At 38.2% G+C, this 116,875-nt stretch overlaps 3 protein-coding genes and 3 long non-coding RNA genes across 7 annotated transcripts in view; 2 read left to right on the forward strand and 4 right to left on the reverse strand.

Moving 5' to 3' along the window:
• Positions 1-3,062, reverse strand: part of LOC138152690 (uncharacterized) — a 39,706-nt gene extending 36,644 nt beyond the window's left edge. Inside the window, exons 1-2 of the long non-coding RNA XR_011166174.1 lie at positions 2,687-3,062; positions 939-1,097 (exon numbers count right to left, since the gene is read on the reverse strand). This is a non-coding gene — a long non-coding RNA (uncharacterized lncRNA). The remainder of the gene's footprint in view (positions 1-938; positions 1,098-2,686) is intronic.
• LOC138152691 (uncharacterized) lies at positions 2,456-6,437 on the forward strand. The gene is made up of 2 exons (XR_011166175.1): positions 2,456-2,752; positions 5,457-6,437. It is a non-coding gene; the product is annotated as an uncharacterized lncRNA (long non-coding RNA).
• A 4,801-nt stretch (positions 6,438-11,238) lies between these two features.
• On the reverse strand, positions 11,239-71,489 carry DHRS7C (dehydrogenase/reductase 7C). Of its 2 annotated transcripts, none has more exons than XM_069076766.1 (7): positions 71,335-71,489; positions 70,893-71,052; positions 47,682-47,794; positions 38,718-38,928; positions 31,064-31,156; positions 13,383-13,538; positions 11,239-11,508 (listed from the first exon to the last, which is right to left on the reverse strand). In XM_069076766.1, exons 2-7 carry the CDS (start codon positions 71,044-71,046, stop codon positions 11,300-11,302), a joined length of 936 nt encoding a protein of 311 aa, XP_068932867.1. In that variant the 5' UTR covers positions 71,047-71,052; positions 71,335-71,489; the 3' UTR covers positions 11,239-11,299. The 2 variants fall into 2 exon arrangements, with proteins under 2 accessions (XP_068932867.1, XP_068932868.1); XM_069076767.1 differs by lacking the exon at positions 71,335-71,489 and adding an exon at positions 71,170-71,317.
• On the reverse strand, positions 16,931-17,440 carry LOC138152327 (large ribosomal subunit protein P2-like). The gene has a single exon (XM_069076016.1). The coding sequence runs from the start codon at positions 17,345-17,347 to the stop codon at positions 16,997-16,999; it is 351 nt and encodes a 116-aa protein (XP_068932117.1). The 5' UTR covers positions 17,348-17,440; the 3' UTR covers positions 16,931-16,996.
• A 21,422-nt stretch (positions 71,490-92,911) lies between the features above and the next one.
• On the reverse strand, positions 92,912-94,034 carry LOC138152328 (uncharacterized). The gene is made up of 2 exons (XR_011166075.1): positions 93,615-94,034; positions 92,912-93,581 (listed from the first exon to the last, which is right to left on the reverse strand). It is a non-coding gene; the product is annotated as an uncharacterized lncRNA (long non-coding RNA).
• A 16,484-nt stretch (positions 94,035-110,518) lies between these two features.
• Positions 110,519-116,875, forward strand: part of GLP2R (glucagon like peptide 2 receptor) — an 86,045-nt gene continuing 79,688 nt past the window's right edge. The window contains exon 1 of the mRNA XM_069075998.1: positions 110,519-110,773. Coding sequence (XP_068932099.1) covers positions 110,519-110,773 — 255 coding nt within the window. The remainder of the gene's footprint in view (positions 110,774-116,875) is intronic.

A 116,875-nucleotide genomic window follows, 5' to 3' on the forward strand; every position in this document is an offset into this window, starting at 1 on the left:
AGAGAGAGAGAGAGAGAGAGAGAGAGAGAGAGAGAGAGAGAGAGAGACTCTGGGCAAGTCACTTTACTTCTTTATGAACCAATTTACCCATTTGGGAAAACAATTTGGAACTGTGCTTTAGTTCCCTCATTTGCGATATGGGGATAATAATAGGACTTACCTCCCAGGGTTGTTGTGAGAATCAAATGAAATAATAATTGTAACTGCTTAGCACAGCATCTGGCACATTGTGAGTGCTATATAAATATTAGCAATTATGATTATTATTATCCTATAAATTTACCACAGATGATGTCATGAAGATATGAGTGGTCATATAACAGTTATTCCTTACTCTCACCACTTGAGTGGCCCATCTTTTTAAAGTTTGATTTCTTTAATGTTTTCCCTTACTCTGATTTCTTCTTTGTGATTGTCTTCTTGTTATATGAGGCTCACATCCTACACTCTCACCTATTCTGAGCTTACAGATGTCTGATGTTTCTCCTCCAGATCCTCTTTGTTCAAACTCTAATTCATTCACTCAAGGAGCTAATAGGATGACTCCCCCTCTCTAAAGCAGTAATTGGGATTGTGGGAAACTCCCTCCTACTGTCCCATCACATCTTCATTCCCTTCATTAGCCACAGGCTTATAGACCTGATCATTGTCCACCTGACCATGATGCTTTCTTTCAGCAGCTCCTGGCAATTGCAGACATGGAAAATATCCTAGGTCAGGGGTCCTTTACCTTTTTGTGTGTGATGGACACCTTTGTCAGTCTGGTATAGTCTATGATACCCTTCTCAGAATTCTATAACAGCTAAAATATAAAGGATTACAAAGAAAACTAATTATATTGAAATATGGTTATCAAAGTATTTTTTAAAAGTTCATGGATCTCAGGTCAAGAACCCCTGTCCCAAATGATGTGGATTCTAAAATTGTCCTTTACCTACCTGTATTATGCTTGTGTTTTCACTCTGCAGCACCTGCAACCCTCAATGAAGAGTTTCCAGGCTGTCACCATCCTCCTCTAGTAGGTGAACACAGCTCAAAGTCAGAGCTCCACACTGGATCCTTCCTTCCCCTCCTCTCTCCTTGCTTGGATCTTCCATCTACAAATACATGCTATTAGAACTATCGTTGACTAGTTAAAAAAAATAGCCAAAATATGACAGTGTTGAAATCTCAGATATTGTTCTGCTATACATTCTAACATAGCTATGATTTCAGTACTTTCAATTCTTTACCCCCTTATCAATTAGTTGGACTCATGTCCTGGGACTGTGTTTCTCCTATGGACCTCACTGAGTCCAGCACATTCAAAACACCAGCCTCAGAGCCTCTCCTGAGACCAGAGCCTGCTGCTGGTGAGAATCTGTCAGCTGTTACACACTCCACTCCACTTTGGGTTAAGTACATGTCATTTTGTTAAATACAGCATCTGATGAAGGATAGCCATTGCCTTTCTGGCTGCTGGTTTCCCATTCATCAGCCACTTCATGATGGTCAGCATGAATCTGTAGGTGTTGCTTTACAGGGGGGAAGAGGGGAAGGAAAGCCCCCATTTCAACCCGCACCTCAGTAATATTGAAGGGTTCACTACGGGTAGCTCTTCTTCGCACTCACGCACTCTCCTTGGGAAGCCTATTGTTAGCAAGGAGAAACTGCCGAAAAGAGCTCTTGTCACAAAACATCCATCAGAAAATATCCCATGAGAAAAAGGCTAGTACTGCCATCTAGTGGTCAGAAATATACTGCTTCTGAAGCAACTAAGAAACTACTCCCTTTCTCCTGGGAATTAGATCTGCTATGTCTCCCCTAAATCCTCTTTTTTACAGACGAATTATCCCCAACGCCATCATCTTTCACCATTCTGGTTGCCTTCCTTTGGAGGTTCCACTTTATGAGTGTCCCTCCTAAAATACATAGGAATTCCTCAATGTCATAGCAGCCCATAGCTCTGATGTTGCTGCCAGGTGGGGATGATTGAATACAGCACTGGACTGGGAGTCAGAAGAATGAGGATGGAGTTTCAGCTTGGTCACTTAGAAGCTCTGTGACCTTTGGCAGGCCATTTATTATATCTTGGGTCTCAGTACCTAACATACAACCATTTACTGGGGAACTGGGGTCTAAATTCTTTATTCTCTTGGAAGGTGTGAGAAGGTCCCATGCCTCTGAAGTGCCCATCAGAAATTATACACAAAAGCCCCCTAAAACCTGCCAGAAGGGGCCCCTACCAGGGTCCCTGGAAACCACCTAATAGGCCATAATAGTGAGGGAATGTTTCACCCGTGTTGCTAGGAACATACCCCAGATACAAGTCTGTTCTTGTTAGCCCAGATACAAGTCTGTTCTTGTTAGGTACCCAAGACTTTACTAGAAATGGTAACCCCCCCCCCCCCCTTGGAACCACACCCTGTTTGTTAGCAACACCTAGGTCTATAAAAATGCATCTTACAGAAGACTCAATGCTCTCCCTCCTACTGGGGAGGCAGTTCCCAAGGTTAATAAACACTCTTATCAAATTATAATTGGCTTTGCTGTCATGTCTATTGTGTTTGTCCATTTCACTTGGAGGTTCCACTGAGATAGCCTTTGGATTTGTATTGACAGCTGGACCAGGCACCCTGGAGGGCGGGAAAGCAATTCGCCCCAGGGGTGTGTGGCCACCGAGAGACCCGGGGCTCGCATTGCTTACCTGAGTGGACCGGAAACTTGAGTCCTTCCCAAATTCTTTCAATTCGATCCAAAAGTGTTCTTTTAGGTGAGTACTCATGAAGTGTAAAAATGCCTAGGGGGTGATCACCAAGAGACGTGCCTCGGCCCCGGGTAGAGTAGGAGGCTAAGCTGGATGCAGCGCTGCAGCCCTTACTGGCCTCCAAGGTCAGGACGCTGACAGAGTGCCTTTTCTTTATGTATTAACTTTAATTGTCTACTTTAATTACCTGCTTTTTTTAGGTTTATGTATTTTGTGTGTTTGTTACTAGATGTCGCTATAACCTTAACTTTTGTCTTTACCTGCTTTTTAAATTAATTGTTGCTGTAGCTTTAACTCTTTATGTGTTCTGTGTGTCTGTCACTAGGTGTTGCTGAATTTTTGTCTCGCTCTGTAACCTTAAAGGACAGCTGGACCAGAGCCCAGGAAAGCAATTCAACTCTAGGGGACAGCCGCTGAGAGATGTTCCTTGGCCCCAGGCTTGTATTGCTTTCTTGAGAGGACCAAGAACCTGAGTCCTTCTAGGCCCTGAGTCTCAGCCTGGGGAACCATTGCTCCGGCCAGCTCCCCATCCCCTGACTCAACCACCCTGTCAGGGCTCTTCCCCCTCCGACAGATTGTTCCATCCCCAGGATCTGACCAGCCTGCCTGGGACAACTGCCAACAGTTGCTTCGCGCTCCGTTGCTCCATGCTGGATTGCTCCACCTAGGATCCCCAAAGGGAGGGAGTGAACTTTTGAAATCCAAAAATCTCAGTGCAAGGGGCTACCAGAGAGACAAAAATGCCAAAGGAGTGTATTCTGTGTGTTGTGTTGTTTTGTGTATATCCTGTCTCTGGGATACCAGCAGGTAGAAAAGAGGAAAGCTTCTTCCTTTTGCCCTGCTGCGTTTTTTTGTATATTCTGTCTGTATGTGTAAAGAAATTTCTAAATCTGCCACCCTGTAAGCCAAAAGCACCCAAACGTAAGAAACGCTGTACCAGTGCTAGAGAGATTAATAATCTCTTAAGGAATGACTGTTGGCAGAAAACCATTTCTCCTTCTACTTTTTGAACTCCAGCCAAAGTTCTCGAAGTAGAAAGACAAATGGACAGAGAGAGAATGGGAAATTTTTCCCCTAAAATCCATCTAAGAGAAACGGGGTCACTTCAATGATCAGAGAGAAGTAGGTTTTCAAGCTGCACTTTGAAATAGGACTAATACTTAACCCTTTCCTGGGTCACAGAAAGAGAACTGTGCAACATCATTGGGAATATAGATCCAGGTAATTGAATTTATTCTGGTTACTATTTGGCACTACAAAAACTGAAGTTTAAGGTCACCAGCTTGGTTATTCAATTGTTTTTATTTAAAAGTTCAAAATTAAGACCATGATTGTTACTGGTAAACAGTTGTATTATCTGCGTTGTATGAGAAGCAGTTTCTCTTAAAGTCTTGGAGTAGATCTGAAATTTTAAAGGAATGAACACCTAAGAAAAGTTTATTTGAGCAAAAGGTCAAAAAGAAAATTCCACTAAGATTCTCTTCCCTGTGGTCCCAGTTATTTTTAGCTAGGACTAAGGAGCCCTCCCCTGTAATCCAGCTCTGACAGAGCTGAGGAGACAGTAAGAGGTTCGAACCATTAAGATTTTTTTTCTCCCTGTTGTCCTGACTATAACTGAGGATTTTTATAAATTGGCATTTATATTTTAGAAAGATGGTAAAAGGAATTCCTTACATTACAAGATCTGATATATTTTTATTGCTTATCGCAGCCCCATGAGAATAGTAGTAATTATAACTGGCTCTAAGTTGTGATTGGTGAAGCTTGTTGTTTGAGGTAAAAAGCACTTGGGACCATAACTAAATTTTATTTTGAGTCTGAATTTGGGTATAGTTGTCTGCATTAAATCAGCGTCTGAGAGGAAATGCCACTCACTACTCAGAGGAATGTGATCCTGTGCTGTCAACAGGTGGAAGTCTATATTTGGTAATGGCCAAAGAGACAATCTTAGCCTCTGTCTGGGACGGGATCCCTCCTGGCTCAGTTTACCCATGAGGTTCCTTTGAAAAGGAGTGTTTCCCACCTATTCCTGAGTCTAGCTATGAGATGGAACAGATGCTGCTTGAGATGGAATATCTGTAACTGTACTCGAATTTATACAGAGCCAAGGAAGTTTTCTCCTGGCACTTTGGAATATACAATTTGGATATACAATATACAAAATACAATTTGGAATGTCACATGTTCCTGCTTTTTCCTTCTATAACAGGTCCCTGTGCTCAGAGCAAGTAATTAGTAAAAGATATGGAGCTCTTTCATGTTCACTTATTGGAAGATCTAATATTATTTTTCATCTAGAATTAAAACATGTATACAAAGTTATATAAAATGGCTTAAAATCATTTAAAAGTTTTCAATTAAAAGTATTCAATTCAAAAGTGATCATTGAAACTGTTTTGAAGAAGGAAAATATCTTTAGAAGAAATTTCTAAAATCTCTAGTGTGATTTTAAGAGGCCCACTAAAATCTCCATTTGCAAGACATGTTTCTTGCTGAACTGATACAACAAATTGTAAAGCAGAAAAGAACTTGCTGTTTTAATCTGAATTTGTAGTTATTCCATCATCTAAACAAGTGTTAATATTTGTAACTGAATGCATATGTGTAAAATTCATTCCCCTTTTTGAAATGCTGTTTGGTACCCCACCTTCTATTGTATTTTGGGTGATGAATGCTGTTATGTATGATTGTTAATGATTTACTTCTCAAGTCCCTCCAAGCTCTCTGAGACATCCAGGATGCAGTTCAAGCAGTGTACCAGACCACTCTGCTGTTAAGGTGGCCAGAAGGAAAGCCTGGATCCACCATCAAGGTGACAGCTCCTCCCGACCCACCAGACCTCTGGGTAACAGAGCCAGTTGTGACTTACAACTGAATATAAGAGACTGTCCTGATGATCCTGTTCCTGGCATTCCTGCCTTTGGCTGGTTCTAACTCCTATGCTCCCACCTTGTACTCTTGGACAAACCCTTAAGTCATGTAACCCAGTTGTCATCAGAATTTTGGATTGGACCAAACAGGATTGGAAAACTGGGACACCTTGGGAAATCAGGTTTTATGTCACAGGAAGGGACCCTGGGGCCTTGTTATCTCCTGGTGGCAATTGAACCCCAGATGGCCCCCTGTTTCACCCATTACCATCACCCCTGCAGACTCGGGCAGCACTTTGGTAGCCTCGGACCTGAGCTTAAATCTTGACTGCTTGTATGCAGGAGTACCTTTTTGCTGCCAGCCTCCATTTTAGTCCCTATCTTAGTTGGCCTTGGTATGGCAGGATTGGCAGCAGCGGGTACCACAGCCCTAGTGCAAGAGAACAGTCCCCTGGACTCAGTTGAGTCCGAGTTTCATCTATGAACAAGAAAAAGGGGGGAGTGAAGTGCCCACCAGAAATTATACACAAAAGCCCCCTAAAACCTGCCAGAAGGGGCCCCTACCAGGGTCTCTGGAAACCACCTAGTAGGCCATAATAGTGAGGGAACGTTTCACCTGTGTTGCTAGGAACATACCCCAGATACAAGTCTGTTCTTGTTAGGTACCCAAGACTTTACTAGAAATGGTACTTCCCCCCTGGAACCATACTCTGTTAGCAACACCTAGGTCTATAAAAATGCATCTTACAGAAGACTCAATGCTGTCTTCCCTACTGGGGAGGCAGTCCCCGCGGTTAATAAACACTCCTATCAAATTATAATTGGCTTTGCTGTCATGTCCATTGTATTTGTCCATTTCACCTCTATATCAATTGGTTGGTGTATATATATTTAAAAAAAAAACTCATATATATATTTAAAAAAAAAACTCATAAGCCTTTCCACTGAGCTTCCATATTTACCACTGTCTGATTTTTCCCCCCCTGTGGCTCTTTCTTCTTTTTCTTGTCTCAGTCATATTTATATTTAACATTTACCATCAATGAAGTCCTAGTCTGATTACGTATCATAGTTTTAGGGTCACTTTCAGTTTTTTAAAGCAACACTAAGGGAATTCTCATTGGTACAGATCCTACTAAGTTGGAAAGCCTTTAAAAGCAAAGTGGCATGGGGTCCAGTGCTGGCCTTAGAGTCAAGAAGACTTGAGTCTGAAACTGTAAAATGGGGATCATCATAACACGAAATGGAGAAAATATATAAAATTTATTGTAAATTCTAAGGTGTACATGAGTATTAGCTATTATTATGTACTCATCAATGGAATGTATATCTATCATCTAAAGACTATGTTGTCTCAGTTTGGAGAGACTCATTATCAGGGTGACTAAAAATTGAGACAATTTTCAACTCATCAGGTTTCAAAGGCTGTCTTGTAGTAGAGGTGTCCTAATTATTCATCGGTGAAGGGAATGCTGCACTAGTGAATCCTTGAGGAGCCACAGTTTAATGTTTTTTATGGATTGTGCTAAAGTTCACTCCATTTATTAACTTAAAAAAATTATATGCTTTTATTTAATAGCTCAATAGTGCTCTGTCATTAAAAAAAAACAAATAAATCCCAGAGTTATGAAAAATCAAGGACAGTCTGGATAGTAACCAAGGAACAAATCCAATTATACTGATAGGATCAGTCAGAGGAGCTTAAGGACAGAATTTCATTTACTAAGCATTTGGCATAACCAAAGTGTACTATTGTTATTTGTTCTGCAGTTATATAGTTCTGATCTCATTGGAAATAGGAATCTATAGAACATCTCTCTAGATCTCAGGCATAGTGACAGCCCTTGCAAAATACAACCAATTGTAATATTCTGAGAATAGTTTAATACACCAGGTGGTGCTGTGGAGCAAGTCCCATTGAGCTGCCAATCACCCCTGAACCAGGGGGCCAATCTGAGCATGCCCAGGAAATTCGATCCCTTCATGCGGGTGGAGTTTTCCTAGAAACTCACTCCCGAATGCTTTCAGATGCATTTTATTTTTAAATCCTGTTTTCTCGCTTTCCATGAGAAGGAAAGCATGCCTGAGCTTGCTTCCTGACTAGATACTCTTGAAAAAAAACTACAGATATCTGAATCATGAATTTTTTTTTTTCAGGCTTGTCAAAAGAGCAGTATCAGTCACCCCATTTTGACCTAATGACTTCCTCTTCCCTCCCACCCACCCCCAACTCTAGCTGCCTCTATATCTCCACTAAATATTTCTGTATCTAAAGCAGGGAATGTTTTCTCCTTTTCATTTAGATACATGAGCAGTAAGTAAAATATAACAAAGAATTCAGATTTATACTGGGTAATTTTTTTTTTAATCACGAATTTTAAAAACTTTTGAACAAAAGTATGTGCTTAGAATGAAGTCCAAGGCCTCCCAAACTCTGAATGAAACACACTTTAAAGTGAGTAAATAACCAAAGGGGACATTTGGCTTCCTCTTTGAAGAGAGAGATGGGGAAAGAATGTGTCACCAATCTCTTAGTCTCTCAATCCTAGCTCCAGATTCATCCCAGTTACTCATGATAGGCACATTAGATCCAAGTCTTCGGCTTTCTGTGTTTGTGTCTTGTTGGCAAAGATTTCTGGGGGAGGCAGAGCTTGGGAGTCTGGGCACAGCCCATTCACAGGGTAAAATGACCTTCTCTTAAGTCTCTCTGTCTCTTTCACCAAAGACAGATAGCACATGTGAGATGAACCTTGAGTTCCCTTCAGTAGTGATATCCCTCCACAACCATGTCTCAAGTTTCAAGAAACTCTTAACAGATATGTTTTTATGTAATTTTCTCCCTTCTTACTGCCTCCTGGTTTCCTTTAAGTCTCAGCTGAAATTCTACATTCTGCAAGAAGTTTTTCTCAGTCCTCCTTAATATTACTGCCTTCACAAAAAGAGATGCTATAAATATTTTCACACATGTAGTCCCTTTTACCTCTTTTATGATCTCTTTGGGATACAGATGGAGTCCCATTCTTAAATCTTAAACCCTCCAAATCTTCTTCTTTGCTTCTAGACGCAACAGGTGGAAGTGACAGGAGAGGCAGATTTTGGCTTTATGTAAGGACAAATTTCTAACAATTAGAGCTATTTCAAAGTAGAATGAGCTGTTTTAGGAGGGGGTGGGTTCTCATTCACTAGAGGTGGTAGTCAAGTGAAGCCTGGATGATCATTTGTCAGATGTGTTGTAGAGTAGTGGTTTCACAAACTGACCTTTGAAATCCTTTTGATTCTGTGATTCTGAGCCAGTCAGGCAATTACAAGGTATAGTTAGCTTAATTCTCAAGGATTTAGCTGTGAGAGAGGAAGATGTGCCAATCTACTGAGGTTTCAGTGAGTAAGCAGCTAGGTGGTAGATGTGTAGTTATAGAAAGAAGAAATAATTCAAGCCTAAGAGTGGGTACTAAAGTGGGTACTACCAATGGAAGCACCTAATCTTTGGCACTGTCTTTGTGCTAGGCCTGCAGAGCTCTTAATCCACCCTTCTTGAAGGGGCAAAACTGTATTGTTATTGTATTTTTGCTTAATGGGAAGATCTTTCCCATCCATTCGTAGGCCCATGTGATCTGCTTAAGTCACATGAGTCTGTGGTGAGAGGAGCTTGCTGAGCAGGTGGAGCAGGAAGGGTGGAGCAGAGCTGAAAGGTAGTTGGTCAGAGAGTCAGAGTTGGGAGTGAGAGCAGTTAGAGCTGAGGGAGAGAGAGGAAGCAGGCAGATGAGTGTTTATTTGTGGGAAGGCCCTAGCAGGGAGAAGGTTTGGGGATGGCAGTGTCCCCTGCATTGTTATTGTGTATAGATTCTTTGATGCTATGATGGACTTGACTTTCTGGTGTTGGAATTCAGCTTTCTGAAGTTTTAATAAATGTTTTGGTTCTGCCTTCCATGTGGAGAGTCTGTATATTTTGTAATTCAGAATTACACTGGCATATTTATAGCCAATGTAGGCATGTGAATATTGTGTTGGGGCTACAAAAGCCCTGCATGTTTTCTTGTATAAGAATATTATAGAAATTCCAGCACCTCTGATCCTGCTCCAGTTGGGGCAGGGCTCCAATTGCAGGTTTCTGACCTCCTTTGGGTCCAGGAACACCTCCCACAAAACAGGCATTATCAAAGATAGCAAAGAACAAATCATATTTATACTAGAGCAGAGCTCACCAAGGCTCTGTATAATTCTTGTTGATTTTCTCCTCTTAGACTCCAGGTTTCACCTATCTATCTAGGCTTGTGGTATCAGTCATATGCAGAAGAACCTCTGTTCCTGCATCCTTCCAGCTAAACCTGTCTATAATATGACATGCCTCTATGACCAGTGCTTCATAGAAAGAAGAACAGATTTGGTATCAGAGGACCTGGATTCAGATCAAATTTGTGTTATTTACTAGTTCTGTGACCACAGGCAAATCATGTTACATTCCAGAATGTGAATTTCCTTATAAAATAAAAATAAAGAGGCTGGACTAGATTATTTTAGGATTCCTTTCATCTCTAATTCCTTTGTTCCCTCCATGCCATAACTGATAGTTATTTAGAATTTCTCTGGCTGATAAAATTCATCATCTGGTGGTGATTCTGATTTGTGAGTTCCTTCTGGAACTTCTGTGCTTATGGGTTGGTTTTTGGGAGTGGGGGGTGGGGAGAACATGACCAATGCAGGAGTTTCTTTTGCTTGACTATACATGTTTATAATGTTTTTTTTTTTTTGATTTCTCACTGGTGGTGGGGTAAGGAGTGGAGGTGAGAGGGAGAGAATTTGGAACTTAAATAAAAATAAAATTGGAAAAAAAGAGAGTTTGTCATGGGCAAGGATTGTTTTTCTTTTTGCTTGTATTTGTATACAGTGCCTAGCATATAGTAGGTGCTTAATAAATACTTATTGATTTGATTTGTTGGTTGACCCCCTTTGGCGAGTCATTTAGCTTTGCATTTAGCTGGTCTTGTCCTTGGATGACAGAAACACAGTTCATTACTGGGTCTGTATGCAGAGCCTTTCCAGCTTGGAAGGACCTGCCAAAGCTTCATGGCATAATTTTCCAGAACCCAGAGTCACTGCCATGTCTAGGATGAAGCACCAGATGGGAACCTTAATGGAGGCTTTCTGAATTGAGGTAAAATAGATTACATTTTATTTTGAGAACTTTATTAAAAAGTCTTGAACTAGTTGGAGGCACCATGAAAAATTGGCAAATCTGAGTTTGAAATCTTACCTTAGGCTGTTGAATTTGATAGCTTATTTGGTCTGTTTTTTAAAAAAACTTCTCCTTAGTGTGAATTCAGTAAATTTTCTTGCTTAAGTTGGGGTGAGTTGCCTGTTTTCCTGTGAAGTACGTACACCAAAGGCACCTTTTTATTTATTTGGTTGTCAGCCATCAGGCCTGGGGGTGGGGTTCTGGTCTTGGTGTGTACTGTGTTAAACAACCTATGGAATTAAACCATGTAGAGTCATAGTTGCTTTGCTGGTGTTGGATCTATCCCTACCTACAGTAGCCAGTGCTTCCTACTAGGCTTTGGCTGAGAAACATAAAGATGAATTTGTGCTTAGGACAACCCCTGTGCTGAGTCACAATTGACCATTCAATCCCTGTAAGAAAACAGTTTATTTCCATCATGGTAAAAGAACTCATCTGGTCATCATCATGTTACTTGTCCTCTGGGACACTTAATTTCTCCTTGACCCCACAGGCCACCACAGCAAAAAAGAACTCTGGAAAAAAGGTGCGAATGTAGACGGCAGCCTTAGGGATGGGGTTGGCTATGAAAACCTCCTGCTTCTTCCGCCTTATTGTCTTCATCACTTCTTCAGCTACTTCCACAGGATGGACCCCATAGGTGAACTTCCTAAAAAAGACTGGGAGACCAAGGAGAGAGAAGAAATAACTAATAATAAGAAAAAGCACATTAAAACAACTCTAAACTTTTATTTCACACTTAGCTATTGGCACAGATGATAAAAAAATGCAAACAGTCAATGTTGGAGAGGCTATAAGGAGAAAAGTATGCTGTGGGTAGAATTTGATTTGGTCTAACCTTTCTGGAAAAACAATTTGGGATTATATGAAAAAATGACTAAAATATCTATATCTTTTGATCCAGAGATAGGCATATACCCCAAGGAGGTCAAAGACAGAAAGAAGAGTTTCATATATGCCAAAGAAAGGAATGATTATATGGATTCTTAAGTAGGAATAGTTGGCAGAATACAAAAAGAATAGGAATTGGTCCAACTCCATAATACTCTCCAGAAACCTTGGGTATCAGAAAACTATAGAATGCCAGAAAAGTAGGAAAGGACTTTAAAAATAATATAGTACAAGTCACTCATTTCAAAGATGATGCAACTGAGGCCAGAGTGTAGGTGATTTGCCCAAGGTCTCACGATAACTGAGTCATAGGAGCAGGACTAGAACCTGGAGTCTTCAGCTTTCAGTGGTGGAAGCTATTAGTCAGAAGCCAGTATTTGAACTCAAGTCCTCTGACTCCAAATCTAGTTATTCCCTCCCCCCCCCCCCCCAACATTCCCCACATTTTTTTTTTTACCCCATTACTACCTAATGTTTCTCAGTTTCACTTGTTCTAGCTTAAGGGGTAGTGGGGGAGAAAGGAAAGTTGATGTAATTGTGTTCTAACATCTCCCCAAACCAATGGTGATCATCTTAGTGCCATGCTTGGTGAATTAGAAAACCCACTCTGTGTCCTGTCTTTGCTCTGCAGATTCCAGAGAATTCACAAGTCACCAAGATTTGCATCCCAGAATTCAGAGCAGCCAGAGAAGACAGCCCTGGAGCTGGCAGGGTCATCTTGGGTCCTGACTCTTAAGCATTTGTGGGCATGAGGGGCACACAAGAAACCAGAATGTGTGGTATGCTACAACTCCACCTTACTACAGATTCCTAAAACATCACTAGAGGACATTGGGCCTTCAACCTCTCATGGGTTAGGTGGTATCTTTAAAGTCCTTTCCAGAAACTTGAGTGGAACTAGGACTGGATTAAGATCCAGAGGTCTGGACTTGAATGCCAGTTCTGCTACTCAATAGCTTTATCACCTTAGGTAAGTAAAGTCAATTTCTTAGACTTCAGTTTTCTCTCTTATAAAATGATTGTCAGGTTCCTTCTGGCTCCATGTACCATGACGTAACTCATGGTTTTGGAGCACCTCAAGCTTTCTAAGAACTTTGTGAACCTAGGCTAGACAGGACTCATCTCAGAACCAACTTTCTTAATCTTTTCTGCGTCATGCTTTTTATGGATCCCTTCTCAGTAAATATTTTTAAATGTCCAAGGTAAAATACATAGGGTTATAAAGGAAACTAGTCATATTAAAATACAATTATACGTTAAAAAAATTTCACACAACCCTTGCCTTACATCCAATCTATTCATTGCTCTCTCCACACACTCTCCAGGTTCTTGATCTATATTATAGCTAGGAACTCCCCAGTGTCTTCCAATCCAGACCCACATGTTGCTGGGCTATAAGTCATGATCCATTCCCAGTGGAAATGCACATTGGATATTGGTACTGTGATAAAGGAATTGTTACAGAAAAAAAATGGTGGGTGGCACAGAATTTGCAACCCCAAATAGTGGATTCAGCAGACAAAAGTTATTCCAAAAGGTCATGATGTTAGGGTGCTTGGAGCACTGACAAGAAGTCTTTTCCAGGATCTGTCCCTACTGTCTTTTTCCTCTACCCATTCCCTGTGCAAGTCATAAATCTCACATTTCCAGATGGAAGCTTCCCAGTTCCCTGTCTCTGTATACATGTGGTAAGATCTGATGAAAGTTGGGCTAATGGTGCTGACAATCACTTCAAATTCTTCCACTTCTGCTCGAAGACAATCAAAAAAACCCTGGGCAGCATGTTTTGAGGCAGCATCTAGAAGACAAATAAAGCAGAGATGAACACATGAAAGGCCCCATTTCTTCCTTTCTCTTCTTTTCTGTGATACAGGAGAGTCTTTCAAGGGCAGACACCTGGAGAATATGGTGTCCCATTTCTAGGACTAGGTCTTGATGAGATGGGGTAGATGTCTAATTCTCCTAAAACAGACTTTGTCCCATTGAGATATATCTCTACACATCTACTCATACTTTAGCAAAGGAACTAACATCATGTTCTAGAGGTCTAGTAGTTCATTGGTTCAATTTTTGGTTTTTTTTTTTGACATTTCCTCATTTTTATTCTTTTTAAAAATATAATTTATTTATTTCAAACATTCTTTTCTTTTTAAAATTTTGAGTTCCAAATTCTGTCCCTCTCTCCTATCCCTTCCACATGCACTGAAAAGACAAGCAATATGATATCAATTATACATGTTAAATCATGCAAAACACATTTCCATACTAGCCATATCAGAAGAAAGCAAGAAAAATAAAGAAGGTAAAAAAAATTATACTTCAATTTGCACTCAGAGTTCATTGGTTCTCTCTCTGGAGATAGCATTTTTCATTATGGCTCACTGTCTTGGACCACTATATTGATCAGAGTAACCAAGTCATTCACAGTTGATCATTATTACAACATTGCTGTTATTGTGCACAATGATCTCCCACTTCTCACTTCACTTTGTATTAGGTCACATAGGTCTCATCGTGTTTTTCTGAAACCATCTTCCTTAATATTTCTTATAGCACAATAATATTCTATCACAATCATATACCACAACTTGTTCAGCCAATTCCCCAATTGATGAGTGTCCCCTTGATTTCCCATTCTCTATGACCACAAAAAGTTGCTACAAATATTTTTGTACATATAGGTCCTTTTCCTTTTCCTTTCATCTCTATCGGGTGCAAACATAGTAGTAGTATCGCCAAATCAAAGGGTGTACACAGTTTTATCCTTTGAACATAGGTCCAAATTGTTCTCCAGAATGTTTGGATAAATTCACTATTCCACCAGCATTTCATTAATGTACCATTTTTCCCCCTCATATCCCTTCTAGCACTTGTCTTTTCTGTTAGATGTGAGGTGGTACTCAGAGTCATTTTAAATTGCCTTTACCTAATCAATAGTAATTTAGAGCATTTTTATATGATTATAAATAGCTTTGATTTCTTTTTCTGAAAACACCATATCATTTGACCATTTATCAACTGGGGAATGGCTCCTATTTTTATAATTTTGACCTAGTTCTATACTCAGTGTATATTTGAGAAATGAGACCTTTATTAGAGAAACTGGCAGCAAAATTTTTTGATATTACTTCATTATCTATGGTACCTTTTAGTAATAGCACATTATGTAGTTTCCCTGATTTTTTAAAACTAATTTTTGGTTTTGCTTTGTCTAAGATCATGATTGCTACCCTGCCTTTTTTTTTTTTTTTTTACTTCGGCTGAAGCATACTTGATTCTGGTATAACCCTTTATTTTAACTCTGTGTGTGCCTTTCTGTTTCAAGTGTATCTTTTGCAATATATTGTTGGATTCTGGTTTCTAATCCATTTTTCTATCTGTTTGTTTTATGGGTGAGCTCATCCCATTCACACTCACAGTTATGATTACTGTGTATTTCCCTCTATCCCATTTTCTTCTGTTTCTTCTTTCCTCTATCTTTTTATCTTGTCCCTCCTCAATAGTCTATTTTGTTTCTAATCACTACCTCTCTTAATATGCCCCTTCCTTCATAAACCTTGCCCCCTTCTCTTTATCCCCTTCTCCTTCTATTTCCCTATTGGGTAAGTTATGTTTCTATACACAATTGAGTGTGTATACATTCTTCCTTCTTTGAACCAATTCTGATTGTAGTGAGATTCAAGTATTGCCTGCCACCCACACACAGTATTTGAATGTTTTCTTCCTGGCTGCTTGAAGTATTTTCTCTATGACTTGTGAGCTCAGGAATGTGGTTGTAATATTCCTGAGAGTTTTCATTTTGGGTTCTCTTTCAGGAGGTAATTGGTAGATTCTTTCAACCTCTATTTTAACATCTGCATCTACGATATCAGGGCAATTTTTCTTGACAATTTCTTTAAATACGATGTCTAGGCTCTTTTTTCTAACATGGCTTTTAGGTAGTCCAATAATTCTTAAATTATCTCTCCTTGACAACACATAAAAGGAGCAAGAGGGGATAAAATAAGGGATAATTCCATGGTATGGAAATGACTGGGGAATAGCTTGGTGACCTGGTTCAACAAAAGATAAATGCTAACCAGACAGAGCCTGAGTTTAAGTCCTATTTCTGACACACACTAGCTATGTGACCATGAGCAAGTGATTGGCCTCTCAAGTTAAGAGTATAAAGAAATTGTATTGGTAATAACAGTTTTCTCTTTTTTAAACAAAAATAATTAATTAATTTTAGTTTTCAACATTCACTTCCATAAGCTTTTAAGTTTTAAATTTTCTTCTCCTCCCTTCCCTGCCACCTCCCCAAGACAATGTGCAATCTGATATAGGTCTACATTATTATCTACAAGATACATTCTTATCTTCACATTAGTTATGTTGGAAAGAAGAATCAGAATGAATGGGAGGAACCAGGAGAAAGAAAAAAACAAAACAAAATGAAAAAAAGATAGAGAGCAAATACCATCTGCATTCAGACTCCACAGTTTTTCTTTGGATATGGATGACATTTTCCATCATAAGTCTTTTGGAGTTGTCTTAAATCCTTGTATTAATGAGAAGAGCTAAGTCTATCAAAATTCAGGAGGTGATTGCACATTGTGGCTGTTACTGTGTACAATGTTCTCTTTTCACTCAGCATTGGTTCATATAAGTCTTTCCAGGTTTTTTTTTAAGTCTGCCTGCTCATCATTTCTTATAGTGGAATAATATTCCATCACCATCATATACCATAACTTGTTCAGCCATTTTCTAATTGATGGGCATCCCCTCAATTTCTAATTCTTGACCACCATGAAAAGAGCTGCTATAAATATTTTTTGTACATGTGGGTCCTTTTCCCATTTTTATGATCCTCTTGGGATACAGTCCTAGAAGTGGTATTGCTGGGTCAAAGGGCATGCACATTTTAAAAGCCCTTTGGGCATAGTTCAAAATTGTTCTCCAGAATGGTTGGTTCAGTTCACAGTGTATTAGTGTTTTCCCACATCTTCTCCAGCATTCCTAATTTTCCTGTTTTGTCATGTTATCCAACATGGTAGGTATGACGTGGGACCTTAGAATTGTTTTGTTTTGCATTTCCCTAATCAGTAGTGATTTAGAGCATTTTTTTCATATGATTAAAGATAGCTTTAATTTCTTCATATGAAAATTGCCTTTTCATATCCTTTGACCATTTATCAATTGGGGAATGACTTGTATTCTTTTTTTTTTTCTTAAATAGAAGGTTTATTCTCCCTCAAAGATCAAGGTGGATGCTGCTCAGTCAAAAAGACCAAAGCCCATGTCATCATCGGACTCTTCAGACTCCTCTTTCTTCTCTTCCTTCTTCTCCTCAGCAGCAGCAGGGGCAGGGCCACCAGCAGCTGGGGCAGCAGAACCAGCACCAGCAGCAACAGCGACGGCACCACCGGCAGGCATGGAGGCCAGCTTACTGCTGCCCTGGGCGATTACGTACTCGATGTTCTTGCCGCTCAGCTCTCCGATGACCTTCTTCAGCCACTCGTGGTCGCTCTCGATGCCCACGCTGTCCAGGATCTTCTTCAGATCTTTGGAGTTGGGTGAGTCGTTGCCTCCCAGGACGGCCAGGAGGTAGGCTGCCACATAGCGCATCTTGGCATTCTGGGGTCTATTGGGGTCCTGTCTGGTGGTCGCAGCCTGGCGCTGCAGGAACGGCGGGAGCAGCGGCGAATGCAGCAAGTCCAACCTCGGCACGGCAAGACCGGGAAAGCAATGACTTATATTCTTATAAATTTGACTCAGTTCTCTATGTATTTTAGAAATTAGATGTTTATCAGAGACATTGATTTAACAGCTTTCTCTTACACACTAGTATAAGCACAGGTCCAGTCTCTGTACTCCTATTATCCCTTGCAGATAGCTCAACAAGATTTCTACATATGAACCATAAAATAAACATCATTTTTGGACACTTGAAAGGTCTTGATACTTAATGACTAGGCCCAGTCTAAATGACTTAATGACTAAAACATTAGACTACGCCCAGAGGTTTTTCACAGGGAAAAAAAATTACCAGTTTGGGTGAGTGGGTGGTGGCTTCCAAGTCTCTAAAAAAAGTGAAAAGACTTAATACTCTGGAAAATGTGGCTAAATTAATCCTTTTCCCCACCATACTTTCCCCCATGTCAACATTTTTCATATCCTCTCTTCTCTATTCCTTTTATATACCATATTACATCTCCTAGTCATCTTATAAGATTATCTCCAGTGAAGATTTCCATGACCACAATGCATGATGATATCTTCTCCCCCAATACAACAGTACAATATACAAGTAAAAATCACCTGAGAATTGGAGCTGTTTAAAAGTAGAATGGTCTGCATTTTTTCCCTCACTGGAGGTCTTCAAGAAAAAGCTAGACGCCATGTTCACTTGCATAAGATGTAAAGGGAATTATTATTTAGATGCAGATGATACTAGGCAGCTACCAAGTCTTTTCTAAATCTAAGACTAGGTGATACTATTTAGCTATCCTTAGTGTCTTTTGCCTAGAACGGTAGCTTGTTTTATTGATTCAACAAATTCAACAATTTGTGAAATATATATTAAGCACCTACTCAGGCATTGGCGGAGACACAAAGGACTTTAACTAAGCACTTATGAAATTTACATTTTAGCAGGGATATAAAACATTTATGCAAGTAACTAAAATACATAATGATACAAGATAAACGCTCTAGAGAAAAATAAAGCACTATGTGAGGTTATGGAGGGAAAAGGGGGAAAGGTTTGTGGAGAAGGTTGCATCTAAATTGGGCTTTAAAGGATGGACAAGGAAGATGTCTATAATGTCCATACTCTCAACCCAGAGATCTTGCTGCTAGCCATATACCCCCAAGAAGTCAAACAGAAAGGTCCAATATATACCAAAATATTTATAGCAATTCTGTTTTTGTAAATGCAAAGAATTTGCAATTAAGTATCACAGAATGAAAGATACTTAGAGATGGAAGGGGCTGTTAGTGTCCATCTTGCCCAACTCATACCTGAAGGGTATCCCTGCCATAAGGGCATCTAGGTGGTACAGTGGATAGAGTGCCAAGTCTGGAGTCAGGAAGACTTATCTTTGTGAGTTCAAATCCAGCCTCAAATACTTTCTGTGTTACCCTGGGCAAGTCACTTATCCCTGTTTACCTCAGTTTCCTCATCTGTAAAACGAACTGGAGAAGGAAACAGCAAACCACTTCAGTATCTTTGCCAAGGAAACCCCCAAAGAGGTCATGAAGGATTCTTCTGATGTGACTGAACATCAGCAACAATAACAACGTCCCTGCCATAACATACCTGATAAGTTGTCATCCAACTTCAATTTGAAGACCTATGAGGAAGGAAAACCTGTCACCTCCAGAGACAATGTATTCTACTGTTAGATAACTCTTGACTATGAAGGTATTCCTGACATCAAGCCTACATCCTCTGTACTCCTGGTTCTGCTCTTTGGGGTCACAGAAAAGTCTATTCCCTCTTTCACATGACAATGCTTCACACATTTAAAGACAGCTATTGTCTCCCTTCCCCCCTCTCCTTATCTTTTAGTCTTCTATTCTCTAGGCTAAATATCTCTAGTTCCTACAACTGGTCCTCATTTGAGAAGGATTTAAGGCCCTTCACCATCCTTGATAGTGTAACCTTCCATCTTCTCTGTGCTATTGTGTTCAGAACTGAACATAATTTTCCAAATAAAGTCCAGCAAGGGTGGAATACAGTGAGCCTGCCACTTCCCTGTTCCTGGAAGTTATGCCTCCCTTAATGGATTATGATTTTTTTTTGCTTTTCTATCACATTGTTGTCTCATGTTGACTTTCAATTCGACCAAAAGCTCCAGATATTTTTTTCAGACAAATTGCTAATAATGTCACATTCATTTTGTATTTTTGAAGTTGATTTTTAAAATTTCTAGTGTAAGATTTTACATTTATCTCTATTGAAGTCTATCTTATCAATTTCAGCTCAATGATCAATATCTTTTTGGATCCTGATACTGTCATGTTGAATGTTAATTATTCCTCCCAACTTCATGTCATCTGTAAATCTGAAAAATGATTTTTCACCAGAGGGCCAATCATAGTTTGCAACTGACTGTTATTGGAAAAATGGAGTCTTCCTCCACATTGACACTGACATCAGTCTCTTTGAGACTGGTCATTCAAGCAGTTTTGAATTCATCTAATTGTTTTATTGCTAATTCATATTTTTCTGTCTTCCTTAGAAGAATAATATGATATATTCCATCAAAGGCTTTTCTAAAAAATCAAGGTAAACTCTATCTAGGGTCATCTGAGTGGCAAAGTGGATAGAATATTGAGTTTGGAATCAGGAAGACTTATCTTCCTGAGTTCAAATCTGGCCTAAGACACTTACTAGCTGTGTGATCCTAGGTGCGTCATGTAACCCTGTTTGCCTCAATTTCCTCATCTGTGAAATGATCTGGAGAAGGAAATGGCAAACTACTCCAGTATCTTTGCCAAGAAAACCCCAAATGTGGCCACAAAGAGTTGGACATAAATGGAAAAGGATTGAATGAAACAAAACTCTATGAAGCACACCCTCCTCACCAACTAATTTAGTAATTTTGTTAAAAAGGAAATTATGGAAGAAATCATAAAAGAAAAACTCCCTGATGTCTTAGAACTAGAGGACAAAGTAGAAATGGAAATAATCTATTAGCCACCTTCTGAAAGAAATCCAAAATGAAAATTTCTAGCAATATTATAACCAAAATCCAGAGCTCCCAGGTCATGCCTGCCTTGGGTATTGACTACCTATTAATAGTCTTTATCTATGTCATTTTCCAGTGTAATGGTGGTTTTTCTTGGCAGAAAAAAAGAAGTAAAATAAGAAATAAGCATCTCTGTAAGTATCCATCAAGTGAAGAATGACTAAGCAATATATGGTAATGAATGGGACAGAATATTCCTGTGTTGCTATAAGAAAAGATGAATACAACATAGAGAAGCCTGAGAATATTTATTTAAATTGATTAAAAATAAAGTAACCCAGAGTAAGACAACAATATGTACAATGACCACAGCAATGTAAATAGAAAGAATATTGCTGCCTCTCTCTTGCACATCTAAATGCCACATAATAATAATGACCAAAGTTGATTCCCAAAAAGAGAGGAATAAATGCACCCTCTCACAGCTATGAAGAGGTGAAGACTTCATGACCAAATGAAAGACAAAGGAGGTCACAGAAAATAAAATGGATAATATTTATTATATAATGTTAAAAAGTTTTTGCACAAACAAAACTGACGAAGTTAAAATTACAAGGAAAATATTTAACTAGGGAAAAACTCTCTGCAAAGTTTTTTTTCTGATAAAGATCTTATATCGAAGACATGAGGAACTGATTCAAATTTATAAGAACAAAGACTTTTCTCCAATAGTCAAATGGTCAAAAGACATGAAGTCAATTTTCAAAGGAAGAAATCCAAGTTATCAATAACCACATTAAAAATATTCCAAATAACCAATAACTAGAGAAATGAAAATTATTTTTAATTAATTTTTTCAATTAAGCATTTTTTCTTCTTCATCTCCCTATTAAAAAAAAGGAAAATAATATCTTTGTAACAAATATCCAAAGACAAGCAAAATGAATTTTCATATTCACTATTTCCAAAATTATATATCTCATTCTGGTTATTTAGTCCATTATTTTATCTATCAGGAGGTGGATGGAACCTTAGAGTTGTTTTAATTTGCATTTCTACAGTTACTAATGATTTAGTGCATTTTTACACATTAAAAATAGCTTGAATTTCTTCCCTTTTAATTGAGGAATGACTCTTATTCTTATACATTTGAACCAATTTCCTATATATCTTGAAAATGAGACCTTTATCAGAGAAAGTTGGTTCAAAGATTTTTTTTTTCATCTGTTGACTATTTGTCTTCTAAAATTAACTACACTGGAGAAAGGCAAATTGAAGAAACTCTGAGGTTTCTACCTCATGCTCACCAGATTGTTAAAGATAATAAAAAAGGAACATACCGTGTTTCCCCGATAATAAGACCTATCCCGAAAATAAGCCCTCCCCTTACTGTGTAAGATTCACAAATACACAAATATATATATATATACATATACACATAAAGTTGGAATAAATGAAAGGATTTTAGTTGAAACTTAAAGGAATACAGGAAGATCTACTGACCTTCCAAGGTCAGGGGGGGAGGAGATGGGGTGGGGAGTAGGGAGAATGTTTCTGCTATGGGAGACTACTGGAAAAAATGCCCAGAACCAAGACATGGTGTATCCTGCTTGTGGAATAGCCAGGAGGCCAGTGTCACTAGACATTTTGGGGAGTAAGGTATCTCATACACAAAGAGATCAAAAGCAGAAGAAAAGAACCCATATGTACAAAAATAATTATAGTAGCCCCTCCCCACCCCGCTATGGTAGCAAAGTACTGGAAACTAAAAGGATACCTATTAATTGTGGAATAACTAAACAAATAATAATTGATGAATTAATGAAATATTGCAAACCAACAATTGGTGAAAACGGTGATTTTGGAGAACTTATGCAAGTTTAAGTGAACAGAACCAGAAGCACAATTTCTACAATTGCAACAACATTGTAAAGAGAAACAGCTTTGAAAGACTTAATAACTGTGCTCTGTGCAATGACCAGCCATGATTCTGGAGGATTGATGGGGAAGCACATTGACTATCTACTAAGAGAGAAATGATGTACTTAAGATGCAGGATGATGCATATTTGTCTGACACAGCTAATGTGACCATTTGTTTTGCATATTTGTTAAGAGAATTCTGTATTTTTTCTTTTTGTTTTCCCCAGTTAAGAATGGGTGTGAGGGAAAAGAGGTCTAACATAGGATAAGGTTACACTAGGGGTGGGGAACTATTGGCCCCGAGACCACATGTGGCTTTCTAGGTCCTAAAGTGTGACCCTTTGACTGAATCCAAACTTCATAGAACAAGGGGATTTGGGTTTGTCCTGTGAAGTTTGGATTGAGTCAAAGGGCCACACCTGAGGACCTAGAGGGTCTCATGTGGCCTCAAGACAACAGATTTCCCACCCCTGGTTTACACACACACACACACACACACACACACACACACACACACACACACACACACACAGAGGAAAGAAAAAGAAAGGAATTAAAAATGTTATTGAAGCATTAAAAAAAATATTTATTTATTTTTTAGTTTTCAACATTCATTTCCACAAGATTTTGAGTTACAAATTTTCTTCCCACCTCTCCCCTACCCCATACCCCAAGATAACAAGCATACTGAATACCCTTTCCCCCAATCTGTTCTGTCTTATGTTCTCCCCCATGCCCGCTTACTTTCTTGTAGGGAAAGATGGATTTCTATACCCCATTGCCCATATATCTTATTTTGCAGTTGCATGTAAAAAACAATTTTTATCATTTGTTTTTTTAAGACTTTGATTTCCAGATTCTTTCCCTTCTTCCCTCCTTATCCACCCTCACTAGGAAGACAAGCAATTCAATATAGGTTGTACATGTGTAGTTAAACACAAAACATTTCCATAGTAGTTATATTATGAAAGACTAACTATATTTCCTTCCATCCTATCCCACCTCCCATTTATTCTATTTACTCCTTTGACCCTGTCCCTTTTCACAAGTGTTTACCTCTAAGTACCCTCTCCCTCAATATATTTTCTCTCCCTTCTATCATCTTCCCTCTTATCCTATGTCCCCCCTACTTTCCTGTAGGGTAAAAATACCCAATTAAGTGTGTATGCTATTCCCTCCTTAAGCCAAATCCAATAAGAATAAGATTGACTCATTCCCTTTCACCTTTCTGCTATTCCCCTCCATTGCAACAATTTTCTCTTGCCTCTTTTATATATTTTACCCTATTCTATCTCTCCCTTTCTCCTCCCAATATATTCCTCTCTCACCTCTTAGTTTTATATTTTAGATATCATCTCTTCATATTAAACTCATCCTGTGCCCTCTATTGATATATACATGGACACACACACACATATATATACACATACATATACCCTCCTATACATACATATATATGTATGTATACATACATACCTACATATACACACACACACACACACATACACACACACACATATATATTTCCTTCAACTATCCTCATAGTGAGAAAAGTCTGATGAGTTACAAATATCGTCTTTCCATGGAGGAATATAAATAGTTCAACTTTAATATGTTCCTTATGATTTCTTTTTCCTGTTTACCTTCTCATGCTTCTCTCGCTTCTTGTATTTGAAAGTCAAATTTTCTGTTCAGCTCCATTTTTTTCATCAAGAACGCTTGAAAATCCTCTACTTCATTGAATAGCCATATTTTTCCCTGAAACATTATACTCAGTTTTGCTGCGTAGGTGATTCTTGTTTCAATCCTAGCCCCTTTGACTCTCAGAATATCATATTCCAAGCCCTTTGATTCCTTATGTAGAAGCTGCTAGATCTTGTGTTATCCTGATTGTGTTTCCACAATACTCAAATTGTTTCTTCCTGACTACTTCTAATATTTTCTCCTTGACCTAGGAACTCTGAAATTTGGCTCTAATATTGCTAGGAGTTTTCTTTTTGGGATCTTTTTCAAGAGGCAAATGGTGAATTCTTTCAATTTCTATTTTGCTCTCTAGTTCTAGTATATCAGGGCAATTTTCCTTGAGAATTTCATGAAAGATGATGTCTAGGCTTTCAGGTAGTCCAATGAGATATTTCACCTTGCCTTCTATTTTTTCATTCATTTGGATTTGATTTTATAGTATCTTGGTTTCTCATAAAGTCATTAGCTTCCATTTGTTCCAATCTAATTTTGAAGGAATTATTCTCTTTAGTGAGTTTTTGAAATTCCTTTTTCATCTAACCAGTTCTGCTTTTTAAGGAATTCTTCTCCTCATTGGAGAAGTTTTGGAACACTTTTACCACTTGAGTTAGTTTAGTTTTTAAGGTGTTATTTTCTTCACTCAGGCTGTTGACTTGTTTTTCATGATTTTCTTGCATCATTCTCATTTCTCTTCCCAATTTTTCTTCTACTTCTCTTACTTGATTTTCAAAATCCTTTTTGAGCTACTGCATGGCCTGCGACCAAGTTCATAGTTTTTTTGGAGGCTTTTGATGCAGGAGTTTTGACTCTGTTGTCTTTTTCTGGTTTTATGTTTTGATCCTCTTTGTCCCCAAAAAGGATTCTATAGTCTGATTTCACTTCCTCTGTTTGCTCATCTTGCCAGCCACTTACTTGACTTTTGAACTCTTTGCCATGGTGAACTCTGTTTTCAGAGTGGAGAGTGCTGTGTCCCAAATTTCTGGGGTTTTGCACAGCTGTTGTCAGTTTTTTCTAGGCACCTGCCTTAGAACTGTGAAGAGGACTTTCTCTCCACAGCCTCAACAAGCTCTGCCACACCGGCATTCCTTACTTCAGGACCACCACCCAATTCTTGACCCAGATTCAAGCAGGGCAATCCTTCAAAAGCAAGGGAATCCTTCCTCAGTGCCAGCAGAGAGATTCCTGAAAATGCCCTCTGGACAGTCACTTAGTCCCCCTATGATCTGTAGGCATGGAGCTGAAAGCAGCAGAAGAAGCAGCAGTTGCACTGTTGTCACCTCCGCTACCCTGGGGGCAGGAGTCAGATCTTGCTCTACTCTTATCCAGGATCAACAGGGTTCCCCACTGACCTTTTACTTTCTCTTTAGCATGTATGGGTTGAGAAGTCTGGAAACTGCCACAGCTGCCAATGATTCACTCTCCTGAAGTCTGCTTCTGGCCTGTCTGTGCCACTGATCTGGGCTGGCATGGCTCATGTGGGACTGCGTTCTCTCCCAGCCCCATGTGATAGACCCTTCCTGTCTGCCTGCCCTGCTGCCTTCAGTGGGAGATTTGTTTCTCTCTGTCACTTTGTGGGTTCTGTAGCTCTAAAATTTGTTTAGAGTCATATTTTATAGATATTGGAGATGGTTGGAGCAGGAGCTCAAGCAAGTTCCTACTTTTACTCCGCCATCTTGGCTCTGCCCTATTGAAGAATTTTTCAAAGCACAAAAGAGAACAGAAGGAAGGTACCATAGAAGCATACACAAGCAAGAAAGCTTTCAAAGTTAAAGGTTGAAATAATTATGTATTTGAATAAAAATAAGTTGTATATATTGAAATTTGCTCTTTTAGTGCAATCTTTTTTTTTCCTGTTTTATTCTGTGGATGGAAATGTTTGTTTTATTTGGTATTTGTTAAGCTCAAAATAAAAAAGAGCACCTCCTTATTAATGTGAAACATTTTGTATATTACTTAGTGTATGTTGCTTCTTTATTTAAGTTCTTTGTTATATGGGGTAGCTCTCTTAGGGATGGGGAAGGAAGAGATATATTTAGGAAATAAGGTGATGTAAAACCAAAGATATCAATAAAAAATTTAAAAATAAAGTATGGACAGGCATTAAGCAGGTAACAAGGGGAAAGATATGACATTTCAGACATAGGAGACAGACTATGGAAAAATATACAAAGGCAGGAAAGTTTGGTTTTGGGGAGAGGTGGACATAGATGATTTCTCTTTGACAGGCATGTAGAATACCATGAGGTCAAATAAGGCTGGCAAGACTGGATGATGCTAAGCTATGGAGTCCTTTACTATACAAAGTAGATGAATTTTATTCAGTAGATAGTAAGGAACCACAGAAAATTTCTGAGAAAAGAGACATGACTAGACCTGTATGAAAAAGGAAATTATTCTGTTTGCTCTGTGAAGGACAGATTAGAGATAGGAGAGACTAGAAGTAGGGAGGTGTGTTAGAAGGCTGCTTCAGGGGTAGAGCCAAGATGGCGGAGTAAAAGCACAAACTTGGAGAGGGCTCCAGCTCCAACCACTTCCAATACCTGTAAAAAATGACTCTAAACAAATTTTAAAGCTATAGAACACATAAAGTGACAGAGAGAAACAAATCTCCCACTGAAGGGAGTCTGGCAGGCTGGCAGGAATGGTCTATCGTAGTGCTCTGGGAGTGGAGCGCATACCCCTATGAGCCAAGGTTCTGGCCCCAGAGCAGCCCAGATCAGCCAGAGCAGATTTCAGGAGAGTGAATCACCAGCAGCTGTGGCAGTTTCCAGACTTCTCAGCCCATAAATGCCAAAGAGAAAATAAAAGGTCAGTGGGGAACTCTGTTGGAAGGGTGAAGGAAGAGCCCCTGCCCCCAGGGTAAGAAGTGGTGGAGGTTTGGCAGCTGCAGCTGCCGCTGCATGGCTGCTTCCAGAGCTCTTGGCCTGCAGATTATAGGGGGACCAAGCGACCATTCAGAAGGTAATTGCTCTTGCTTTGACCTGCTTGGATCTGGATTGTGGTCTTGGGTGATGGTCCTGGAGTGTGTGCCCAGTGGGCTAGAGCTTGTGGGGGCTGTAGAGGGGGCACCGAATGAATAGCTCTGGCAGCTGCAAAAACCCCAGTAAGTTGGGACAAAGCTCTCTCCATTCTGAAAGCAGAGTTCTACCATGGCAAAGAGCTCAAAAGTCAAGTAATTGACTGGCAACATGAGCAAGCAGAGGAAATGCAATCTGACCATAGATTCCTTTTTTGGGGACAAAAAGGATCACAACATGGAATGGGAGGAAGACAACAAAGTCAGAACTTCTACATCAAACACTTCCAAGAAAAATATGAACTGCTCATAGGCCATGGAGGAGCTCAAGAAGGATTTCAAAAATCAGGTTAGAGAAGTGGAGGAAAAATTGGGAAGACAAATTATAATGATGCAAGAAAATAATGAAAAGCAAGTCAACAGTTTGCTAAAGAAGACCTAAAAAAATATTAAAGAAAATAATACCTTAAAAAATAGACTAACTCAAATGGCAAAAGAGGTCCAAAAAGCCAATGAAGAGAAGAATGCCTTAAAAAGCAGAATTGGCCAGATGGAAAAGGAATTTCAAAAACTCACTGAAGAGAATAATTCCTTCAAAATTAGATTGGAGCAAATGGAAGCTAATGACTTTATGAGAAATCAAGATACTATAAAACATATCCAAGTAAATGAAAAAATAGAAGGCAATGTGAAAAATCTCACTAGAAAAACCACTGACCTGGAAAACAGATCCAGGAGAGATAATTTAAAAATTATTGGACTACCTGAAAGCCATGATCAAAAAAAGACGTTAGATATCATCTTTCAAGAAATTCTCAAGGAAAACTGCCCTGATATCCTAGAACCAGAGGGCAAAATAAAAATTGAAAGAATTTACCACTCTCCTCTTGAAAAAGATCCCCAGAAGAAAATTTCTAGGAATATTATAGCCAAATTCCAGAGTTCCCAGGAGTTGCAGCAAGCACCCCAAGCATCCTCAGGGTTTGCTGCCAATACAGGTTCTTGGATCCAGTCAACATCTGGGTTTTTTCAAAGCTGGGGGAGCTCTGGACAACGGCTTCCCAGAATCCATATCAAATCACAGAACACTTCTCAAAGTGAGCCCCCAAAACAAAGCCTCACATCAGGGCTTATATAGCCTTCTCCTGGCTCAGAGAACGGAACAACCTTATTGACCCACTGGCCAATCAAAAAGTATCTACTGAAAAACAAGCCTCCCACCCCAGGCTTCAGGTGCACTTTAGCCTAGGGACAGGGAAGATCTTCCAAATTTGCATTCCCATTACACCAGGTAAAGGAGAAAATATTAGAAGCAGTCAGGCAGAAAAAATTTGAGTATTGTGGAAACACAATCGGGATAACACAAGACCTAGCAGCTTCTACATTAAGGGATCAAAGGGCTTGGAATATGATATTCTGGGTGTTAAAGGATCTTGTTTTAAAACAAAGAATCACCTACCCAGCAAAACTGAGTATAACTTCAGGGGAAAATATGGGCATTCAATGAAATAGAGGACTTTAAAACATTCTTGATGAAAAAGTAGAACAAAACAGAACTGAACTGAACAGACTTTCAAATACAAGAAGCAAGAGAAGCAGAAGGTAAACAGGGAAACAAAATCATAAGGAGCTTATTAAAGTTGAACTATTTACGTTCCTACATGGAAAAATGATAATTGCAACTCATGAGACTTTTCTTAGTATGAGGATAGTTGAAGGGAATATATATATATGTATACATACATATACATATATATACATACATATACATATATATATGTATACATACATATACATCCTATATGTATGTATAAGAGGGTGTATGTGTGTATAAATATATATTTGAGTGTGTGCATATTGTGTACCTGTATACATAGAGGGCACAGGATGAGTTGAATATGAAAGGATGACATTTAAAAAATTAAATTAAGAGGTGAGAGAGGAATATATTGGGAGAAGGAGAAAGGGAGAGAGAATAGGGTAATTTATCTCATATAAAAGAGGCAAGAGAACACTGTTACAATGGAGGGGAAGAGCAGGAAAGTGAAAAGGAATGGGTCAACCTTACTCTCATTGAATCTGGCTTAAGGAGGGAATAACACACACATTCATTTGGGTATCTTTCCCTACAGGAAAACAGGGTGGAAGGGGATAAGAGGGGGGATGATTAAAGGGAGGGCAGATTGGGGAAGAGGGTAGTTAGAAGCAAACACTTTTGAAAAGGGACAGGGTCAAAGTAGAAAATAGAATAAGTGGGGGGGCGGGATAGGATGGAGGGAAATATAGTTAGTCTTTCACCTCCTATGGAAATGTTTTGCATAACTACACATGTACAACCTGTATTGAATTGCTTGTCTTCCCAGTGGGGGTGGGTGAGCAGGGAAGAAGGGAAAGACTCTGGAACTCAATGTTGCAAAAACAAATGATAAAAAAAAAATTGTTTTTTTACCTGCAACTGGGAAATAAGATATATAGATACTGGGGTATAGAAATACATCTTGCCCTACTAGAAACTTAGGGTAGGGAATGGGGGAGGATATAAAAGAGAACAGATGGGGGAAGGGGTAGGCTTGCTATTTTGGGGTGGGGGTAGGGGAAATACAGGAGAAAAATTTGTAACTGAAAATCTTGTGGGAATGAATGTTGAAAATTAAAAATAAAAAAATAAATTGGAAAAAAAAAGGTGGCTGCTTCATAGGACCAGGTGGGTAGTAATGGAGGCCTGTGCAAGAGCTGTATCAGAGATTGAGGTCAGAGATATTTTCATCATTTCTCACCTACTGGAGTGTAAACTCCTTAAGAAGCAAGGATTGTTTCATCAGTCTTTGAAAACAGCAAAAGACCCAACATAGAGCCTTATGTGTAATAAATTCTCAACAATTATTTGTGTAATGAAAACATGATTGACAAAAACACTAAGCTCCAAGGTAGAATGCACACAAGTCTTCATGTGTAATACAGTCTGTTGGAATCTAAAATATCAAAACTTAAAATATCAGAATCTGAAATATCAGAGGAGGGCAGCACAGCTGTTCCAGCCCCTGGCAGCTGTGCAGTGTGAGCTCTGGTGGATGACTGACCAGGAATGTTCCTCCCCAGGCAGGCAGGCAAGCAGTCATTCCCTACCTGTAATGGGCTCTTACCAGTGGGACTGAGGTTCAAGTAGCCAAGAACAGAATTCTATCACATCTACAAGACTACTCTGCCCCTTAAACCTACTGGACGGCTTAGAAGCAAATAAAGGTCATCCATGACTAGGAAACCAGAGCCTATCCAGGCATCTTGCCATCTGCCCTATTTCAGTCCTTCCTCCCTAATCTGAAGCAGGTGGATCTCTGGACCTGTCACTTGATTTTTTTGAGATCATATACTATACCTTTTCCCACCCTTGGCCCTGAAATCAAAGAAAATGGAAATTTGCTAAACTAATTTAATTATTATTTTTCATAATTAGTGAATAGGATTAAAAAATTTAGTAAACAAACCAATGATAAATATACTTCATCCATTTGGATCTATATGTGGAATCCTTTTTCAATTGTTACAGACATTAAAAGTGTGTCAAAATAAAATGAATTTAGAATAAGACCTTTGAATCACTGTATCATAAAGTGTTAAGATTTTTAAAAATAATGAAGCATATTCAATCACATTAGTTTAACTATATTAATTAAAGTTTAATCTTTATCCTATAAAAAGGATTTTTATACTTCTAAAAAATAAAATGTTAAATTATTTTAAAATATTGATTTCATCTTCACTTCATCCCTTTAAATTACTCTTATTTTCAACATTTTAAACTTATATAATATATTAGTTTATTAATACATGTATACTGGGGTACAAACAAAAAATATTTTTATTGATTGGGTACATGTTCAAAAATATTTGGAGACTAGTGGAGACTAGGTCTGCAAATCTCAGTCTGCAGTCACACATAGTCTGGCATTTTGGGTTAGCAACTTACATGCAGTTCGAAGTGGAATTCCAAATTTCCCCTGAATGTTACTGACCAATACGATCTGGCCTGTTCTTCGGGAGATCATGTTGGGAAGCAGGGCTGCAAAATACAGAAACATCAACTGCAATGAAATAAATGTCCTCATTATAGTCAAGAGATGTTACCTATAAGTTTCTTTCTTGGCTAAGAATAAAATATGAACAGCATAAGAATAAGACTAAGATAGAAGTCAGCTAGATGGTGCAGTAAAAACAGTGCTGGACTTGAAGCCAGGAAAGTGAGTTTAAATCTAACCTCAGACACTTATTAGCTATGTGATCCTGGTTAAGAACCTCCATTTCATCATCTGTATATTAGGGATAATATTAACACTTACCTCTTAGGATTGTTGGGAGGATAAAATGAGGTAACAATTGTAAAGTGCTTAGCACAGTGCCTGGTACATTTTTGTTGTGGTTCAGCTGTTTCAGATGTATACAACTCTTCATAACCCCTTTTGGGGTTTTCTTGGCAGAGATACTGGAGTGATTTGCCATTCTGTCTCCAGCTCATTTTGCAGATGAGGAAACTGAGGCCAACAGGGTTAAACTACTTGCCCAGGGTTACATGACTAATCAGTGTCTGAGGCCAGATTTGAACTCTGGAAGACTCATCTTCTTGACTCCAGGCCTGGCTTTCCATTCACTGTGTCACCTAGCTGCCCACCTGATATATCGTAGGCACTTAATAAAAGCTTTTTTTCTTTTTTTTTGTGCTTTTAAGCACAATCCTGAAAAAGGTGTTTTTCCTTCGTATATTAAAAAAAAGCCCTCTTAGAAATCATTATAAGAAAGCTCAGTAGCCCATGAGATAATAGAAAAATGGTTTCCTTTGTGAAACATGGATAAACTGTGATTGTAGGTTTTAGCTTCTGGCTTTATGAGGTTAGTGGATTAAATGGTCAGTTATGTGATGTAATTTGATGGATGGTTTAATGATTTTTTGCTTACCAATTCTTTCATCCACTTTTTCTACTATCTGATATCTTACCATTATATGTATTCCCTTTTGGATTTCCTTAAGTCTTTGGTCTTTGAGACTAGAGGTAATACCTGAAGGCAGTGGTTCTTAACCTTTTTTTTGTCATGGATCCTTTGGCAGTCTGTTAAGCTTATGGATCCTGTATCAAAACAATGTTTTTAAAGAATTAAAGGGAATAATAAATTTCAGCCAAAGCTTAGTGAAAATGAAGATGTAATTTTTTTCCCCCTTCCAAGTTCATGGACCCTCTGAAACTTCATGAAACTCTGAAACTCTGAAATCCACAGACTCATCTGTTAAAAACTCCTGCAATAAGGCATTAAGGTCTCTTTTAGCCAGGAATGAACACAGTCAACTAGTTTCCAAAATGACAATTGAGAACAACTAGGTCCCAAGATATAAACATTAGAATATAAAAGAAAAATTAATCATTATTATTTTCCATAACCAAAGGCTCTTTAATTAAAATTTATTCCCTATGCTGAGCAAAATTGGTCTCAGTATCTACTCTGAGTATCTAATCTAATGAGTATCTAATTGACTATATGTATATAATTTGGTAGCTAGGTGCTGCAGTGGATGGAGTGTGAAATCTAAAGTTAGGAAGACCTGAGTTCAAATCCAAGTTCAAACATTTACTAACTGTGTGACCTAAGACAAGTCACTTAACCCTGTTTGCCTCAGTTTCCTCACCTGTAAAAGGAACTGGAGGAGGAAATGGCAAACCACTTCAGTATCTTTGAGAAGAAAACCCCAAATGGGGTCCCAAAGAGTCGGACACAAATGAAATGACTTGTGTGAAGTAACAGCATAGAATTTGGACCCCAATAAATTCTCATATTCAGTAATTTGTCACATTCAAGATAATTTACCCAATAGTGTACTGTTGCCCATGAATCATTAATGAGGCCACATACAGAAGAAAATGGGAAAGATATGACTGTAGCTTGCTTCAGAAGAAGTCTTAAGTTTGTAAATGATGATGGGAAAATAATATAATAGAAATTATTATAATAATGAATATTTATCTAGTATATATTTATCTTCATATCTGTATATGTACATATATATATATATATATAAAACATACACATATGTATATTTATCCTCACATCAACACTGTGTGTTAAGTAGGGCAAGCCTCATTATCTCTATTGATGAGAGAAATAACAATTTCTCTCATATGAATAACCAATTATTAAATTAGGATTTAGGTTTTCCCTTTCTTGTGGTTGTGGTTTGTCCTTTGTTCTTGAAGAGTACCATGACATCAGGGAGATGATGACATTACTTGCAATTGACTTTGATTTGAGTGAGGGAGGTCTGTGCAAAGTTCCAACCTCATTTTCTCCTCCAGAGTCATCTGGATCCAGTGGTCATGTATGTATCAGGACAAGTGGAAATGGCATCGGATACAGTGGGAGACCTTCCCTGGCCCTTTTAAGGTCTTTTCAGGTTCTCACTTTGAGCGAGGTAATGCCCACTCAATGAATAGGTTTCTTTAAGAAGTGAGTCAAAGGATGGCCCCTTTAATTAAAAAAAATATCAGACTGGGAGGGGAAGACCCTCAGGGTTGCTGGTTACTGTTTCTCTTTTTTCTCTTTCTATTTCCTCATTGAAAACCCAGTCTATCAAGGGCATTTCTGACCTTGCCCAAAATTTTACCCACCATCATATCTAGGATAGATTCTTTTCTATAGATTGAGTTTCTCTTTGTTCATGAGTGACAAAATCAAAATTGTGTCCCTAGTCCCTCATTAGAATAAGCCCACCCCTCATCATAATATTCATTCTCTCATTAATTGTTAACCAAAATTTATTTCTTCTGTCAGGACCACCCACTCTTCCAAGGGCATATAAACATTGATCAGCCTCCATGATTTATGTTTGGTTTATAGAAAGTCAAAATGACCATCCTCTTATTAACTATTTGCTAGCTATAATTAATAAAGTGATTGATAATTACCCAGAAATTATGTCCCTTGAACTTTTCATATGTCACAACAAGAAAATTAAGCCTCGAAAAGATTAAATGATATATCCAAAGTAACATAGTAAGTAGTGGAACGTATTCTTGACCCCAAGCCCAGTGCATTTCCCATCACATTATACTACCTCTCATGCAATAGCTTTAATATATTGCATTAAGGTTTGCAAAGTGCTTTACATGTATTATCTCTTTGGGGCCTTAAAACAATTCTATTAGGCTCTATTATTACCTTCATTTTACAGATAAGGACACTGAGGCTAAGAGAAATTAAGTGAATTGCCCAGGGTAACACTATTAGTAAGAATTATTGATAGTTATGCTGAATCAGTGACTCATTGTTCCCAGACCTGCTTATCAATCAGTGTTGGGGTAGGTGCCACCCAGACTGCAGCTTTTTTCTTACCTTCTATTCATTGTAGCAAGTCATCTTACCTGTTTGCACCTGTTAAACATCACGTACAGATAATTGAGGAGACACTGACATGCAATGTCCATCCCCTTTTGTTTACCCGTATCTATTGTAATTGTCTTTATCCTATTATGAAAATTATTAATAAAAGTTGCCTCCGTCTTGAAACCTTTGCTGATCTCCAGTAATTAGCCCATCAACTTGTTGCTACCTTGACATGTGGGATTTTCCAAAGGAGGGCAATGAGAAGAGTAAAGAATCTAAGAATCCCTAAGAATTTTCCTTTTAACAGTATTTGCCTGTGGGGTCTCAATTGGGGAAAAGCCATAACACACAGTAACAAATGAAAAATCATTAACTTAAACTCTGTGGAAGGTGGAAGACCAGATATGGTGACTTGTTAAAAATAATAATTTAGACACCGAGTCATAACTCAGATAATGTGTATAGTAACAGCCACAATAGAAACATGGTGACCATTTTGTGACCAGCACATTGTGGCCAGTTTACAATCCTGTGTTTGGGCATTTACCCATCAATATTGGCTTAATGCCCAAGTTCAGAAATGAGTTCATTACTTAGAAGAAACCCCAAATTATTGACCACTCAGTAGTGATGTACTCTATTGCTCCACCTCCCTTTGCTTGATTTCTATAATTATCACTGGGCATTCCTGGGGTCTTTGCAGGAGATCCACCATTGGTCTGGTCACCACCCCAGATCACTGGGCAGGGATCCATCATACTGCCCCCCAGTGTAAGTAACCCAGTTGACTAAACTACTACCTATAATCAATCTGAAGCTTCTTGACCTATTCCTTTGGTATCAAACTTGTCCCACTATTCGTGAGGGAGATGCAGGTTCTCTAGGTGATGGAGGGATCCAGTGGGGTTTGTGTTAAAGTGTAACATCTGAAATGTTGCAAGATGATACAATGAAGGAGATGAGTGTCAGAGCATGACTCAAGTCCATTGGTCCCTCCAGGTCCAGTGGTCTTTCCTTTAGAGCAAAAATTCTTAACTATCTTTGTGTCATTGTAATAAGAAGGGGAATTTGAAGATCTTTCCTGCCCCTTAATAGATCGGGCGGGGGGGAGTTTGAAAACCTCCCCTGCTTTGAAAGTAAACTCTGCTCCCTATTAGGCTGAATGTAGTTACATGGAGCCCGTGATGGAGGGAATTTGCTAAAGGGTGGAGCAGAGCCCACAGGAAGCTTCCCTGCTGTGAAGATAAACTCTGCCCCCTAATAGGCTAAATATAGTCACATGGAGCCTGTGGTGGGAAGAGTTTGCTGAAGGGAAGCAGAGCCCACAGGAAGCTGGTTCAGAGCTAGCCAGACAGTGGGGGAAAGAGGAGGACCTTAGTCAAGGAGTCAGATAGGCTCGTGAGTAGATATTGATCTTGTATTGGTTTGTGGGAAGGCTGAAGAATCCCAGTGTTATTATGACGTCTGAATATCTTTGATACTATGATGGAATCCCCCCAAAATACTGGTTTTGGGATTTGGTTTTCTAGTGTCTAAATAAATGCTTCAGTTCTATCCTCTATTTGGAGAGTTTGGTATATTTTGTGACTGAATGTCATGTGATACTTATACTCATGGTCTTTATCGTGATCATGGGCACTGTAAATATTGCATTGGTGCTACAATCATGCATTCTTTTGACAATCTGGTGAAACCTATAGACCTCTTCTCAGAATAATTTTTTAAATACATGACATAAAATGCATAAGTTCACAAAGGGAATCAATTATACTGAAATACAGTTACAAAAAAAAAAATCTCCACCAGAAACAAACAAGTTCATGGATCCCTTAAGAATCCCAGCTTTCCAATGCATGAGGCTGCTTGGGCATATAGTTGGCCTTTAATGAATGCTGGTTGATTGATTTATGAATTGATTGATTGCTCACACAGCCATTGCTCTATGTCATTTACCTGTTCAGAAAAGTCTAGTGGTCCTTATTACCCCTACGATAACATACACACATCCCTCTTTGGCTTTAAAAGCTCTTCACAACTTGTCTCCAGCCTACCTTTCCAGATATATTTTAAATTGCTCTTCTTCACACATGCTATACTCTTCCCAGTATACATTATTCTAGTTTCCATTTCCATGGCTTTTTATAGGAGGTCCCTCACTCAAGGACCTACATGTCTTTCCTGATCCTCCTAGGTGCTAGTATTAGGTACTAGGGATATAAAGGAAAAAGAAAAGTGACATCTAACTCAAGGAACTTATGTTTGAATGGGGGGAGGGGAGGCAATGCACATATGAATAAATGCATTCAAAACATATATGAATTAGATGCAAGATATTCTTGGGCACTAGCTCCTCTGGGGAACCTGGAAAGGCCATTTGCAGAAAGTGCCGACTAGAGTCTTGCAGGAAAAGATTCCAAAAAGCACAGAGAAGGAGGCAGAGGGTTCTAGGCACAGAGAATTGGAGGAGAGGAGAGAGGAAAGGAAGGAAGAGCAGGCAGCCAGCACAAAGGCAAAGATTGTTAGGTAGTATGTCTGGATTGTCAAGTGCATAGATGGGAGTAATGTGTAATAATTATGTAATCATAGAATTTTGGGTTTGGAAGAGACATTCTTGCCTAACCTATACATGAAAAGAATTCTCACTATAATATACATAACAAATAGCAATTGAACCACTGCTTGAGGATCTTCAAGACAGGAGAAATGGCCACCTCTCCAGGTCGCTCCTTCCACTCTCTGATAGTTCTAATTGTTAAGAAGCTTTTCTAGACATCAAGTCCAAAGTGACATCTTTATAATTTCTAGTTATTCCTCCTAGTTCTTTCCCCTGGGATCAAGCAGAACAAACCTAATCCCTTCTCCACATAATAGCATTTAAAATACTTGGAAACAGCTCTTGTGTTCCACCTGAGTTTTTTCTCCTTCAGGATAAACATCACCAGTTTCCGCATCAGTCCTCTTATGGATGGACTCAAGACCCTTCATTCTCCTGGTTGCCCTTCTTTGGAAAATCCCATTTGTCAATATTGTTCTTAAACTTTGATGATCAGAACTGAACACAGTTCTCTGGATGAAGTTTTTCAAGGACAGAGTACAGTGGGATTGCAACCTCCCTATTCCTGGAAGCTATGCCTCTCTTAACGTAACCCCAAATAGAGCTGTCTTTTTTTGGCTGCCTAATTGTATTTCTGACTCATATTGAGCCAGCAGTCCATTAAAACCTTGAGCTTTTTAAGATAAATTGCTACCAAACAATGCCATCTTTGTTTTGTATTTGTAAAGTTGATTTTTTTAATCCAAAGGTTAATATTTTACATTTATCCCCATTGAAGCTCATTTTATTAGTTTCTGCTCAATTGTTTAGATGATCAAGATCCTTTTGGATCTTGATCTTGTCATTCCCTGTATAACTATTCTTTCCAGCTTTCTGTCACCTGCAAATTTGATGAGCTTGCTATCTATGCCTTTATCCAAGTCAATATTAAAAAATGTTAAGCACGGATCCCAGGCATATTCCACTGAAGACCTCCAGCCACAGTGGCATAGAACCATTAACAACTGTTCTTTGAGGCTGGTCATTCAACCAGTTCTGAATCTATTTTAACATCTAATCTATTTCTGGGTCAGGAAGACTGTGGGTTGAAATTCCATCTCTCATGCTAATTAGCAGTATCATCATGGGCAATTCACACCCTCTCTGAACCTTCATAAACTCTATAAGACTTATCTGTTAAGTTACAGATGGAATGTGATCTGTTTTTATTATAGATCTTTGATGTGTATTTACATGCTAATTATATTGATGATGATTTGTATTATATCACCCTTGAATAAGCTCCACAAGGGCAGGGGATTTTCCTTAATTATCTTTTTATCTTCCTCTATGCCTACATTGTTATTCATAGAAGTCATTTAATGAATGTTTGTTGAATGAATGGATGGATGGAAAAATCACAATATGAAGGATGAAGATAGGTAGTTTAATCTTTTAATTTTAGAGATGGAGAAAAGTGATAGCAAGCTAGTGGTAGAGCTGTGAGTAAATCCTGGGGCTCCTACATTCTAATCCTTCATATCACATTGGATATGTGCATCTAATATTTTTGGATACTGTTTTCAAGTCTTTCTCATCACCCTGTAAACTGAGATTGTTTCCAAAGGAAGGAGGAAATGGATGGTCACCAGGGTGTCTATAAGAAAGTCATTTCCAATCAAAGGCCTGAGAATTCTTGGGGAAAAGGTCTAAGCCACAATACCTTTGGTCAGTGTGATGGGTCCAAAGTAGTTGACATCCATGATCTTTTTGTCAAGCTCCAGGGAGATATTCTGTGCAGGGCCTTTCACTTTCATGCTTGCATTGTTAATAAGAATGTCCACACAGCCATAGCACTCTAAGATTTCTTTTGCAACATCCTGGACACAGCTGATGTCTGAGAGATCCAATAGGACCAACTTTGGTGTAAATGTCTGATGAACAAATCAGAAAAATAGGATCAGCATGTGGATGGTTTCCCATCCAGGAGAGACAAGTGTTTTTATCCAAAGAGAATGACTGGATCTTAAGGAGACAGCTGGTTAGAAAAATGCTTCACTTACAGCTCACCTCTCTAATGCTTTATAATTCATTAAGCCTTTCAACAATTTTGTAAGACAGATTTTTTTTTTGTTGTTGTTTTTGTTGTGGGGTTCAGACCCATAATTTCATCATTGTAGAAAGGGAGTTCTCCCTTTCTCTTCATAAATTCAGATCAATAATTTACAGTCTTTTATTTAATTTTTTTCAAATTACATGTAAAACAAATTTTAAAATTTGTTTTTTTAAAATCTGAGCTTCAAATTCTCTCCCTCTGTCTTCCTTTTGAAGACCAGCAATATGATATAGATTATACATGTGCAGTCTTGCAAAACATAACTCTGTATTGTATAACTTATAGTCTTAAAGAGTTGCTTGAGGGCAACAAGAGGTTAAAAAACTTTCCCACAGTTAACACATCTAGTAAGTGGGCTCATGAAGACTTGAACTCAAGCTCGCTGACTCCAAATCCAATGTTCTACCACAGAATCTCAGAGGTGAAAGTGACTGGAGTGATACACCTGTCCAACCTGTGTGTGAGGGAGGAATCCTCTTTATAATATCTTGTCCACGATCATCCAGTCTCTGATCCCTATGATGGAGAGTACTACCTGTAATGGTAATGGTAATGTGAAGATCTTCCCTGCCCCTTGGCCCCTTGATAGGCTTTAGTGAATCTGAGAACCTTCCCTGATTTGAAAATATACTCTGCCCCTTAATAGGCTGAATGTGGTCACATGGAGCCTGTGGCTTGTTTTTCAGGAACGCCCACACCTTGTTTCTTTGTGATTGGGCAGTGGGTCAAGAGGGTTGTGACATTTTCTCAGTCAGGAAAAGGCTATATATACCCTGATGTGAGGTTTTGCTTTGGGGCTCTCTTTGGGAAGAGTTGTATGATTTGTCTGGATGAGGCTCTGGGCAGCTGTTGAGCCCCCAGCCTTTGAAAACCCAGATGTTGGTGCTTCCCTCTCTGGCAATTAACTAGGTATGGATGTAATGGTCAGACAGCTGGAAGCCTTGTCTGCTGGTCTGTTTGTCTGTATTTTTTTGTCTGCTTGTAACTTCTGTTTGTATTCTCTTAAGTTCAGGGTGCTGACTTTTTCCCCTGAACTAGGTAAGTGATATATGTTTGATTAAAGTAAGATTTTTTTGGGGGGGGGGGTTAATTTATTTATTTTTAGTTTTCAACATTCATTTGCACAAGATTTTAAGTTATAAATTTTCTCCCTATCTTTCCCCTACCCCCTACCTCAAAATAGCGATCCTACTGCATACTCCTTCCCTCAATATGCTCTCTCTTATATCCTCTCCCATCCCCCCTCTGACTTTCTAGTAGGGCAAGATGAATTTCTATACCCCAGTGCCTGTATATCTTATTTCTCACTTGCATGTAAAAATAATTATATATACATATATTCTTAACATTTGATTTTAAAATTTTGATATCCAGATTATTTCCCTTCTTCCCTCACCACCCACCCCTAATGGGAGGAAAAGCAATTCAATATAGGTTATACATGTGTAGTTATGCAAAACATTTGCATAGTAGATATATTGTGAAAGAATGACTATATTTCCCTCCATCCTATCCCAACTCCACTTATTCTATTTTCTATTTGACCCTTTCCCTTTACAAAAGTGTATGCTTCTAACTACTCTACCCCCCCAATCTTCCCTCCCTTCTATCATTCCCCCTCTTATTCCCTTCCCCTCTACTATCCTGTAGGGTAAGATTCCAAATTTAGTGTGTATGTCATTCCCTCCTTAAGCCAAATCCAATGACAGTAAGGTTGATCCATTTCCTTTTGCCTTCCTGTTCTTCCCCTCCATTGTAACAGTTTTCTCTTGCCTCTTTTATGTGAGGTAATTTACCCTATTCTATCTTTCCCTATCTCCTCTCATTATGTTCTTCTTTCACCTCTTAATTTTATTTTTTAGATATCATCCCTTCCTATTCAACTGCTCTTGTGCTCACTGTCTATGTATACATGTACACATATATACACCCACTAACATGTGTATTTATATGCATATATATCCTCCTAAACATATATATGTATGTGTACATATATACATATATTCCCTTCAACTATCCTCATACTGAGAAAAGTCTCATGAGTTACAATTATTACCATGTAGTAATGTAAATAGTTTGATTTTAGTAAGTTTCTTATGATTTCTTTTCTCTGTTTACCTTCTCATGCTTCTCTTGCTTCTTGTATTTGAAAGTCAAATTTTCTATTCAACTCTGGTTTTTTCATCAAGAATGCTTGAAAGTCCTCTATTTCATTGAATGACCATATATTCCACTGAAACATTATACTCAGTTTTGCTGGGTAGGTGATTCTTGGTTTTAATCCTAGCTCCTTTGACTCCCAGAATATCATATTCCAAGCCCTTTGATCCCTTAGTGTAGAAGCTGCTAGGTCTTGTGTTATCCTGATTGTGTTTCCACAACTCAAATTGTTTCTTCCTGGCTGCTTGTAATATTTTTCTCCTCGACCTGGGAACTCTGGAGTTTAGCTATAATATTCCTAGGAGGTTTCTTTTGGGGATCTTTTTCTTTCTTTCTTTCTTTTTTTTTTTTTTAAAGCAATCGAGGTTAAGTAACTTGCTCAAGGTTACATGGCCAGTTATTTCTGGGTGGGTGCTAAGTGTCTGAGCCCGAAATTTGATCCCCAGGTCATCCCAACACTGGAGCCGGTGCTCTTACTCCCTGTGCTACCTGGCTGCCCCATTGGGGATCTTTTTCAAGAGGCAAATGGTGAATTCTTTCAATTTCTATTTTGCCCTCTGGTTCTGAAAATTAGGTCAATTTTCCTTGAGAATTTCTTGAAGGATGATTTTTAGGTTCTTTTTTTGATTATGGCTTTCAGGTAGTCCAATAATTTTTAAATTATCTCTCCTGGATCTATTTTCCAGGTCAGTGGTTTTTCCAATGAGATATTTCACATTGCCATCTATTTTTTCATTTGTTTGGATCTGTTTAATAGTATCTTGATTTCTCATAAAGCCATTAGCTTCCATTTGCTCCAGTCTAATTCTGAAGGAATTATTTTCTTCAGTGAGTTTTTGAAATTCCTTTTCTATCTGGCAAATTCGACTTTTTAAGGCATTCTTCTCCTCATTGGCTTTTTGGACCTCTTTTGCCATTTGAGTTAGTCTATTTTTTAAAGTGTTATTTTCTTCAGTCAGGTTGTTGACTCTCTTTTCATGATTTTCTTGCACTATTCTCATTTCTCTTCCCAGTTTTTCCTTCACTTCTCTTACTTGATTTTCAAAATCTTTCTTGAGCTCCTCCATGGCCTGTAAGCAGTTCATATTTTTCTTGGGAGCTTTAGATGCAAGAGTTATGATTTCATTGTCTTCCTCCTGTTCCATGCTTTGATCCTTTTTGTCCCCCCAAAAGGATTCTATTGTCTGTTTGTTCTTCCTCTGCTTGTTCATATTGCCAGTTAATTACTTGACTTTTGAGCTCTTTGCCATGGTAGAACTCTGCTTCCAGAGAGGAAAGCTTTGTCCCAAATCACTGGGATTTTCACAAATGTTGTCAAAGATATGAGGAAGGTGCCCTCTCTACAGACACCACACTGGCAAACTGCCATTTCTCACCCCAGGACCACCACTCAAGAAAGCAACCCAGATCCAAGCAGGTCAAAGCAAGAGCAATTACCCTCTGAATGGTCACTTGGTCCCCCTATGATGTTTAGGCCAGGAGCTCCTGAGGCAGCCATGTGGCAGAGGCTGCAGCTGCCATACCTCTACCTCCTCTCACCTGGGGGCAGGGGCCAGACTGCGCCCTTCCTTTCCAACAGAGTTCCGGACTGACCTTTTACTTTCCTTTTGGCGTTTATGGGTTGAAAAGTCTAGAAACCACCACAGCTGCTGGTGATTTAATCTCCTGAAGTCTGCTCTGGCTGCCACTGACTCCCTGGGGCCAAAACCGCACAGCTCACACAGGACTGCACTTGGCTCCTAGAGTGGTGTGATGAACCCTTCCTGTCAGCCTGTCAGGCTGCCTTCAGCAGGAGATTTGTTTCTCTCTGTCACTTAGTGGGTTCTGTAGCTCTAAAATTTGTTTAGAGTCATATTTTATAAGTATTTGAGATGGTTATGGGGGGAAGGTCATGGAATTTTCTGCTTCTACTCTGCCATCTTGCTAAAGTAAGATTGTTAACCCACTTTGAGTTGCTTTCCTTTAGAAAAGCAGATCTAAGAACCTGCGCTAGCAGTCATCCTGGGTATGCTAGGGTGCTTGCTGCTACACTACCTGCCAAGGTAGTCCATTAGATTTTTGGATAATTGCTAGAAATTTTTTTCTTTTACATTGATGATCTGTTTCCTTGTAACTTCCATCTAGTTCTGTCCGTTGAGTGACCAGTGATAATAAATATATCTGTCTGGTAGTGCTCTGGAGATTCAAGAGCAAAATTCTTTCTTAAAAAATTATTTACTTGTTTGTTTTTAGTTTTCAACATTCACTTGTATAAGATTTTGATTTCTAAATTTTCTCCCCCTCCTTCTCCTTCCCCCCTCTGCAAGATGGTGTGCAATCTGATATTGGCCACACATGTACAAGCATATTAAACATATTTCCACATGAGTCATGTTGTGAAGAAGAGGTAGAACTAGAGGGGAAAATCACAAGAAAGAAAAACAACAACAAAAAGAGAGAAAATAGTGTGCTTTGATCTGTATTCATACTCCATAGTTCTTCCTCTGGATGTGGATAGCATTTTCTATCATGAGTCTTTTGGATCCTTGTATTGCTGAGAAGAGTTAAGTCTATTAAAGTTGGTCATCATGCAATGGTGCTGTTACTGTGTACAATGTTCTTTTGGTTCTGCTCACCTCACTCAGCATCAGTTTCATGTAAGTCTTTCTGGTTTTTTTCTGAAATCTGCCTGCTCATCATTTTTTATGGAACAATAGAATTCCATTATATTCACATACCACAACTTGTTCAGCCATTCCCCAAGTGATGGGCATCCTTTCAATTTCCAACTCTTGGTCACCACAAAAAGGCCTGCTATAAATATTTTTGCACATTGGGTCCTTTTACCATTGTTATAGTATCTTTGGGATACAGTCCTAGAAATGGTACTGCTGGATCAATTTTTATAGCCCTTTGGGCATAGTTCAAAATTGTTCTCCAGAATGTTTGGATCAGTTTACAACTCTACCAACAAGGCATTAGTGTTCCAATTTTCTCACACATCTTTCCCAACATATATAATTTTCCCATTTTGTTATGTTATCCAATCTGATAGGTGTGATGTGGGACCTCAGAGATGTTTTGATTTACATTTCTCTAATCAATAGTGATTTAGAACATTTTTTCACATGACTATAGATAGCTTTAATTTTTTTTTTCTGAAAACTGCCTCTTCATATCCTTTGACCACTTACCTATTGGGGAATGACTTGTACTCTTAAAAATTTGACCTGGTTCTGTATATATTTTAGAAATGAGGCCTTTGTCAGAGACACTGACTATAAAAATTGTTTTTCAACTTTCTGCTTCTTGTTTGCATTGACTTTGTTTGTACAAAATCTTTTTAATTTAATGTAGTAAAAACTATCCATTTTGAAATGTTCTCCAACTACATTCTCTATAGATCTGACAGACAAATTCTTCCTTGCTTGAGAGCAATATTCTTTTTTTTTCCTTTTTGGAGGGGGGAAGGTAGGGCAATTGGGGTTAAGTGACTTGCCCAAGGTCACATGGCTAGTTTTGTGTTAAGTGTCTGAGGCCGGATTTGAACTCAGGTCCTCCTGACTCCTGGGCTGGTGCTCTATTCACTGCGCCACCTAGCCTCCCTGAGAGAGATATTCTTAAAAAAATTTTTTATTGAATGCTTCTAGCCTGAAAATTTCTCTTTCCAAATCAAACATTATCAAAGAAAAACAGATAAGCAAAAATAGCTTATATATTAACCCTACCTAACAATCTGACTTAGTTTACCCCCGATTTTCTGTCTAAAGGAAAGATGAATGTTTCATTGTCTGCTCTCTTGGATCTTTATTAAGTTTTCAAAAAAAATTCTTAAATACATTTTCAAGTATTTAATCCATAAAATCTAGAAAAATATTTGAAATACCTTTTCAAAATCCCTAAACTCAAGAGGTGATGTAAAGGAACACAGAGATAGGAAAATCAGAAATGATTGTTAGGAGGGAGATTAAGGAAGTTTTTACTTTTAGAGAACAGGGAAGCAGAGAATACATGTGAATGCAAGGTGGTAGTAGAATCATAGACTATCAGAGCCAGAAGTCATCCGTCTAGTCCAGTCACTGATTTTTTAGATGAGGTGAACAAAACTCAAAGGAGAAAATTAACTTGCCTAAAATAACATGGTAAATTAGTGGAAAAGCCAGAAATAAACATAAATTTCATGATTTCCTAAGACTTTCCCCCATTTTATCCAGACATATACTAGAGCCAACTTGTACTCCATGAGAACCAATTGTTAAATTTTTAATGTGAACATTTATGTCTTGGAAATTGACAAACAAAACAAATCAAGGTTTGGTTCATTGTTTTGCTGATTGTTTAAATTTAAGAAAGTGAAGGAGAAAATAGAGAATTAGACTTAAAATGCACACTTTTTTTGAGAGCCAGTTGTTAAACATTTACCAGCAAACTTCTGATTATGCCATACTGCTTAATGAATCTAGAGAGACCTGACCTCATCCATTCAAATGAGTCATGTCCTGCTCAATTATATTTGAAGATCTTCTTTGTGTATCACCATGAGAAATAGTTTACCAGTCATATATAAAAGAATTGATCTCATCATAATATCTTGTTTTTTGATTCTAATCAGTATCAACTAGCTTGGTTATCCACCTTATTCACTAGACTTGGCTCTCAATGAATTTTTTATGTTTAAACATAAATCAAATCTACCCTCAAAGTTTTACCCATGATTTACCATCATGGACGGTAATAATTTTTTTAAAATTATGTGTCAGGCTTTGAAGACATAATATTTGGAGGGTAAGTCTAAAAATCTCCAGATGAAGCACTCAAAATAGGGATAGAGAGAGAGATAGGACCTATTATTTCATTAGTTTAGAGAACTAATTTAGGTAAGCAAGTTTCCTCCACCAAGCAAATTGTCACCTTTTCTTCACCTTATAGTCATAGAACTGTAAAATATCTGGGCTTCCAGTTCTTCTACTTCTTAGCTGTGTAACTGGTTAAGTTGTTTTGTCTCTCTGGACCCCCTGTGCCACAAAGACAGCATTGATGGAATAAATATTTGTGTGACTTTGCCAAGGAGTGACTTTTCAGGATACATCAATACTTCAGATGTCTAAGTTTTTTATTTTTTTACCTGCCAATCATTGCCTTATAGGTGAAAGTAGAGATAATTTCTGGTGTTTCTGGATCTAAGCACATATCAAGCCCTCAAGTCTTGAATCTTTCAGCAATCATTAGACTCTTCCTTCTTAAAAGCAGAGCTATGACTGTTAGTATCAATCATAACCAGGAGCTCTGCTCTTCTCTACTCTACCTTACTCTGTGGTTATAGGAATGCATATATTTCAAGAAGCCTTCAAATTATGACTGCCATGAAAATAACATATCCCTACTGCATCATTGATTTATCTTGTAATTAATACAGGGAAAGGGAGCTTTTTCCAAAATTTTGCTTTTGAGGTTTATAATTTAGCCTTATCTGTCACCCTAATTCAGGCCACCAACATTTGTACTATTGCAGTAATTTCCTGATTGGTTTCCCAGTTTCCAGTCTCACCTTCTCCAATCCATCCTCCATATAACTGCCAAATTAAATAAAAATCCCTGAAGCACAGGCCTCACTGTGTTACTTCACTGTTCAAGAATCTCCAGTGTGTCCCTTTTGCTTTCAATATAAAATACAAACTTTTATGTGAGGTCCTTAAAGTCTGACTTCAACCCATTTTCTGAGATTGATCTGATATTTTTTCCTTTCATATATTTGATGCTTTAGCCAAGCTGTTTTAGTTGCTTCTTCTCATGTGGGACATTTAATGTTTTACCTCCATTCCTTTTCAGAGAATGTCACCTTGTTATAAGCACGCACTACCTTTTAATTTTTATTCCTGAGAATTCTGAAGTTTCCTCAAGTTTCAGCTCAAATACCATCTTCCACATGACCCATTTCCTGGACCCAATACCACCTCACCTTATATTGTATTTACTTTGTAGATATTTTGCATTTACTTGACTTAATGTGTTTCTCTCCAGTAGAATGTATGTTATTGGAAGGCAAAGCTTATTACATTTTTGTCTTTGTGTTCCTAGCACCTGGGACAGTATCTTGCACAGAGTAGGCATGGAAAAATTACTGTTGAATGAATGAATTCTTACCTAGCCTTTAACTACTGAATGGGTGTCTGCCTGAGACCTAGGAAAAACCATAGCTTAAAAAGTCCGGGGTCTACCACTGCATCCTGGGACACTGCCAGTTGTATTGACCTATGTCTTGTCACTGGACTTTGATCACCCTGGAGGAGAGAATGGGGTTGATGACTTTAAACAACTATGCCTCACTTAAATCCAATTCCCTTGCAAGTCAAGACATCACTCTCCTGATGTCATTGGTTTTCTTCAAGAATGAAGGACAAACAACAATGAATGAATAAATAAAAGCCTTACCTTGCTTGGATCTGCTACACTAAGGAGCGCATCATACAAGTCTTCTAGCTTTTCCCAATTCTTGCCACACAAAACCAATCTTGCACCACCGGTATGGAATAGTCGAGAACATTCTGTTAAAAAACAATTAAAAGGAAGAGGTAAGTATATTGTTATAGTCCCATTCTCTCAGTTTCTTAGGTCAAAGAACAGTAGAATCATAGGCTTTTAGAGTTTTAAATAACATCTAGTCCAGCATCATATCCAATGCAATATTATCTTCCTTCAACAGGGAATCAGGAAGGAATGAGGAGAGAAAAGAGAAAAGGAATGATAAATTCAGGAAAGGGTTAGTCATGAGCAAAAAAAAAAATCCATCTTTAATGGATGGAGTTTGAAAGGGAGGAATAAAAGGAAAGAACAAAATGGTAAGAATCTGAGATTAGACACTGAGTGGAAGAGAAGTGAATAATGGAAAGGAAGTAGATTTAATTGAGTATAGACCATCTTTAATTGAGTGTTGACATCTTCCCTTTCAATAATAATTTATTCCTTGTAAAGAGAGGGGTGGAGCACAAAAAAATTAAAGGAAAACTTGGGAAATTCATATCAGTCATGACTATAAACATGAAAGGGATAAACTCACTTGTGAAATAGAGGAACATAACAACAACAACAAAACACCAACTACAGAGGGCAGAGCCAAGATGGTGGAGTAAGAAGAGGTACTTGCTTGAACTTGCCTGCAAACCCAATATGTAAAAATTACTCTAAACAAATTCTAGAGCTGCAAAACACACAAAATGACAGAAGGAAGCACATCTCCAGCACAAGATAGCCTGGAAGGCTGACATAAAGGGTATATTGCACTGGGCTCGGAGTGGAGTGCAGTCAGACACAGGGGCCTGAGCAGGCCTCAGGGGACCAAATTGCTGGCAGCTGTGGCAGTTTCCAGACTTCTCAACCCACAAATGCTGAGAATAATGTGGAAGGTCCGTGGAGGAACTCTGTGGGACATGGGTGAAAGAGGAGCATGCAATCTGGCCCCAGCCCTGAGGCAGAAGCAGTGGCTGCTTCTGGAGCTCTGGGCCCACAGGCAGTGGAGGATCCAGGGGCTGATACAAAAGCCCTGGAGTCTGGGACAGTACACCCACCCCCATCCCAAACCCCAGTCCCACTCTAAACAGAGTCCTGTCTTGACAGGGAGTTCGAAAGTCAAATATTTAGGGGGCGTCTAGGTGGAGCAGTGAATAGAACACCAGTCCTGGAGTCAGGAGGACCTGAATTCAAATCCGGTCTCAGACACTTAACACAAAACTAGCTGTTTGGCTTTGGGCAAGTCACTAACCCCAATTGCCCTTCCTTCCCCCCTCCAAAAAGAAAAAAAGGAAGTCAATTATTTGGCCAGGAAGATGAGTAAACAGCATTAAAAAAAATAAGACTAGAATCTTACTTTGGTGACAAAGAAATCAAAACATGCAACCAGAAGAAGTCAAAGCTTCTATATTAAAAGCCTCCAAGAAAAAATATGAATTGGTCACAGGCCATGGAAGAGCTCAAAAAGGATTTTGAAAATCAAGTAAGAGGAGTAGAGGAGAGATAATTTAAAAATTATTGGACTACTTGAAAGTCATGATTAAAAAAAGAGCCTAGACATCATCTTTCAAGAAATTATCAAGGAAAACTGCCCTGATATTCTAGAACCAAAATAATTTTTTTGGGGAAATTAATAAATAAAAATTTTAAGAATATACCAATTACCTCTTGAAAGAGATCCCCAAAGGAAAACTCTTAGAAATATTGTAGCCAAATTCCAGAGTTTCCAGGTCAAGGAGAAAATATTGTAAACAGCCAGAAAGAAACAATTTGAGTATTACAGAAATACAATCAGGATAACACAAGATCTAGCAGCTTCTATATTAAGGGATTGAAAGGCTTGGAATATGACATTCTGGAGGTCAAAGGAGCTAGGATTAAAAACAAGAATCACTTACCCAGCAAAACTGAGTATAATACTTCAGGAGAAAATATGGATGTTTCATGAAATAGAGAACTTGCAAGCATTCTTGATGAAAAGACCAGAGCTGAACAGAAAATTTGACTTTCAAATACAAGAAGCAAGAGAAGCATGAGAAGGTAAACAGGAAAAAGAAATCATAAAGAACTTATTAAAGTTGAATTCTTTATGTTCCTACATGGAAAGATTATATTTGTAACTCATGAGGCCTTTCTCAGTATTAGGATATTTGAAGGAGATAGATAGATAGATAGATAGATAGATAGATAGATAGATAGATAGATAGATAGATAGATAGCAAAGGATGAGTTGAGTATGAAGGGCTAATATCTAAAAAATAAAACTAAAGGGTGAGAGAGGAATATTTTGGGAGAAGGAGAAAGGGAGAGAATGGAATAAATTATCTCACATAAAAGAGGCAAGAAAAAGGTTTCACAATGGAGGAGAAGGGGGGGGAGGTGAGAGGGAATGAGTGAACCTTACTCTCATTGGATTTGGCTTAAGGAGGGAATAATGTACACACTTAATTGGGTATCTTACCCTACAGGAAAATAAAGGGAGGGAAATATAATGGGGGGAATGGTAGAAGAGAGGGCAGATTGGGGGGTAGGGTAGTCATAAGCAAGCACTTTTGAAAAGGGACAGGGTCAAAGGAGAAAACAGAATAAGTGAGGGAGCAGGGTAGGATGGAAGTAAATATAGTTAGTCTTCCATAACATGACTATTATGGAAATGTTTTGCATAACTACACAGGTATAACCTATATTGAATTGCTGACCTTCTCAATGAAGGTGGGTGGGTAGGGAAGAAGGGAGAGAATTTGTTACTCAAAATTTTAAAAATAAATGTTAAAAATTGTTTTTACATGCAACTGGGAAATAAGATATACAGGCCATGAGGTAGAGAAATCTATCTTGTCTTACAAGAAAATAAGTGGGAAGAGGATAAGAGTGTGTTTGTGTGTGTGTGTGCAATAGAAGGGAAGGCAGACTGGGGGAAGGGGCAATCAGAATGCATGCCATATTGGGATGAGGGTCAGGGGAGAGATGGTGAGAAAATTTGGAATTTTGAATGAATGTTGAAGAGTAAAAATTAGGGGTGACCAGGTGGTGCAGTGAGTAAGAGTGCTGGCCCCAGAGTCAGGAGACCTGGCATTGGTTCCGGCCTCAGATGCTTAACACCCACACAAAATAACTGGCTGTATAACCTTGAGCAAGTTACTTAACCCCAATTGCTTAGGGGCGGCCAGGTGGTGCAGTGAATAAGAGAGTCGGCCCCGGCATTGGGAGACCCGGGATCGATTCTGGCCTCAGATACTCGGCACCCACACAAAAATAACTGGCCATGTAACCTTGAGCAAGTTGCTTAACCCCAACTGCAAAATTTTTGGACATGGAAAATGTATGGCTTTAAAAAAAATCGGACTATATACTTATTTGCTGTGAGAATTGTTCTTTATTTCTATATGTATGAGGGGGAATTCTTAGGTGAAGGAAGATCTCTAAAAGTAACATGCTGAATTTTTTATATGTTTAAAAAAAACAAGCCTTATATAATAAAGATTCATGGTTTCACAGATAATCGTTTTAGTTCTGCTTCCTATATAGAAATGACCTTCTGTGTGTCCATTAAATAAAGAATATTTTTTAAAAAATGTAACAAGTATGCTTGGGTTCACTATTCCAAAGTCAGGCTGCTACATCTTTCCTTCTTTTGCTTGGGGAGGGAGGTATGAAAATTTTATTTTTAAAACTTTTTTTCAACATTCACTTTTATTAAATTTTTAGTTCCAAATTTTTTCCCTTACTTCCCTTCCCAAGACAGCATACAATCAGATATAGGTTGTATATGTACAATCATATTAAACATAGTTCTACTAAATATATTTCTAGTCATTCTGTGAAAGAAGAATCAGAACAAAAGGGAAAAATCACAAGAAAGAAAAAAAGATAAAATAGTGTGCTTCAATCTGCATTCAGACTCCATAGTTCTTTCTCTGGATGTGGATAGCATATTCCATCTTGAGTCTTTTGAAATTGTCTTAGATCACTGTATTGCTGAAAAGAGCTAAGTTTATAAGAGTTGGTGATTAGACTGTTCTGCAGCTACTGTGTATGATGTTCTATTGGTTTTGCTCACTTCACTCAGCATCAGTTCATGTAAGTCTTTCCAGGTTTTTCTAAATCTACCTGCTCATCATTTCTTATAGAACAATAGAATTCCATTATATTCATATATGACAACTCATTTAGCCATTCCCCAATTGATGGACATCCCTTCAATTTACAATTCTTTGACAACCACAAAAAAACTGCTCTAAATATTTTTTGCATATGTGGGTCCTTTCCCCTTTTTTATGATCTCTTTAAGATACCGACCTAGTAGTGGTATTGCCTGATCAAAGCATATGCACAGTTTTCTAGCTCTTTGGGCATAGTTCAAAATTGTTCTCCCGAATTGTTGGATCAGTTCACAACTCAACCAAGGGTGCACTACTGTTCCAATTTTCCCACATCTTCTCCAATATTTATCATTTTTCTGTTTTTTTATATTAGTTAATCTGATAGGTGTGAGGTGATGACTCACAGTTGTTTTAATTTGCATTTCTCTAATCAATAATGATTTAGAGCATTTTTTCATATGACTAAAGACAGCTTTAATTAATTCATCTGAAAACTTACTGTTCATATCCTTTGACCATTTATCAACTGTGGAATGACTTGTTTTCTTATAAATTTGACTCTGTTCTCTATATATCTTAGAAATGAAGCCTTTGGGGTGGCTAGGTGGCACAGTGAATAGAGCACCAGCCCTGGAGTCAGGAGGACTTGAGTTCAAATATGACCTCAGACACTTAACACAAAAAACTAGCCATGTGACGTTGGGCAAGTCACTTAACTCCAATTGCCCTACTTTCCTCCCTCCAAAAAGCAAAAAGAAAAGAAAAGAAAAGGAAAAAAAGAAATAAGGCCTTTATCAGAGTCACTGACTGTAAAAAAAATATATATATATTTCCCAGCTTTCAGCTTCTTTTGTAATATTGGTTGTATTGGCTTTGTGCAAAACCTTTTTAATTTAATGTAATCAAAATTATCTGTATTGCATTTCATAATGTTCTCTTTCTCCTGTTTGGTCATAAATTCTTCCCTTCTCTGTAGATCTGGCAGGTAAACTATTCCTTGCTCTCTTAATTTGTTTATGGTATCACCCTTTTTGTCAAAATCATGTACCTTTTTGACCTTAACTTGGTATATGGTATAAGATGTTGGTCTATACTTAGTTTCTGCCATACTGTTTTCTAGTTTCCCCAGCAGTTTTTGTCAAATAGTGAGTTCTTATCCCAGATGCTGGGGTTTTTGGGTTTATCAAACAGTAGATTACTATAGTCATTGACTATAGTGTCTTGTGTACTTAACTTATTCCACTGATTCACCACGCCATTTCCCAGACAGTGCCAAGAAATTTTGTGCATCTTCCCTTCTGAGTCCTAGAGGTTCCCTGAGATGTTTCAATTGCCTTCTCTAATGCTATTGACTTCAACCCCTACCAGTTTATTTCCTCCCATGTTAGCCACCAGTGACTAGTACTGAAGTTCCATCTAATATCAATTAGCTTTTACAAAGGGATACTTACTTTAAAGACAGAGCAGTAATAAAGTACAGGTATTTTACCCCAGCACCTTGGTGTCACACTGTCTCCTATACCATCTTGTTCTTTGGGGAGCATGGATTCAAACTTAGCACTATTTCTACAATTCATTGATCTTTTAGTCCCACCAAGTTCACATTCATTGATCTTACTAAGTTCACATCCTAGCTATTGCTGGGCTGAGTCTCTAAGATTTTTGCTCCTTATGGTCTGGCAGAAAAATCCAGCATGGATTCTTCTTCTCAGGGTCCTGAACTTCTGGAGGGAGTGACCTTTTAAAATTCACAAGATTAGAACCTCTAGAGTAATCTATTCGTCTAGAATGAAAGACAAATTGCAAAGCAAAGGATCAAGGCCTTTTTTCACAAAGCCATATCAGCCAAGGGTCATATATTTACATATTATGAAAATTTGCTGGAAAAGCAAATTTCTTTAATGGCTATACACAGAAAAAATCTCATTCTATATTCTAATTTTGTCATGAAATATATAATATGTTTCATCATTAGTCCTCTCTAATCATGAATTGTGGTCATTGTATGGATCACAGTTTACAGCTTTCAACTTTGTTTTACAGTGTTGTTATCATATAAATTGTTCTTTTGGTTCTGATTACTTCACTGCATCAGTTCATGTGTCTTTTTATGCCTTTTTGAAATATTCTATTTTCCCATTTCTTACAACACAATAGTATTCTATCACATTCATATACCACAACTTATTTAGCCATTCTTTAATTGATGGATTGTTTGTTAGTTTCTAGTTACATTACATTACAAAAAGAGAGGTTATGAACATTTTGTACATAATGTACCTTTTCCTTTCTCTTTGATCTCTTTTGGGCATAGGACTAGCGGTAGTATAACTGAATCAGAAGACACCCATTGTTTCTTAACTTTTTGTGTATAATTCAAATTGCTTTCCAGAGTGGTTGTACTTATTGACAGATACAGAAAATAAAGATAGACCTAAATAATTAAAAAAATGTAAATTAGTCATAGGCAGGATAAATTGATATGGTCAATACAGCAATATTAACTAAATTGATTCATTTATTCAATGCCTTATCAATCAAAGTACCAAAAGATTACTTTATAGAGCTAGAAAAAATAATAATGAAATGTGTGTGTGAAAGGTCAAGAAGAGAAATAATGAAAATGAAGGGATCCCGTCAAATTTCAAATCATGCTACAAAGAGTTTAATTAAGATAATTAGGTACTGTTTAAAAAATAGATTGATCATTGGAACAGAATTGGTATCCAATATACAGAAGCAAATGTGTTTGATACACACAAAGACTCTACCAGGATAAGGCTTTACCATTTGACAAAGACTAGTAGGAAAATTGGATAATAAATTTTCTTGCTAGTTTGATTGATAGAACACTAAATCTAATACATTTTAGTAGTACTGTCATTTTTATTTTGTTAGCATGGCTCATTCACAAGCCCTGAATTTTCCTCCAGTAATTTAAAATTTTATTGTCTTCATTTTCATAAGCATTTGTTCCTACCATGTAGCATTTTCTTTATATATTTTGAAGCATAAATAATAGTTTCAACTTAAAGTTTTTTAAAATAAGAATGTTCAAGAAAAATAAGATAGACATACATTTTTTAAAAATGTTGGCAAGGTGATGTCTGAGTCCCAAACAGCATAGACTACATCAATTCAAAAAGGCATAAACAATATAAATCCAAAACATCAGAGCCAATATAGCACACTGAAAAGGTATAACAAATGCCCAAACATTTTGATATTGGGATCCAAACTATCAGGGTAAAGGCTGAACAATTCTTAGTTATGCTCACCATTTTAGCTTAGTACACACTTTCTTCCTGCTTTTCCTAAAATAAATTTTTTTGTTGTTCAGTCACTTTCAATTTTATCTTATTTTCATGACTCCATTTGGGGTTTTCTTGGCAAAGATATTAAAGGAGTTTGCCATTCTCCAGCCTTCTCCAGCTGATTTCACAGATGAGAAAATTGAGGCAAACCTGGTTAAGTGACTTGCCGAAGATCACACAACTAGTAAGTGTCTGAGGTCAGATTTGAACTCATGAAAATGTCTTCCTGATTCCAGGCCTGGCCCTCTATCCACTGCACCACCTAGATTTATCTGTAACATGTTATGCTATTTAATCACAACCAAAATTTCAAAATTCCACTCTAAAGGAATATTCAAGTGTTGAGAAAGGAGATAGAAGAATGCAGGAGAGTGCACTTGGTTAACCCTGCTAGCATTAGAGCAAAAGGTATTCACTCTGTTTCTTTTCTCTCTGTCTCTCACCCTTCTCTCACTCCCACCGACTCTACACCACTTTGTTTGGGATTTGTAGGGAGGTCCATTGTCTGGTACCTGCCTCCAAAGTACCAGCTTAATGAGCCACTGTATTACTGTGGACTCTGTAGACTCCTGATTTCTATTACTACACATAACATTTCATATATTTTATATAACATAAGAATAAACACTGGTGATAGAATGGTTGAAATCATGATGGGAAAGGGGAACTGCCTTGGATATTCTCACAGGAATTGAGGCTCTGTTGGGGGTTTCTTGCAGCTATCAACTCCCTGGAATTAAGGAATTAAGGCTAGGAAAGGTAAGCTTGGTTCAGCACTCACTGATCATAGCCATTCTTGCTTTCACTAAAGCATTGTTAACTTAGTTACCTACAGTTGTGTTAAGTATTAGTTTTTTCAGAGTCTTTATAGGGGAACTCTGAGAAGCACAAATCCTGGTGTTAATAAGTATTTGACTTAGCAAATGTCCACATGACCTCAAGATGGAGGTGACCCAAATTTCTACTCCTGCACTGTGGTAAACTCCTTCCTTTACCCTGAAATTTTCATCTGTGCCTGGTATCCATAGTTCATGATCTCAATGCCCAGTGAGCTCCTGGGAAAGCTTATGCAAAGAGATGATAATTAAATCCATGGGAATTGATAAGATCACTAAGCAAAATTGTATAGAGTAAGAAAAGAGGGTCCAGGACCCACAGCCTTGGGAGAGGAGGGAACACTCACATTTAGTGGGTGTGACCTGGATTTAAACACAGCAAAGGAGCAGATGGGTAAGAAGAGAAGCAGGAGAGAACATTGTCATGAAAACCTATAGAGAAAAGAGTTTCAAGGAGGTGATCAACAATATCAAAGGCTTCAGAGATGTGATGTATAAAAAGTTCAAGAGACATAGTTTCTTGGTTTGCTAGTGGATAGTTAATAAAAGGGGTAAATGGCCAAAGACATTGCATACACTCAATACTTATATGCCCTTGGAAAAGTGGGTGCTCCTGAGGGTGAGAATCAAGTTTGATTGGTTAACAAGTAATGAGGGAATGAATATTATAATGAGAGATGGGCTTATTCTAATGAGGATTGGGGGACATGACTCTGATTACCAAGTCTTGGTCAAAGAGACTTATCTATACTCATATCATCTTGTCTAGGGTAATCTAGACAAAGGGGGAATCCACTTCTGCCTAGACCTGACTGAGTAAAACACAATGGTCCAGAATCCATCAATTCATCTAAACTGAAATTTCTTTACCTTTTGAATAGATCTGAGTTTTTCCAGTGGGGTGCATTTGCCCAAGATTTCATCTCTTTATCTCTTCAAAGGCTTACTGAATAGCCTATAGGGAATGAGGAAATAGAAGGGGGGACCTTAGTATTAATTCAATAATTGGTTATTAATATGAGAGAAAAATGATAATTTCTTTCAGAGAGAACAAGACAACAATTGGCACTAGTAACTTTGGAGAATGCTATTTCAACTAAATGATGAGATCAGAAGCCAGAAACCTTAGAGTTAAAACTAAGAGTACGAGGGCAAAGAGAATGAAGACACTGATTATAGACAGTCACCTCCAGGAGTCTGACCACATAAGAGAAGAGAAATATATGATGATAAGTAGCAGAGATGGGTGGATCACATGAGGGTTTTTGAGCATGAGAGAGACATGGGTATGTTTGTAAATATTAGGTAAGCAGCCCATTGGTATGGAGAGATTGAGAATGGGAATGATAGAGGGGGCAATCTGCCAGAGAAGATAAAGATGGAATGGGATCATTTGTGCATGTAGAGGGTTACATGTGTTGACATTTGGTCATCAGTACAAATAGGACTGTGCCTGGACTAAATTATGAAGTATGTGATGTTTACTGGATGGTTAAGCTCTATAATACAAAGTCCATGACTTATCTAAACTTTGAATCTCTCCTAACACCTTACATAGTACCTTGCATGCTCTTAATAAAATATGCATTCATTGAGGCATTCCAGAAAAATAATTGTGTGAGTCATTATGACTAAGTACAGTTCCCCTTCATCCTGTCAGAGTGGCCACAAAATGCCAAGTATAAAAAAAAATAACAAGAATAAGGAGAACAACCCTCACTGGGAAAAACTTCACCAGAAACTGAAGAGGCCTCAATACAATGAATGGATATTGTATGGTAACAAAGCAGGGAGGCCTCTTTACATCCAAATGCAGTATGTTGTTCTTAGTCCTCTAGAATTTGGAGAGGTAGATCACGACTGATGTGGTGTCACAAACTTTTGGTCCCTGCTCTTGGAGTGGCAGGGGCTGGTGTATTGCTTGATATATCAGGAATTCTGGGGTGTACTAGGGCTAAAGTTGAATGAGCATCCCTATTTAGTCTGGAACAAATATGGTAAGCTCCAGGAGTAGAGAGCCACTAGGTTGCCTGAAGAGGAGTTATAATTAGACTTGCAGTTGACTAAGCCATCCACATATTTTATAGACAAACTATCATCTTGAAGCTGTCTAGCACAAGTTAACTTGTAAGAATACTTTTTTTTAATCCCGAGGATTAGATTTTATATTTATCTGTATTGAATTTGTTCTCACTGGATTCAACCCAACATTTTAGCCTGCCAAAATTTTTTTTTAATGGATCATGATATCCAATGTCATGATATCCTCCTAGGTTTTTTGTGGGGAGGTCATCTGCAAACCTGTGAATGAAGAGAATGGAGGTCACACGGGCAAGGGAGTACCATATATCTTTCCAATGTCCATTTGTGAACAATGAATTTGTAAGCATATTTTTAAGTATATACTGTTTGCTATCCACCTTCCTTAGTAGTAAATATTTTTCCGATCTAACAGTCTATGCTATACAACTCCATGTCCCATATCTAGCATTTTCTTCCCAATGAACACAACAATTTATGTGCATAAAAAAGTTCTTCTATAACCATGTATATAGTACATTTCTCATAACAGTTCAGTGAGAAAAGTAGTACCATGGCACTCTTTTTCCTATGATGGCAAAATTTCCTTCCTTGGTGGGATGCTGCCTACACCGGAAGGCCTGGTGACCAGAACCCCTCCCTATGTAGGAAGCTATCATTCTGTCAAGTCCAATAAAGACATATTCTAGAACAATGGTCTCTAAAGTGCTGTGTACAAGAATATCAATTGTTGTACAGGAAGAAATTATTAGAACTTTTATTTCTTTTTTTCCAAAAATAGAAATTAAGCTTTACTAATATTTGGTATGCAGCTTGATGCTGATGCCCAATATTCAATCAATGTCAGATAGTCACATATCATGTATTATATATGAGATATCCTGAGAGGAGTGGAAGTTCTGCAATGTAGAGAGGTTAATAGTCATATCTTGATTCATTCATTTGCTTTAAGCATATCATATTACAATGTATTGCAGTTTACATGTGCCTAGTTAAGTGGACATGTGAATGGATGAATAAAACATTTACTTTGTACAAAGTGCTCTGCTGTGTGCTAGTTGTAGAAATAGAAAAGATGGTGGTTCGTTCTCTCAAGGAACTCACATTCTAATGGGGGATATTATATTGTCTAGTTTTAAGTAACCTTCACAAAATTAAAAAGTGGCTTAAAAATGTTCCTGCAAAGAAAACACTGATGGATGACAGTACTTAATAATGTGAACACAACTGAGCAACAAGAAAATGTTAGGGTTCAACACTTCTATTCCTAGTATAAACTCTTTGTCAGCAATAGTACAAGGTAAAATCAAGGATGATATCATCAGATCTGAGAAGGACCTGTTCAAAAAATTCAAAATTATCAAGGTTTTTTTGAATGATTTATCTATACTCATTATTGTTAACAATGAACTTTGCTCTAAGTACCTTGATATATTAATGATTTTTTCATTATAATAGTTTTTAATGAAATTTTTGTTCCTGGAAATATGTCACTTACTTTGTATAAACTCACATCTGTATATTAAGAATACTTTGGAAACAGAATTTTCCAACACATTGAAGAAATTTCTAAATGATGAGTTTTAATGAGCTTTGAACCCATTCATTAAAAATATAAAAATGTAGGGGCGGCTAGGTGGCACAGTGAATAGAACACTGGCCCTGGAGTCAGGAGGACCTGAGTTCAAATCCGGCCTCAGACACTTAACACAAAAACTAGCCATGTGACCTTGGGCACGTTACTTAACCCCAATTGCCCTCCAAAAAGCAAAATAAAAAAAAAAAATGTAACACTAAAAAGTTTAGAAACCCCTGATGAAGAATACTGTATATATATGTAATATATATATATATATATATATATATATATACTGTATACTCTATCTACATTTCTCCTTTTCTTTTAAGTAAATTTATTTTTATTTTCAGTTCCAAATTCTCTTTCTCCCTCCCATCCTTCCCCCACTCACCAAGAAAGCAAGAAATATGATACTAATTATACATATGAAGTCATGCAAAATGTATTTCCACATTAGCCATGTTCTAAAAAAAAGGCAAAAATAATAAAGGGAATAATATGCTTCACTCTGCACTTTGAGTCTATCAGTTCTCTATCTGGATGTGGAACATTTTATATCAAGAGTCCTTTGGAGCTGTGATAGATAATTGTATTAAGTTACTAAGTCTTTCACAATGATTCTCTTTGCAATATTGCTGTTACTGTATAGATTGTTCTCTTTGTTCTACTCACTTTACTTTGCATCAGTTCATATAAGTCTTCCTAAGTTTTTCTGAAACCATCAGTTCTTATAGTATGATAGTATTCTACCACATTCTTATACCATAACTTGTTCAAACCATTCCTCAATTGATGGGAAACCCCTCAGTTACCAGTTATTTGCCTCCACAAAATAGATATTGTAAGTAGTTTTGTACATATAGTTCTTTTTCCTTTTTCTTTGATATCTTTGGGAAATAGCCCTAGAAGCAATATTGCTGGACCAAAAGGTATGCACAATTTTATAGCATAGTTCCTAATTGTTCTCTAGAATGTTTAAGACTCGTTCACAGCTTAACCAATAATGCTTTCTCTAGCTTTTTTCTTCACCAGTCTCAGGGAGGTTCCCCTGATCTTGGCCCTATTGGCATTGGTGGTCTAGATCAGTGGCACTAAACTCAAATAAAAATGGGGTTCAGATAAAAATCCTTGTGGTTGCATATTGACTAAGTTTTAAAATGTAATGTTTTCTGTGCTTTATTGTATTTTTATTTATTTTGTTAATTATTTCCCATCATGTTTTAATCTGGTTTGGGCTACAATCATTTGACATCTCTAGGTCATGACAAATCCAGTGGTTCAACACATTTGGAAACTGTAATCTTCAATTGACTTTCACCTCTATATGTTTGGAGAGGTTTTGCCTCCCCAAGTGACTATGTATAGTCCTTTTGATACCAACCATCTACTTCTTTCTGTTCTCTAGGTATTTGTTTACATCTACATATGTATCAACCAAGAATGCCAAATTCCCAGGCATAGCATACCCTGTTAAGTGGTCTTTTAAGTGATACTTATGTTCTTTTGACACACTTTCATTTATACTTATTCTTCCTTACCCCTAACCACTTGTTTAAACTCACTAATATTAACTAACATAAACGTTTTCTTTGTCAGAGCCCTAGTACAGCTGTAACTGCATTATGCTTGTGATAGGGGTACCTTTGCCTCCAGTTCTGCCTTGAAATGATAAATATGTTATCTTCTGAGGGCTTCCCTCCATCAAAGGAATTGCCTATTTCATGGCAGTCTTTCCTAATTTTCCCATCACAAAAGGAAGCTACCATATCCCACTAATCCTCATAGCATGAAGCTGCACCTTAAATGTTAGTTCAATGCATCTTCCAAAGACATTCATGTATCAACAAAACTCATGTGATCTTTCCTAAGTCCCAGAATTTTTTCCAGCAGCTTTTAGTCTTACTTTGCAGATCAATTTAATAAGACATGATTGTGATGAATTACTACTATGCTGTAAGAAATGATGAGCTTGATAATCTTAGAAGAACATGGATAGGTTTGCATGAAATAATGAAGAGTGAAATGAACAAAACCAAGAGAATGTTGTATACAGTAACAGCAATATTGTTTTAAGAATGTTGAGCAAATGAGTAATTTTGACTATTATAAATACCCGAATTAACTACAAAGGAAGTATAAAGGAAGATGCTATCTGCATCCAGAGAAGGAACAGATAAGTAGAAGTACATATAGAATGATTTTACACATAGACACATATTTGTATATGATGGTAGCTTTCTCTAGAGTGGGGGACAGGGAAGGAAAAAGAAAAAAATTTACATGACGACTTTATTATATATTTAAAAGGAATAGCAAATTGTATGTAATAGATTTTTAGTTTCATGTGCAATCATCTTTTTTTATTATACTATGTTATGGAAATGCTTGTTTTATCCCATAAATTAGAAATTAAAAAACATTTTTAAATTATCAATTAAGGCACTGGGAAAATGAAGGCAAAAAACAAAATAATCCCTTCCTTCTAAGGAGCTGGGGGATACAGCATGTATATGAGTAAGAAATTGAAAAACAAAGTAATTTCAAGAGGGAGAGAATGCTTATCAGTAAAGATTTACTTAGGAGGTTTCATCTGAGCTGTGCTGTGAAGAAAATCTGCCTAAAGGTCCCAAGGCTGTGACCAGTGGAATTATCCACTGGCAACCATTAATGGCCTTTCCTATTCTTAGATGCCCGAGGTAACGCTATCTCCAAATTCTGCCAGAAGTTTGCCGATGTTTTCAACCTTATATCTTTATTGCTGTGGGGTTTCTTTCATTATAGTACTAATAGAGGACAGCGACATTACTGTATTTGGATTGGGAAATCTCAATTTGGCTTCTGTCTATGCTACTTACTTAGGTAATATTAAGCAATCTACATATGCTAGGTAGTGCAGTAAATAGACTGTTAGACCTGGAATCAGGAAGAGCTGAGTTCAAATCTAGTTGCACACACTTTACTAGATGTGTGATCCCAGGCAAGTCACTTCACATCTCTTTGCCTCAATTTCCTTATCTGCAAAATGGGGATGATAATATTGCCTACATCCCAAGCTTGTGAGATTCAAATGAGATATTATTTGTGAAGTATGCTGCAAACTTTAAAGCACTATACAAATGCTAGATATTATTAATTTCTTTCTGAGGCTAACCTTTCTTAGCCTCAATTTCCTCATCCATAAAATGAGAATTAGGTGAATTCTAAGGTCCTTTACAGCTCTAAAATGATCATTTTATGAACTTAAATCCAGGTCTCATACTAAGGTTCATGCTGAGCCATGTACACTTGTATATTCTAAGCTAATTTGACTGGGACACTTTTGGTCTTGAACTTTTGAAAGAAACCATAAATATTAATCCTAGGAGTAGGAGGGATACAGGGGAATGGAATACCAGTGGTATAATAGAACTCAGGGAAATTTTGTATCAGATAGAGAAAATAAGTCCTATTTCATAAGAAAAAAAATTCATTGCATCTATAATGTGAGCCATGTGTATACTTAACAGGCATTCCATATGATACTGGGTGTGCAGTAGGAGTAGCAACCCATATCAGCTTGGGTGCTGCCCCATGAGCCTACAGAATAACAGGACACCATTTCATTAATTAACAAGAGAGGGAGTATAATGCATAATTTTCCAGCAAGGTGCCAGTATATTCAAACTACTGATCCAGTGGTCTCCCCAAAGTTTTTCTGACAATTGCACAGAAGGTCTTCTCCAGTGTGTATGTGTGGGTCTTTTAAACTTTCTGGCTTTGTGTCTTTATATGAATAGACAAAAAAGAAACCTTTCATATTCTGAATTCTAGCCTGAGGTTAATATAAAAATATCGATTGGAATTAGTAAAAAAGGAAAATCTGTATCTCTGGAGTCTCTACCCTCTATTTGGGAAATTTCTTCCTTACATATTTTACACAAGCAATCTAATCATAGGGGACTTATTCTATTTAACACAAAGAAGACAAAAGGTTTCCTCTCTCTTATGTGGGATTACCACTTGATGTTATTCAAAAGTCTCCTCCTGACTCTATCTGCAAGTCATGATAAGTGAATATGGATATCAATCAAGATCCAGGTCCAAGTTCTGGGGCCTGGCTGAGACAATGAAAGCAAGAGAGAAATTGAAAGGGAGGACTAAAAGTGAACCAGTTTCTTGGCTTTCTCATTCATCTATGAGGTTTTTGGAAGCGACCTCTCTCAACCACACAAGTCCAGAGTCTTCTCTGCTCACTGATGCTGCTCTGGTGACCAGGATGATCTGCCTCAGTTTCCCTTCTGGATCCTCTAAATCCCACAGAGGTGAAATGTATCATAAATACCTGCTACAAGCATAAACACAAGTTGTTTATATTTTTATCTGAATGTTTTTGTATTTAACATTTTAATAGGGAAAAGCATTGTTAATCATTGAACTTATAATGTGATTCACATGCACAGAACACCTTTTGTGAAACTGCATTGGATCACAGGATTAGCTTTAGAGGTAGAAAGCATCTTGGAGATATTCAGTTTTATCCCATTATTTTATAGGAGAGGAAACTGAGGTCCAAAAAGGGAAGCAACTTGCCCAAAGTCACACACCCTCAGTTCTAGCTCAATGCTTCTACTCAATATTTTTTATCTCTTATATTCTGTGATGTGTGACTTGTGACATGTCGCCAAATCTTTATAAGCCTCCATTTTTCATCTATAAAATGGTAATAATCATGCTTATATTGTCTGTATCTCAGGGATGTTAGCAGAAAAATTCTTTTCAATTTTTAAGGGACTGTGAATAGAAACCATAAGAGATATTGTTAACTAAATTGCAAGCTCCTGATTGCTTTTTCCTCTCCCAAGTCCCCCATACAGGGTTCTATACATGCTGGCTATGTAGTAAATGCCTATTGAATGGAAATAAAGAGCCTGAGTTGTAGTTAAATGGAAAAGGTCAAAATAGCAAAGATCAGCAGCTAGCAAGTGATCCCCTCATCCTCTCTCCCTCTATTGTCCTAATAGCATGACTGGTGTGAAAACACCCTCAGGAACCATGGCAGCCAGAGTTCTGCTGACTGAGGGAAACCTGAATCAAGCAATTATACAGCAGCTGCATCCTTATGAAATCATTGGGACAACTAAGACAGAAAGACCTCTAAAAAAGGCAAGGAAAGTGCTGGGAAAAGAGAAGTCACACATTAGGTTCTATCTATCTTCATATAGAAAAGATAAAGGCCAGGATGTAGCCAGACATTATCCAGTAGCTAGATATTTCTAGGAAAATGATGAACTTGCCACCTGGGTTTAGTTTGTCTCTTTGTCCTCCCCGCCCTCTGTCCCTCTGCATGGAAAACAAGCATGTGTTTTGAAGCTGAAAAATTGGAGACCTAGAGCTTTAGGCAAATTTGATGGGAAAGTAACCCCTACATGGATGAATAGATGTATTCTCACCTTCAGAGCTTAAAATTGTAAGACATAGGAAAGATCTACTCTAAGATAGGCCTTCATCAGAGATACTCATGCCCAGGACCAGGAAGTTGAGTTCAAGGAAAAAATGAAGCCTGAGTGCACTAACTAGTCCGCAGGACCACCTCTAAATCCCTTGCTTTGTGATTGGGACAAAACCTTCTAGATAAGCCTCAAGAGAAATAAATCCGTTCACTCCTTCAGAAGGGAAAATAAGGGAGATTTTCTTCTACATTAGGGAATACTTTTGCCAATGTTTGCCAATGGCTAAGTGCTGCTACGTTTCTAAAAGAGCTATTAAAATATTAAAAGTATTGGAGCATGAACCTAAAAGGGCATAGCAGAGGCCTCTCCTTTCAAGAGAAAATGGATAACATTATAGCCAAACTCCAGAATCATGTACCTGCCTACAGTGAGTAGAGACTGCACACCTGCTGGAGATGATCTGTATGGCATAACAGCTCTTGGCAAGGACAATGAATCTGGTGGAGATAGCTCTTCTCTTCAGTAGAGATAATGCATCCAGCAAAGCAGTGTCTGATGCAGAATATGTGTAAACCACTTGCCTGGCAGAAACCAAACACAGAGCAGAACTGGAGGGAGAAGTGTGATAACACTCTAGAAGATATGACTGCCTTGCAGTGTGGGAAGTATAAGTTGCTACTCCATATGTGATCCTGTGACCACACATGTGCAGCTCTATATGTTTGCTTCACATGTATCCAAGTTTCACATTGATGGTATGTGTATTTATCAGGTTTAAAGGCAGGAGATACATATACACACATATATTTTAAACTATGCTATTTCTTGAAATGTCTTTGTTTTGAACTAATTCTTTTTTTTTATTAATTATCAAAGGCAAACACATTAGTGGGTGCTTCTGGCTTACAGTTTTGAATGAATGCTTATCTATAGAATACCTTTGACCTGAGATAACCTTGTTTAGGAGACCCAATCTGCCAGTAGGGGCAGGAGGTATCTTGAGGTATTATTTTAATGGAATCCTTATAAAGTTGTCCCCAGTTCCAATATTCTTTCATTATAGGCCTGGTCCCACTGCATAGCAGGCCCACTGTACTTACCTAACCCCCCAGCCAATGTCCTAATTTCTCCATATATGTCTCACTGCTTACTGGAACAAGAGGTGTGTCCCTGAACTCTTAGTTCCCACAGAAACAACAGGTGTGTCCATGTGATGGGAACCCAATTACTGTCTCTACCTAGTCACTGCCCCCAGACGCATTCCCATAGAAACAGGTGTGTTCTTGTACTCAATCACAATCACATCATCCATCTAACCTAAGACAGGACCACAATACGTAACTATCTATCTTGACCAGACAGGACCACAATAGCTAGCCAGTTGGAGGGCAGCATGACCAGAACGTTTAACCACCAAACCATAGATTGGACCCCTTCTCCATTATCTCATCCCTTAACAAACTCCTCCTGCCTTTTTGATATTGATCATATTCCTATATTCTATGTAAATTTTGATTGTGTAATCAGCATCTTTACCTTATAAAAATCCATCTTGCTTTCTCTGAACTTTCTGGTTCCTCTTGGAATTTAGCCCACTTCATGAGAGGAGTCAGTCTCAATAAATGCCTATACTAGAGGTGGTCTGACTCTGAATTCTTTGACACAGTTCCACCAAAACACATCATGAAACCCCAACAGTTTTTTGGGGGCAGAGCCCCCACTGCAATGATATCCCTCTCAAAGTAATGCATGGAAAGAATCTGTCTCTTATGAATTATTCCTATCATTTACATATTGTTTTTCTTATTTTAATCTGTTTTGATACTTGCAATAGTCCTGCAAGAAGGTCATATAGTGTTACCCTCATTTTACTGAAACTCAGAGATTAAGGCTACTTTTTTAGAGTCTCATAGCTAGTAAAAGGCAAAATCAGGACTTGAAGTTGGATCATTTGACTCTAAACACAGGGCTCTATTCATAAAACCAACCTACCTCTTAATACCTTGGATGCATATGTAGCCACTGGCCCATGAACTCTATAAAGGTCAAAGGTGGAATTTTTAGGGAGCAAGGTCAGGTAGAGGGACGGTAAGTGCTGGTTGGTTCCTATTTGTTCTTCCCTGTAAGGGAATCTTAAATAACAGCTAGAAGGAACTTTAGAGTAATCTAGTAAAATCACTTGAGGCCCAGAGATTACCCATCTAGATAATGGCAGAACCAAAACCTGAAACCAAGTTTTGGACTCCCCACTCCGTACTTTTTCCACCATATCACACTGCTCTTACCCCCTCCATACAGAAGAACATATTATATACAAATGTTATATGCAAAACTGATAGCTATTGATGTGCTGCCAAAAAGGAGAATGCTTCAGTCTTTCCAGGAACAGGAATGTATACACACTGAGAGAAAGGCAGTGTGGCAGAGTGGATAGAATGCTGGCCTTGACCTGGTTTCAAATTCCTCATTTTACACTTACTTGCTGTGTGATCTTGGGCAAGATTTAATTTCTCTGATCCTCAGTCTCCTCATTTGTAAAATAACAAGGTTGGATGCCATGGCCACTAAGGATTCTTTCTGCTCTAAATTTATAATCACATGATCCTTTACACTTGCTTGCTTTTTGACTAGTGGTATATATTCACAAAACAGCTGACTGGAGTTAGAGATATATAGTAAAACATGGTCAACTGCATTCCTTTAGGAATAGCTTGGGACCTTGCTGTCCTTAATAAATGTGTATTGGGAGGATTCCCAATTCCCTTCACCCCTATCCTCCCACATAGTTCTTCCCAGCACAGGCACACAGAATAACAGAATTTGAGACTTGGAATGGACTTCAGAAGTCATTTAGTTCAACCCATAAACAAAAGAATCTGCACTATAATATACCCAATCAGTGGATGTCCAGCTTCTACTTAAAAGTGAACCCAAGAAAGGGGACTTACCACCTCTTAAGGCAGTCAGTTACACTTTTGTCCTGCTCTAATTATTAATAAGTTTTTCCTGACATCAAGGCTCTTTGCATCCTCCTTGTTCTGCCCTCTAGGATCTAATCTTTCCTTCGCATGACAGCTACCATGTCCTTCCTGAATTCTTTTCTCCAGACTAAACATAGCTATGCACTAAACCAATCCCAATATGACATGGAGTTACAGCCCTTCACCATCCTGGTTGACTTTCTCTGGACACTCTTCAGGTTATCAATGCAATTCCTTCCTTCCTTCCTTAAACCATTGTACCCAGAATTGAACACACAATTCCACACAGGGTCTTCACCATAAACTCCAATCCTTCCATCACTCAGTTTTCTTTTCTCCTTACAGTGGCTACACTTTCCTCCTTTTCTTTTTTTAACCCTTTGGTGAACTGTATCAACTATATACTATCTTCTACTCCTGAGCCCCTTGCCATCTTTGTCCAACCCTGCTTTACTGCCATAATCCTTTGCTCCTGTTCATGTGCTATCGAATAGAACTGTAGGAAATGACAAAATCATGTTGACCCAGTTAATGTATAATAGCTAATTTCAATTGGATCTTCACCACATTATGCCAATCTTACTTACTCCTTCATGACTGGTTCCCTATCACACTCTCCACAGATTCTCTCTTCCTCACCATTCAGAGATAAATTAGTTATCAAATCATGTCATTTCTCTCTCTTTAATATCTCTCATACATCCTTCTTTCCATGTATACAACCACTACCATAGTTAAAACCCTTATCACCTCTCACCTGAACTATTGCAAAAACTTTTCATTGGTTTCCCAACCCCAACTTAATTCCACTCCAATTCATTCTCCATTAGGAATCACTAAGTGATTCTCCTAAAGTGAAGGTTCTAACTATACCTCTGCAAAGCTCAATAAATTCCAGTGGCACTCTATTATTTCCAGGATCAAATATAAAGTCCTTTTTACAATCCTTCCTTTCCAAGCTTCTGTTCATTTCTACTGCCTCTATGATTCAGTCATATTGACATATTTATTAGTCCTCATACATGACATTGCATTATCTGTCTCCATGACCTTGTAGCGGTGTTCCCATGCCTAGAATGCTCCCCTTCTAACCTCTGACTCTTACCGTGTTTCCCCGATAATAAGACCTATCCCGAAAATAAGCCCTCCCCTTACTGTGTAAGATTCCTCTAAAATAAGCCCTCCCCTGAAAATAAGCCCTATTGAGATTGCTACTGTAGTGAAGGTGATGCCCTGTGCTACACGCTACATTACGGTACCCTCTGTATGCCCCCTCCCCCCCCCCCCCCCGTGAAACGCACGCCGCGCTCCAAGCTGCATCCAATCAGAGCTGCAGCAGTGAGTGTGTCATCCTGTTCTTTATTGAATTCATTATTGAATAAAGGTACATTTTTTTGTTCACATTTACCTGTTTATTAAAATTGCTGTCAATGTTCATTAAAATAAGCCCTCCCCTGAAAATAAGCCCTCTGGTGTTTTTCTGTCCAAAAAAAAAAATAATAAGACAGTGTCTTATTATCGGGGAAACACGGTAGCATCTCTGGCTCTATTTAAGACTATATTCAATTATTGTCTGCTTTGGGAGGCCTTTCCTAGACTCCCCACTGCTAGTGCAATCTGCTTAGGTTATCTTCCATTTAATCTGTATTTATCATATATGTTGAGTTCCATAAGTTATATTCCCCTTTACAATGTAAGCTCCTTAAAACAGGAACTGGTTTTGCTTTGTTGTTTGTTTTTGTATGCCCAGTATGTGGCACATACTAAGTACTTAATAAATGTCTGTTAACTGATTGATTTGTGAGGGCAAAATATGATGGAATTAATGTGCCTTATTCCTAGAAGTTATAACTCTTTTAATACAATTTAGCATATCATTAGTTTTTTGGATGCCACATTATACTTCTCACTCATGTGGAGCTTGATGTTCATTCTAATGCCAAAATCTTTTTCAGAACAGTTTCTTTATAATTATTCCTCTTCCATCACATCTTGTGATGTTGACTTTTTGTACCAAAATCTAAGTGTTTACATTTATCCCTATTGGATTTAGTCTTATAGTCCAATGCTCTATCCTTTCCAGTTCCTTTTGGATCCTGACTCTGTCATCTGGTGTATTAGCTGTTTCTCCCAGGTTTGGTGATATCTGTAAAGTTGATGAGCTTCACACACACATGCACACACACATTGCTTGCTTTTAGGTAACCCTGGGTTCTTACAGGCTAGTTAACAGAGTAAAAGACCTAGCAGGCACTACAAAGCTGGAAAAGCTTCTAACCAGAGTCCAAGAGATGGACCCTGTAGCAGCAGGTTCTTCAGAGAACCAGCCTAGTTAGGCCAGAAGATTGCATACCAACTCATTCATTTTTTTTCTGTCATAGCATCTTCCAAAAACTATACATTAAGGTGTGAAGGAGGTAGTGATCTCTTTTTGTGGAAACAGTCTTCCATACCCTTACGGATGATATCAAGTATCCTTTGAAGTTCTGGAGTAGTAATGATTGAGGTATATTCCAAAAGAGATATTTTGGACATGTTTTAAGAAATATCAGCATCATTGTGGTGAGTATGTGGCCTCAGTGAAGGGACTCTATTGAAGGGGACTAATACTGTTCATGTGAAAGTACTGATCTGCTCATTACAGTATGTTTCACATTATTCTAGTAATAGAATAGTAACCACCCTTTGTTCATAGTGCTGCACCAAATCCTCTATGGAGTGCTACACACAGGCATACCTGGCTTCTACCTTAAGAGCATTTTCCATGTCTCTCACTTTCCCCTCTTCCCTCTCTCTTCCCCTCCTCCCAATCCCAGAGGGCAGAAAGGAGAATGAGTAAGAAGAGTGCACTTACCCTTGCCCAGCCCTGAGATGGCATCAGTAATCACAACCACTTTGTTCTGGACTGCTGACTTTGACCACAGTCTGGAAACTTCTTGGTAGATGAAGAGGATTCCACTGATTGCCAGAAGGAGCAGAGGCAGCATGAGTACGGCCATGATCCCCATCTTGCTCTTCAGGGGTGGTAGTGAGAAGAAAGTACAATTAGTTTCAAAAAGAGACATCATTTACATTACAAAGATAGTGTAGAACCAAATCCAGCAAAGCATCCCAGTAGTGGCCTTGCCTACCCAGAAATTTCAGAGGCAGGTCCTTCAGGGCACCTTCTTTGTTTCCCCGGGATTCCCCAGTATGGGTAATTATGCTCTGCATGGGACAGAACTCATCTCAATGTTCCTAGTTTTAACACTGTGAGTGATAATCTCCAAATACTTGACAAAAAGGAAATTACTTACAGTGTTTTCCAGGAGTCAAAGTGAAGTCCAGGGGAGAATGGCCCTCCCCAAATTTAATTAAAATGGGTCTGCATTTTTAGAAGGAAATCTATGGGCTAAAGCCACTTGCTTGGGCTCTTATGGCTATTTATAGTTCTCAGTTTCACTAAAAGGCTTTTCAGGGTAATTATAGTGTCTGCTCTGATATTTAGGGACACATGCCTGCTATATCTGGTTTCAAAAAGCTTGCCAGTCCTTTTAAAGCTCTTTTGCCTGTCTGGCTGTTAGAAGTTTCCTGTGCAGGTTGAGCTTGAGAATTAGGTATCAGGATTTTGGATTTGCTGCCCAAACATGCTTTATCCTACTTCCTATAGAATGGATAAACCACTGTGTATTCAAGGGAAAGTGACCAAAAAAAGACCTGGTTAAAGGAAATGGAAGTGTTCTGTCTGAAGAAGAGAAGACAGGGAAAACATGAAAAGATATCTGTCCTCAGATAATTGAAAGACTGACATGTGATAAAGGAATTCAAGTTATGCTATGTAGCTCAAGAAGAATAAAAGGATTAATGGATGAAAGTATCAGGACAAAGATGTAGTCAGACAACCCTTATTTAGCACCTACAAATTCTGAAGCTGAAACTTAAATACTTTTGCCACATAAAGAGAAGATGGGACTCATTGGAAAAGACTCTGATGTTAGGAAAAATTGAAGGCAAAAGGAAAAGTAGGCAACAGGGAATGAGATGAATAGAGAGTGTCTTGTGGGAAAATGAACATGAACTTGGACAGACTTTGAGAGGAAGTGGAATATAGAAGGACCTGATGTGCAATAGCCCATGGGGTCATGAAGAGTCATTTGTGACTGAATGACTGAACAGCAACTAACAAACAAACAACAAACAAAAGCCAGGTACTGTGCTAAGCACAGAGGATAAAAATAAAGGGCAAAGACAGTACTTGTTCTCAAAAAGCTTATCATTTAACGGGGGAGACAACATGCAAACCACTAGATACAAATAAGATACATGCAGTATAAATTGGAAATAATCAATGGAGGGAAAACATCAGCATTAAAGATGATTGGAAAAGCCTTCTTGGAGAAGGTAAGACTTTAACTGGGACTTGACTTTAGCTGGGAGGGAAAGAGAGATGGGAAGGGAGAGAATTCCAGGCATGGGGTAACAGAAAGTGAAAAATGTATTTGAGAAATTAGAGTATCTAGTGTGAGGAATATTGAGGAGGCCAGTGTCACTGTATCAGGAGCAAGGCATAAGACTGGAAAGGTTAATAAAAGATTTCACATTTGATTCTGTAAGTAATAGAGAACCAGTGGAATTTATTGGTGTGTGTGTGTGTGTGTGTGTGTGTGTGTGTGTGTGTGTATGTGTGTGTAGGGGGTATGTGATGTGGTCATACCTCCATTTTGGGAAAATTAATTTGATAGTTGAGTGGAGGATGGACTGGAGAATTTGGGCTCCAACTGATTACTGGACATATATGTCCCTCTGGCACTTTAAACTTAACATGTTCCAAAAGGAATTCATTATTTTCCACATTAAACCTGTCCTTCCTCTCCATGTCCCTAGTCCTATTGGTCACACTTAACCCTACCCATTAATCAAGCTTGAAGACTTGATGTCTTTGACTCTTCTCTAGCCCTCATTTCAGACATCTAATACATTCCATTTGCAAAGGCATAGACATAGGAAAATGTAGGTAATGTTTAGGAGACAGAGATTAGATTGGTTTGGTTGAAGCATAGTGGCTATAAATAAAGTGAGCTTGAAGGGGAGGGTGGTGTCAGATTGTGATAGGTTTTGAAAGCTCAGAAAAGAATCCTGAACTTTACTTGGTAAGAAATATCTAAAGAAGAAGAAGGACAAGGCTGTTTCTAAAGACGAATCTGTTTATAAGAAAGATCATTCTGGTAGCCACATGAAATAGGATTGAAGTGGGGAGAGACTGGAGGTGGGAAGACTTCTTAGAAATGGCAATGAGAGTAGAAAGGAGGGAACATATACAGAAGATGTTGCAGAGGTGAGATAGGGCAGAATGAGTGTCAACTTGGATCTGAGGGGTGAGGAAGGCTCAAAGATAAGGCCAAGGTTTCAATTATAAGAAATTGGGAAAGATAAATGAGGACTGAAAATAGGTCATTTAGATTTGGCAGTTAGGAGGTATCACAATGGGTAGAGTGCTAGACTTGGAGTTAGGAAGACCCAAGTTCAAATGCTGCCTTAAGATAGTAATAGCTATGTGACCCCAGGCAAATTACTTAACTTCTCTTAGCCTCAATTTCCTCATCTGTAAAATGGAGATAATAATAGCAGTTACTTCCCAGTGTTTTTGTGAAGATAAAAATGAGATAGCATAATGTAAAATATTTAGTAAACCTTAAAGTGCTATATAAATGGTAACTATATCAGCAATAATAAAAATAGCTCATATTTATGTAGTAATGACTCTGGACTCACTCCCTCAGATCAAGGCTGGCTATATATTCTAGACCTTCAGAGATATAGATTTACTCTGAGGGGCAAAGAGGCGTCTTTCTTTAATGCCATCACCTCAAGATCATATTCTGTTGCTTTTTCTCTTCACTGTTAACCACCAATGTTTCGTATCCCAGTTCTGTTTATTCAAGTAACATTAATTAGATTTTACAAAGAGATATTTACTTTGCAGATATATCACGAATAGAAGGTACAAACATTTCTCCCTAATACCCAGTACAGGATCACCCTCTTCCCAGTGCCCCTCAGTCATTTGCAAGAGTGGGCTCAGACTTTTTTCCACATAACATTTACTCCACCAAGTTCACTTCCATAGGTAGCATGGCTGAATGTACATACCTGCTGCTTCTGGTCTGGGTCAATCAGACCACTCAGCACTTTATTCCTTATCATCATTAGTCTTCCAGCAAATCCCAGTATGGACTCCAGCCTCCAGACTTCTAGTGGTTAACTCTCCCAACCTTTTGAAACTCACAAGGTTATAGCCATTCTCAATCTTCTTCACTTAAAAACAGAAAAGAATGAAAGAAAAGAAGCAAAGAATAGGGGCCTCTATTCACAGGCCAAAGGTCAGCCTTGGATGAGGAGAGATCCCCCCTTACATCATTGTCTCTCTTGTTTAAGTAGTAGAGAAGCCTAAAAGACAGAGCTAAGGAAAGCTTCACTTTTCCTAACCAATACCTTCTGAATTCATCCCAGTTCTAGCCATCTAGACAATCAAGAGTACAGAAATTCTTTTAATGAGGTAGTTAGCAGACTGAAAACAGTTACAGAATGTCTCTACATGCCCCAAATCAGGAAAGCAAGATGTTTAACCCTTCCATACATGGGATTGCATCAATTCAAGATTCTGTATCTGAAAGCTAACCCACAACTATATTTATATAGCATTTTCAGGATTGCAGAGACCTTCTGTTACAATGACACCAAGTGGAGCAATGAAATTAATATTCTTAGTTTTAGAAGTTTAATTGATGCCTTTTGGCTTGTATATGTCATTTTCAAGTATAACCTTTTCACATAAAATTTTCACCGCAAAAAAGGCAAAATAGTTAAATAAAAACAACTGCCACGGCAGTCACATAGATAGTATATGCAAAGTTCTTCACCTGCTGTTCCTCACTTCTTTGCCAAAAGAAGGAAATTGTATTTCATCATGAATTCTTAGATAAAAATGGCTAATATATTTATTCAGAGTCAAGCTATCATTAAGTGTGATTTTCATTTACAATATTTTAATAATTGTGTATATTTTTCTTCTTTCCATTTTCCATTCTTTGCTTTAAGTCATATAAGATATCCTATATTCTTATGAATTTCTTATATGTTTTAAACATTCCAGTAAATATATATAATGCATTTTAAAAGTCATTCCAAAATTGATGAACACTTTACTTGATTTCATTTTTTGCTATGTCAAAAAATTTCTACAAAGCATATTTTTATATGTATATGCTGTCTTTCTGTCTGTCTGTCCTAGTGGGATCACTGTGTCAAGAAGTATGAACATTTTAGTGTCTTTTCTTACACAATCAAAATTATTTTCCAAAAACAGTGAATCAATTCATAAATCCACCAAGAGTATTAGCATGCCTGCCTTTTCATTTCTCCTGAATTTGCTATTTGATTCCTTTATTTTAAGCCCAGAAAAAGAGAATGCCATCAAAACAGAGATTTGCTGGAGCCAGCTTGAACCGGCTAGTGAGACCTAATTATTAAATTTTTAGTATGAGAACTTATACTTCAAAAATGAGCAAACACTAAAAATCAGAGATTAATTTATTGTTTTGTTGATTGTCTAGACTTAACAATGTGATGGTAAAAAGGTTAATTATAAAGATTAAACATGTAAGTGTGTCACATGTATTTTTTTTTTGCTAGAGAGCCAGAGAGTTAAACTTTATTTCACATCACTGCTTCAAAACATCAAGTAAAATCTCAAAAAAAAAAACCTAGCTTTGGCAAAAGTTTAACAGGAATAGCTAAAAGAAGTAAGATGTTTAAAAAAAGAGTTAAAAGTGATTTTATAGGTTAAGTGAAAGGACTAGAGGAAAAAATTGGAAAAGAATGAGAGCGATAGAGGAAAAGACTTGGAAAAAAGAATGAACAATTTAGGTCAAGATGTACAAAATTCTACCCAAGCAACAGACTGTTAAAAATTAGAATAGGTCAAATAGAAGTAAATGACTTTATGAAATAGCAAAAAAAATTCTAAAAAAGTAAATCAAAATAAAAATATAAAAGTATATCATATAAAAACCAACTGAATCCAAAAAACACAGTAAGGAGAGTTAATTTAAGAATAATTGTACTACCTGAAAGTCATGACTGAAAAAAAGCCTACAAATCACATTTCAAAAAATGATGAGAGAAAATTGCCCAGATCTCTTAGAACCAGAGGGTAAAATGAAAATATATAGATGTTATCAGTCACCTCCTGAAACCCCCAAATGAAAACGCTCAGGAATATTATAACCAAAATCCAGAACTTCTAGATTAGAGAAAAAAATGCTTCAAGAAGCCAAAAGGAAAGAGTTCCAATTATGGAGAAGTCAGAATCAGAATCATACAAGATTTGGCAGCTACAGCATTTAAGTAGAGGAAAGCTTGGAATATGACATTCCAGAAGGCAAAAGATAAAGTTTTACAACCAAGAATAAATTACCCAGAAAAAATTAGAGAATAATTCTAAAGGTGAAAAAATGGACCTTTAATGAAATATAAGATTTTTTTGGTTACAGATCACAGCTGAGTAACAACTTTGAAATACAGGCACAGGAGTCAAGAGAAATATAAAACAATAAATTTGTTTAAGCCATTAGAAAGGAGCAAACAAGTATAATGTGTTCACTTACATCTCCCACTACCTTTTCAGGCTACTTTTACTATATGGCCCTCCTTGTACAAAGGTCTCCTTGTTCTTTTTCAAATAAGATATTCAATCTATCTTGGGAATTTTTTTTTCTTTATAAGTATTTTGTAAAAAAAATTTACTATTTTATTTTCCCCCAATTACATGTAAAAACCATTTTTAACATTTGTTTTTTTTAAACTTTGAGTTCCTTCTCTCCCTTCCTTCTTCCCCAAACTCCTCATTGAGAAGGCAAGTAATTCAATATAGGTTATACATGTATAGTCATGGAAAACATACCATATTAGTCATGTTGTAAAAGAAAACATAGAACAAAAAAAAAAAGAAACTCAGGAAGTACAAAGTAAAAAATACTATGTTTCAATCTGTATACAGACACCATCAGTTCTTTGCCTGGGGATGGATAGCATTTTTCATCATAAGGCTTTCAGAGTTGTCTGTATTGCTAAGAATAGCTAAGTCATTCACAGTGGATCATCTTACAGTGTTGTTTGTTACTTTGTACACAGTACATTTCACTTTGCATCAGCTCATGTAAGTCTTTCCAGATTTTTCTGAGAGCATCCTGCTCAATATTTCTTATAGCACAATAGTATTTCATCACGATCACAAAACATGATTCTTTCAATCATTCCCCAATTGATGGGCATCCCCTCAATATCCAACTCCCTGCCACCAGATAAGAGCTGATATAAATATTTCCATACATATAGATCTTTTTCTCTCTTTTTTAAAAATCTCTTTCTGGATACAGACCTAGTAGTGGCATTGCTGGGTCAAAGGGTATGAACAGTTTTATAGCCCTTTCGACATAGTTCCAAATTGCTCAAAAGACTGATTGAATCAGTTCACAATTCCACCAACAAAGCATTAATGCCTCATTTTTCCCACATCACATCAAATATTTGTCATTCTCCTTTTCTGTCCTATTAGCCAGTCTCACAGGTATGAGGTAGTACCTCAGAATTGTTTCTATTTGCCTTCCTCTAATCATTAGTGATTTAGAGCACCTTCTCATACATGTACACACACACACACAGAGTTATCTTTGATTACTTCATAGTAGCTGTCTATGGTCAGATTTTTTTTTCTGTCATCTGCTCATTTTCCAGTCTATTTTTTGACTTTTAACTCTTTATTAAAATGGGGCTCTGCTTCCTGGGTTCAGATAGCACTGTCCCAAGCTTCAGGGGTTTTGTGCAGCTGTTTTCAGATACTTCTAGGAACCTGTGAGTTTTCAATTTTCCCAAGGTGGTATGATCTAAGGAGAGATGTGCTAACTACTCTCCTGGCCTGTGCTCTTGCCTGTGAATGACCACAAGCACTCTTTTATGACCTGGAACTCTGACAAGGGTCCCTGCTTAACTGTGGCTACAAGTTCTGGTGTATCTCCTTGCCCTGGGACTGCCACCCAGGACTGGAACCCAAATTGGAGTATGGGCAAAGCCAAAATCCTGCCCCCAGTGCCAGCAAAGAGACCCCTGTAATCTGATTCTGATCAGTTATTCAACCCCCTTACCATCTGTGGTCTGATAACTATGGAAGCAGATGCTATTACTACTGATTTTAGTGGGTCCTAAGACCTACTCCTGGTTTGCTGGGGCCTGGTCTGCACTGATGCAGCCTGTTCTAGTGCTCTACTTTCCCACTCTGGTGCAACAGACCTTTCTTGATATTCTTCTAAGTTGTTTTTGTATATATATTTTTTTGCTTTTGGGAGGGCAATTGGGGTTATGTGACTTGCCCAAGGTCACACAGCTAGTTTTTGTGTTAAGTATCTGAGGCCGGATCTGAACTCAGATCCTCCTGACTCCAGCACCACCTAGCTGCCCCTAAGTTGTCTTTGGCTAGAACATTATTTCTCCCTGTCCCTTCTGCTGCTCCAGTAATTGTTTGATGGCATTATTTATAGGTGTCCTGAGGTTTTGTGGGGAGGTCACAGGTGGGTCACTGCTTTTTCCCTTCCATCTTGGCTCGACCCACCTTGGACATTTTCTCTGACTATTCCTCGTGCCTGGAGTGCTCTTTCTCTTCATCTCCATTTGCTGGCTTCCTTGGTGTTACCGCCCCCAAATCCCAACTAAAATCTCATCTTCAATAGGAAGGCTTTCCCAACCCCTTTAATTCTAGTGCCTTCTTTCTTGTAATTATTCCTTATTTTCCCTGTATATAGCTTGCATATATTTGTGTGTTTGTTTTCCCCCATTAGATTTTAAGATCTTTAAAGGCAGGAATTTATTTATTGCTTCTTTTTGTATCCCCTGTGTTTAGCACAGTTTCTGGCAGATAATAGATGCTTAATATATTTGTTTATTGATTGACTGACTTTACAGAAGGTGAGAAGTATTACTTAAGAACCTTAATATCATTATGGGTAAAGAAGAAGAAATAAAATAAGGCAGAATTTAATGGTTTCATTATATTTTCTTTTCTTTTTTTTTTGGAGGGCAGTTGGGGTTAAGTGACTTGCCCAAGGTCACACGGCTAGTTCTGTGTTAAGTGTCTGAGGCTGGATTTGAACTCAGATCCTCTTGACTCCAGGGCTGGTGCTCTATTTACTGTTCCACCTAGCCACCCTTCATTATATTTTCATGATCTTAAAAGAGTAAATGAAAGAAAGGTGAAAATGAATACAGCAGGAGTGAAAGGTGGAGGAAAGAAGCATTGGAGAAAGTATTTCACATAATTAGTATGTTTAAATAGAATACTATACAAACAAAAAGTAAGAGTGGGCAGGGGGTGACACTTGGACTTCACTTTCATCTGAACTGTTCAAAGAATACAAATATACAGTTGAGAGCAGATATGAATTTCACTTATCAAAGAAATGGGATAGGAAGAAGGGGATATAAAAGCAGGTATAGATACAGGAAAAGGTGACAAAATAAACGCAAGTAAAATAAACTAACCACTGTGGGTGGTTGAAAGAGGTTTAAAGAAAAGAAAGAAAGAAGGGTAAAAAACTGTGACTGGACTCTGGGAGAGGAAAAGAGAAGAGGTACAGAGAAGCAGAAACAGATTTAATCAAACAGAAGATTGGTGTTTAACACACTTCTTACTACTTTCTTCTTTGTAAAGAGAAGAAAAAATATCAGATGATAGGATAGGGAGCAATACATAATTAAGAATAATTAAATAAATGAACAAAATAAATAGATAACTAAAAATCATGTGAATTAATGAACTCACTCATGAAATAAAAAGAATAGCAAGATGGATTACAAGGTAGAATCCACAATATATTGTTTAAAAAAAAAACCAGACTTGAAACATAAATATTCACACAGAATTAAAACAAGGGACTGAGTAAAATATATTATCCTTTAACTGAAGTGAAAAAAAATAAGTAGAGGGCAGACACATTCTTGACTGAAAGAAATAAACAGGGAAACTACATTATGCTTATTTCATAAGAAATGAATTTATTTCACTACTTAATGTTTATACAAACAATGTCATATGATCTAAATAATTACAGAAAGTGCTAAATGACTAACAAAGAGAAATGCAGAGTAAATGTATACTAATTAGGGACCTAAATCTAATTGTTTTAAATTTTACTTTTTCCACTTAATGGTAATTTATTTTTTCCAATTACATGTAAAGATAGTTTTCAATATTCACTTTTATAATATTTTGAGTTTTGGGACAACTAGGTGGCACTGGCCTTGGAGTTAGAACCTGAGTTCAAATCTGGCCTCTGACACTTGACACACTTACTAGCTATGGGACCTTGGGCAAGTCACTTTACCCCAATTGCCTTACCTTCCCTCCTCTAAAAAAAATAAAATATAATAAAATATTCTGAGTTCCAATTTTTTTCTCCTTCCCTCTCTTCTCTCATCCTCCCCAAGATGTCAAGCAATCTGATATAGGTTACAATGCACAATCATATCAAACATATTCCCAGTAAATGTAATTCTTTCAGACCTATTTTATTTTAACCAAAAAATAAACAAGAAAGAAGTTACAGACTTATATAGAATTTTAGAAAAGTTGGATATGACATATCTCTAGTGATTACTGAACAGAAATAGGATGAGGCATCTATATTTCTCAGATGGGCATGGTCCCTTTACAAAAAGTGAATATGCATTAAGGCATAATAATCTTAAAGAAGAATATAGAAAAGCAGAACTATAATACTGACCACAATCCAGTAAAATTTACATCGAATAAAGGATAATGGAAGAATTGAATAATTAACTTAATCATAAAGAATGGATAGGTAAAATAAGAAAGAATAAAAACAACAAATAGTTCTATCAAAGATAATGAAAACAATGAGGTGACATACCAAAACTTGGAAGATTCAGTCAAAGCGATCTTTAGGGAAAATTTTATATTTTAGTATATTTTATAAGCAAAAAATAGAAAGAGCTGAACATGCAAATAACAAAGCTAGACAACTCATAATTTAAAAAAACTTGAATTAAACATTAAAATTGAAATTTTGAAAATGGAAAATATGAACAAAATGAAAAGTAAAATTAGATGCTTGCTTGTTTTTAAAAAGTAAAAGAGATAGCACATTACCAGCATCGAAAAGGAACAACCAACAGAGCATTAGTGTCTTAATTTCCCCACATCCCTTCCAACATTTGCTATTTTCCTTTTCTGTAATATTAGCCAATTTGACAGTTGTATAGTGGTACCTCAGAGTTATTTTAATTTGCACTTCTCTAATCAATAATGATTTAAAACATTTTTCATATTACTATAGATAGCTTTGATTATTATTCTTATCCTTTGATCATTTATCAGTTGGGGAATGGCTCTTATTTTTTTTATAAATTTGACTGTTTTCTACATATTTGAGAAATGAGCTTTTATCAGAGAAACTTGCTGTAAACATTTTTTTTCACAATTGTGGTTACTAACTGCCTTTCCCTCCATCCTATTTCTGCCCCTGTTTATCCTACTCTTTCTTTCCATTAACCCTGTCTATCCTTAAAAGTGTTTTGCTTCTGACTAGCACCTACGCCAATCTGCCTTCCCTTTTGTCAGTCCCACCCCCTTTCTTTTATTCCCTTCCTATCCTACTTTTCTATAGGGCAAGATAGATTGTTATACCCAACTGAATTTGTATGGTATTCTCTCTTCGAGCCAAATCTAATGAGAATAAGGTTCAAGTTCTTTCCTACCCCCACCATCTTCTCCTCCACTGAAAAATCTCTTTTGAGCCTCTTTTATGTGAGATGACTTACCCCAATTTCATCTCCCTTTCCCCTTCTTCCAATGCATTCCTCCTTTTTAACTCCAATTTTATTTTTTTAGATATCATCCCATCATATTATACTCACACCCATGCCCTCTATCTATGTACACTTCTAACTACCCTAGTAATGAGAAAGTTTTTAGAAATTACAAGTATTTTCCCATGAAGGAATATAAACAGTTTAACCTTATTGAATCCCTCATGACTTCTCATTCCTGTTTACCTTCTTATGTTTCTCTTGAAAGTGGAATTTTCTATTCAGGTCAGGTCTGTTCCCCAGGAAGAGGAAAAGAATCTATTTGCACCAAAATATTTAAAGCAATTCTTTTTGTGGTGGAAAAGAACTGGAAATTAAGGGGATGCCCATCAGTTGGGGAATGGCTGAACAATTCATGTTCTATGATTATGATGGAATACTACTGTGCTGTAAGAAATGATGAGCAAGAAAGTTTCAAAAAAAAATCTGGGAAGACATATGAACTCATTCAAAGTGCAGTGAGCAGAACCAGGAGAACATTGCACACAGAAATAGCAATAGATTAAGACAATGATCCAAGAAAATTCCAAAGAGTCATGATGAAAACTGTTAGCTACTTCTAGAGAGAGGACTGATACAGACTGAAGCATACTTTTGAAATTTTCTTTATTTTTCTTGTTGTTTTTTTAGTGTGTGTTTTCTTTGCAACAGGGCTAATATGGAAATGTGCTTTGCATGACAGTACATGTATAATCAATATCAAATCACTTGCCTTCTTAAGAAGTGGGGGAACAGGAGGAAGGAAGAGAATTTGGAACTAAATATTTTTTAAATGAATGTTAAAATTTTTACATATAATTGAGAAATATTTAAAGAAATCCAATATATTTTTAAATAGAAATGCTAGCTATAGCAATAAGACAAGTAGTAGGATTTGAAGGAATAAGCATAGTTTTTGAGATGATAAAATGGTTTACTTAGAGAACTCTAGAGAGTAAACTAAAAATTATTTGAAACAATAACTTTTGGAATGTTGTATTATATAACATAATCCACACAAATCATTTCTGTTTTATCACTAATAAAGCCCAGCTGGAAGAGATAGAGAAATTCTACTTAAAATAATTACAGAATATATAGTACAATATGCTTAAGATACCTGAGAAGACACATTTTAAAATGATTTTTAAATTTTTAAAAATGTTTTAAAAAGTAATTCCATGGTTCTGGGACTTTCGGATAGTTAAAAAAATAATTTCTTAAAATATGATGTCTTCTTTTTGTCATAGATTTATGGTACAATAGTGATCCTTTAATTTTCTTTCTTTTATCTGTTTTCCTGGTCAATTATTTTTTATATGGGATAACTTAAATTTTCTTCTATTTCCTACATCCACTTTTAATTTTGTTTTAATATTTCTTGTTTCCTGGATCCACTAACTTTCATTTGGTCCATTGTAATTATCAGAGATTCTATTGGCTGGGCAAATTTTTTTACTTCTGTTTTTTTTTAATCAAATGCTTTATTAACTTCTAGTTTAAATCATTCATTTCTGCAAGATTTTGAGTTACAAATTTTCTCCCCGTTTTTCCCCTACCCACCACCTCAAAATAGCGATCTCACTGGATATCCCCTCCTCCAATCTGCTCTCTCCCATATCTTCTTGTAACAGCAAGCACCCCAGTGTCCCCAGGGTGGCTGCCAACACAGGTTCTTGGATCTGCTTTGATAGAGGAAAGCAACTCAAAATTGGTTAACAAGCTTACTTTAATCAGTCAAATATGTATCATTCACCTAATTCAGGGGAAAAAGGTCAGCATCCCAAACTTCAGAATATACAGACAGAATTATCAAGACAGAGAAACAGATCAAATAGACAGATTTCCAAACTGTCCAATGATTACATCCATACCAAATCAACATCTGGGTTTTTCAAATCTGGGGGCTCTCAACAATGGCTTCCCAGAGTTTCATCTGATCAAATCACAGAACACTTCTCAAAGTGACCCCCAAAACAAAGCTACACATCAGGGCTTATAGAGCCTTCTCCTGTCTCAGAGAATGTAACAACCTTATTGACTCACTGGCCAATCAAGAAGTATCTACTGAAAAACAAGCCTCCCACCCCAGGCTCCAGGTGCACTTTAGCCTAGGGGCAGGGAAGATCTTTAAAATTTACATTCCCATTACACTTCTCCCATACCCCCTCTGACTTTCCAGTAGGGCAAGGTGGATCTCTATGCCCCAGTGCCTGTATATCTTATTTCCCATTTACATGTAAAATAATATATATAATAGTGTATATATATATATATATATATATATATATATATATATAACGTTTGATTTTAAAACTTTGAATTCCAGATTCATTCCCTTCCTCCCTTGTCACCCACCCTTACTGGGAAGATAAGCAATTCAGTATAGGTTGTACATGTGTAGCTATGCAAAACATTTCCATAGTAGATATATTGTAAAAAACTGACTATATTTTCCTCCCTCCTATCCCACCTCCCACTTGTTCTATTCTCTACTTTGATCCTGTCCTTTTTCAAAAGTGGGTGCTTCCAACTTCCCTCCCCCCCAGGCTGCCCTCCCTTCCATCATCCCCCCCTCTCATCCCCTTCCACCCTACTCTCCTGTAGGGTGAGATACCCTATTTAGTGTGTATGTCATTCCCTCCCTCAGCTAAATTCAATGAGAATAAGGTTGACCCATTCCCTTTTCCCTTCCTGTTCTTCCCCTCCATTGTAACCATTTTTTCCTTGCCTCTTCTATATGAGATAGTATACCCCATTCTGTCTCTCCCTATCTCCTCTCATTATATTCCTCTTTCACCTCTTAATTTCACCTTTTAAGTATCATCCCTTCCCATTAAACTGGTCCTATACCCTCTCTCTATGTATACATGTACAGATATATACACACATTCACATATGTATTCATATGCCCATATACCCTCCTATATAGACATATATATGTGCTATAGGAATGTAAATTTTTAAGATCTTCCCTGCCCCTAGGCTTAAGTGTACCTGGAGCCTGTGGTAGAAGCTTGTTTTTCAGGAATTCCCACAACTTGGTGCTTTGTGATTGGGCAGTGGGTCAAGAGGGTTGTTACATTCTCTGACCCAGGAGAAGGCTATATAATCCCTGATGTGAGACTTTGTTTTGGGGCTCACTTTGAGAAGTGTTGTGTGATTTGACCAGATGATACTCTGGGCAGCCATTGAGAGCACCCCTGGATTTGAAAAACCCAGATGTTGATGCTTCCCTCTCTGGTAACTGTGATTTGGTATGGATGTAATGGTTGGAAAGTTGGAGGCCTGACTGCTTGAAATGTTTCTGTCTGTATACTGTGAAGTTTGGGGTGCTGACCTTTTCCCCCTGAACTAGGTAAATGATATGTTTGATTGATTAAAGCAAGATTGTTAACCCATTTTGAGTTGTTTTCCTTTAGAAAAGCAGATCTAAGAACCTGTGTTGGCAGCCACCCTGGGGATGCTGGGGTGCTTGTTGCTACAATATGTATGTGTATGTATACACACACACACACACACACACACACACATATATATATATAAATATAAACATTTCTATTCCCTTCAGTTATTCTCATTCTGAGAAAAGTTTCATAAGTTACAATTATTGTTTTTCCATGTAGGAATGTAAAAAGTTCAACTTTGATAAGTTCCTTATGATTTCTCTTCCCTGTTTACCTTTTCATGCTTCTCTTGCTTCTTGTATCTGAATGTCAAATTTTCTATTCAATTCTCGTTTTTTCATCAAGAATGCTTGAAAGTCCTCTATTCCACGGAATGACCATATTTTTTCCCTGAAACATGATACTCAGTTTTGCTGGGTAGGTGATTCTTGGTTTTAATCCCAGCTCCTTTGACCTCTGGAATATCATATTCTAAGCCCTTCAATCCCTCAGTGTAGAAGCTGCCAGATCCTGTGTTATCCTGATTGTGTTTCCACAATATTCAAATTGTTTCTTCCTGGCTGCTTGTAATATTTGCTCCTTGATATGGGAATTTCGGAACCTGGCTATAATATTCCTAGGAGTTTTCTTTTTGGGACCTTTTTTCAGGAGGTGGTTGGTGGACACTTTCAACCTCTATTTTGCCCTCTGGCTCTAAAACATCAGGGCAATTTTCCTTGAAAATTTCTTGAAGGATGATTTCTAGGTTCTTTTTTTGATCATGGTTTTCAGATAATCCAATAATTTTTAAATTATCTGTCTTGGATCTATTTTCTAGGTTAGTGGTTTTCCCAATGAGATATTTCACATTGCCTTCTGTTTTTATTTTCATTTGTTTGGATCTGTTTGATGGTATCTTGATTTCTCATAAAGTCATTAGCTTCCATTTGCTCCAATCTAATTCTGAAGGAATGATTCTCTTCAGTGAGCTTTTGAGATTCTTTTTTCCACCTGGCAAATTTAGCTTTTTAAGGCATTCTTCTCCTCATTGCCTTTTTGAGCCTCTTTTGCCATTTGAGTTAGTCTATTTTTTAAAATGTTATTTTCTTCAGTCAGGTTGTTGATTCTCATTTCATAATTTTCTAGCATCATTCTCATTTCTCTTTCCATTTTTTCCTCCACTTCTCTTATTTGGTTTTCAAAATTCTTTTAATCCTCCTCTATGGCCTGTAACCAGCTCATATTTTTCTTCGAAGCTTCTGGTGCAAGAGTGCCAACTTCACTGTCTTCCTCCTGTTCCATGCTTTGATCCTTTTTGTCCCTAAAATAAGAGTCTAATGTTGGATTCTTCTGTTTGCTTTGCTTCCCTCGTTTACTCACGTTACCACTCAATTACTTGACTTTTGGGCTTTTTTTCTCAGCTGCCAAAGGTGTTAGTTGAGTGCCCTCTCTGTAGCCTCCACATGTTCTGGCAAGCTGGTCAAACACCTCAGGACCTTTACCCTAGACTGTAATCCAGATCCAAGTAGGTTAAAACAAGAGTGATTACCCCTCAGACTGGTTGCTTGGTCCCCGAACAGTCTGTAGGCCAGGAGCTGAAGTTGCCACGTGGCCATGGCTGCATGGCTGGGGAGCCTCAGTGGCTTCTCCCTCCAGGGGATAAAGGCTGACCACACTCCTGAACTATTGGATCCCAAAGTCCACACTGCACTGACCTCTCACTTTGTCCTTAGCATCTATGTGTTGATAATTCTGGAAACCACCATAGCTGCTGGTGATCTGAAGTCCCTCCAGACTGTGGCTGGTCAGGCCTGCCCTGGGGCTAAAACCTCTGGCTCCTGTGGGGCTGGGGTCAGCTCCCTGAGTGCTGTGCTGGCTGCTCCCTGATGGCCTGCTGGACTGTCCTCAGTGAAAGGTTAGCTTCTCTGTGTCATTTTGTGGGTTCTGTAGCTCCAAAGTTAGTTCAGAGTCACCTTTTACATGAATTGGAGGTCGTGGGAGCTGGAGCCCAGCGGAAGTCCTGTTTCTACTCCACCACCTTGACTCCATCCCCCAAATTTTTTACTTCTGGAAAGCTGTTACATTACTTTCCAATTTTTTCTTCCATAGCTTTCACTTTCCCCCCCTCCCCTGCCATATACTCATTTCATTTATAAAATAATATAAAATTTATTTTTAAAAAAACCCACTTAACTTTTGTTTCATTTTTTTCCTTCAGCACTTCTAGATAACCTTATGTCCAAGATGTGGATTTTTTTGAGCATTTGCTTGTAGATTTTTTTTAGGTATTCTCATCTTCTGGGTTGTATCTTAGATATTTCTGTCATCATAATAACTCTTTTGGTGGGATTCTTTTTTTGTTTGCCTTTTCTTTCAACCTATCCCCCAAACTGAGACTTCATACTAGGGTTGGGCTCTGTAAAATTATAGATCTGAGCTGAAATTATGTTTCTTGGCTCCTGCTGCTGTTTTCTTGGGTCTTGAGTGTTGTGTTATTCTAGAATTCCAGAGATAACTCAGGCTGGAGCTTTGTGAGCTTTCAGTGCTCCCAAACTGGTCTGATCCAAGGTGAAGTCCGCCCTTCTGGTCTGAGTTATCCAAGTTCTTGCCTTGAGTTTAGGTCTAAGCAACACAATTATAGCTGGAATTGCAGGTTACCACTTCTGGCTTCAGCCACCATTAGCCAGCTAGAGAGCTCCATAGGTTCAGAGTGAAGAACTTTAGTCTCTCTGACGAGGGGGCGATAGGTGTTACAAGGGCTCCAATCAATGACCAGAGTCCCTGCTGTGCAGTCTGAAAGGAATTCACAAGGCCCAAGAAATCTTTTAAGTCAGGATTGTAAAAGTTTATTGTTATGCTTTACAGTAGGCAAGAGTTCTTAGAGAACCTGCAAACTTAAAGAAGTCATAGGTATAGTTTTTAAGGAGTGGCAACAGTAAATCAGATGTCAATTATGCTAACTAGGTGAGTAAAGGTGGGATTAGGGAGGAGTTAAGGAGTGGTCAGTGCTTAAAGGTACATGCACTTTTAATATCAACTCTGCAGGCGTATTGCCCATAATTCACTGGGAAATATAATTCACTGGGAAATAGCCCAAGATGGGGCTGTATAGAGGTGTGGTTTTAGGCTTGAAATGTCACTAGTCAGTTAGCAGTCAGGGCTGACTGAGAAGTGCCCAGTATGCCACCCATCAGTGTCATGTTTGACAAGATGGATATTGGGAACCAAGGCTAACTGAGACTCAGTATGTGTATAATTGGCTAAGGAGTTAACCTACAGATAGTGCATTGAAGGATTCATAGGTGCAGCTGGCCACTATACTAGGGGGAGATAACATTTGCTTAAGCTAAAAGGTTTATAGATGGTTTAGTGAAGGATTCATAGGGGTAGCTTGTTATTGTTCCAAGCAAAGATAAACAGTTCATGAATTGTTGCTAGGCAGAGTGCTGGCAGGGGGAAGGGGCAGAGTCAATACTCTGAGGCTGGGGGGGGCAGGGCGGGAAATGTGATTTTACACACTGGTTTTACAAACTGATGTCACAAACATAGACACCCCAAGCACCCCATCATTCCCCCCTTAAACAGATAGGATGCCAAATCATTTGGGGACAAGGGACAAAGGTCTCAGTTTCCCAATCTGTTTCTTGCTGAGGGAGGATGTAGAGCTGTCCCTACTTCATAGGGTCCCACCATTCAAGGGTCTGGGTCTGTAGCCAGTGTCCAGAACCTGGCCCATGTGAGGTCCAGGGGGTGATGGGTAGTGACTTAGGGCAATGGTTGGTATTCAGCCTGAGATGTCATCTGCAAGTGAAGTGTGCTGAGCCTAGAGGACACAAATCTAGCAAAGAGATTAAACAATGGCCAAAAAGGGGTAGGAGGAAATTGACCAGAAGTGGGATTTGTATGGGCTAATATAATCCATTACTCAGACTATTTCACTTTCCTTTATATTTCTGCATACTACATAGACAAGATACCTCATAAGTTATTATTCTTTTACTAAAAAACTGTACTGCCTTTAACAAAAGAGGTTCCTGACTTGAACCTCACATCTAAATAGTAGACATACATCCTTGTTTCACAAAGCTTGTTTATCCTCTGATTATATTCACTCTGGAAGAAAGAGATACTTCAGAAACTGAATCTTTTACATATACATTCAGTTACAAATGTTGATTTTTGCTTAGATAATGGAATAACTACAAATTCAGATCAAACCACAAAGGTCTCTTCTGCTTTTCAACTCATTACATTAATTTAGCAATAAATTTATCTTGCAAATGAAGGTTTTAGTAGGCCTCTTGGGATCACACTGGAGATTAAAAAATTTCTTCTAAAAGAAGTATTTTCCCTTCTTTTAAAAAAGTTTCAAGATTTATAATCGATCACTAAACTTCTATGAAGAAAGTTAGCTGAAAACTTTTAAAATGACCTTAAGCAGTTTGCATAACTTTCTGTACGTGTTCTAATTCTAGATGAAAATAATATTAGACTTTCCAGTAAGCTAGCATGAAAGTGTTCATATCTTTTACTGACTACTTGCTCTGATCATAGAAACCTGCTATAGAATGAAATTAGGAGGGACATGTGACTTTCCAAATATGACAGGAGAAAACATCCTTGGCTCTGTTTAAATTCAGGTAAAGTCACAGATATCCAACCATGCAGTATCTGTTACACCTCATAGCTAGAATCAGGAATAGGTGGGAAACATTTCTTTTCAAAGGAAACCCATGGGTCAACTGAGCCAGGAGGGATCCCATCCCAGACTGGAGATTTCCACCTGTCAGCAGTACAGGATCACAAGGATCACATTCCCTCTGAGTAGCTTGTGGCATTTTCTCTCTGATACTGATCTAATGCAGACAACTATACCCAAATTCAAACTCAAAACAAAATTTAGTTATGGTCCCACTTGCCTTTTACCTCAAACAACAAGCTTTACCAATCACAGCTTAGAGCCAGTTATAATTATTTTCATGGAGCTGCAATAAGCAATAAAGATTTATCAGGTCTCACAAATGTAAGGAATTCCATTTTCCATCTTTCCTTCTGAAATCCAAAAGCCAATTGATAGAAATCCTTTCTAATCTTTTGCAATTAGCAAGTTAGGTTCATTTAAAAACTACATGACTAAAACAAGTTCCTTTCCCAGTCTGACTGACCTTGCCTAATAGAGATAGTTTCTAGGGGATTTGGCAGTTTTACAACATCATACATGCAGGAGGACTATTCTGAATGGGCAGAACTAGTCAGAATAAAGTTTTCATCCTATCTCCTCCTTTCCACATACAGTAATCAATTAACAATTTTAGGTTTTAGCATTAAAACAGTAGCCAAAATAACTTAGTTAACAATCTTACAAGTTTAAACAATCTTAACTGAAATTTCCTTTTAAACAAAGACAGACTTGGAAGCTTATTATTTCCCAAATTACAATACTCCAAGACTTTTAAGAGAAACTGCTTCTCATACAACATAGATAATACAACTGTTTACAGTAACAATATCATAAACAATTATCATGATCTTAAATTTGAACTTTGAAATAAAAACAAATGAATTACCAATCTTATGACCTTAAAACTTCAGCTTTTGAAGTTACACAGAACTAAAGTTTTCTTGGTGCCACACACCCAATCAACTTATCACTAGAAATCAATTACATTCTGGAATCTCACATAGATGGTAAATATGGTGATCCATAAATCTTCAAATTAACATCAATACATCCTTAGATGAAGCAAGCTTGAAAACCACATCCCTATATTTTTCTTTCCTTTTTTCCCAAAGTTTCTCATTTGCTCAATAAGAATTCTACAAAATGCCTCTACAATTCACCTTGTACAGAGAATCATTCATTTCATCATGAGTAATATGGAAACTATAACTTTAAATCACTGTATATTTCCAGACTAGCCAAAAAGTCAAATGAACAATCAGCTATCATAGTAAATATCAGCAGCATTATTATACCTGTTTGTATCCCAAATATAACAGCTTTAAATTATCAGATTTTATAACATCTTTCAGTTTCAACAAAATTCAGATTGAAAACTGCTTTATCTAACACCATTTCTGGCTCACAATGGTGACTCAATTTTTACAGTATAAGAGGATTTTACAATTTAGAGATACCATAATAACACAATGACATTATGACATTAATTGCATTTCCAAATCATCACATACAAAAATTATTGATAGAAAATTAGGCTTACCAAGTGCAGAGGCTTTTCTCCTCTCCCCACAGTTGCAGAACCTGGTTGTGGACTCAGGGGTTTGAAAGGAGAGGGGGTCATCTGCATTCCTAGAGGTGTGGGATTCAGGGTACCCAGCTTCCCAGGGCTGTTGCCAGTGGGGCCTTCAATATAGCTGCTATGCCTCCCCCCCCCCTTTTTTCAAGTGGGGGAGGGTAACTCAAATTCCTTACTATTCTTCAGCACTCTCCTTAATATGATTTGGTGGGAGAGGTTTTAACAAAATCTGCTAAAATGCTTTTAGCTGTTCTAACTTTTACTCCCATAAATTTCACTTGTGTGTCCACTCCTCAGAAACTTCTTGGAAAATGAGAGCTTTGAATATGCCAGTTGAATGAGTGGGACCCTGGTGTCCCCTTCTGTACTGGAGAGTTCAAAGCTTCACCTCTGAGGCATCTCTTTTACAGATCTATGTATTTTCCTAATTTGCCTCAGTGCCAAATACCATAATAAATGCTCACTTATCTTTAGCATTGAATTAGGAGTGACACTCTTCAAAAATGTCCAGAATGAATTCAGTTGCCTTTCAGTTGTATTCTGATACACAAAACTTTCCTCTTTTTTAGGTGAGGCAGGAAATAGTTAAATGTTCATCTGCCTGACCCTTTGATCTGAGGGGATAAGATTCCCTCCCTTTTTATCGCCTTCTCCTCACTCTACTTGGTCAGAGTGGAATGAAGAGGAGGATATTTTCAAACTTTTAAAAGTCTTAAAACTTCTGTTCACACCTTCCAATAGCAAATAACTTCTACCTATCTTAACTTCCTACCCATGCTCCTTCCTTTTCTATATGCTTAAACTTTCTTGCTTTTCCTACTGTCTACTCATCTTTCTGTTGGACTTTGATTAAAGCCCCTTTAAAACCACACATACCTTATTTCTTTCTAATTCTGACCTGACACTTCTCCTACACTCTTTAACTCTCATTTACCATAATATAACCTAAACAAGACAATATTTTCCTCTCTTTCTCTCTCTCCAGCCTGCATTCAGCATCGGGGTAAGGGAGGAGGAGGGAAAGAGATAACAGCATTCCAAAGAAATGTCTAGCAGTCCAACTGCAGTTTAAACCTTACAGGGTGTTAGATTACTCACTCACTCATTCACACAGCAACACAAAAACAGAACAGATAGAGAAACCAACAGGAAGATTCCAAAAGCTCACAGAGGATTGTCAGAAATCCTTGGCACAAATCACATGTTTGCTTGACCTCCAGATAAATGCTAATGGAGGCTAGGTAAGACTTGCTCTAAGATAAACTAGGTGCAGATCCCCAGGTTTAGGGAGAAACTGGCTGTAATATAATGCCAAAAGAAGGCAACTTCCCAGGTTCAAAATACCAGCATAGGTGCTCTCTATTTTATTCAGTAACAAACCCAGAACAGAGAAGATCAAAACATGACATCATTCAAAATACAGTATTTACTAAGTATGATTAAATAATCTCCAAGTACTACCCCACCCCAGGACCTTCCAATCATTCAATCAATTACAAAGTCTCTGTTCTAAATACTTCTCCACCCCTAGGCTATACCTTAATTAAGTCCACCACAAAGCCCCTCTTCTCAAATGGAGATTAGTTTCCAAACATAAGTAAAATACATTCATTTGCTCAACCATAGAACACAAAAAGGTCAAAAGTTCCCCACCCCTGGATCACAATTGAATCTACCCCAGAGTTACATCAAGTTTAAACACAGCACTTAATACCCAAATGGAGGTCTTTTCTTCATCTTGACACGAGGCAAGTTCTCAGCAATCTTAGTTCCTGGGGAGACAAGGCTTAGCAAGGCCATAAGATACATTGCCAGTCCCTTCATGAATTTATCCTCTGTCTGTAGAACAGTCCTAGAACCCCTGAACACATTAGCAAAGCCCTCTCCCAGGATTTCTGTAAACATACAACAAGAAAATCCTTCTTCAGGGCTTCTGAACCAACAGAAAGGCTCCCAGACCCCTGCAACAACAGCACTGTCCTTCACCAGTGGACAGTATTCATTCTGTCTGCCGGACAGTCTCCAGACCCCTGCAACAACAGTACTGTCCCTCACCAGTGGACAGTATTCACTCTCTGTCTGCAGGACAGTCTCAGGCCTTCTTAACCAAATGCCAGGTTCCAGGACTTCTTCAACAGGACAGTCTTTCACCAGTGGACAAATCTGGCAAAATAACATCAAAACAGACAGACAAAGTACCAGCAAAACAGCCATGTCTCCTCAGTCCTTGGCAGCTCAGGGGGCAGGTCTCAAAAGTCCAAGGCAATTCAAAGCAGCCACCAGCAATTCTCTTAGTCTCTCTCTCTCCACGAGGTGCTGCTTCCAAAAAGATCTTCCACCTCTCTCTAGTGTCTCTCCAAATCTACATCACCAGCTCCTCCCAGTTCAGGACTTTCTTTTCACATCAAAAAGTCCATCCCACAGGTGGGATTAACAAGCTCTGGGTTTTAATACAATCAATTTGAAAACCAAGCCCAATACAGGGGAATCTCCACATTCCATTACTATCACACTGGCCCATCCTTTCTTCCTGCCCTTAAGTCAAAAAGTCCCTCAAGTCCCTGCTCCAGCTCTTGGTGTCCCAAGAGAGAAGCTTTACCTGCAAATGTTCCCAAACAGAGCATCCCCTGTCTAGAGGGAAGTATGCCAAGGCCTAAGGTAGACCCACCCAGGTCTTTTGAAGACAATAACCCATGTGCCTACAAGCCTTTCTAGATGCTTAAAATGGGACTTCTAATGACAAAGTTCCCAGTCTTTACCTGTTCTTGCTCCCTCTGTCTGGGCCTGGGACCTATCTTATGCTGGTTCAGTCCCTCTGGGCTGATCTTGGCTTTTTTGTTGTTTTTGAGTTGTTTTTCAGTTATGTCTGACTCTTCATGACCCCATTTGGGTTTTCTTGGCAGAGACACTAGAGTGATTTGCCATTTCCTTCTCCAGATCATTTTAAAGATGAAGAAAATGAGGCAAACAGAGTTAAGTGATTTGCTTGGCCAAGGTCACACAGCTAGGAAATGTCCAAGGCCAGATCTCAACTCAGAAGGATGAGTCATCCTAACCCAGCCCTGTACCCACTATACCAGCTGTTCCTGGTTAGACCCTGAGTTTCTGAAGACCTTTTTTTTCTGTCTCCTTAGACTAGAAAAATGACTCACTGGAATTTTGTTTTGGATTTTCCAGATGGGACCCAGTCTGGTGCCTTTTCTAGATCTTTTGGAAGAGTAGTAGGGGAGAGCTCAGCTGCACTTCTTGATATTCCACCATCTTGACTGGTCTCTATTGCTCCATCAACTTCTAGAAGGAATAGCAGAGGGGGCATAGGTTTGCACTGTCTGTCATCTGATTAATGAGCACTATGTTAATACAAATACCTCAGGAGTGAATGGCTGGCTAGTTTGTAAACTGCTCTAGGGCAGTTTACACAGGATAGTTTACACCAGGGTTAATAATATTCACTGCTCAAGGCACTAGGGTCAGTGTATGCTGCATCATAATTGGGGTATGCAAAGCAGCCTGCATCAGAGTTGGTGTATGCACTTCTACTGGGGAGGTTCTTTTCCAGGGTGTGCTCTAATCATTGAATTCTTGGTTCTGAGGCCTGCAAGCTTCTAAGCTTGGCTCATGGTCAGAGTGACATGAGTGCCCTCTGCAGTTCTCCTCAGACTCATCACATAGCTTCAGGATAAAGCCTTTTCTGGATCACCCTTGGTCTGCACTAGAAGGTTTCCCTATGTTGTGCTTCTATAACTACATTTTTATATAAGAATCTGCATTAGCAAAATGCACTTATAGTAGTTTCTCCTTAGATTCCTTGATCATTTCTTGGTCCAGTGCTCTTCCTTTTTTTAATGTCAGTCAATAAACATTTATTATGTAATTACTATGTTCCAGGTACTGCACTAAGTGATGAGGATACAAAAAAGAGGTAAAAGATGGTCCCTTTCTTCAAAGAACTCATAATCTACTGTGGGAGACAAGAAGCAAATAACTATATATAAATAACCTACATGAGGGACTAATAGCAAGTAAATAAGGAGGGGAGGCACTAGAATTGAGAGGTTGAGAAAGGCTTCCTGTGGAATGTGGGATTTTAGTTGGGACTTAAAGGAAGCCAGTAGGTATAGATGAGGAGAGAGAACATTTCAGGCATGGAGGATAGAAGAGAATTGCCTGGAGCCAAGAGATGGAATGTCTTGTTTGGGGAATAGCAAGAAGACTCAGATCATGAGATTGAAGAGTATGTGATAGGAAGTAAGAACTAAGAAGACTGGAAAAGGGGTGCCCAGGTGGCGCAGGGAATAGAGCACCAGCCCTGGGGGCAGAAGGACCTGAGTTCAAATCTGGCCTCAGACATTTACTAGCCATGTAGAACCTTGGGCAAGTCACCTTGGGCAAGTCATTTAACCCCAATTGCCTCTCCAAAAAAGCAAAGAAGAAGAAGAGGAAGAAGAAGGAGAAGAAGAAGAAGACGACTGGAAAAGCAGGAGGAGGCCATGTTATGAAGAGCTTTGAGCACCAAACAGATTTTTTAAATTTGATCCTGAAGGCAATAGGGAACCACTGGAGGTTACTGAATGGGTTTTAAAAGACCACTTTGGTGACTGAATAGAGGATGTATTTGAGTGGGAGCAGACTTAAGGCAGTCAGATTCACCAGCAAGTTACTGCAATATTGCATGAGGTGATCCAGGCCTGTACCAGAAGTGGTGGCAATGTTAGAGGAGAGATGTGGGTATATTCGAGAGATGTTGCAAAGATTAAATCAATATGCTTTGGCAATAGATTGGATTGGGGGGAGGGATGAGAGATAGTAAGGAGACAAGAGTGTTGGGAGGATGGTTTTGCCTTCTGCAGTAATAGGGAAGTTGGGAGGAGGAAGGATTTAAGGGAAAGATAATAAATTCCTTTTTGGATATGTTGAGTTTAAAATGCTTTTTCTGCATCCAGTTCATGGTGTCTGAAAGGCAGTTGAAGATGCAAGATTAGAGGTCAGGAGAGAGGTTAGGGGTACAATAGGTAGATTTAAAAATCTTAGGTCATCTGCCTGTGAAGGACAAGAGCTATCAAGGATGGAAGGAGCAATTTGGGTTTTTTATTAAGGATGGGAGAGACATAGGCATGTTTGTCTTAGACAGGGAGAGATTGAAAATAAGTTACAGAGTGTGGGTGACAAAGGGGGGCAATCTGTTGGAGAAGATGGGATGGAACAGGTCACTTGAACTTGATCACTTGAAGAGAGGTAAACATCAGTTAGGAGTAATTACAGCCACCTTGTCATGTGAGACTGAGGTGAAGGAAGAGATAGTGACAGAAGGGAAAGGAATGATATGAAATAAGGAGTAGAGAAGAAGCAGGAACTCTCATTGAATGGCCTCAGTTTTCTGGAGTTCATGACCTTGCAAAGGAAGAGATGAGCTGGAATGATAGTATGGGAAGAGTGACAACTGGGAGTGCTTAGTAATGCCTGAGGAAAATCCAGCCAAGAATTGCTTACAAGATGCAGAGTGTTTGGGTGGACAACAGTGGTAGATAGTAGATGTTGGCAGAAATGTTTTAACTTTTCATACTGATTTCCAGTTCCTCACTCTGGCTTCAGTGAGTCTTTTGGCCCATTTCCAAAATTACTCAGTCAAAGACACTGTATTCATTCAGGAAGATGTGTTGTTATTCTCATTGCATTATTTATTTTTTCTGTTCTGATTAAACATTTACTTCAACAATGTTGTTCCTTGCCTTGTTAGCACATTGATCAGCTCAATATCTAGACTTCAAATTAGCTTCAGAAAATCCTACCTTTGGGGAAAGTGAGCTGAGATGATAAATTGATATTAAAATTTCCATAATTTGTACCTTGCAAGTCTTCAAGGGTCCAGTGGTGATGGGATCAATGGATAGAAAGACCAATGCTATCACTCAAACTTAACCCAGCTCCCATCAAAACAAATAAAGTCCCTTGGAAAATTTATACCTTATGATTCTATAAGCAAATCTGGAATGACTAGGAAGGCATTGCTGAATTTATACTTTGATTTTAAAGAAAAATGCTTAGATTGAGCATATTCTGAGGCAAAAAAAATCCAATCTTGATTAAAGTGAGGCAGGGTTGCATGAAGTCGTCAGCCTCACTCTCTCTGCCAGAGTCATCAAAGTCCAGTGGCAGGACAACAATCAATATAACTGGTAGATGGCCTTGGCTTCTTTGATATCTGACTGAGCTCCAAGTTCTCCATAGATTCAGCTCATCCAGCCTCCTTCACGGCTGTTGGAACAAATTGTTCTCATATGCCCATTCCACTGGAGAGAATCTTCACATGCTTGGGGAAGACTTCCCCCTAACTCACTGATAGGTTTGAGACCTGTCAGTTATCTTCAACCTGGATTAGCCTGTCTGCCAAGAAAGTTTTACCAGTATGGCCACTGCACATGATCCAGCTTCTCGGAGCCACAAGTGAAAGTTGGGTGAGTCATGCGGACACCAAAGGTGGATTAGCATCCCTGAAAAGTGCTCAGCAAACTCTCACACCAGAGGTGCTAGCCCTCCTGAATATCCCATAAACCCCCCCTTTCTCATAGATTTTATAAAGATGAGAAAAAAACCATAAAACTCATTACGTATTTATTGATGTTCTCTTCCTTTCCTTTTTGGAGTCCTAGATAATAAAAAAATATGGAGAATGGGGACATCCTATCTGTGCAACTGTGAAATAGAGCAACTGTGGGTTGGTTTTGATGATATGAAATAGCATGCTATTGAGGGCAGTTCTGCACATATTCAGAGCTCCTAGCTTCAGAGAGTGGGTGATATTGTGGATAGAGTACTGGACTTGGAATCTGGAAGATCTGAGTTTAAATACAGTCTTAGACACTTCAGTGTGACCCTGGGAGAGTTGCTTAACTTCTCAGGCTCAGTTTCCTCATCTATAAAATGGGAGAATAATCAAACCTACTTCATAGGGTTGTTGTGAGAGTCAAATGAGTTTACATATGTAAAGTGCTTTTCAAACACGAAAGTATTGTATAAATGCTAGCTATCACCATCATCATCATTCTCCAGATCCTCCTGTCACCAATGCAACCATTCCATCTAAGCATTTGGATTTCATTTGCATCTGATACTTTCTTTTATGTCCATTTCTCAATCTGTAGCAACCCTGAGTTTCCTAATGAATGATCCCCATTGACTAACCTGAGCAGTCAATAGTGATACAGCTAGTCTGATGAATAGGTTCTTTGAATTGACTGGTTTAGATAGTAACACAACCTGATATACCTTGATTTGACCCCTGGCTCTGGTGGTATTGTGTAAACACAGTGAGAGTTCTTACCCTTCCCTTACAAGTTCAAAAACTATGAGCAGGTTTCTGATTTGCCTTTTCTGGTCTTGATGATGTTGGTTATCACTGATGGAATCCTAATAAAGCTGACTCTAGTCCCAATATTCTAATTTCCTTATAGGCCCCACTGAACAGCAGGCCCACTGCCCCTACCTAGTCACTCACACCCCTCCCCCGATTCAATATCCTAACTGCATATATGCCTCACTGCTCACTAGAACAATGAACTCATATTTCTCACAGAATAGCAAGCATGTCCTTGTGATGAGATCCCAGTCACAGCTTCTCCTTAGGCACTGCCCCTAGACCCATTCCTCATATTTCCCACAGAAATGGCAGGTATGTCCATGCATTCAACCACAACCATATCCATGTAGTTCCAGAAAGGACCACAGTACTCATCCAATTAGAAAGCAGCATCCCCAGGGTGCCTAAGCAGGATGTAGACCCCAAAACAATAGAAGGGACTTTCCCTAAGTGGGCACTTATGCAGTAATAGCAAAAGCTGCCCTTTAGGTGAACTTATGACATAGAGAGGCTTATTATAATATCATTATCATACACACATACCCCCCCCAAAAGGGTTTTCTATATGCATTGTGGGTAATTGCATGCTCAGTTCCACTGTGGCGAAGACACCTCCCCTATTACCTAATCCCTTAATAACCTCTCCTGCATTTTTAATATTCGTGATTTTTGTTCTGTAGCTGCATCTTTACCCTATAAAAATCCATCTTGATTTCTCTGAAGTTGCTGGTTCTTCTTGGAATTGAGACTGCCTCATGAGAGGCATCAATCTCAATAAGTGCCTATACTTGGATTAGAGGTGATCTGACTCTGAATTCTTTGAGATGGTTCCACCACAAAGCATCATGAAACCACAACATCATCTTTCTACTAGGTCCTTACCAGTACTCTGATGACAGTTGCAAAGGCCTCCACCTTGAGCCTGACCATGACAATTATGTGTTAATCCACTTCAGTACCCACAAAGACAGTTCCAGTGAAGAGAAAGATGATGTATGAACCCTCATATCAGCAAGGCACTGATGGGAAGGGTAGTTTTTTTTTTTTTCCAACAGGAACGGAGAACTAAAGAATCAGTCAAGGTGGGAGTTGTGTGGGAGAGGGAAAGCCCAGGAAGTTTTGGTTCCTGTGCTGAGAAGAGAGGCCCTGGGCAGGAAGTGGTGTGCACTATGACCACAAACTGAATATAATCGTGAGCAGTTGCAGCCTTGTAGTGAAAATGACGTTAAGGAAGAGGTACTACTGATTGGGTGCTGGTGCTTGAACCCCAGTTTGTATAATCACATTTCTCCTTAGCCTCAAATCTCCCTAGCCTCAAAACTCTGTCTCAGGCACTTTCTCTCTAGCTCAAGAGTAGTATGTATCTTCCTGATACAGTAGCCAGCTGTACCTATAGAATTTAGTAGTTTGACCCAGCTGTGTACTGGCTGAAGCAGCTGTGTACTGGGTCATATGTATTGTATGTATCCTACACTCAATCATATGAAAACTCCCTAGCTCATTATATATATATCCTGAATCCCTCTTTATGCATACCTTACGCTTGGGATATACTAAACTCCCAACATTCATCTTGCCAAGCATGACATTGATGGGTGGCAGCTTGGTCAGCCCTGACTGCTAGCTGACTTAGTGATGTTTCAAGCCTAAAACCACACCTCCATGCAGGCCCCCTCCTCCCCCCTGCCATATTTCCCGGTGAATTCTGGGCAATATACCTGCATAGTGGATATTTAAAATGTGTGTTCCTTTAAGAACTGACCACTCCTTAACCACTCCCTAAACTCACCCTGACTTACCTACTTAGCATATATGGCACTTGTTATACTATAGTCTATCTTATATAAACTATAGTATACACCCTTTAAGGTCACAGGTTCTCTAAGAACTCTTGCCCACTGTTATACCGAAACAATAAATCTTTGCCACCTTGACTTAGAGAATGCTTGAGTCTATGAATTCATTCCAGACTGCTTTCCAGGGACTCTGGTTATTGGGGTTCCTGGACTCCCTGAACTCCTTGACCCCCATGTCACTATCATCTACTTTGCTGCTGTGCCTTAAGGACTTTGGACCTTTCCATATGACTGGCAGCTAAAACCTCACGTTTTTTCCTTGTTAGAATATGAAACACCAGGGGTGGCTAGGTGGTGCAGTGAGCAGAGCACTGGCCCTGGAGTCAGGAGGACCTGAGTTCAAATCCAATATCAGACACTTAACACAAAAACTAGCCATGTGACCTTGGGCAAGTCACTTAACCCCAATTGCCCTCCAAAAAGCAAAAAAAAAAAAGGTGAAAAAAAGAATATGACACACTTTGAGAACAAGGAGCTCCATTACTTTTCTATTTGTAGCCCTACTGCTTAGCACAGTGTTTTCACATAGTAAGAACTTAATAAATGATTGTTTTATTTATTCATTCATTTGTTAGATTTGCTGTTTGTCTGGTTGCATCTGCTTGCAACACTCATGATGAAGCTATCCATTTCCCACTTCCTTTCTATCTTCCTTGCCTCATTGTTTCCTGGCTTGACTGAAATCACTACACTTGGAGGTTTGTATCTTTAAAAAAAAATTGGTCTATATTTTTGTTTTAGGTGTTGTTTCAATATAAAGATTGCATATATTCAATATAAAGATTCATTCTTAGTGTTTGCTATAAAATAGTGGAGCACACAAGGGAGGGAAAGTCAGAAGGGAACTTGAGACCAATTCACTTGTGCTTAACTTTAAGCCCATATGGGATCTCTTACTAATGACACAAAGAAAAGTGCTACAAATATGTAACACCTCAGCTCCTAGGAATATACATATAAGCCTTGGAAAACAACAAAAAAGGATATAGAGACTATGGAGCATTTACAAATGGGGAAATATTAGAGATAGTAATGTCTCAATTTAGTTCATTTCTTAAATTTCTGGTCTCATTCTGAATGAAATTCATGTAGCAAGAAGAGGCATGTTTCCACTGCTAAGTCTTCTAGAAACAGGTCCTTCGAGGCTGGCATCTTTAACCTGAAGTAGAAGGTAAAGAGATGTAGCCCTAGCCATTGTTAGAGGAAAAATTGCAGCAAAGCACACAGTTGTGAGGAGAGACATAGGGCTCCAGATGGTGTCCACTTTCCAGGAGAGGAAGACAACCTTGTCTAGTCTTTGCTTTTTCTTGGAAAAAAAAGATTTACAAATGTAAACTAGGAGCATAGGAGTCTAAGAGTCTAAGAGTCCTGGCTGGAGACACCAAGTTTTCATTCTTCTTCACTTGAAGAATTGTTTACTTTCTGGAAGTATTCCAGCTTGTAACTCTAAGGAATGTGGCTGGTTGTGTGTGAGCAGGAAAATGGATGGTGGAGGCAGGAAGGGGACAGAGGAAGCAGCAGAGAAGATAGATAAAGAACCATAGAAAAGAACAGACTCATGGAAGTTGAAAGTAGGGAGAACTTTAAGAGAGGAGAGATGATTGACTTTGCCAAACACAGCATAGATTGAGTCATGAGTGTTTCATTCATGTCGAATACTCAGTATGAAAAGTAAAATTTAAGGGGTTAGGCAGGGAATTTGATGTAAGTTAAACAAATATATAAAATTTATTTTTGAAGTGGATAGTGTGTATTAAATTTAAAAAAATTATAGACATATTCTTAGGTTATACTAAAAGAGAACATGAAACCGGATTTAAAAATCTTTGCTCTACATTGGTTTCCAAATGCAAATGTTAATACTAAAGAAAGTAATGCTGTTTTGAAAACTTTTGCCTTTCAGGACCAATTGTATTTGAAATTACATTATAATTTGAGTGGAGGAATCATTATGAAATCTTTTTTTGTTGCTTCTTCATGTAACAAGATTCTGGATGTTGTCTCTTAACCTGCATATGTACTAATAAGTTAGGTACCCAAAGGGCAATTAACTATAATTTCCTCTCAGGGTTCTAAGAGGTATGCCTGAGAAGGTAGAAGAGATTTTTTGATGCTATTGGTTCATGTCCCCATTGCAATGTTCTCAAAAATCAATTACCAATTATCTCTTTAAAATTATTTAACCAATGCTAGTTAGATTCTCTCCTATATAACTGATCAATCCAATGATTCATGACCTAATATCATTTAACCAATTAATACAATAGTCAACATACTACAGCCCAAGGAAGAAATTCAACCTGCCATTTATTTTTGCATGACTTGCAAGTTATGAATGTTTTTTACATTTTAAAATTACTTAGACATTATTACTTAAAACTGCAAAAATCATTCATAGCTTGTGGGTTGTACAAAAGCAGACAATAGACCAGATTTGTCCCATGGGTCACAGTTTGCTAACCCCTGAATTAACATAAGACATTGAAAATGCTATAGCAGGACCCAAAATAAAAAACATTTCCCCAAACTAGGACATTTTTTCCTTTATGCTTCTTCAGTGCCTGGAGAGAATGGGCTTAAACTTAGAGCAGTTGCTAAAAAATTATTTGCCTCCCAAGTTTATTTGCACATGTGGTATAGATACTAGATGAGTCAATTCCTTGCTACAGGCCGTTGTATCTCAGCTGACTTCCCAATGGGTCAAGCAGACACTGCAGCTTTACAAGGCTTAGCTGTCAGCAGTCTCCAGTGTGGATTCGGTTCCTGTTGGCAACTCATTCTTTCAACTTTTTGAAGTTCACAAGGTTATAGCCATCTCCAATATTTCTTCACCTAAGAGCAGGAAGTAATACACACATCAGAGACAAAAAATGACTGGGCTCATGCCAAGTGAAAGCATTAGGAATTAGGGATTAGTTTTCTCTGCTGTCAATTCATTGGGTTTTCACTTCATTAGGGTGCCCTCAACTGTGGAAGCAGCTGAAATGGTTTTTTTGGAGGTGCATAATTCCTATTTTGGAGAGGTTTGAGAGGATCATGTGAGGTTCAGAGAAAAATGACTTGTCCTCCACTTTGTTGATCATGTGGAAATATCCTTCTAATTAGTCTCCCTATCTCAATGATCTCCCACTCCAATTCATTCTCCACTCAGCTACCAAAATGATTTTGCTAGTGTCTATAAATGGCTGCTGGTGATTAAGGGTTGGAGCTCCCTCCCAATGACCCTCATCAGTTCGTTCTCCTGGGAGAGGAAGGAAGGAAAGAGGGAAGGAAAAAGGTTGAGTTGTCCCTGTGGTGACTTTGGGTCATGTGACTAACAATCAAGTCAAAGGTAAACAAAGAAGGAAAAATAGTTGCTCTAGTCTATCAGGAGAAGAGAGCCTACAGGAGCATGGGAAGGGAAATATTCTATAAATGGAAGCATCCCTTTCAGAGTCTTTTGTATGCACACCCAGAATTGACTCAAAGACCAATTGAATGGCCCTTCTTTGACATACATTAAGCAGATAGAAGACAATTCTAAAATACCTGAGAATGCTTTTAAAAGGAGGGTTCATTCCATACCATCATGAGCTTCCAAAAGCAGACTCCCTCCCAGTTTCCTTGTGGAAATTTTATCAGGAAAAGCATACTCATATGCTCCAAAGAGCTGGGCCCTCACTGACCATACTGCTATTATACTTATATCTAGTTTAGGCTCCTTAAATTTGTTTGTTTTTTGTTGTTTGTCCTTCATTTTTGAAGAGGACCAATGACATTAGAGGTAATATCTTGACTTGTCCATGAATTGGATGAGGCAGAGTTGCACAAAGTTGTCAGCCTCTCTCTTCCAGATTCATTGAAGTTCGGTAGCAAGATAAAAGTCAATACAACTGGCTATGGCCCAGGATACAGTGGATAACCTTGGTATTTTTGATATCTGAACAAGCTCTAAGCACTCTACAGCTCCTAATTCAGCTGCCTTCTTGGCTGCTGGAACAAATTGTTCTTGTCTGCCCATTCCATTGGGGAAAGTCTTCACATGCTTAGGGTAGACACCCCCCTAACTCACTAATAAGTTTGAGAACTGTCAATTATCCTCAATAGGGTTTAACCTGTCTGCTGAGATGGTTCTACTGGGGTGTGGTTGCTGAGCATTCTACAGCTTCTTGAAGCCACAGGTGAGCTTTGGGGGACAGGCAGGCGCCAAAATACATGAGCAGCCCTGAAAAAGGCTTGGCAAGCTCTCATACCAGAGGAGCCAGTCCTTTCCTATTTCCTCATACATCCTATTAAATTTGTTTACATGTCCAGCACCTAGTATCGTTCCTAGCACATACTATGTGATTTATAAATCCTTGTGGTATACATGTGTGTACACATGCATATGTGCATATGCATGAAGGAATATATGTATGTTTCAAGTCATCCAAGAGGAGTTAGAGGCAATTAGAAGAAGTTTTAGAGGGAAACCCCTGTGACTGTACCAGAGGTCATTAAGGCAACATGATTTTTCTCTCTTTTCCTCAATCATGTCAATCATAACTACTGAACCAATAGCCAATAATGAATCTAGTAAGAAGCAGAGACACACTCCCCAAACAAATAAAGATACGGAGAGATGGTATTCAAGGGAGAAAATAACTTCAGAAACCATGACCCTTCACAGAAGAGGAGAACCATCTATGGATTTGTCAAAAAGCAGACTCTGGGAGTTCAGCTGAACAGCCCACCTGCAGAGACCGTGTCCAAGAGAAGCTACATGACAATCCTGTGAAGAGCAAAAGTATCTTTAGGCCCTACAGCACCAGTAGTGGAGAGAAAACTCAGACCTGTGAGTTTTCTTTATCACGTGTCTATTACATGTATACCTTACGTCTGACCTCTCACGCATGCTATGTGTGTTTGCAGAAGCACAGGTCCCAGTGAGTTCCCTATTCCCTAGAGTCAGGAAAGGGGGCGGGTAGCTTGAGGTCCTCCTGCCCCTCACCTCCTCCCCTTTGGCTCCCTCCCCTCCCCTCCTTTACTCCCTTCCCTTATCCATCCCCAAGGACCTGTGTGTGCATGCATGGAGGTGTGTGAGGGAGGGGGAAAAAGTCAGCACAACTCTTTGGATGCATTTGGGAAATGTGTACAATGTGTAATAACTGGGGCCTCTCACCTCTAGGAAAAGAATTTAGATGCATTGCCATTTGGTGCTTATTTGTTTGGTAGTGATGTTATTTCTTTGTAATGGGAGGGGAGAATGTCAGCATAACTATATAACACTAAGAGAAGATATTTCTGAATTGTGACACTCTGAGAACATTCCAGTTACTCTTCTCAACCTCCCTCCCTCCCCCCACCCTCTGAAAACACATCTAGCCTCAGAACACTGAAAAGACAAGTTACTTTTACCATGATCCAGAGTATTTCAACATTTCAAGTTGCCTCAAGCTTAGTCTCTGTAAAAGTTAATCTTGTTTGAGAAAAGTCAACCCTTGCATCTTGGTCATATTCTGTGAGAAATAAAGGTAAATTGAGGCACACAAAAAAGCACAGGGCCCAACTTTATCGGTTCTTAATAAATTAGTAAACTACTTTGTGAAAAACCATTTACTGGCTGATTGTTAATTGGAAATATACCACAGGGGCTTATAAGCTATTTAGCATTAGGAGTACAAACTTACAGGGTTACCCTAAAAGTTTCATGTAGCAGCCACTGTCTAGGGACTCAACCTGTAAATACAAGTACAAGTTAGCACGATATTCTAGAACAATTTTCTGAGAAAATAAAGGTCATTTTCTATGAACTTCCTCTTCTTTCCCAACCTGTATCTCAAAATTTATATCTCTCCTCTCCTCTGCATTTCCTCTTCTCATTTTCAGTCTCACCACCTATATTCAAGTAAGCAGAATTGGAAAAGATTAGTCATACAGTTTTAAAAATACAATTCCGAAATACTAGGATTCCTAGTGATATTATTTTAAAAATAACAGCGACTTCTTCTCCCAGGTTACTTTGAATATGATTTATGTCTTGTATATGCCTATATAAGTACATTTTTGTCTTCCTCATTAAGATGTTTGCATCTTAAGGGCAGGAACTGTTTCTCTTTGTCTTTATATCTACACAATTTTAGCAGAGTGTGTGTATGTGCACATAATAATAATTTAATAAAGGCTTGTTGATTGATGGATGGATGGATGGCCTCAGTCCAGAAGATCAAAGGGGCTCCTCTGAATACTCTCATTATATTTAATTGGTCTTCTATTGTTCCATGGATATTAGACTGGTCTCCTCGACTAGCTTGTAAATTTTTGGAAGACAGAGTCTTCCTTGGTATGCACTTGATATACAATTCTGGGCAAATAGCAACTCCTTTATAGTTGATTGATCGAAAAGAGAAGAAAGTAAGTAGAAATTATATTCCATGTCTGAGGAAGACATTAGATTGTGGCACCTCTTTTCTTCTTTCTCCTTAGATTATCAGTCATACTTGGTCTATAGTTCTGATTTGGCTTATGCATTATCAGCAAATAACATGGAGAAAATAACACTTTCATTTTGGTAACCAACAACACAATTTAGTTTAAAACTGTATCTCATTGCTAGATAGTTCCTTCTTCCCACACAAAGAGCAGGGAGATTGCCCTGATTGGGACGTGGTCTTGTAATACAAACTGCCTATATCATGACCCTGAATGGACTTGGGCTTAAGCCCTACATCTGTCTCTAACTTGGACAAACAAGGGATATTTCTTGACTCCCTGAAGAGAGACTCCTGTTGGAATAAAACTAAAAAATGCTGGAATTCAGATCAACTCAATAGCACATAGATGATCCACAGGGCATGACTTGTATTCAGTCAATCCATGCATACTTCCTATGCAAAGTCACTCTAGTTCATCCAATGACTCTCAAGGGCTTTTCACACTTAATTGAAAGTTTTTTGAAGGACTGAAATTTGTTCTTACCAGGTTAAGGTATCAGGGCTTAGCACCTTCTCAATACTTTAAGTGGGATGGGATAATTTATCTACTGACTCAATGTCTTTCACTGTTATATGTAGATGGCTCACGTCCCACTAGATTGTCAACTCTTTGAGTAATAGGAAGACTGTTATTTTTCTTCATTTCCATATGTCCAGAACACAGCACAGTTCCTTGCATATAATAACCACTTAGGAAATGTTGGCTGAATTGAAGTACAGGCATGGATGGATGGATGGATGACATTGAGTTATCATTTGTCTGATGTGCCTTCAGGATGTTTCCTGTACATAGGTGCCTTGTGACACCTTCTCATTCTCTGTAATCTTTCAAATATCTTTTAAAATAGTATAGAAATGGCCTACTGCTTGATAAGTTCAGAAATTTCAGTTATTGTGATAAGAACACATTATTCAACAAAATTTGTTAGAAAAATATGAAAGCCATTTGGCAGAACTCAGATCAACACTGTATACCATATACTTATATAAAATACAAATGAGTACATGACTTAGACATAAAAGTGACATGAAAATAAATTAGAGGAACAAGGAAGAAATTACCAGTCAGATATATGGCTAGGAGAAGAATTCATGAACAAGTAAGAGCAAAGATTATAAAAGGTAAAATGAACAATTTTGTGTACATAAAATTTAAGTTTTTGTATAAACAAAACCAATATAATTAGAAAAGAAGCAAGCAAATGGGAAATATCTTTGTAGTATTTCTCTGATTAATGTCTTATTTTTAAAATACACAGAGAAGTTATTCAGATCTATAAGAATAAGAGCCATTACTTAATTGATAAATGGTCAAAGGATATGAATAGATACTTTTCAGAGGAAGAAATCAAATCACCATATGAAAAATGCTTTAAATCACTAGTAATTAGAGGAATGTAAGTTAAAACAATTCTGAGGTACATCCTCAGATTGATAAAGGTGACAAAAACAAAAAATGAAAAATGCTAAAGGGACTATAGGAAAATAGTTATATCAGTGTACTGTAGAACAGTGAACTGGACCAGTCATTCTGGAAAGCAATTTGTAACTATGCCCCCAAAATTAATAAACTGGACCCAGAAATTTTTTGACCCAGAAATACCACTACTAGGTCCATATTCCAAAGAGATCAAAGAAAGAGGAAAAGGATCCATATGTACAAAAATATTTGTAGCAGCTCTTTTTTGATGACAAAGAAGTAGAAACTGAGGGGATACCCATTAATTGGGTAATGGCTGAACCAGTTATGGCATAGGAATGTGATAGAATATTATTATGCTACAAAAAGATGATGGTGATAAGTCTGAGAAGAACTGATGAAAGTAAAGTGAGCAAAACCAGGAGATCAATTTCTACAGTAACAGCAATATTGTAAAGATAACTAATTCTAAAAGACTTAGTTTCTCTGATCAACATAATGAAGAACCACAATTCTAGAAGACTCATGATGAAAGTTGCTATTTTCTAACAGTGGTGATGGAGTCAGAGTGCAGAAGGAAACTTTTTTTTTTGGACATGATTAATGTGGGAATTTTTCTTTTGCTTGACTATACATGTTTGTAAATGAGTTTTGCCTTTCTTGAATTCTCAGTGGGGGAGGGAGGAAAGGAGAGAGGAAGAAGGCAGATCTTTGTGAAAATTAAAATTGAATTAAAAAAAGAAAATTATAAAACAGATTTTTTTTCACTATCTTGGGATGTGGTTTATCCAGGTTTAATTACATAAATTCATTAAGGGCATCTAGGTACTGTCTTATAATTTCCTCCCTTGGGTTTAAATGATTTTTTTCTGTCTTTCCCAATCCAAAGATATTCCTCTTTACAGAGAAAATGTTAGCAAAGTTAAGAGTTAAGTAGTTCTATCTACTTTCCAAGCTGTGTTTATCATTGGCCTCGTAAGCAGTTGTTATATACCTTCTTTGATCTTCCTCTTCTTTCTCTCCATTGTTTCCTTCTTAGATACTGGCTACCTAAGACCTTGGCCAAGTCATTTCCCCCCCTCTCCACACCCCCCTGTAAAATGAGGCATTGAATTACATAATCTCTAAAGTCCCTTCAGCTCTAAATCTCATGATCCCATAAGTCAAGCTTGTTATTTTTTTATTTCAGAGCATTAAAATGGGTGATGGAAAGAAATTATAACCTTTCTAGAGAGTTTAGAATAAAGGGGAGGGTTTTTAGTGATAACCTTTTTGCTGAGGGCAAAAAGCTAGAATTGTCCCTATTGGGTTGGCTCAACAAATAGCTCTTTTCTAGGCCCAGGTATAGAAACAAACTCTGGTATAGACTAGTTCTGGTGCATAAAAAGACAGGTCTTATAAAAAAAGAGGCCCCCTCCCTGAGGTGGGGGGATGTGCCATGGTGCCATTGGTACCCTAGGAGCAAATAAACCACACATATCTCCACATAAAAACCTTTAGGCTGATATAACTCAGTCATTTCCAGACCCACTCAGAGAAGAGCTGACCCCTAATGTTGTTGCTGTTGTGTAAATTCAGCAGGGGCTATAAGGCTTTGGAATCTCTTGAACACTTCTCATTTTCTCGTCTGCCTGCCGGAGGAAGTTGCTGAGAGCACAGCTCTAGAAAAAATTCTCTTTGCCTTTTAAGTAGGGGGAGGGGTTGGATAAGAAAGCTGGAGTTGAAAAAACTTTGGAGATACACTAGACCTTTCCAGAAGGGTTCAGATTTAGATGGAATCAGGTGAGGGGCTCTAAGTAGAGGTCAAAATGAGGAAGATTTGTGCAAAGAACTCATGGCTGTAAAGACAGAGGGAGATGTGTATGAAGTGTGCTGCAGACTCTTCAGGGAATTGTGCTCGGCCTTGTGAAAGTTCAGAGAGAACGAGGCTCCCAGGAATGAGCAGTGTGGTGTCTGGGGGGACAGTAGAAGGGCTTCTGCCATATTCCTTTGCCTTGCCAATGGATGCCTTCACTCTCCAGGAAACCAAGCAGCTCCATTACCATAAAAAGCTCTATTTCCCAGCCTTTGCTCAATGCTTCTTCCTACTGATACAGTTTTCAGTCAAACCGGTAAGAAAATTTTAATTTTTTTAAAGAAATAACAAACAAAATCTATAAAAGTTATGGCAAACCTGGGTTCTAATCCTGCCTTTGCCACCTACTCTTTTTATGAATTTGAATGAATAGCTTTACTTTTCCAGGCCTTAGTTTCCTCATCTTTAAAATGGTGATGGTGGAGGCAGGGGGTTGGACTAGATGGATCTCTAAGGTCCCTTTGAATTTTAAATCTATCATTCTATGAAGAACCAATGTGGCCTGATTCCCTGGCCAGTGAATATTACACTCCATCACATTGCTTCACAAAATTAAAGAGTGACAGTTTTGTTTTGAATCCCAAAATGAAAGAAACCATTTGAAATTGTGTTTACTATAAGTATTCCAACTCTTTTTCTTGAAATAAAATTGCTGAAGTGGTATCTCCTTTCTCAAACATTATTCCCAGCATAAAAGCCTGGAAAGGTAGAAACCTTGAAGAAAGAGGGATCATAGTTCTTAGAGCTGGAGGGGACCTGAGAAGACATTTAGTACCAAATCCCAGTTTTAAAGATGAGGAGATTGAGGGTAGGAGCAGTTATATGGCTTGCCTTAGGTCCCACAATTAAGAGTAGCAGAGATGGAATTTGACTGCAGGTGCTCTGACTTCATGAACCCTTTCCACTATCTTTGCACTCATTTGTGATGTGAGGATCAATATCCTCATCTCTAACACAAGGAAGTTGGGTTAGATGATTTCTAAGGACCCTTCTATCACTAACATTCTGCAATCATATGATCATCTCTTCTCGATTTGCTCTAAGTGCAAGAATTCCTAACTATAATTCTGTCTATCCTATACCTGAAATTTATGGTCTCAGAGATACCTTCCTGAAGCATGGAGAGGTTAAACAGCTTACTTGACCATGGTCACAGAGCTAGCAAAGTGTCAGAGACGGGATTGGAACCTGGGTCCTGCTGACTCCAAGTACATTCTGTTATTCACTAATATACTGAGGGTTGGAATCATTTGCAAAATGCTGCAATTTTTATTCGGTGCTTTAGCATATTTATTTATGTTGAGCAACTTCTACTTTCCAGGGCTTCCTTTGGGCACTGATTTGGGGCTGGGCATAGATGACATTATCTGCAGAGTGGCAACTATTATAGGGCACCTGAGGCTTTGACATCCTAGGTGACTTCCTCTCTCCCACTTCTGGAGTGTTGGCTCCAGACTACTTTCCATGCTCCCTCCATTTCCCATGCCTGTAGGTGCCTCTCCTGGAGTCATCTGTCTACCAGGGTCAATTCCATACTTTATGTCTCCTGGTCTAGAGACTTTTTTCATGAAGGATGAACAGGATTAGCATTGTATCAGCCAAAGATGGGTAGAGGATCTTAGAATTAGGACCAAAGGTGGCATTTCCACTTCCCCTCAAATCATTAATAAAATCTTTGAGGTTAGGTACTGTGTCTAACAACTCTCCCAGTTTTCCTAGCACCAGGTACAGTGTGGTCCACAGAGTAAGCCCTTACTAAATGTTTGCCAATAATTCTAAAAGTTTATTTGTTTGTGTCCCAGTCATCTACCCTACCCCTCTTCTTGGCCAGTGGTAATCAAATGAGGGGGTTCCATCTTAGAGTCAGGGTCTCAAGACATTTTCCCACAATTACAGTTTGAATTCTGGAGTGGATTTAGCTTCTCTCCACATGGACCATGGTTCACAATTCATGTCATTCAGAACCCCCTTCTGCCCAAAGACAGACTCCTTTTACTCTGCACCCCTATTATTTCTTTCTACCTTTCCATCCCTATCTAGTCCAGCCCTACATCTCCCAGGTGCCCATTCTTTTCATACATCCTTTTCTACCAGAACTTCTGGAACCTGCCTCTATGCATAACGATCCTCTTTGATATCTCTTCCATCTCTTGATAGCCACTGAAACCTAGATGAAAACATCCCATGCCAAAGATGGTCACTCCTTCTATCCTACCCTTTAAGACACAGGGTCAAGATGAGTAGTTGACATATTTCTTGCTCCTTATGCTCAAGTCCTTGTAGCTATCATCTGTGTCCTTCCAGGGCCTTCTCCCTCCTAGTTCTTTACTCTGCTTAGCTCCCAAGATCTCTGTCTCCAAACTATATCAATTGTGCACAGGAGTGGCCATATTAGTACCATCTCTTCTCAATTTGCTTTAAGTGCCAGAATTCCTACATATAGTTCCGTCTATCCCAGTTTTTTCAGAACTTAACCTCAGAAACATTATTATTTTGTCAATTTGGAGATAAGTTTTGGTCATGTCAGGCCTAAATTGAGTCTTTGTCTGTTGGATTATAATTCTCTTAGTGGGGAACAACAGACCCCCATACTCCTGGTGTCTGGTATCTTCCCCTACTTAGCAGGTCATCAGATGATGAAGATTAATTTTTGAAAAATCATTTTAGAAGGTAAAATTTAATGACTATTTAAAAACCCTAATCAAATAAATACTAAAAGAGGGGCAAAAACCAAAGAATTAACAAATGACAAACAAAGCAAAGTAAATACTTGTGTTCTGATCCAAATTTTGCCACCTGTGGACCTATTTTCCTTTCTTCTTTTTCTCTCTTCTTTTTTTCCCTTTATTTATAAAGAAAGAATGGCACAATGAGTAGAGTACTGGACTTAGAGTCAGGAGGGCACAGGTTTAAATCTTTCCATTGACACTTATAAAGTGTGTGACCTTGGACCACAACCCCTACATGCCTCAGATCTTATCTATTAAGTCATATACAAGTTTCAACCTATGTGTTGGTGGAGGGAGTTCTTACACTGAGAGGTCCATACACTGATTAAATCATAGATAACATTTATACATACTTTGGGGTATACTAGGTGTTACAATGCACCAGACTTGGAGTCAGAAAGACTCATCTTCCCGAGTCTTTCATTTTTTATCTTCAAATCTGGCCTTAGCCATTTACAAGATGTCTGACCCTGGGGAAATCACCTAACCCTATCTGCCTCAGTTTCCTCATCTGTAAAATGATCTGAAGAAGGGAATGGCAAACCACTTCGGTAGCTTTGCCAAGAAAATCCCAAATGGGGTGACAAGAAGTCAGACACAAAAAAATGACTGAATTTCCTGACTTCATGTTTATACCCCTATACCATCGACCTGCCACTAACTTTGTTCCTTTTTTCCCTCAGCATGTAATAAATAAATAATGGCAACTGTAGAGAGCATTGTAGGGTAGAAGGATGAACAAAAATCAACTACAAATTAGTGTTGTGAAATTGTGCAGAACAACCTAGCTTTCAGAATTTAAAACCATAAATTCCTGAGCTTCCCAGATTCTTATCTTGAAGAGCCTGGTCACACAATAGTATCCTCTGATCTGATTAGACCTAGACTCCTAAAGGAAGAAATGATCTCCTCTTCAAAGTGTCATAACACTTGACTAGAATTCAGAAGATCTAGATTCTGGACCCAACAAGCCATTTCATCTCCCTAGACCCCAATTGCTTCATTAGTGAAATGAGGTTTGACTAGATGATCTCTAAGCCCTATTCCAGTTGACATTCTATGAGTCTAAGAAGGGAAAAGCCTGACCTGGCTTTTCTCTTTTCTGGGATTCCATGTGGGCAGCAACCCAATAGACTAACTTGGTTAAACCAGTGAGTGAGAAGGAAAGGAAACAGGTATATTTCAACTTACAGTTCTATAGCTAAAATAACACTAGAAAGCCTGAGCATATATGATACCAAGATCAGTAAATTCAATCAAGTTAGTGAGGGGAAGAGATAGGGAAACAAAGAAAATAATCACAATCATCATTTTGCTTGAATGAAAACTAATAATTGACAAACTTATATTAAGCGCTTACTATGTGCTAGGCACTAGGAATACAAATTTTAAAAATCGTTATTCTTACAGCATAAGTTGTCCCTTAATATTTCTCATTAAGTGAATTTTATAAAGACTTCCTGCCATTAAACTCCCCACACTTATTTATATTCCACAGGCAAGGATCTATAAGCAAAATTAAACATAGGAATCTATGAAGACTTCCAGAATAAACATACTAGGAAAAATAAAAACATTTTGTACCCTAGAGAATGCTCACTAACATGGTTGGAGAAATAGGGATTGAAACCTAAAGGGAAAGAAATTAGATCCAGGTTATTTTTTAACCTCTCCCCCATCCCCCCAAAAACCTGTTTAATGTAATTTATTATAACATCATGAAATCATAAAAAAGAACCACTAATAACAGAATGACTACCTTGTGGTGACAGTTTTTCCAGTATGTAGTCAAACCCCAGCCTTGCCTCACTTAAATCCAATTAACTTGCAAGTCATGGCATCAGCTGTTATGGTCCTTTTTGAGAATGAAGGACAAACAATAATAAGAACAGCCACAACAATCAGTAATTCTATTGTTTATACAGGACTTAAGTCAAACATAAAAATAAAACTAGAGATTAGCTATGTGAATACAAGAAAAGGCAAGTAGGGTTAAGTGACTTACCCAAGATCACACAGTTAATAAATTTTTGAGGCCAGATTTGAACTCAGAAAGATGAGTTTTCCTGATTCCATACCTGGTACTCAATCCATCGTTCCACCTAGTTACCCTAAAAATCAATGTGTCAGAAGTAGGATTTGAACTCCGAATGGAGAGCAGAATACTCCATCAGGGAAGGAGCAACCTTGAGTCTGGCAACTTAGAACATTGGAAGACCACAAATTCAGGCACAAACATTTCCTATCTGTATGATGATAGCCAGATCATTCAACCTCTACCTAACTCTGTTTCCTCATCTGTAAAATGTAGATAGTAAAGGGTTATTTTGAAGATAAAATAAGATAATATTTTATAAAGCACTTCACAAGCTTTTAAGTACTATATAAATGCTAGCCATTATTATTAGTGGAATGGGTGTTGATTGATTATAAGGCAAATGCCATCAAAGACTGGTCTTCAAGAACTATGCTATGTGACCTTAGACAAATCATTTCCCTCTTTGGTTCTTAGTCTTCTCATCTGTAGAACGACAGCATTGAACTGAATGCACTCTAAAATCTTTATCAATTCTGCCATTATCTGAATTTAAGGGACCTGACTCATTACTGGTTAGGGACCACTTAGACAGTTTATTAATGGGAGTTTTCACATTTTCTTTAGGATTTGTATGAAAACTACAACTAAGTGCTCACAGAGTATTTGCTGCTTTAAACACTTGTATCATTGTTCTGTCATATTTTATGCTGAGATAGCATTTAGAGTGATGAAGTTCTTAAAAATAGAAACACCAATTACGTTTTCATAATTACTATCATTATTATTGTCATTGTTTAATATGTAATGAGTACTTTCTACCCTGGGAAGGTGCTAGCTATGTGCTTGCCTGGGTAACAGGGAGATGGTAAGGATCCTTTTTTGGATCACTTTGTATATTTTATAATATTCTGGTTAATCAAGGGAGTCCTGATTTATTTGATGAGTTTCCCCAATCACTTTGAGAATGTAGAGTATAAATCTTTGGAGGCATCTCTATTATTTATGAAAAATAAGCTGACAGCAACTTATTCTCTTTTGGGCTATCTTCCCAGTCTTCATTGCAGAAGACAATTTACATTATTCAGTGGATTGTACCTGGAATCAGGAAGACTTGAACTCAAATCCAGGTTCCCACACTTCCTAGTTACATAACTGTGGGGTTAATCACTTCCTGCCTCCGTTTCTTCATTTGTAAAATGCGAATAACAATTGCTCCTACCTCCCAGGGTTGTTGCAAAGATAAACTGAAATAATATTTGTAAAGTGCTTTGTAAAGCTTAGGGCATTGTTGCTTGTTATTATTAGAAAACAGTTCATCATTCAGTAGAGCGGGCATGGTCCTGGCTGGTGATGGTAAAGGGGGGGTTATGCCTGAGCATAACATAGAGTTCAGAGGTTAGATTTTCTAGAGAGAAAAGGGGATTTCTTGATTGGAGGTACTCCTTGAGACAGACTCACATAGCTCATAAGGGTGGATAGGGAAAGAGAGAGAGAGAGAGAGAGAGAGAGAGAGAGAGAGAGAGAGAGAGAGAGAGAGAGAGAGGGAGAGAGAGAGAGAGAGAGAGAGAGAGAGAGAGAGAGAGAGAGAGAG

The sequence above is a fragment of the Petaurus breviceps genome, unplaced genomic scaffold (assembly GCF_028583685.1).
Source record: "Petaurus breviceps papuanus isolate PSGF00001 unplaced genomic scaffold, PetGlider_PUasm1.0 90925, whole genome shotgun sequence".
Taxonomy (NCBI): Eukaryota; Metazoa; Chordata; class Mammalia; order Diprotodontia; family Petauridae; genus Petaurus; species Petaurus breviceps.

Excerpts from the sequence above, each read along its gene's own strand:
- LOC138152327 (XM_069076016.1), bottom strand. The coding sequence starts at position 17,347 with ATGCGCTATGTGGCAGCCTACCTCCTGGCCGTCCTGGGAGGCAACGAC.
- DHRS7C (XM_069076766.1), bottom strand. The coding sequence starts at position 71,046 with ATGGGGATCATGGCCGTACTCATGCTGCCTCTGCTCCTTCTGGCAATC. Across the intron at positions 31,157-38,717 it reads ACCCATCACACTGACCAAAG|CCCTGCTTCCCAACATGATC; the intron begins GTATTGTGGCTT and ends TGTATTTTGCAG. Across the intron at positions 13,539-31,063 it reads AATTCCACTTCGAACTGCAT|ATGCTGCCTCAAAACATGCT; the intron begins GTAAGTTGCTAA and ends TTTGTCTTCTAG.